A 128,707-nucleotide genomic window follows, 5' to 3' on the forward strand; every position below is an offset into this window, starting at 1 on the left:
TAAAAAAAACTACTATTAGATAATATTTAATAATTTAAAAAATATTTTTGAATATTTAATAATTAAAAGATAGGAGAGAGATAAAAGATATACGTGTGAGATTAGAAAGAAAAAATATGAAGGATTTCAAAATTCTTACCTTTTTGGAATAATTTGAAATTCTACTATTTTAAGAAATTTCACAAATCCTTGGATTTCAAATTCTTTGTAAATTCTCCATCCAAACAAAACATTTCATCCCAAGACATTTGAAATTCTTAAAAAAAAATGAATTACTCCATTTAAATTCCTCATCTAAACATACTCTTAAGGTTTAGGGTTTAAGGTTTGGGTATGCTGACCTTATATGTTTTGCCTTTATTGTAGTTGAAAAGATACAAGACTCAAAATTAAGGAATTTTAAAGAGGTTGTGGAGAGTAAGGAAAAATAGTATTGGTTATAAGCTGTAAATGAAGAAATGAAGTCATTGGATAAAAATTAGACTTGGATGTTTGTGGATCTACCCAAGAATCAAAAGGTAGTTGGATGCAAGTGGATCATCAAGAAAAAAGAGGGTATTCTAGGTGTAGAGAAGGTAAGGTATATGTCAAGGCTTGTGGCAAAAGGGTTTACCCAAGTGGAAGGGATTGATTATAATGAAATTTTTTCGCTTATGGTAAAACACTAGGATTTTGATGACAATTGTGAATCAATATGATCTAGAGTTGGAACAATTAGATGCCAAAACAACTTTTCTTCACGGGAACCTTGAGGTTATCTATATGCTACAACTAGAGGGGTTTGTAGATGATAGTCTAAGGCCTATCACTTTAGAAAATCACTTTATGACTTGAAACAAAGTTTGCATATGTGATATAAAAAGTTTGATGAATTTTTTTGTTAAGCTTAGGTTTCATGAGGAAGAACTATGACAATTGTGTATACATGTTAAAAAGAAGAGAAAAATGTGTTCTTTTCTTGTTGCTACATATGGATGATATTCTGGTTGTAATCTCTAGTAATTAAGGATGAGATTAATATGCTTAAAGGGAATTAAAATTCAACTTCGAGATGAAAGATCTCAGTGCTGCTAATAAGATACTTGGAATGGATATTATGAGAAATAAGTTAGAGAGAGAATTGTTCTTATCTCAACATGGGTACATACAAAAGGTGGTGGAGAGGTTTAGGATGCATTAATCTAAACTTGTTAGCACTCTTTTAGGTTATCACACAAAACTCTCTATCGCCAAGCTCCCAACACTAAAGAGGAAGGGAGGGAGATATGTTCTACTCCATATGCAAGTGGACTTTGTAGCAAACCTGATTTGGCTTCTACTATTAACATTGTTAGTCGATTTATGACAAATCCAGGTCAAGCTCACTAGGAGGCTTTAAAGTGGATACTAAGGTATTTGAACAGTTCTAAAAAATCTGGTTTGAGATATAAGAAGACAGTTCAACATGGAGAAGCTATTATGGGGTATACTGATGCATACTATGTAAGAAATGTGGATACCAAGAAATCCTTATTTGGTGTGTGTTCACTTTGTTTGGAACTGCTGTTAGTTGGAAAACAAATTTACAACCTATGGTAGCTTTGTATAAAACACAAGTAGAATACATTATTGTTGCTAAAGGAGTGAAGGAAGCTTTATGGTTAAAAAGGATAATTGATGAATTAGGTATATCACAAAATTGTGTGATAGTTCATTGTGATTGATGAAGTGTTTACACCTTATGATTCATCAAGTTTATCATGAGAGAACAAAGCACATTGATATAAGACTTTACTTTATTAGAGATGTGGTTGAATATAGAGAAAATTAGATTGAGAAAATTACATCTGAAGCCAATCCTACTGATATGTTTATGAAATCTCTTTTAACATCCAAGTTCAAGCATTGCTTGGACTTGATTAACTTTGTCTTGTGTTCATTTTGAAGTGGGAAAACAATACTGTTATGAAAGGGTTCATTTCTGTAGATTTAGAGTCAAGGTGGAGAATTATTGATTATAACTCAAAATCTAATGTATCATTTGTATGCTCTATAAAGTCTTTCGTTTGTATAATCTTATAGGTTCAGTCTATTTCCATTCATTTGATGGGTTTAGACTATCCATATAGTCTGTCATCATTCATCTAATGGCTTCAGTCTGTCTTCATTAGTCAGATGGGTTCAATTTGTCTTCATTAGTTTAATGAGTTTATTTTGTCTTCATTAGTTTTATGGGTTTAGTTTGTCTTCATTATGTGTTCAGTTTGTCCTATTTTATAAGACTTAGTCTTAGTGTCTTGAATCCCTAAATATATTTGTTATGGGAATCCTTTCTAAGTGCGCGATACAGAGAGAGAAAGTGTGAAAGTAAAGTCCTAAGTGTGAGCATGAGGAGCTTGAAGAAAACGCATAGAGAGGAACAAATAACAGTTAGAGAGATTAAGGGGTTTTTGAGAAAAGAAAGGTTATATTCTATTGTAAAGACTTGATCTTGTTTTTAGATAGTGTAATCGGCTCTTTCTTGTAGATGTAGACCAAATTGACTATACCACATAAATTTATTGTGTTCTCTTCTCTCAATTTTTTTTTGTTTCTATATTTTTGGCTTGTTCTTACTTAGGCCTATTCTATTTGTTTTCTTTCTTATTTTAGAACCAACATATGATGTTGGACTTAAAACACTAAAACTTCATTTCTTTTTCAAATTTTGCTTCTTTTCCTTTTCCATTTGATGTAGACTCTTGTATATTCACACTTGTTCCAACTCCAGCACATCATGTACATGTTACAAGGTACATGATAATCATTATAAACAATGGATTAATAAATCACGTGCTTGTATATATTTTTTAATAAATTAATCATTTATATGTATTAAAATAGTTGTAACAAAAAAAATTAATATTTGAAAATAGGTAACCATATAGATTTGTGAGTGAGTGATTTTTTTATGAGTAATTTTAAAAATCTCTTATTCAAGAGTAAAATTATTCGATCAAAAGTAAAAATTAAAAAAAAATAGTTATTGAAATATATTATTTTTTATAATAGATATAGATAATTTTTTAGAGTTGAGTTTGATTCTTAAATTAAAAATAAAAATTGACCTAATTTTTTACACATTTATGCTCCGCCACCCTACATCAAAATGTAGACAATAACTTAAGTTGTAAAGATTAGATTCTTCTTCTTTAAAATTAAATTTAGGAATACATCTTTAACTTTTACCGATGCAAACCATTTACAGTTCCGACGATTAAGCTACATATCTAAGGTTTGGTCAAATGTGTGATTGTAAATATCAAGATCTACCTCCACTTCAATTGTCACATTCTGGTCCTTTTCATTTGATTTTAGGCATTTGAGCACTCCATAGAAAAAAAGTTGTTTTTTATGCCCTCACTTAGGTCTATGGCATAGAAGTGTTTTATATGTAATGATTGTTATAAATAAGTCACCTTGCAAGATGATTTGCAAAGCTTAATAATTTTTTAAAGTTTCACATCTTCGGATTAAGGATGTGGTCTTTCTTCAGCACACTATTTCTTTTCTTGTTTATATGTTTTAATCCTCTCTTTTAATGTTGGTCAAATATTAATGACTATAAGGGTTGAAAATCGAAAGGATTTAAAAAATATATCAGTTTAATGCCTTGATTTATTTTAGTTTTACTACTCTAATTTTCTTCAACTCTAATTTATCTTTAATGTGATACTACAATTCTGATTTATTTTCTCTAATGTAATTTTTACTTTCTTATCATTTTGAGTGACGATCGGTCGATCAATCAATCTATCTATTTACTTATATATAAAAGATGAATTACATTTTATTACATTAAAATATCATTATAAAACTAATTTTACATGTTGTCATGTCAGCATATTTGTCTATATGACAAATTTTCTAAACTTCTATCTTCTATAATATTTTTCCTTCACTTTTTGTATATATCTCTCGATATTCTATTTAATCTAACTCTCATTTCTCTATTATCTAATTTTTATTTCATAATCATTGTCATCAAATTCTCTAAACTTCTATCTTTTACCATATTTCCCTCTACTTGCTAATGTAATTTTCATTTCTCTATTGTCTAATTTTTATTTTATCATCATCGTCATCAAAAAGGTACTACTATTTTTTATTTCATCATGGTACTACTTTTTTCTCTATTCTTTTTTTTGCTCCTCTATCCTTTATATTATATATTTATATTCTATCTAATCTATATTGACTAAATTTTATTTCATCATCATCATCATCATCATCATCATAAAGGTACTACTATTTTTCTATCATCCTTCTTTTTTCTCCTCTCATTTCTCTATTGTCTAATTTTTATTTCATCATGGTACTACTTTTTATACTCTACTACGTCGACATATCATTATAAAACTAATTTTACATGTTGTCATGTCAGCATATTTGCCTATGTGGCAAATTCTCTAAACTTCTATCTTCTATCATATTTTTCCTTTACTTTCTATATATTACATTTCTTTCCATTCTATTTAATCTAACTCTCATTTCTTTATTGTCTAATTTTTATTCCATCATCATCGTCATCAAATTCTCTAAACTTCTATCTTTTATCATATTTCCCTTTACTTTCTAATCTAACTCCTATTTCTTTATCGTTTAATTTTTATTTCATCATCATTGTCATCAAATTCTCCAAACTTCTATCTTTTAGCATATTTTCCCTTTACTTTCTAATTTAACTCTCATTTCTCTATTACCTAATTTTTATTTCATTAGCATCATTATCAAAAAGATACTACTGTTTTTTTATTTCATCATGGTTCTATTTTTTTCTCTCTTCCCTTTTTTTTCCTCCTCTATCCTTTATATTATATATTTATATTCTATCTAATCTATATTGTCGAAATTTTATTTCATAATCATTATTATCAAAAAGGTACTACTATTTTTCTATCTTCCTTTTTGTTTTCTTTTCTCATTTCTCTACTGTCTAATTTTTATTTTATCATTGTACTACTTTTTACACTCTATTACGTTGACACTTAATTATAAAACTAATTTTATATGTTGTCATGTCAGCATATTTGCCTATGTGGCAAATTCGCTAAATTTATATCTTTTATCATATTTTTTCTTTACTTTCTATATATTATATCTCTTCACATTCTATTTAATATAACTCTCATTTATCTATTATCTAATTTTTATTTCATCATCATCGTCATCAAATTCTCCAAACTTCTATCATTTATCATATTTTCCCTTTACTTTCTAATCTAATTCTCATTTCTCTATTATCTAAATTTTATTTCATCGTCATCAAACAAGTACTACTATTTTTTATTTCATCATGTACTACTTCTCTCTCTCTCTCTCTCACACACACACTCTTTTCTCTCTTTTATCCTTTATATTATATATTTATGTTCTATATAATCTATATTGTTTAATTTTTTATTTCATCATCATCGTCATAAAAAAGATACTGTTTTCTGTCTTCCTTTGTTTCTCTCCTCTCATTTCTCTAATGTCTAATTTTTATTTTATCATGTTACTACTTTTTTCTCTTTTTTTTTTCTCCTCTATCCGTTATATTATATATTTATGTTCTATCTAATCTATCTCTTATCCTTTTTGTTTAATTTTTATCTCACATACAATCTTTGTCAGAAATGAAATATACTACTTTTTCTTCTCTATTTTTTCTCCTCTACCTTTTATATTACATATTTACGTTTTATCTAATCTATCTTTCACCCTCTTTATTTATTTTTCATTTCATATGAAAATCTTTGTCGAAAATGAAACGTACTACTTTTTCTTCCTTTTTTTGTTCTCCTCTCATTTCTCTATTGTCTAATTTTTATTTCATCATGGTACTACTTTTTTCTTTCTCCTTTTTTTTTCTCCTTTATCCTTTATATCATATATTTATGTTCTATCTAATCTATCTCTTATCCTCTTTGTTTAATTTTCATCTCACAAGAAAATCTTTGTCAGAAATGAAATATACTACCTTTTCTTCTTTTTATATTTTTTGTCTAATCTATATGTCCCTCTCTTTGCTTATTTTTCATTTCACATGATAATCTTTGTCAAAAATGAAACATACTACTTTTTCTCCTTTTTTTTTCTCCTCTCATTTCTCTACTATCTAATTTTTATTTCATCATGGTACTACTTTTTTCTCCCATTTTTTCTCCTCTGTCCTTTATATTATATATTTATGTTATATCTAATCTATCTCTTCTTTGTTTAATTTTTATCTCACATGACAATCTTTGTGAGAAATGAAATGTACTACTTTTTCTTTTTTTTTTCTCCTCTACCTTTTATATTACATATTTACGTTCTATTAAATCTATATTTGTCACCATCATTGTTTATTTTTCATTTCACAAGACAATGTTTGTCAAAAATGAAACGTACTACTTTTTCTTCCTTTTTTTTCCCTCCTCAACCCTCTATATTACATATATATATTTTATCTAATTTATTTCCTACCTTTTTTTTATAACTATTCTCAATTTGTCACACATTTTATCTATAATATTATTTTATTGTTCTTCTATATAGCTTCAAATTGTATTTAATTAATAAATTAGTAATTGTATAAATAATCATATTAATTAATAATTAAGATATTAAATTTAATTAAATTGTTCGTTAAATTTAATTAAATTGTTCCTTAAAACATTTTTTTCCTTAACTATAATGTGTGATAATTTAAAATTACGTTTAATATGTAACTATATATAAATTAATGATTTTATTAATTAAGAAATTAAATTTTGTTATACTTTATTACGTTGGCACATTATTATAAAACTAATTTTACATGTTGTCACGTCAACATATTTGTCTATGTGGCAAACTCTTTAAACTTCTGAGTTCTGACTTCTATCATATTTTTTCTTTACTTTCTATATATTATATCTCTTTGCATTCTATTTAATCTAACTCGCATTTTTCTATTGTCTAGTTTTTATTTCATCATCATCGTCATCAAATTCCCTAAACTTCTATCTTTTATCATATTTTTCCTTTACTTTCTAATTTGACTTTCATTTCTCTATTGTCTAATTTTTATTTCATTGTCATCAATAAGATACTACTTGTAACAGCCCAATTTTCACTGGGCCAAGAGCCTAATTAAGGTGGTTTAGTAGCCCAGAACGGGCTGTTTCAAAATTGGAACGGGCCGTTCCAAATTACTATATAGACCTACGTTTGGTAGCCCAGAACGGGCCATTCCAGATTTGGAATGGGCCGTTCCCAACTGGAACGGGCCGTTCTAAATTTCAGAAATGGCCTTTAAACCTTATTGAGAACGGTCGTTCTGGTTTCAGAACGGACCGTTCTAAATTATGACCGTTGAGAGTTTTTAATGCAAACCCAGAATGGGCCGTTTTGCTTTGAGAACGGGTCGTTCTAGATGTGAATTTTACTCATGATTTAAGGGTCCAGAACAGGCTGTTCCGGAGACACCTGATGCCTATATATAGAGCATTCTGACACTCGCAAAAGGCACACTTTTCACTTTTCTCTTCTTTTCTTCTTTGTTCTCTTCTTCTCCTTCTACACTCTCTGAAGACCGAGGGACACTCAGAGGAGGAGACCAAGGAGATCTCTATTTTAGTTTCAACTACTGTTTATCCAGGTACGGGAGAAAAGGAGATTATTTATATGTAGAGTTACATGAGGGAATTGGGTAGAGGAAGAGCCCTTAGGATTATGAGTAATTTTATAATTACTTCTGTTTGGAGAATTATTGGTCTTATGTGATTCTGTATGTATTTAGGACTATGAATATATATTTAATTTGTAAGAATGATGATTTAGGACAGAGAACGAAATTGTAGAAAAGTACTTGTGAGCTAGGTTTGAAATAATTGGGAGTTTTACCGTTTATGTTAAAATTATATTAAATTGATAATTCTATTGATTACTTTATTAATTTATGAATGTTATTCTTATATTAATTGATAAGAATTGATGATCTAGATGTGAATTGCTTGAGGGGTGTGTAAACCCTTATTTTGTTGGACTTATCTGTTGTGTATGTGATATGGAATTGTGTAGGTAATATGGAATTGAGCTATGAGATGAGATGTTGTATGAATATGATTATGATTGTGATTGTGGTTCCTCATACTAATGACCAGGGATGAGACGAACCTTGAGTAGTGATGCTTCAAGGACGAGCGTGCCCTTGGCATGGTGTGGGATGAGTTAGGCAATTAGCACGCATCACTTATGTCAAATATGACAGCCCTTAATGACCAGAGATGAGACGAACCTTGAGTAAGTGATGCTACAAGGACGAGCGTGCCCTTGGCATTGTGTGGGATGAGTGAGGCAATTAACCCGTATCACTTGTGTCAGATATGGCGTGGCCTTGACATAGTGTTAATTGTAAGATTTGTGTAGATTGTGATGGATTGGTGTAATTGTGAATTGAGATGTAAAGATAAATGATTGATAGAATGATGATATATCTATAGAAATGTTTGTAAATAACATTCTAAGTTATGATGAGATGATGTAACACCCCAGCAACCCGCATTGCTGGGGTGTTACAGATGATGTTGTGGATTTCCTTGTGTGCTTTATATATAAATGTTTTCTTTTCTCATCGTACAATTTGTGGATGTTTTAGGTGAGGAAGATCCAGCTTTGAGTGGCATCTAGAATGTCAACCGTTGAGTTGTGGGTGTGCTATGATATTGTGACATCGGGGCATAAAATTCTAGGATAAATTTTTATATGTATTTAGAGTTATAACTTCTCTTTTGAGAGCAATTTGTAAATTCTCAAGTTTTACTTTCTAAATTTCATTTTTAATTATTTTGGTTATTTATGAAGGTTTTATGTGAACCCTTTTACCAACGTTGAATATTTTATTCTCTAGTTTATTTACAAGATTTATTTATATATGTGTTGGGGGTAGTAAGGGTGTCACACTACTATTTTTTATTTCATCATGATACTACTTTTTTTTTTCTCTCTCTCTCTCTTTTCTCTTTTATCCTTTATATTATATATTTATGTTATATCTAATCTATATTGTCCAATTTTTATTTCATCATCATCATCAAAAAGGTACTATACTATTTTCTGTCTTCCTTTTTTTTCTCCTCTCATTTCTCTACTATCTAATTTTTATTTCATCATGGTACTATTTTTTACTCTCTTCCTTTTTTTCTCCTCTATCTTTTATATTATATATTTATGTTCTATCTAATTTATCTCTTATCCTCTTTGTTTAATTTTCATCTCACATGACAATCTTTGTTAGAAATGAAATATACTGGTGTTTCTTCTTTTTTTTTCTCCTCTACCTTTTATTTAAATATTTACGTTCTGACTAATCTATCTGTCACCCTCTTTGTTTATTTTCATTTCACATGACAATCTTTGTCAAAAATGAAACATACTATTTTTTCTTCCTTTTTTTTTCTCCTCTTATTTCTCTACTATCTAATTTTTATTTCATCATGGTACTACTTTTTTCTTTCTTCCTTTTTTTCTCCTCTATCCTATATATTATACATTTATGTTTTGTCTAATCAATCTCTTCTTTGTTTAATTTTTATTTCACATGACAATCTTTGTCAGAAATGAAATGTACTACCTTTTCTTCTCTCTTTTTTTCTCCTCTACCTTTTATATTAATATTTATGCTCTATCTAATTTATCTGCCATCATCTTTGTTTATTTTTCATTTTAGAAAACAATCTTTGTCAAAAATAAAACGTGCCACTTTTTCTTCCTTTTTTTGTCCTCAACTCTCTATATTACATATTTACATTTTATCTAATTTATTTCTTATCCTCTTTTTTTTTCTCACTATTCTCAATTTATTAGACATTTTATCTATAATATTATTTTTATTATCCTTCTATATATCTTCAAATTGTATTTAATTAATAAATTAATAATTATATAAATAATCATATTAATTAATAATTATGAGATTAAATTTAATAAAATTGTGTGTTATAAAAAATCAAAACATTTTTTTCGTCAAAACTATAATGTGTGATAATTTAAAACTACGGTTAATATGTAATTATATATGAATTAATAATTTTATTCATTAAGAGATTAAATTTTGTTAAATTTTCTGTTACAAAAAAATTAATTTTAATTATAAATAAAAATGAAGCAATATTAATTTATACTAACGTTATATGAAAATATTTAAATTGTTCATTATAAAAGAATAAAACACAAAAAATAAAATAGTTTTTCGTCAAAATTACAATAATTTAAAATTTCGTTTAATATGTAATTATATATGAATTAATGAATTTATTAATTAAGAAATTAATTTTTTTTAAATTTTCAGTTACAAATAAATTAATTTTAATTATTAATAAAAATGAAGTAATATTAATTGATATTAATTGTATATTAAAATATTTTATCATTAATTTACTATTTAAGAAATTTAATTGATTAAATTTTCTGTTTGAAAAAAAATAATTAATATTATAATAATTAATATTGATATTAATATTAATTATAATTTATTATTAAAAAATTTCTATTTCCAAAATCTAATAATTATTATTAATTGACATTTATGCTCATTAATAAGAAAAATAATAAACTTTTATTAATATTAATGTTAAACAACTATAATTTTTTTTTTTTTGACAAACCTCTCGACAATTAGATTGTATAAGAGTTACGTATTTGAAAATAATAAATATATGTATATTATTTATTATCAATTTATTAATTTGATAAAATATTGAAATAGGCTATTTTATAATTTAGTTATAAAAGAATATTTATCTGGATATATTACCTTTAGTTATTGAACCTTTTAAAAGATTATTTACTTGAATCTTATATAAAAAAAAATAAAGGATGAAATATTATATAAATATAAATATAAAAAGTATTTATAATAATATTTTTTCTTTACAAATCCTATTACAAACAATAATAAATTTATTTGTTGTAAAAAATCAATAACAAACTTATATTACATAATTAAAAAATTATATATAAAAGTTATATATTAATTAACAAAATAATATTTTTTTAATTTAAATAATTTCTTTTTTATCCGCACATCGCATGAGTGTATGTCTAGTTATATATAATATCTTGAATTTTTTTTCTTGTCAATTACTGGTACATATATGTATGAGCACGTAACGTGCATTAATCTAGGACAATGATTTTGTAAAATAAAAATTGATGTCAATAGAAGGACACATTTAAGATTAAATTGTATACACTAACATTTTTGAACTGAAACTACACGAACATACAAGCAAATCAATGGTTAAGCATAATGTTTGTCCGTTTATACTTTATATATTTAAAGAATTATGCATAAAGCATTTTTGTTTTTCGTTATTTGGAAAGAAAATGCTTTCATAACACTGGAACACACTGAGATGTTACAATTATAAGTTTAGTCACTGGAAACAAAATAAACTGCTGTTGGAGGAAGCCATTTTCATGTTTGAGAATGTGACTGTTCCTTGGATCTTGAACACCAATTGTGACATTTTCCAAAGTGATCTCAGCACTTCATGACAGAGAGATAATATATGTCCAGGGAGGATAGCTGATCTAGACTAGTGGGGTTAATTTCATCCATTATTTGGTGAATACTTCATTATTCTCTCACCACAATCTGTGAATAATAAAGAATATTTTCTAGTAAAAAAGATTTTAAAAACATTTCTAAACTTATATCCAAACAGATTCTAAGAGAAACTTATCCCTTTCACATGGTAAAGAAGGAAACTACTTGCTTTACTTTCTTTAGCTAAATGAAGAGATTCAACTACTCATATTTGATACAACTTTCTTGCTTTTATCTGCTAGCACCATAAAAGCCTTAACAAGCTCTTCCTTAACCATGAATAGAACAGAAGCTGCAAAAACACTCTGTACTATCTTTGTGCTCATCCCCTTATAAAAGCCAGGTAATCCTTCATAGCGGATCATTTTAAGTACCGCATCAAAAGTACCTGCATTTACAGCTTTAGAAAAGGGAAAGCATACTTTGATAAAGTGGAAGACATACAACATAATTTTTTCTTGCTTGTTTTGATTTTTCAAGATAGTAAGTGAAATATGCAGATTATGAACAAAAGTATTAATTTATAACCATAGTCCTAATGACATCAATATCGTGTTAACAATCATGTCATCAATCATTGATTCAATAAGAATGCTAACAACCCATTAGAGTTGGTCTAGTGGTGGAGGGTTAGAATAACATGCACAAAATTTTAGATTCGAATCTTGGTGTCATCATTAGAATTTTGATAAATTAAAATAAGAGAAATTCTATGGTACCCATCTTATTTGAGAGGGTACTGGTACAGTTTTTAATATTTTATATTTTTAATAATTTATTTAAATAATATTTATAATATTTTTACTTTCAATTTTTAAATTATTTAGTTATTTTATTTTTTATTTTATATATTCTAATTTATTTGCAATAATATTATTATATATTTAAATAATTTAATTTTAATAATTTTTTAAGTATATTTTTATTTTTTCACTTAAATTTTTTGAATTTCTATATTTTAATTTTAATAATTTTTTAAGTATTTTTTTGTCTTTTTGTCATAAATTTTTGAATTTCTATATTGTAATTTTAATAATTTTTTATTTTTACTATTTATTAATTTTTCTTTTTTTTAATATTTTATAATATTATTGAAATCTTATAATTTTAATTTTTATAATTTTATCTTACTTTTTATTTTATAAGTATAATTTAGATTATTCATTTTATAATTAAATTAATTTTTTTAAAATCTTTTATGAGTTTACATAGAAAAATGTATTGGAACCTCTCGATCTTTGAGGGTACCGTAGCAACTCCCTTAAAATAAATAATAAGAATGCTAATCCAACCATAATTTTTCAAAGTACACGTACATCAAAAGAAGTGGAGGAAGTCAACTCTAAGTTGAATAAAAGCTTTCAAAGAAAGCTGATTCATACAGAATGTAGAGAATGATCCAGAGTTTCTGAAGGCATTGCCAATGATTTTTACGATGCAGTTATATTGTGTAATCAAGGAAGTTTTACAGCTGAAAAGAAAATTGTAGGAAGCACATATTATAAAATGCAAAACAAATAGCACAGTTTTTCTCCCCTTTTATTCCTCTCTGATGTACCTAGAATTATAGGCTACTTACAAAAGCAACTAACGAAGTTTAAGTTGCAATGTTTAGTGATTCCATAGCTTTAATGTACAACAACAGAAACTTAATGACAATTGACCACTTCAACCAAATATTGATAAAAATTCGGATAAAACAAGAAAAATATGTTCAAAATGTCCAAAGGCAAATTATGTTATACTACATTTATCTAAAACTAAAAGCAAACCTGAGTATCTTAATGAGCTACTTCCACCAATCTCCTGTTTTGCTTGAAGCCTTGACTGTGTGCAAAGAAACATGAAGTAGTAACTAGTGAGAGTCATCGAGCATATACAAGCGTGTTATGATGCATCTATGTTTAAGACTTGAGACCGTACAGAAAACTGCAAGAGATCGAACTCTATTCTGTTGTCAGACCATTTGCTTGCTGAACAGTAGTTACATACAGATTTCAAGCAAGACTTCAAGAGAGAAAACTATGATAGCATTGCATGGAATGAATGTAAAGCAATCATTCGGGACCAGGATAGTTGAAAATTGAGCATTTTACTTTGAAAAATCATTTAAATACAAAAGTGGACTAATGCTTGATTATTGATGAGATAACGACTTTGAAGTGGTTGAGAAGTATGCCCTATACTAATATGATCACTTGATAAGGTTGTATCTTCTCAATAACTAATAATAAGCGAGGAGAAAATGAAGAAATTATTGGTGAATTTACCTTGACAACTAGTAATGGATATGTTGAGACAGTGGCTCCAAGTTTTGCTATTGCTCCCACCAAAAAGACCTTTTTGAAGGACAGGAGGATGCTTAGTTACTGATATGCACAGCAAGGGACGATATACAAACAAGTGATATGAAACAAATTAAAATGTTCTAACATGCTTTCCACTTAGTTCATATTAAAATGTTCTAAGGACCTATTTGGACAAACTTCTCTTTAAACTGGAAAGCAAAATAAGAAATGAAATAAATTTTTCCATGTGTTAAAACTAACTTATGCATAAGCTATTTTGTAGAAGCTCTTTCCTATTAGCTTCCCTAAATCTTATATTTAGCTCATGTATAAGTAGTTTTAGCTTATGGAGAAGCTTATTTGAATTTTCCTTCCTATTTTTTTCTCCTAGAAGTGTTTTTAGAGAAGATTATCCAAATAGGTTTGACATGCTTTCCTCTTATTTCATATAAAAGTAGTCTATACCTCCAAAGCAGATATACTTGTATCCCCTTGCTTCTTAGCAGCGCGTTTTGCCCTTAGATGCTTTAATGAGCTCTCATAAATCATAAACTGAATTGACGGATTGCATACCTGTAATGAAAATTCCCAGATATATGGAGATTATATAAATATTTACACAGGAACTGAACACATCAAATAAAACAAAAAATGAGTCTGACCATAATAAGGGCAGGGATGACACCCTTCCAAAATCCAACTATACCCGCTTCATTGTATACTTCGTTAGCCTGTAACCCAACCAAAATTTATATTAGCATAAACAAAATTGAAAGTGCTTCTGTAACAGGAAGTATGACAATCTTAGGTATAGTATTATATAAATTTCCGGGACAAGCCTATGAATAAATAATCTACGCTTTTTTTTAAACAATATAACAAATTTAAAATTCAACATGAGATCACGAATGTAATTGAGGGAGGTAACTCGGTCATTTTCTGTTTCTGCCATGAATAATGGATCAAGAAGAATGTGAAACGATAAATCATTTTCCAAAAAGAGGTGGAAATTTCTGGGGAAAATAAACTCAACAGAAGTTCTTCTAGTTTAAATTTGTTGTTTCAACTGTAAATCTAGCGACTAAGAGAAGGGAAAAGAACAAGAAGAAAATCCACACTCAATCTCTGATCAATGTATAGAACGAGCAATAACCGTAGAAGGAAAGTGAAATATAAAGACTGAAGAGACTAACTGCATGTATAGTTCCATATGGACGAGGTTTTATGGAATTCAGTTCAGCCAAATTGTCTTGTAATGTTGAGCCTGCTATGGTGCTTTCAGAAGCTGCCCTCCTTAAATCTTCTTTCTTTTCCTCCATGATTTTCTTTTCTGCTTGAGTATGAGTCTAGAACCAAAATATTAAATGTCACACATAATTGATGTTGTACACAAAACAAGGATACATAGTTTGAGAGTAGTAATAGAGCAATGACCATTGGCTAGTTTTAAGTATTCAAAGTCTATGGATTGTTCCACCTACAAACTCTAAAACTTCAAATAAATAGTCCAATTTAGGAAATATCTGAAAGCACCTGCATCCGAGTAACCAAAACCCATATTGGGTTTGTCAGCAATACATTCAAGGACCTGCAGAATAATATAACTGCAATAAGAATATGAATCAAATAATAGAAGCAGGGTTCACTATCACAAACACAACATAGACAAGAGTAGTATGAAATGAAACATTCAAACAAAAGTGGCATGATGGAGTGTTCACCCAGCAATTGCAGCCACAACAAGCCAACCAAACATCCCAACAGTACCATCTCCATGCCCTTTCACTTTCCGCGCAGCTGCAATGGCCACAGCCTTGTTCTTGAAAACTTGATAGAAATAATAGTAAATGCCCTGATAACATTTAAAATAAGCATTTAGATAACAACCCCACAGAAAAGCACATCACCTATCACATTTTAGGCATGTTTTGATAAACTTTTCATACACTTATATACCAGAAGAAAATAAAAAGAAATGAATAAAAATTTTCTCGTTAAGTTATAATACAACTTATACATAAACTAATTTATAGAAATTCTCTCATTTAGCTTATACAAAAGTTGATTTTAACTAGTGGATAAATTAATTTTAACTTGTAAGATAAACTTAATCCATTTTAACTTGTATTTATTAAAAAAATTATTCAAATAGGGCCTTAAGCCTTGAACTTTGCATCTTTATGACTGGTGAATACTGAATAATGGGCAAAGGCTATTATGGGGTATGGTTAAAAACTGAAACTTGATAACCTGAGAAGCAGCAGTTCCAAGAAGAGAAGGCTTGAGGCCACTATAGAGTCCACCCCAACCCTCACTTCCAATGACCTGACAAAGGGTCACAAATTCAATCAAGACACCATCTAAACAGAACCAACCAAAAGAGAAAAAATTGAGCAAAGTTAGAACCTGAAAGATCTGAAGAAGAGTGCCAGGAGCTTTGGTCGAGTTGGAGGACTGTGGAAGCAAACTTTGCTTGTTCCTTTTGAGTGTTCTCTCAGTTTGCTGGCGCGTGTTTACCTGAAATTGCAATGGAATTGGTTACACGGCCAAAGGAAGAATAAAAGAGATAAAGAGAGTACCGTTTGAAGAGGATAAGTTATGATTTGAGCAATAATTCCACCACCTGCACCAGCCAAACCATTTGCAATTGCGTTTGATTCTGACATGGTTGTTGTTACTCTTCTTCCTTGTTTCTGTGTCTTGAATCTTAACTCATTTGAGCTTCACTTCACACACTTCTTCCAAAGAGAAGATATAAAGAATAGGTAGAAAATGGCAAGACTTTGACTTCACATGGTAAAAGGAAAACTGTTTTTATTGGTAGTTAGTTATATATGGTTATTATTTGTGTTGTTAACAATAACTAGATATATCGTGCCTTGCACGAGAATTAGTGTTTTTATTATTATTATTATTATTATTATTATTATTATTATTATTACTATTAGGTTAAAATTCTTATTTGGTCTCTTATAATATTTTTTTGTTTCAATTTAGTCCTACTTTAATTTTTTGTTTCAATTTAGTCCTACTTTAATTTTTTGTTTCAATTTGGTCCCCAATAATTTAAATTATTGCAATTTGGTACTTCCGTCTAAATGATTTAAACGGAGTTAACTGTTGGCCACGTGGATGCCAGGTGGATGTCACATAGATACCACGTAGATGGATGCCAAATTTCTCGAATACACCTGGAACCAGAACGACCCGTTCTGGTTACACTATTGGTATGTAAATTTGGCATATGGAACGGGTCGTTCTGAATTCAGAACGGCCCGTTCTAACACCAGAACGGGCCTTTCTAGTTTCAGAACGGCCCGTTCCAATTGCAAAATTAACACATAACATGTGCATGAAGAACGGGCCGTTCTGGTTTCAGAACGGACCGTTCTGGTTCCAGGTGTATTCATGAAATTTGGCGTCCACCTATGCATCTACGTGGCATCCACCTAGCATCCACGTGGCTAACAGTTAACTCCGTTTAAATCATATCATTTAGACAGAAGTCTCAAATTGCAATAATTTAAATTATTGGGGACCAAATTGAAACAAAAAATTAAAGTGAGACTAAATTGAAACAAAAAAGTATTATAAGGGACCAAATAAGGGTTTTAACCTTTTTCTTCTTCTTCTTCTTATTATTATTATTATAATATTAATAATAATAATAATAATAAAATACATTTTTAATCCTTGTAATTTCGGTTATTTGATCTTTTCATTTTCATATTTTAAAATAGATTATTTTAGTTTTTATATATTTTTTTAATCATTTTTAGTCATTATGTTAAATAAACCTTTTTAATTCCTATAATTACTTTTGTAAACATTATTTGGTCAATTTTGTTAATTTCTTTATAACATTAATTTTTTTAATATTAGCTAATAGATGTTTTCAATTTTTTGTTTTTGATATTAAATCTATTTATAATATAAAAAATAAGTTTTGTATTATTATGTTGACATATCGTTATAAAACTAATCTCACATGATTTACATTAGTGTCTTTGTTTATATATCAATTCTTCCTCATCTCTTTATATTTCTCATGTAATTGTGAGTTGTTATGATCATAATTAATATAATATTTGGTGGTTACAACATCAACCAATGAAGAATTTTATACTTTATTATATTTTTTCCTTCTAAAAGTTTTAAACAATTCATCTTCATTCATTGTCAATGTGTATAAGGAATTTCTACGTTCTATTATATCTCTGTTATACTAAAAGTTCTACATAATTTATCTTCTCTCATTGTTAATTTAAACTTAAAATGAATTCTCCTTTTTCTTAACTATTCAAAATTTTAATCCCCATTTATTGACATACAATTTTCATTATAGAAATCTAAGGTGATATTCACAATTCTTTCTCTTATTTTGTTTTTTTTTTGTATTTTTTTTCCTTTTCTCATGATAATTTTTTTTTCTAATTTAAATGTTCTAAATTTTAATATTAATTTTATATTGTAATTTTCAGTAGAATTTGCAGGTGATATTCACAATTTGAGGTATAACAAGTGACCTAAGAGTATTATTTCACTAATTATAAGATTTTGTTTCTTACCCATATTTTGGAGACCTTTTGTGAAATTTTATTTTCTTCAAAGATTATTGAAGAATGAATGGTGATGAATTGGCGATGCAATTTTGATCAAAAATAGAAGATGAAATTCACAATTCTTTATCTTATTTTATTTATTATAAGTTTATTTTTATCTGTTTGATATTTTAAAAAACTTTTTGTTGTTCTCTCTATCACAAATGTTCTGAATTTTGATTTTTTTTTCTTATGTTCAAATTCTCACTAGAAATTGAAGTTAATATTTACAATTTTCTCTTATTTTTCCTTATTTCACTTTGTTGAAGCTTTCTTAGATCCATGATTTGGAGACCTTTTTAGTAAAGAAATAATATACTTTTATGTTACATTTTTTTGTTTTCCACATTTTTTCTAAAGTTTTGTGAAACTATATTTCTCACTTTATATGATTTTAAATTGTTCAAGGACTATTGGAAAATGATGTTCATTCAAGAAAATTAGTTTTGCGTGTTAATTAAGGAGAACGAAAAACTAGAACAAGATGTATGAAATTTGGGATACATTGAAACAACATATTCATTTTTATTCTTCCATGATGGTTAGTTTTGCTATATTAATGTTAAACTATATGAGTGATATGATGCATCCTTGTTATAATATATTGTTTAAAACCATATAATTGTGTCAAAAATAAAATAATATACAATCAAAATATCTCCAAATCCACCTTCAAATTGAGCCTCAAATTTGTCATATTATTTCTTTTTAATTTACATATGATAATTAACTAGTGGATTTTATTTATATCAAAATAAATATTAAATTATTTAGTAAATCAATATTCAACCATGTAATTAAAAAAAAATTGAATTAAATTTTATTTGACAAATTAAGCACCGTATTTAATAATTTTTATTGAGTTAATTTTGTAATAAATGACATATTAATCAAATTAAATATCTTAATTACAAAGTAATTATTAATATATCACACCCAATCACTTGCAATTGAAAATGAATTGTTAATAGTAAATAATTAAAACAATATTAAACAAATTTTCATATAATTTTTACGTTTCATTATATCATAATTGTCTCAATTAATTGTTGTTAATTAAATATTTATTATAAACTTTAATTTCAAAATAATTATTAAATTTTAAAGTAATAGTTACTTAATACAAATTTTAATATAATTCTTATTTCAATGCATATTTTATAATTATTTAATTTTTTTCTATCTGTACTGCGAAACCGAGCTTCGAGCTCGGCATCACAGCGCAAGATGACCTCGGGCACGCGCTACGCGACGTCAGCTCGACATTTAAGTAGATCATAACTGATCTCAGGGAATCTCGCTCCAGACGAGACCCATTATCTAATTTTATCACATCTCATATCAGGCCTAGAGCCCAAAGCAACCCTAATTCACACCAAGGTACGTGCATTACTTATACGAGACTCATACTCATACAAACCCTAACTTTAGCATCAGAGTCTCTTTTGCAGGTACTACCCCCATCTTGGAGCATCAAGCGTACCAGCGAAGGAGGCTCACCAATCTTACTCGGAGGATCATCTCTACAGCAGATTTCCGGTAAGAACATTTGGCGCCCACCGTGGGGCCGATCAAGACAGCTCTTATCGACCACGCTTATGGTATTCACCAGAAGCCATAGTAGACGCGCAACAGACGACGCAAATCACTCAACTACCATGGATAGCGAAGCAGCATTAAGGAGACTAATCGACCAGGTCGAACAGATGCGGCAACAACACGTCGCCGACCTACAAAGCATGCGTGCCAAACACGACACTGACCTAGCGGCAATGCGTACCGCTAATGAAGCTGACCTGGCGACGCTACGCGCCGAGAACGAGCGAATCCGCGCTCAACTCCCTCGGCACCACTCCGATCATCCTCCTCATACGAGCAACCACAATGAGGAGGAGGAGCACTCAGTCTCTCAACCCCGAACCACGACTAGGGCACCGACTCAACGACCTGCCACGCATCGGTCCCATGCACCACACACAAGTCGGCCCATGAAGTCAGCAAGGCCCCTACTCATATCCCAGGGGATCAGGCAACTTTCCGCCGCCACCCTTTTGTGGATGGCATCATGGAGACACCACTCCCTCATGGGTGGAAGCCTCTCCACCTCGATCGCTATGATGGCACGACGGACCCAGATGAGCACATTGACCTGTATACGACGCAGGTAAACCTCTACACTAACAGTGACGCTATCTTGTGTAGGGTTTTTCCAACCTCGCTCAAGGGAGCCGTGCTCAACTGGTATACCCAGCTGCCCGCCGAGTCCATTGATAGTTTCGGCACCCTAGTCAGAAGGTTCACAGTGCAGTATGCGACGAGCCGACCTCACCATGTCACTTCAGCCGCCCTGGCCAGTCTCAGGCAAAATGACGAGGAACCACTCCGGGCGTTCATGGAGCGATTTGTCGCCACCTCGGTTAAGATCAGAAATCTGAACCCCGAGGTCGCCCTGCATGCCATGCTTATGGCACTCAAGCCCGGACCATTCGTCGATAGCCTATGCGACATGGACGAGCTTCGCGCTCGCGCGGCGGGCTACATCCAGATGGAGGAACACTCTGCTTTCCGTGACCAGGTTCGCGAAAAAGGACCAGCGAAGCTGGAATAGGGACACAAGGATAAAATCAGAGTCAATAACGACAGCCAGTTCAAGAAGTCGACTAGGGCAAACAGAGGGGGGATATATGACTTTTACACTCCCCTAAACGCACCCAGAGTCCACATCCTGGAGGAAGCCAGCAACAACAACCTACTCACCCTTCCACCACCAGGTCACACTCCCAACAGTGCTGACAAGTCCAAACACTGTCGGTACCACAGGAACCACGGTCACACCACAGAGGAGTACCGCACACTCCGGGACCGTATCGAAGAGCTCATCCAGGCAGGTCACCTCGGCCAGTACGTCCAGCGACAGCAGGGTCACCGAGGGGGCTATGGTGGACGAGGACGGGGCAGAGGTCGTGGTTCGGGAGCTCGCACGGACCAACCCTCGGGTAGGGATGGCAACGGGGCGGGGCGGGTACGGGTTTCATGATACCCGTCCCCTTCCCCGCAACTCAAACCCATACCCGTCCCCGTCCCCATACCCGTCGGGTATGTAAATTTTGTCCCATCCCCGTCCCTGTCGGGTATCGGGTATACCCGTACCCGTAAAAAAATAATTTTTTTTAAAAAAAAATATTTTTAAAAATATTTTTAACTTATCTTTATGTCATATTACAATGATAATTGGGTTGTTTGTCTATCTCATATTTTAATCAAGAGACTTGTTAATAATTAAACAACTACAAATATTTCACATCATAATAAATAACCACACATAATTAAAATCTTACAAATTAAACAACCACAAATGTTGAGTAATGTCACAAATAACAACCACAATGTTGAGTTGAAATAACAAAATAAACTGAAATCTCTCAAATAAAAATTGAAATTCATCTTGCAAGTGAAAAATGTTGAGTAATGTCATTAAGCTTCAGTCCACCTATCATAAGACAATTTATAAAAAATTAGAATCGAGTTATGAATGAAAATTTTAAAAATTAGAATTGAAAAATTAGATTGGAATAATAAAATTAAAATTCACTTACAACATCTATTAATTTTGCACATGTTCAGTAATTCCACTTGCATGCAATCCACCTGCATACAAAAAAAATAAACTTTAGATGTGATAAATGAAACTGAAAATTTGTAATATTAAAATATAATATACCTTCATCATTAGATTCACTTTCACTGATTAAAGTAATTTTTTCTTTAGTGGCTTTAGCACCTACAAACATCAAATATAGAATATTAATTAGAATTGATACAAAATTACTAATTGACCATTAATGCTAATTTATTTTTTATTAATTTACCTAGATAGTCTGAGTTCCAAAGCCAACTTTTAGTACACATCAAAGCTTCTACGGTAGTATGATTAAGTCGACTACGATTAGGACTTAATATTTGACCGCCGGCACTAAAAGCAGATTCAGAAGCTACAGTAGTGATTGGAATGGCTAAAACATCCCTTGCAATTGCTTGAAGTATTGGATACTTTAACCCATTTATTTTCCACCATGATAAGATATCAAAATCCGATGTAATAGGTAAATTATCTTCCTCCAAGTAATAATCCAACTCTGTTTTCATAGATGAAGTTCTAGCTTTTTTCTTTTTTGCCATGAACTTTACAAAATCACTCATGCCACTATCACCAACATTTCCCTCCTCAAATGATGAAAACCCAGAAGAAGACCCATCATTCTTCTTTGCTCGATATTCAGAAACCAAATCATAACACAATTGACGAATTCTACTAATTTCCAAATCACAATCAATGTCATACAATTTATCAAAATAATATTCAAGCAAATCCATTTTGTACCTTGGATCTAAAACAGAAGCTACTCCCATGATATCATGAATGGCACTCCAATAACTTTCAAATTTCTTTAACATTTGTTCTGCCATATTGTGAATGATTTGATTAGGAGACTTTACCCATTCATTTATTGCAAGTTTGATCTCACAAATCTTTGGGAAAAAAATGTTGGCAGTTGGATATTTGGATCCAGAAATTATTTCTGTAATATCATTAAACATTCTCAATCTCCCACAAACATCTTTTGCAAACTCCCATTGTGATTCAGTTGGCAAACAAGTGTATTGAGATTCACGCTACTTTAATCGAAAAAATACATCCTTATAACACAAAGCAATATCAAGCATCTTAAAAGTGGAATTCCATCTTGTTGGACAATCTAAAGTTAATTTTTTGTTGAAAGGAATTCGCAACTGTTTAGCTGTTTCTTCAAATTTTTCTACCCTCTTAGGTGTTGCTGTCCAATATGCTACACTTTCCCGAATTTTTTCCACGCCTTCTTTAACAACTCCCAACCTTTCTTTCACAATCAAATTGAGGATATGTGCAGAGCAACGCATATGAAGCAAAGATCCATTGTGAATTAGTCTATCTAACTGCAACTTATCCTTAATTTTCTCAACCATGCTATCATTTGTGCTACAATTATCCAAAGTAATAGTGGATAATTTTGTATCAATATTCCAATCCAACAAACAATCAATCAATACATTGCAAAGTCTATCAGCTGTGTGAGGTGCAGGAACATAAATGAACCTATATATATAATCATATTGTCATATAAAAAGATTAAAAAAAAATGCAAAACCAATTAGTAAAAAAAGCTATAAATTAAAGAAACTTTGTACCTCAAAATGATACTCTGTAAGGTCCAATTGCCATCAATATAGTGAGTTGTGATAGCCATATACCCTTTTTTTTGGTTGCTTGCAGTCCACATATCTGATGTAATTGCCACTCTTCCTTCATTTGTATCTATCAGCTTCATGACAACTTGTTTTTCATCTGCATAGATATCGAGTATCTCTTTCTTCATTGTATTTCTTGAAGGAAGTTGAAATAATGGTTGAATTGCTGCTACAAATCGTATAAACCCAATATGGTCCACTATTGAAAGTGGATATTCGTGCAATATAATCATCAATGCAAGCTCCCTCCTTGCATTTTCTTCATTATAACTACCACATGCCAATTCCTTTTTCCCACGTCCTAAAACCTTAGAAAAAAGCATTGTTTGGCCCCCCTTCCCACTTGTAGAAGCCTTCTTTAAAACACATATATCTAAATGGTGGTGCAAGTGCTTTGTTCCATTCCTCGCTTCTCCTCCAAGAAATTTGTTACAATAGTTACATTTAGCTTTATCCTTTCCATCAATTCTAATCTTTTCAAAGTGTTGCCACACAACACTTTTTAGCCTCCTATTCTCTGTTTGTGTTGTCGACTCTACTTGATCAGATGCTTCTGAAGGTGCTTGTAGTAGTTCATTCATCAATGCTTGACCAGTACCAGTAGAACCTTGACATGGAATTGGTTGTTGTAAAGATTGTGGGGTTGGTTCTTGTGAAGGTTGATCTTCATTGTTCATTTTCTCTACAAGCATGCAAGTTCACACAAAAAATGGTTAAAATACCAAAAGCAAATATAAAATACTAAAAGGCCCATTTAGTCCGTGATAATATTACATATACAATTTAGTCAGTGATAATATTACAATATACAATGAGATAAATGATTCAGACAAGATAAGAGGATGTGTGAAACTTGGTAATTCATTCAATTAGTCTCCACTCCAGTAACATAGCATTTGCATTTAACTAAACCCCATTTTAAACTTGGTTGAATTGAATTACATTCATATAATCATTCATCTGTCAAAGATAAACTATAAAATTTAAAAACCAACTATAAAATGGAATTACATTCATATAATCTACTGATCTGTTGGTGCACCGTAGCTTATTAGTTATTGGCTTATTCCCCGTAGGATAATTTTCTCATACACCATAGGAATATTTTAAAAATAAATATATGTATTCCATGAGCGTGTGAGCATATCAATAATTTTCTCATACACCGTAGGAATATTTTTAAATTAAAAAATTAAAGGAACGTAAATTATATTTTATTAAATTTTCATAAATTAGAGTGAACGTAATAAGTAAAATTTCTGATTCCAAGTAGGTATCAGCAAGTCAAAAGTCCATTGGCATCTCATATCCATGTATGACTAATGATGGTATATATTTTATTAAATTGAGTGTTGTGTTTCATTAATTTATAATTCAATATTTAAGTAGTGATATGTACAAAAAGGTACACCGGAACAGAGTTTTCTTTCCTTTGTTTTACTTCTGAATCGCATTATATTTATTAGGCATAAAGTGGATAGATAACCCTTTGCACATGAATGGCCAAGTGATGTTATTTTTGAACCTGTTGTTTTCACTTGGAAAAACCAGTTTTTGCAGGTTATAAACTGATTTTGATTGGGTTATATTCATATTAAAAACCAGTTTTAAATTCAAAACCGGTTCTGAACTGGTTTACTTCCAACCTAAATCAGTTTAAAGCTTGATCTGAACTGGTTCACCAAAAAGCAAACCTCTTCGGCAAAAGTAAAACTGGTTTGGTTTCAAACTGAACTATTTTACCAGCTTATTTTGGTTTGCTTTTCTATGCTAGTCCATGCCTGCCCTGGTAGAGTTATTAACAGCTATCAGGAAATGTTGTTAACATCTATTGTGTTTACCTTTTAGCATCTTATGATGGCTGGTTTATTTGATGCTATGCTATTTTTTATCACATGTTTTGAATAGAAACTAGATCATAGAAATGAGAGAGCAAGTGAGACAAAGAGGGGGCCTCTGAACTTAGAGAGGGAGAATGAGGGGAATCTGATTTGAGAATGCAAGCGAGGATGGTGAAATCAATTTTGATGAACAAATCAGTAGTCCATCACATGTTTAGCAATCTGAGAACTTTTCCTTGAGACAAAGGAAACAGAACTCTCCTAACTATGAAGCTAAATCTGATACAAGACATTGAGAACCATTGCTTAACAAGAACAAACTTGAGCACACACACAAGTGATGCCAACTACCAGAAAACAGAGTTAATAAAGGATCAAGAGGCAAAGAAAAAGAAAAACGAGTTAATTTTACAAATCATATTGAATTTAAGAACAGACAACATTATGTACGTAATTTATGACAACAACATAGAAATCTCATTGTGGCACCTCAGTTGTGGTTCCCAGATCAGCCAGGTAATGGTATAAAACGCGGGGAAAAATACAAGAGGGAAGCATTGGGATTGATCAAGTAAAATATCCACTTGTAAGCTTTAATTTCAAATTTCCAATCAACATGATTACTAGAGTGTTGAGATTTATGCAAATGTAGAAAAGGAATTAAACGATCCAAAAGTGAATTAAATAAGATAAGCAAATATAGTAGTCTAAAGTCTAACCCTGGAATGAAGTTGCAGATGGAAGGTGATGTTGATAAACAGGACGCAGTTGGGGAATGAGTTGAGCACGTGTTGTAGTGAGTGTCAGGGGTCGGAATGTGACTCAGATCGTCGGATAATGCGCCCAGGTGGTCGCAGGAAGTTCTAGCAGCCACCCATCCCGATTCAGACCCATCTTCTTCACTTAAACCTAAACCTTCCTAATCCATAAACATTTATTCAGTCATATAATCAAACAAACATTTATTGAACCATATAACCAAACTTTTAAAGGTTTCTTCAAAAGTAGCACTACGAGCTTTTCTCCACATGTTCCCAATTTGATGCAAAGCCGTCAGAGGAGTAAGTAGAAAGCTCACAAGAAGGCTGAATTTCTTGATTTTCCGCTGCGAGGGAAGGAAGAAAGAAGATTGAGTGACAGAGAGACGTACCAGTCGCTCGGAAGGAGAAAGTAGAGACTAGAGTGGCTGGTGCGGTGGCTCCTTAGCTGATGCGGTGGCTCGAAAGGAGAAAGAAGAGTGCTTGGTTAGAGGCTGAATGAGATTTGAAATTGAAACCCTAAGTTTTTGCTTGCTCTTGCTCAGCGTGGCCTAGAAGCTAGAACTGAAATGTTATTTTTTTTTAAAATAATTATACGGGGACAGGTATTTAATCGGGGACGGGGACGGGGCGGGTAAGTATATACCCGTCCCCGTACCCGTACCCGATTTCTTTTATCGGGTTTTACCCGTACCCGTACCCGTACCCGGTCAAAGCGGGTATTCCTTGTCAAAGTCGGGACGGGTTCGGGTATTACCCACGGGTACGGGTTTATTTGCCATCCCTACCCTCGGGGTCCCAACAAAATGCCGGTGGCGCAGTACAAGCCGAGATAAGCTAGGAAACAGGGTCAGCTCCCTTACGGGGAGTAATCAATACAATTACAGGTGGTTTCGCTGGGGGAGGCGCCAGCAGCTCAGCCCAGAAGAGATACCTGCGGAACATCAATTGCGTCCACTCTACCACCTCGGCTTCGCACCAGAGCTCACCGCCGATCTCTTTCTCTGACGAGGACTACGCAAGCGTCAGCCCTAACCAAGATGATTCCATGGTCATCGTCGTAGAAATAGCCAACTAGGAGGTGTAGAAGACACTCATTGACCAAGGGAGTTCGGCCGACGTCTTGTACTGGCCGACGTTCCTCAGGTTAGACGTCCCCCATTCTCTCATCCAACCTCACACAGAGCCCCTAGTCGGTTTCGCAGGGGAGCGAGTGCACACTCGAGGATACGTGGACCTACTGACCACCTTCGAAAGTTCCCCAGATACAAGGAGAATCATGGTTCGATACCTCCTTGTGGAGGCTAACACCTCCTATAACATCATCATTGGGAGGTCGACATTCAACTAGCTTGGGGCAATGGTGTCCACTCCGCACCTCACCATGAAGTTCCCAGGAAGCGACGGTAAAATCATCTCTGTCAAAGCAAATCAGAAGACGGCTCGACAGTGCTACGCCGAGAGTCTGAAGATCTCCTCGTCCAGCAAGCAAAGCAAGGGAGATCCCCCCACCGCAGCTCACATCACCCGCAGGGAGGCCACTGACCTTGGCCCGAGGACCGATCCCTGTAGTGAAAAATTGAGCCCCGCTAGCAAGCCCGGAGACAAAGCTCAAGAAATCGGAGCCCCCCGACTACAGGAACACGACGAAGAGCCAATGCCGCGAACTCGGAACGCTACGCACCTTAAGTTCCATTTCAACTAATTTTGTATGAACGAGTTGTGCATTCTTTTCCCACCTCAGTCTTTGTTTTGACTAAGAGGGTTTTTAACGAGGCACACGGACATAATCAATAAAATGACTCATTCTGTTCAATCCATATTCTTATTCAATACGCTTATCCGAGGTCGAGCCCGAACCTCGTCAAAGTTTGAGGTCGAATACGAACCTCAATACTCTTATCCAAGGTCGAGTTCGGACCTTAATAAAATCATTTTACTCCAATTTAAGGTCGAGTACGAACCTTAAGCACGCTTATCCGAGGTCGAGCCCGAACCTCGTCAAAGTTTGAGGTCGAATACGAACCTCAATACTCTTATCCAAGGTCGAGTTCGAACCTTAATAAAATCATTTTGCTCCAATTTAAGGTCGAGTACGAACCTTAAGCACGCTTATCCGAGGTCGAGCCCGAACCTCGTCAAAGTTTGAGGTCGAATACGAACCTCAATACTCTTATCCAAGGTCGAGTTCGAACCTTAATAAAATCATTTTGCTCTAATTTAAGGTCGAGTACGAACCTTAAGCACGCTTATCCGAGGTCGAGCCCGAACCTCGTCAAAGTTTGAGGTCGAATACGAACCTCAATACTCTTATCCAAGGTCGAGTTCGAACCTTAATAAAATCATTTTGCTCCAATTTAAGGTCAAGTACGAACCTTAAGCACGCTTATCCGAGGTCGAGCCCGAACCTCGTTAAAGTTTGAGGTCGAATACGAACCTCAATACTCTTATCCAAGGTCGAGTTCGAACCTTAATAAAATCATTTTACTCCAATTTTCGAGGACCTCGGCATGATCGACTTAAGGTCAAATTTGAACCCTCAGAAGAATTAGTTAACAAAAAACTGGAGGGCGAGTTCGAACCTTCACAAAAGATACAATAGACACCGGGCATATCTCTCAAAACGCGCAAAAAAGAAAAATCAGGCTTAAACGCAAAAGCGAAAGAAAACGCAACAACAAGACAAAAATACACATATACAAGTAATATTCCCAGAGTTCTACACTCGAATTCGAAACAGAAAGATAAAGAAGAAAAAAAATTTCAGCTAAGCCATTACAAAATTAGCCTACGCAGAGGCATTCTCGCTGGAGCTGTCCTCGACATCATCCTCCCTTACCAGCTTCCCAAAGCGAACGACCTTCTCCACATGCATAGCGGAGAAGTCAAATCCCGGCGCAAGGAGCCTGGCCTGGCGAGCGGCCTTGAGGAAACCCCTCTTATGCTCTACCACAACAGAGCGCTCGGTCTCCTCGAGTTTCCTCTCCAGCCCTGCTTTGGCCTCCTCCAGCTTCGCGAGGTCCACCCTCAAAGCGGCATTCTCCTCCACTGGGCCGCTAAGAACCACCTCATCGTAGAGACGTTTCTCAGCCGCCGCCACCAGCTTGGCCTTTTGCGCAGTGACCTCATCCTCTAAGGCACGCATACGAGCTCGGGAGGAACTGGAGAGCTCCTGCAAGTCGCGAACCTGAGTAGCATAGGTCTCGTTCGACTGCAGGGAAATCTCCAGAGACTTCCGAAGCCTCTCCACCTCCATCCGAGTAGCTTGAAGCTCGGCTTCGTTACGCAGCTTAGCCTCCCCGAGAGCACCTGCCAAGGCCCGGTTCTCGTCCTTCAAAGCTTTGCTCCCCTCCCTTAGGGCCTTGGCTTCTTCCTTCAAGGGCTTAACTCGACCCTTCAGCCTGGCCAGGTCCTCCTGCTGCTGGGACCACTTGTGCTTCCAGTGATCCACAATAGCCATAGTTCTCTAAAGGAAGACTTGAGCAGCGTCAAAGCCTTCCACAGGCCCGGCCTCCTCGATCATCCCCTGATCCTCCGAGCTCAGCGTGCCCTCGGGGAAGAATATTTCGGCAGTCACCCCAGCGCTCCACAGCGAGTTCATGTCGGCCGAGGCGCTCACATGGTCCAAGCGCACATCAGAGCGACCCTTCTTGAACCGGTGAGCAATATATCGGCTCCGGGAAGCCCCTTGTGACGGCCCTGACGATGGTGCAGAGGCCACAGGCGTAGTCGGACGGACCTCAGAACTTGGCCCCTTGCCGCGAGCCGTAACAGAAGCAGAAGCCGGCGTCCCCCGCTCGGTAACAGGGGGGTCCACGTCTGGCACCTCCGACCTCGGAGGCACCGGGGTCTCGACAGCGCCCCCTTCCTGCAAAAACTGACCTCATGTCAAGAAACAAGAATCTAACATACAGGATAGAGGGAAAAGCGAAAAGTGAGGTACTCACCTTGGCAGCCTGGGCGACCTGCTCAGTAACCAGGACCTCCACCTCGGTAGCTACCCCAACGAGACAGCACCTCAACAAACCAAGCCAAATCAACATAGAAAATAAATTAATGCACAAAACACCTACCTCGGCAGGGGGAACAACTTGCTCAAAAGTCCCTGCAACAGCCACTTGGGGGACCTCCCCAGGCGGAGGGCTCCCAGTGAGATCGACTGCATCGGCATATGCAGCCTTGGAGGTCACCTCCTCCATTCCGCGAGGGGCAGAGGTTTCCCCGACCTCTTTATCGCCCCTCTTTCTTTTTTTGTTGACCTTCAGGAGGGAAACCTCCTCCTCTGGAGGCTCAGGGACCTCAAGCTCGGTCACGTTGTAGCGGTGCTTCAGCTCGCGCCACTTATTCCTGCCCATTATGCCTACAAACACAGCATACCAAAGCACATCAGAAAAAGGATTTTCACAAACCCTAATAATCTAAAAAGAGGACGAAATACTCACTCTCCAGGCCCCTCTCCCTGTATCCTGAGTTCACAAGCGACAAAACGAGCTTGCAATCCAGCGGACGAGGAAGCGCTGTGAGATCCTTAACGGCGGCCACCTCCGAAGATGTTAGTTTCAATTGGCCAACCCCATGAAACCTGGACGGTTCGGAGCACCAATAGAAAGGGAACTTCGGCAGCCCGCCGAAGTAAAATGCCCCATCCTCCAATGGGTCGACACCCACAAGAGCAACTCGGAAAAACTCTTGCTTGAAATTCTTATATGAGTGGGCGTAGAGGGTAAACAAACCCCCATCCCTACTCCCGCTCATGGATAGTATGCCATAAGGCGGAACGCCTATCTTCAACTGATAAAAATGAAGAAAAACGGGAAGAGACACCTCTATCCCTAACACTGAACAGATGACTTGAAAAGCCCTCATAAAACCCCAACTATTGGGGTGCAACTGGCAGGGGGCCGAGTTGACAAAATTCAAAAAATCACACTCAAATTGGGTGAAGGGAAGGCAGACACTTAAATCCCTAAAAAAACAATGGTACATATAGAAATAGGAAGATTCAGTGGACTTCCCCATATACACGCCCTCTCCGGCCTGACACGGTTCAAGACGGATCACTCGGGACACAGAAGGGTCACAGATTCTGAGCGATCTCAAAACCTCATTGACTTCACGAAAGGATCAGAAAACGCTTTGGGGCTCCGCCATCTCGCGCCGAACCCAGTCGTACCCAGGAATGCCTGGAGCGAGGTTCGATGGCAGAGCCACCTCCTTCTTTTTCGCGAGCGACCGCCGCCGCCTTACCCCGTGCCTTGCCCTTGGCAGGCGCGGAGGAACCAGCACCACTCCCTCCAGCCATAAAGACGACAAGAAAGACCCAAAGAAGAGTGGGGAAGAAAGAAAAAGAAAACTGCAGAAAGAAAGTACCTGGTACTCTTCCTCAGAAAATAACCCTAACAATGACTGGGTTACCGAAAACGACGACGAGGTTCGCGAAAATGGAGACGGAGAACGAACGGAAGCGAAGGTGCAGGAAGCAGCTTGCGCAAGAAACTAAAGGAGAAAGAGAATGAAAAGAGTAAAGTGGAAGAGGAAGGGGCGCGAGTAAGAGAAAAAGGGGTTTTCCAAAATTCAAACGGCCACAACACGTGTCAGCCAGGGGACACACCTGATCACGCACTAAATGAGGCCATCATTACATAACCGTCGCGCCCATTAACGCGCTAGCCTTGGTTATCGAAATGAGAAGCGACAGTTACGACACATGGCACCTTGACAGGCCAACGTACGCGAAAGGTCACTTCCCTCCGGCGAGCTCGGTCTTAACTCCTCGACCTACGGTCTTCGGAGCTCAGGGGGCTAGTGTACTATCCGTACTACGAAACCGAGCTCCGAGCTCGGCATCACAGTGCAAGATGACCTCGGGCACGCGCTACGCGACGTTAGCTCGGCATTTAAGTAGATCATAACTAATCTCAGGGAATCTCGCTCCAGACGAGACCCATTATCTAATCTTATCACATCTCATCTCAGGCCCAGGGCCCAAAACAACCCTAATTCACACCAAGGTACGTGCATTACTTATACAAGATTCATACTCATACAAACCCTAACTTTAGCATCGAAGTCTCTTTTGCAGGTACCACCCCCATCTTGGAGCATCAAGCGTACCAGCGAAGGAGGCTCACCAATCTTACTCGGAGGATCATCTCTACAGCAGATTTCCGGTAAGAACAAATTTTATAATTTTATGTAATAATTTTTCAACTTTTTTGGTTTTGCATCTAGTAGATTAATATGATTAGGTTAGAGATAAGTAAAGTTTATCCAAGGAGACATTATTTAAACAATTCAACCTTGGGTTCAACACATTAATTACTTGTGTTCAACTCCTTAAATAAAACACTTTTAATATTTTAAAATTATATCTTATACATTTGTATGTGAATCTACACATTGTGTGAGTCAATATCTAGTTATATTTATTGGAGTTATTTTAAGATAGGTCATTTGATGCTTAATTTTAATTTTTTATCCTCATTGAGACCTTTATTGATGAGACACCTATTGTCCAATTTTTTTACCAGCAACATTGTCATATTTGAATGACTCATACTTTGTTAATTAATTTTGAGAATGTTGCTCATGAAAAAATTAAACAATAAGTGTCTCAACGTACAATTAATGGACATTGTATCTAAAGATAAAAAGATACACGAAACATTGAAAGATCAAATTTAGAATAATTTCAACAAAAAAAAAAATCAACATAAAAAACACAAAATTGAAGACATATGCTACGTGAACACAAACAAAGATGACATTGCAAAGAATTTAAAAGTAAAGAATAAAAAAAATTTAAAATTCAATTTTTTTTTAAAAGATAAATATAGAATCTAAAATGCAAAGGACTAAAAGAATTAAAAAAAATAAAATAGAGACTAAAAAAGTCTATTTTACATTATAAAAATTAAAAGATAAATTAAATAAAATTATGAGAATTAATATATTTTAACCTTATAATATCATATTCATTCTTTTCTTGCTTTAAATTTCACAAGATTTATTTACTCTTTTTTAAATCTCAAAAATACCTTAGTGTATTTAATTACAGAAATCAATTGTTATAACATATATAATTTGATAATCATTATAATTTATTATTATATGTTTAATATATTTTTTCTTATGAAATAAATAAATTTTAATTTTGATTCATATAAAAAAATTATTTTTGATTCTTCTAAAATTTGAAAATATTATTTCTAATCCCTATCATTATGTTATTATTATTAATTATTTATATTTATCTTAAGTGACTATCTAAGTGATACCCATAACTATATATGTAATATCATATTAAAAAAAATATAACATCTCTCACACACACATATATTCTTATAATAAATGTCATTTTTTTCCTTAAAATAAATGTTAAACAAAAAATAATCTTACAGTTAGATGAAAATATTGGTTAAATTTAAGCCTTATTTTATATTGGCATTATAATATTGGTATTGATAAAAAAAAAAAAAAAAACCCATTTCAATTCGGAAAATAATAAAAATAAATCAATAAATAAATAAATAAAAACGAGTAAAGGTAGAGCTTTGACAAGTTTGAGATTTATCAAATTGTGAAGAAAAATATTGTACCATAGTTTAATTTAATTTAATCGAATGCATTTCTTATATATATTTATATCATATACAGTAAACTTTAAAGGTAGAAGAAAAAAAGTGTAGGAACTAAGGACGGGACCAATAATATATATATATATATATATATATATATATATATATATATATATTAATTATATAATTAATGTCAATTTGAAGTATTCATATTCAAAAACAGTAACAAATCCGTAGAAAAAATAAAAATAAATATATGTTTGCCTTGGAGTATACAGATTTGTTAAAAATCTTGATGATATAAATTCCTTCCAATCAATGAAGTTTGCTTCTGCTGGTTATATGCACTGCTTGGTGACAATCTGAAATGAAGTTACTGGTTGAAGAAGAATTCCTAATCATTAATATTGTAATTATTTGTAAATCCACTCGTTTGAACGAGCACCGGACTCGTCTATGTCTATAAAAATGCTTACTGCCTGCACCAAAAGTTTATGCAACTCAGCATAAAAAATAAAAATCTCACTTCCAATGCCCACAAATTCTCTTTTATATATCTCAAATTCATCAAAAATCAAAAACCCAACTATACTTGATCTCCATTAACATTTAACAAGTTCCTTTTTTCTTCTTAAATTTCCTCCAAAATTAGAATGAATTTGTTAATAAGAGTACATTTGATAAATCCACTTCTATAGGAATTTCTAATAAAAACATTTTACGAATTGATTCCTACGTTTGGTAGAAGTAATATTTTAATATTCATACAAATGTAGCATAGGAATTTCTCATATTAATAGAAGAGAATACATATATATTTTTCAAAAAAGAAATAAATTCTTTGGAATTCTAATTTATTATAGGCGATAATATAACTTTTTGAACATCCCGTGACCATGAGGTAGAAAAGTTTTTCCATCGTAATTTGAGTGTGAAGTTACTAAACATTTTCTTGATAAATCAGTATTAAATATATTTATTTTTATATATTAAACACTAATAACTATTTGTGAAAGCATCTTTAATAGGTGACCCAACACTACATTTTTATAATTGTTTACTCAGCTCTTATGGGTCAACCCTCACCACAAGCATTATGATTTAAGGGGTTCATTCATGGTCTAAAGGTTCTCATATTGATTGGTTAAGGTAGCTCTCATAACATTGTTTAACCTAGAATTGTCCAACATTTGAATCTCCCACTCACTTCAACTAAGCTTTTTCAAGTGATAGTAGGAGATGGTACTTATATTACTTGTAATGATCATTGCTCTGATGTTCCTCTCTCATTCCAGGAACATACTTTTACAGTGCCTTTATATTTGTTACCTATTGAGGGTATATACGTTCTTTAATAGGGATTGTTTGGTTGCGCACTTTGGGAACTGTACAAGATGACTTTGTTGTGACCTCTTTTACTTTCACTCACTAAGGCTCTTCTGTTACAATTACTAGTGGTCCTCTCCTTATCCTTGTTGCTTTCCACCAAATCTGTTATTATATACACCAAGATTCTATTGCCTCTTACCATTTACACCCACCCAAGACAACATCCACACTCCACTTACCTTAGACCCAACCCTTAACCAATTACTTTTTGATTTTGATGTTATATTCTTACAAACCACAAGGCTTTCCACCCTCACGATCCCCATATACCTCTTTACCTTAACAAATCCTCAATTAATGTCAAACTTTATCGTTATCCCTATACCCAAAAAACAACCTTGACTTCCATGATAGTAGATATGCTAAAAGAGGGTATCATTTAGCTTAACACAAGTCTGTTTTCCTCCCTGATCATACTTGTTAAAAAAAGGAAGAATTGTGGTGCTTTTGTGTTAATTACAGCGCACTTAAATGTGGTGACAGTACAAGATAGATTTCTTATTCCTACAATAGACGAATTATTTGATGAGTTTGGGGATACTCGAGTATTTTCTAAGATTAGTTTATACTCAAGTTACCATCAAATTTGTGTTGTATCTTTAAATACTCATAAAATTGCTTTCAAGACATTTGATGGCCATTATGAGTTTTTGGTCATGTTATTTGGCCAATCAAATACCTCGCCCATTTTCCAATTGGCAATAAATAATTTACTATGATTGTCTTTGCGAAAATTTGTGTTGGTGTGTTTGGATGACATCTTGGTCGATAACCAAACATTCATTCCTCACTTGGATCATTTACATTTAATTTTACAATTACTCTTATCTAACCATTTTATGTTAAGTGTTCAAAGTATGTGTTTGGTGTTGCTTTGATGGCATATTTGGGCCACATTATCACAAGTCAAGATGTTACTCTTGGCCTATAGAAGCTTTAGGTCATTTTGGAATGACCCATTTTGCACTCACTCACAACCTTACTAGGGTTCTTGGCCTCACAAGTTTTTACAAGCATTTGTGTTGAGCTTGGAGGAGCTTGAAGCTTAAAGGAGTTTTGATGATCACAAAATGTGTGTCAAGGGCAACAACAAACAACAACAACTTAAAAGCACAAAAACAAAGTCAAAGAAAATGCTATGTAATAGGGATTAGTATATAAATTGTTTTGGATGAGTTTATATGTTGTGTGTGCTTTGTGCATAAGCAAAATCTTTATCTAAACTAAGTAGAAAATGTATGATGATGAGTTAAGAAGATTAGAAAGTTATTTTGAGACTTAAAACGAAGTTTTGAGAACTAACTCAAAATAATCGATTATCGTTAAATATAATCGATTATTCCAGCAATAGGCAAAATGGGATGCCTTGCTGCAATAATCGATTATTTGCCAAATAATCGATTATCCCAGAAATAACTCTCTGGAATAATCGATTATCCAGCAAAATAATCGATTATATTGTTCTTGGTTGGTTTCCAGAAAACCTGAAGAACAAAATAATCGATTATTCTTTAAAATAATCGATTATCTGGGTCTGAAACTTTTATAAATAGTTTAAACTTTTAGAAACTTAAGACAAGAGTTAGAACTGATATTCAAAATTAGAAAAGCGTTTTTGTGGAGTCTTTGTGACAATCTTGGAGAGTTTTCTTTATGAATCCAAGAAGAAAAACGTTTGTGAAAAATTTGAAAGAGGATCATCATCATCATCACATTCTTGAAAGGGGAAGATTAAGATTTGCTTCTGAATTCCAGGTGAATTCGTTCCTTTGTTCTGTGTGAATATTTGTAAAATCTTGAGAAGGGTTTCTCAAGTGGTAAGGTTTCTTGTAGTGGGTTTCTACAAGGGGTGCTTTCTTGGGGTCAAGAAAGTGGTTATCTTTAGTGTTGAAGTATATGCATGTGTGGTGTGCTTGTAAACCTTCTTCATTGAGATAGTGGAACAAATCTTGATCAGGTGCTGATTAAGGACTGGATGTAGGTCACATGTGGAGTGGCTGAACCAGTATAAAAGACTTGTGCAATCTTCCTCTACCTTTATCTTTTACTTTGAGTAATATCTTGGTTGAACATTAAAGAAGATAATTCTTGATTAACATGTGTGTGTGAATATTGATGGTTTAATCTGAATTAAAGCATTACATTTGAACCTCATTATTTTGTAATCAAGAAAGCATATAGCATTCATACTTCTATAAACAAGCCTTTGAAGAAACTTCATTGAAAATTCAGTCTTAGAAAAGTTTAAATGAAATAAAGATCCTAAATACTCTGAAATTTTTTAAAGGGTTATAGAATCCAATTCACCCCCCCTCTTGGATTGTGCCATTCTTTTCTAACAATTGGTATCTAGAGCAAGGTTCTTGAGAGTTATTCAAGATTTCAAAAATGACCAACAACAACCTACCCTATGGTGAGGGTGTGTCTATTCATAGACCTCATGTTTTCAATGGTGAAAATTATGTCTACTGGAAAATTAGGATGAGAATTTTCATTGAAGCTATTGATATTTCTGTATGGGATGTAATAGAAAATGGACCCTATATACCTATGAAAAAAGATGGTGATGAGCTTAAAGAAAAACATTGGAGTGAGTGGAGTGATGAGGAAAAGAAAAGAGCCCAACATGACAAGAGAGCCAAAAACATCATAACATCTGCATTGTCAATTGATGAGTTTTTTAGAATTTCACAATGCATATCTGCTAAAGAAATGTGGGATACTTTGCAAGTCACTCATGAAGGAACAAGTGATGTAAAGAGATCAAGGAAGCATACTCTCATTAGAGAATATGAGCTGTTTAGAATGCAAAATGGTGAATCTATTTCTAATTTTCAAAAGAGATTTACACACTTGATAAATCACCTTGTTGACCTTGGCAGGAAATTTGAGAAAGAAGAGCTGAATTTGAAAGTGCTGCAATGCTTGGACAGATCATGGCAAGCAAAGGTGACAACCATTGAAGAATCAAAGGATTTGACCTCCTTAACACTTGCTACTCTCTTTGGGAAGCTAAGAGAGCATGAGCAAAATCTGCACATATTTGAAGAAAATGAGCAGCAGGACAAGAAGGGGAAAGGAGTGTCATTGAAAGCCTTGAAATCTGCCAAAGGAAAAGAGGTATGTCAAGAATCAAGCTCCGATGATTCCGAAACTGAGAACTTCAATCTGTTGGTAAAGAAGTTCATAAAATTCATAAGGAGAAAGAAAAATTCCCCCTACAAATTCAACAGAAAAATAAACAAGAAAGAGGAAGCAAGTACATCCCCCTTCAATTGCTTTGAATGTGGAAAATCGGGACACATGAAACCTGAGTGTACAAACCTCTTGAAGAAGCAACAAGAGGAGAAGAAAAGCAAGAGAAATGGAAAAGGGAAGAGAGCCTACATTGCTTGGGAAGATAATGACTCAAGCACAACAAGTGATGAATCTGAATGTGAGAAGAACAACTTGTGTTTGATGGCTGGAGCTGACCAAGACACAATCGTAAGTGATTCTGACCTTGAATCTAATCCGGACTATGATCAACTCCAAGAAGCTTTTATACAAATTCATGAAGAGGCTGTGAAATTAGATGCCTTGAATTCAAAGCTGAAAAACAAGCTGAAATGGTATGAAAATGCTCTAATTAAAGTTGAACAAGAGCTTGAGGATTTGAAACATGAGCATGAAAATCTTCAAACTATGTTTAACTTTAGTGAAGCTCATTGTGAAAACTCCACATCCTCAAAAGATGTTTGTGAAAATTGCAAGACTTTTGAAAAAGAAAATGCTGATTTAAAATCTACTCTTGCAAAGTTCACTAATGGAAATGCAAATTTAAATATTCTTTTGGGAAAACAAAAAAACACTTTTGATAGGAGTGGACTTGGTTTTAATCAAAGCATGAGCATGCCATTTAAGTCAAAGAAAGAAGATTTTAAGAAAAACCAAAATTTTAGAAAATTTAAAAGCAATTTCTCTAGACAAACAACTTGTTTTTATTGCTGTAAAGGAGGTCATACAATAAGGAACTGCTATTATAGGAAATATGGAGTTCCAAATGGAGAGATGGTTTGGGTTGAGAAGAGCCAAAGGCTGAGAACTAACCTACAAGGACCCTTCACATGGGTACCTAAATTTTTTCTCTGAATCTTTGTTGTAGGAATGCTTGAGGGCCAAGAATTTACTTTGGTATCTTGATAGTAGCTGCTCAAGGCATATGACTGGGGATCCTTCAAAATTCTCAAGTTTGAAATTGAAGAATGAAGGGTATGTTACCTATGGTGACAACAACAAAGGGAGAATACTTGGTCATGGCAATGTTGGTAATTCCTCCTCTCAAACATTGATTGAAAATGTCTTGCTTGTTGATGGATTAAAACACAATTTGCTGAGTATATGTCAACTAAGTGACAAAGGCTTTAAAATTGAATTTGATAATACATGTTGCTTGATATGTGATAAAAAGACTAAAGAAATCATATTCATAGGAAAAAGGATTGAAAATATATACATGCTTGACTTAGAACACTCAATAGCAATTTCAAATACTAAGTGCTTAATAACTCAAGAAGAAAACATATGGCTTTGGCATAGGAGAGTTGCACATATTCATATGGATCATTTGAATAAATTGAGTAGGAAAGAATTAGTGGTTGGTTTACCTAAACTCAAGTTTAGTAAGGACAAACTATGTGATGCTTGTCAAAAGGGCAAGCAAGTGAATGCTAGCTTTAAAAGAAAAAATCAAATTTCCACAACTAGACCTTTACAATTAATTCACATGGATTTGTTTGTTCCTTCAAGAACCATGAGCTTAGGTGGAAACTTCTATGGTTTAGTAATTGTTGGTGACTACTCAAGATACACATGGGTTATGTTTCTTGCAAACAAAAATGATGCTTTTAATGCCTTTAGAAAATTTACCAAGCTTGTTCAAAATGAGAAGTGTTCAAACATTACCTCTATAAGAAGTAACCATGGAGGTGAGTTTCAAAACTTAATGTTTCAAAAATTATGTGAGGAACATGGTATAAACCATAATTTCTCAGCACCTAGGACACCTCAACAAAATAGGGTTGTTGAGAGGGAAAATAGGTCCTTAGAAGAACATGCTAGGACAATGTTGAATGAAACAAAATTGCCAAAATATTTTTTGGCTGATGCTATTAACACAGCTTGCATGTGTTAAACAAAGTTCTGATCCAGCCTATATTAAAGAAAACACCCTATGAAATTTACAATGGAAGGAAGCCTAATATTTCATATTTTAGAGTATTTGGGTGTAAGTGCTATGTGCTGAACACACTAGTACATAATACACATTTTACGTCGGTTAGTTTAGGGGTTTTTACGTCAGAAAAATGTCCGACGTAGAAGCGGGAGACGTAAATTTACGTCGGGGCGCGAAAACCGACGCAAATTTACGTCGGACATGCGAAGGTCCGACGTAAAAAGTCATAAAAAATTTAAAAAAAAAAAAGAAAAAAAGTGCAGCAGAACGGCCCGTTCTGCTTGGAGAACGGCCCGTTCTGCTTGAAGAACGGCCCGTTCTCCATGGAGTACGGGCTGTTTTGCTTGAGAGACCCAGGAGCGCGTTCTCAGGTAGACTTGGTCACTTCCTTCTCCTTCTCCAGCTTTAAAAACTCGAAACAAACAGATGAAAAAAACATCATTTACGTCATAGAACCTCATAGAAAAGCCCAGAAACAGAAAAACACAAACTTGAAGATGGTACCTCATAGAAGAAGTAGGAGGCGCGGGAGAAGGAAGAAAAAAAGAAGAAGAAGGAGGAAGCGTGGGAGAAGGAAAACTAGAAGAAGGAGGCGCGAGATGAAATTTTGAAATTTAGCTAATGGGGATTTTGAAACTTACGTTGAGCGCGGGCACCATTAAACAGCTTATTTACGTCGGACCCAATTAAGACCGACGTAAATAATCTACTAAAATTACGGTGCATGCCACCGCGTTTTTATAACGTCGGTGGTGCCATTTTCCGACGTCATTTAGGTGACGTAAAAGCCTCTATTTGCACTAGTGACAATGAGAAAGAGCAACTTGGAAAATTTGATGCAAAGGCTGATGAAGCAATCTTTCTAGGATACTCAACAAATAGCAAAGCTTATAGAATTTATAATAAGAGAACTCTAGTTGTTGAAGAATCTGTCCATGTGGTATTTGATGAGACCAATAAACTAGAGACAAGGCAAACTGAAATTGAAGATTTAACTGAGTTTCTTGATCAACCTCTACTGGAGAATGAACAAAATGAAGAGCCTAAGGAGAGTGAATCACATGAGAAAACAAAGGAAACAAGTGAACAATTGCCCAAGGAATGGAAAACTTCTAAAGACTTATAAATGGATAACATAATTGGAAATATTGGTAAGGGAGTTTCAACTAGGAGTGCCATTAAAAATATTTGCAACACTATGGCATTTGTGTCACAAGTTGAACCTAAGAGCATTGATGAAGCACTAAAAGATGAACATTGGTTAATGGCCATGCAAGAGGAATTAAATCAGTTTGAAAGAAATGAAGTATGGGATTTAGTGCCATTACCAAAAGATTACCCAATTATAGGAACCAAGTGAGTTTTTAGAAATAAGCTTGATGAATCTGGGATAATTTTAAGAAATAAGGCAAGACTAGTGGCTAAGGGGTATAATCAAGAAGAGGGAATTGACTATGATGAGACTTTCGCCCCTGTAGCAAGGATAGAGGCCATTAGATTACTTCTTGCTTATTCCTCTATAATGAACTTCAAACTTTATCAAATGGATGTGAAAAGTGCTTTCCTTAATGGGTTGATACAAGAGGAAGTGTATGTTGAACAACCACCAGGCTTTGTGGATTTTAAGAATCCTAATCATGTGTACAAGCTCAAAAAGGCACTCTATGGCTTGAAGCAACCTCCAAGATCATGGTATGACAGGTTGAGCAAATTTTTGATTGAGAATGACTATGAAAGAGGGAAGGTGGATAATACATTGTTTGTCAAGAAGTTTAAAAATGATACAATGTATGTACAAATCTATGTGGATGATATTGTATTTGGATCTACAAATACCTCTCTATGTAAAGAATTTGCTAAAACCATGCAAGGAGAATTTGAAATGTCAATGACGGGAGAGCTTACATTCTTTTTGGGGTTGCAAGTCAAACAAATGAATGATGGAATATTCATAAGTCAAAGCAAGTATTGCAATGAACTTATGAAAAAGTTTGGTATGGAAGGGTGTAAGGAGGCTGCCACACCAATATCAAACAATTACAATCTTGACTTAGATGAGAAAGGAATAGTTGTTGATAGTTCAAAGTATAGAGGTATCATTGGATCGCTCTTGTACTTGACAGCTAATAGGCCTGATATAATGTTTGTTGTGTGCCTTTGTGCAAGGTTTCAGGCTAATCCTAAAGAATCTCACATGAAGAGTGTAAAGAGAATTCTCAAATACTTGAAAGGTACAACCAATGTAGGTTTGTGGTATCCAAAGGGAGTCTCACTAAGTCTGATAGGCTACTCAGATTCAGACTATGCTAGGTGTAGACTAGATAGAAAGAGCACAAGTGGTACTTGTCACCTACTAGGTAGTGCACTTGTCTCATGGCATAGTAAAAAGCAAGCTTGTGTTTCTCTAAGTACAGGTGAGGCTGAATATATAGCTGCTGGAAGTTGTTGTGCTCAAATTCTTTGGATGAAACAACAATCAAGAGATTATGGAGTTGAGCTAAATAAAATACCTTTGAGGTGTGACAACACAAGTGCAATAAATTTGACCAAAAATCCAATTTTGCACTCTAGGAAAAAACATATTGAGATAAGACACCACTTTTTGAGAGATCATGTTCAAAGGAATGATTGTGTTGTAGAGTTTGTAGAGACTAGCAAACAATTAGCTGATATTTTTACAAAACCTCTACCAAGGGAAAGATTCAACCAATTGAGAATTGAATTAGGAATAATCAATGAATCATGTTTGAATTGATTATGCTTTGAGAGTGACAAGTTAGTGGTGTAAAGAAGAGAGTATTCAAGTGGCAAATTAGACTTGGTGGAATATGAAAAGCTAAAATTTCTGAGAAGCAAAACTTCACTGGAATAATCGATTATCTTAAAATATAATCGATTATTTTAAGTAAACCCATGATAATAATCGATTATTTGGGTAATAATCGATTATCTGGGAGATGAAGAATTCAAAGAGCCACTGGAATAATCGATTATTTGGGGAATAATCGATTATCTGGTAAGAAGAGTCTAAAGAGTCACTGTTATAATCGATTATCTAGGAAAATAATCGATTATCTGAGAAGAGGAATCTGAAAGGCCACTGGAATAATCGATTATCTTGGGAAATAATCGATTATTTGGGCGAAGTTAGGAGAAACTACTCTCTGTAATAATCGATTATCTTGAAAATAATCGATTATCCATATCAGATTATGTTTTCAAAGGGATTTTGCTGATGCAAATAATCGATTATTTGCATAAATAATCGATTATCTGGGCGACGTTTAAGATTTCTGAAGCATTTGAACGGTTAAATACGCGCCAAACCCTTAAAACCTCTTATAACTCTCCCACTCAGAAGTTGTTAGGGCAAAACTTCTTAAAACCTCTTTTTCTCTCATTTTCTCTCATTTTCTCACAAACCCACAAACCCTAACTCTCTCAACTCTCTCATTCTCTTCTTCTTCTTCAATACCCACTCATGGCATCTTCATCAAAGAGACCTAAAAAGCTTGAAGTGAGGGGGAGCAAACGCCCTCTACCCTCTAGGCAACGGATTTCAAAGTGGTTTCCGGATGAGAAGACTCAAGAATACTACTTTGAGTGGTACGCTGGGCGGAGAATCATTCCTCCGAAGACTCTTAAGATTGAATGGTTTAAGAATGAGGGTTTCAGTTTTCCAACCCTTCTAGAGCACCAAGAACTGGGAAAGTTTTTGGAAATGGAGGGTCCTTATTATCCTGAGTTGATCAAGTTATTTCTCTATTTTGCCACAAGCAATGAGGGCATCATGCAATCGGTGGTGAAAGGAAAGATGATCAAGTTGGATGGGCCAACATTGAAGGCTGTTGCGGGGCTGAGTGGTTCTGGACGAGAGAAACCCCAACCCTTCAATTTTGGGGATTTTGAAGAATTGACTACCTTCCGGGACTGCCAAAGGAACCCGGTAAATACTAACTATGAAAAGTTTCTGGCGGGAGGTATGAAAAAGAATTCTCGCTTAATTTCTTTTATCATTGCTTGGATGTTGAAACCTCGTTTACATAATCATGCCCAAATGTCAAGAGATGACATTTTGCTTATGCATGTGATTAAAAAGAAAATTAAGATTGATTGGGTATCAGTCGTTAATGATTGTATGTGGAAGGCAAGGCGGAAGGAAGATGGACCAATTCCATATGCTTTGTTATTGTCAAAGATTTTTGAAAATGCAGGTGTGGACTTGATAGGGGAAAGAAAAATTGTTTTACATGCTTCGAACAAGATAGAAAAATCTTCCTTGCATCATATGGGGATGCTTAAACAGGAAGATAAATGGGTGTTTAAAGGAGATGTACCCCCAACTCCTGAACCGACAACCGATGAGGACGGTGTTCCGTCACATGATGAGGATCAACCACCACAAGTGGAGGCTGAACCTGGCAGAGAGCCAGAAGCGTAGTTTAATTAGGTTTTTACAATTCTGTTTTTGGATTTTAAGTTCAATGTGGTTGTAATAGTTTAATTCTGGAACAATTTACTTGCTTTAAATTGTTGAACATTTAATTTCTGGTGAATTTGAAGTTTATTTTGATATGATGGTTTGATTGTGATTTCAAATTGTGATTTGGATGGTTGGTGCATTGATGCTCTGTTTTTGAGCATATTTTGTTGCTGTTCTGTTTTAAAAAAAAATTATATATCTTGTGTGCAAATTGAGTCATGGTTGATTGTTGAACATAATACTCTGTTTTGGGTTGAAGCATTATGAGTCGTTATTTGTATCTTGGTTGATTAAATAATTCTGGCTGAGATGGTGTTGTTCACTGAGATTGAACATAATGCCTATGTTATACTTGGTTTGGTATGATTCTAAGACATATGGCTTATATTGTAAAACATAGCTTGGTTTGTTTTTGATAATGCCAAAGGGGGAGAAAGGTTGTTGTGTGTATTGTATGGTTGTTGTTTTTTCAGGTATTGTGCTTGTGTGTGTATGTTTTTGCAGGTTTGGTATGTTGAAATTAGAAGCAAAAATGGTTGGAGCCTAGATTGGTTGTCATCATCAAAAAGGGGGAGATTGTTGAGCTTGGAGGAGCTTGAAGCTTAAAGGAGTTTTGATGATCACAAAATGTGTGTCAAGGGCAACAACAAACAACAACAACTTAGAAGCACAAAAACAAAGTCAAAGAAAATGCTATGTAATAGGGATTAGTATATAAATTGTTTTGGATGAGTTTATATGTTGTGTGTGCTTTGTGCATAAGCAAAATCTTTATCTAAACTAAGTAGAGAGTGTATGATGATGAGTTAAGAAGATTAGAAAGTTATTTTGAGACTTAAAATGAAGTTTTGAGAACTAACTCAAAATAATCAATTATCGTTAAATATAATCGATTATTCCAGCAATAGGCAAAATGGGATGCCATGCTGCAATAATCGATTATTTGCCAAATAATCGATTATCCTAGAAATAACTCCCTGGAATAATCGATTATCCAGCAAAATAATCGATTATATTGTTCTTGGTTGGTTTCCAGAAAACCTGAAGAACAAAATAATCGATTATTCTTTAAAATAATCGATTATCTGGGTCTAAAACTTTTATAAATAGTTTAAACTTTTAGAAACTTAAGACAAGAGTTAGAACTAATATTCAAAATTAGAAAAGCGTTTTTGTGGAGTCTTTGTGACAATCTTGGAGAGTTTTCTTTGTGAATCCAAGAAGAAAAACGTTTGTGAAAAACTTTGAAAGAAGATCATCATCATCATCACATTCTTGAAAGGGGAAGATTAAGATTTTCTTCTGAATTCCAGGTGAATTCGTTCCTTTGTTCTGTGTGAATATTTTTAAAATCTTGAGAAGGGTTTCTCAAGTGGTAAGGTTTCTTGTAGTGGGTTTCTACAAGGGGTGCTTTCTTGGGGTCAAGAAAGTGGTTATCTTTAGTGTTGAAGTATATGCATGTGTGGTGTGCTTGTAAACCTTCTTCATTGAGATAGTGGAACAAATCTTGATCAGGTGCTGATTAAGGACTGGATGTAGGTCACATGTGGAGTGGCTGAACCAGTATAAAAGACTTGTGCAATCTTCTTCTACCTTTATCTTTTACTTTGAGTAATATCTTGGTTGAACATTAAAGAAGATATATAATTCTTGATTAACATGTGTGTGTGAATATTGACGGTTTAATCTGAATTAAAGCATTACATTTGAACCTCATTATTTTGTAATCAAGAAAGCATATAGCATTCATACTTCTATAAACAAGTCTTTGAAGAAACTTCATTGAAAATTCAGTCTTAGAAAAGTTTAAGTGAAATAAAGATCCTAAATACTCTAAAAAAATTTAAAGGGTCATAAAATCCAATTCACCCCCCCCCCCCCTCTCTTGGATTGTGCCATTCTTTTCTAACAGTTTGTACATCATTATGTTACCATTGTCACTCCCCTCACTAATCTTCTTAAGGCTACCAAATTTAAATGGAATTATAAGGCATAATTGGGCTTTGCAACATTAATAGAAAGAATCACTTCCACCCGTATTCTTGGCTTACCGAATTTTAAAATCCCATTCGTGTTGGAAAGTGACACATTTGTCATGGCTGTCGATGTACTTCTTCTCAGAATGGCCACCCACTAGCTTTCTTTAGTAAGAAGCTCCTAAACTAAATGAAATATCAATTAGTTTATGTTAAGAAGATGTTTGCATTAACAAAGGTGGTAAAAAAAGATGGAGACAATACTTGGTGGGGCAGAAATTTCAAATTATAATAGATCATAAGAGTTTGCAATATTTACTTTCCTAGGCCATCCACACTCCTAAATATAAAAATGCGTTACGAAGCTTTCAATCTTCAACTTTTTGATATCATGTATCGTCCCAAATGCCACAATGTCGCAGTTAGTGCCCCCTATCACAACTTGATGATTCTTCTTTACTTTTTTTTTCTTTTCCATTTCTTCCCAAGTACCACCATTTCTGCAATGGAAGTTGCTTTACACTTTGGACCCACAAGGAAAAACATTGAAGGATCACTTGCTTACAGAGAGTGATGCCAAGTATTACTTTACCTTTCACAATAACTTGGTCTACTTTTAAGAGCGCTTGTTCATGATTGACATTGAGGATTCTCACAATCAGCCCTTATTGGAATTCCATTCAACTCCTCTTACAGGGCATTTAAGATTCAAACCAATTTTTTATCAACTTGATGCCTTGTACTATTGGCCCTCCATGGTAGTTGATTTGAAGTTGTTCATCTACTAGTCTTCTATATGTCAACAAACGAAGTACCTCATAAAAAAAGAAATTAATGTTATTAGAACCACCACAAAATCCCAAACAAAAAATGTGGGAAGATATTATGATGGACTTCATTACTCATCACTTGCCTAGTTCCTTCGGCCATATGACTGTTTGGGTCATGTGTGACTGTCTTAGCAAGTATATATTTCTTGGCCTTACCTTCAAAGCTCTTGGCCTCCCAATTAGTGCATCAATTCACATGGAAGAAATGACGTTCCAAGATTCATCATATTTGACAAAGACGTCGTGTTCTTAAACACCTTTTGGAACGAGGTGTTTTAGGTTAGGCACTACTTTTTGTTACAATTCCACTTACCATCCACAAATGGACGATTATACAGATATGTTGAACATGTACCTAGAGGTATACTATTGCTATTTCGTTTGTGACAACCCAAACTCTTGGTTTTGATACTTACGCTTAGCTAAATACTGGTATAACACTAGTTTTCATTCAAGCTTAAGGACCATACCATTTTGGGTTTTGTATGACAACCACCCTCCATCTATTTTGTATTTTATTTTTGACTCTTCTATAATTCAGCCAATCAAATATATCCCAAAGCAACATAGGGACATTTTTTTAGTGGCTAAACATATACTCGTCAGTACTAGACAAAGGATGACAAATTATGTAGAGAAACATTGTCAAGATTGTACCTTTATTGTTGGTGATTAGATCTTGTTGAAGCTTTAACCTTATTGTCTTGTTTCTTTACACCCCACTACCCCCAAAAGTTTTCTCACCATTATTATGGGCCTTTGCAGGTGTGTTGTAACATCAAAACTAGGTATGGCAAAGTGGGCTGTGGCTCGCGGGTCGGCCCGTTGGCCCGCCAAAAATTGGCGAGCCAGGCCCATTATTTCAACCCGCCAAGCCGCCAAGCTCGCCCCACCAAGCTCGCCAACTCGCCGGGCCAAATAGCGGGGCAGCCCGCCACAACCCGCCGGCCCGCATATATATTTTTTAAATTTAATTATTTTTATGTTTATTTTATTTTGATGTAGAAGATGAGAATGAAAATGATCAAGAAAAAAAATAGAGACATCTTCTTCTAAGAGAGCTTCTAATATTCTTAAAATAAAAATTTAAAGTTAATTAATTGTATTTAAACTTGTTTTGTGAACTATCAAAAAATTTAGTTGTGTAAGTTTATAATTTGGTTTTGATTTTGGTGTAAATGGACTAATTTCTATTTGATTTTGTTCTAAGTTTGTAATATTTTTTTATTGAACATATATTATGTACAATATGTATGCATTTTTAATTTCATATGGTTATATTTATTTATTTGTAAAAAAAAATTTATTTGAACATAAAATATATATATTTTTTCCATTTTTTTTATTTTTATTTTTGTATGCGGGTTGGCCCGCCAACCCGCCAGCCCGTCCTTAGGCGGGGCGGGCCAGCATCTCTAGCCCGTTTTACATTGGCGAGCCGGCCCGTTTTTGGCGGGGCGAGCCAAAACGGGGCGGGCTGGCCCGTTTTGCCATCCCTAATCAAAACTATTACATATGAGCTTTCTCTTTTGACCACCACCCTCCTCCACCTTGTTTCCCATGTTTCCAAACTTAATCCTTATCATGGTACTGAACCCAGTTGTCACTATCACCCTCTTCCTCTTGAACCACTCCCATTAACTAAAACACCCCAAACCCTAAATGAGAACTATTCTTCTCCTGTAAGTCTCTTGCCTTACCATTTCCCTCTCAACTTCCAACTGACCCTTTGGAGACTCTTGATTGTCACTTAACCTTTACATTAGAGTCTCTCTCACATTGACACATTATTCCACTCCTATCTCAATTGTTCATTTCAAATTCAAAGGGTTTGAATGCACTTAACTCTTCATTGTTTTCTCACACACTTTCCTCGAAATTGCAAGTCCTTCTATCAACAATTATTAATGTTGTTTAACGTATGTGCTCCATGTTGGCACCCTTGGATTCCTTCCAAGAAACACAACACTCTTTTCACAGTTAGATGTGTCCCTGATCCGCATGTCTGATGTGTCCATCAATCTCTACAAGTCGCTTCATGACCTTGAGGACAAGGTGCTTGCTAATTTGGAGGCCTTTATTTGTGAGCATGCCAGAACATAAGATAATCCATCCCAATTGGTTCTATAATTTGATAGTGGGTTAATGAGTTGTTGGACTATGGACATATTTTGTATTTTCCATAATACTTGGCCCATAATGTTTGGCCGGTTAACTATCATATATACTCTTGTATCACCTTGTGTGGAGGTACGATGATGGTAATTCAATAATAGTTTTAAAATCTGGCTAAGATTGGCCGGTCGAACTGGTCTGACCAAGACTTGGGCAAGCACACCAATTCGAGTTGATGTTTTGATTGGTTTTACATCTGACTCAGAGGTGATGTCATTAAACTGGTTAAAACCATATGGCACATCTTGTAGGGGTGTGAGCGAGTTGGGTTGGGTCGGGTTTGAATGAACCTGTTACTCGACCCAATCAAAATTTAACGAGTTGGGTTGGCGGGTTTGTGCAATTTTTTTTTTAATCCAGTCCAACCTAACTCAATCATGGATTGATTGAGTTGGGTTTAGTTAATCGGGTCAATATAATTAAATTTATTTATTTTTGTATAATTTAAATATTTCTAAATAGATGTAAATCATTCGATACATTATTGTAGATATAATGTTATCAACCTATAAAGAAAATAATGATACAAATTAAATTCTAAAATAAAATTAATTTGTTACATTATTATCAACTAAAAAAACTAACATTTATCAATACAAAATAAAATTTAAAATAAATATATTATATTATTACAATGCTACCAACCTAAAATACAAAACTCATTACTAAGTATGAGTGATAGTGAGTATTATTCTGAACAAATGATCATTTAAATATTATTATTATAATATATGATCGAGTTGGGTTGGGTAAAGTTGAAAACACAAAACTCGTTATTAATTCGACTTGTACAGTAACAAATTATGGTCAGATTGAATTGAATTTGATTTGAACATTAAAAAATTTAATTCAAATTTATTAAATTAATTTGGATCAATTTAGATTGATGGATTAGTTGTGATTTAATGTGATTTACATATTACAGCCTAGCATCTTGTTATTGTTGCCTTCAGATGCGTCTTGTTGATGGGTCCCATGCTGCTGTTGGCGTCTCGTGATTTTTGATGCCACTAGCATCTCATGATTTGTGATTAAAAGCCAAATATTGCAAAAATACCACATCAAAATTGTAACGAATGAGTCAAACTCTAATCGTGGTGCTTTTGGGTTGCACCAGTGTCCACTACACCATTTCACACAAGTTTAATTGATGAATATATATATATATATATATATATATAATTTTTTTTTTGTCAAGTGTAGTGCTTTTGATTAATTTTTTTATAACAAAATACTTTTTCATAAAAAAATAAAAACATAATTTTAGATAAAACTTAACACCTTAATAATCATTAATTATATCGACTTAAATAATTTATATAATATATTTTTAATTTAAAGTTATATATTTAATTATATTAATTTATGTAGTTTAATCTATATTAATTATAATTTTTTTGGAATTTTTTAAAATATAGAATAGATATTATTAAAATTTATAAGTATGAAATATATATATATATATATATATATATATATATATATATATATATGATATAAATTTTTTTGAAAAATTATTAAAGAGTAAATCATATGATTTAACTAATAACCATAGATTCAACCTTTCACTTAATAGTGTGATCAGTTTTGATGATTGATTGGAATTTTAAAATAATGAATTGAAGTGTTATCTTTCTTAGCATTTTCTTAATGTAGTGTTTGTCTATCACCTTCAAACCGGAATTCACCTGAATTCATCCAAATATCATCTTTTCTATTCAGTTTTATCGTGTTCGAGTTCAGGTTATAGGTCTTTGCCAACCCTACCTTTGACACGTAGAGCATTTTTGGCATTAAGCAGCCTTTATTTTGGTGTGTTTCAAGTTTATGTCTTCTGTCTTGTCTGACAATTTATTATCTTCCTTTTTTTTAGATTATTTGTTTACTTTTTAGTATATAGATTGGCCTGACACCCAGAAAACAGAAAATAAACTAATCAGAGGATACACTACAGTGTTTTTTTGTGATAATATTATCCAGAAAAAGAAAATAATAAATTTAGTTTTGAAAATTATATCCTAATTCAAATTGAAGTGTAGAAGAGCATGATATTACCTTTCCTATACGAGGTCGTTCTTTAGACTTTGCTAAGCTATTCCGAATATGTGAGACAGCTCCCCAACATTTTAATGTGTCTGCCACATTGTCAAGCCTCAAAATGTACTCTTCTTCAGTCAATGGAAAGGATCTCTAAAACCAAAAATAATCAATTGACACACTAGTTTTACATGAATAATTTCTACCTGTGCAAACAATTCCATAACCGGTTCTAATATCATTGAATAACCAATTTACTTGTAACCAATTTAATAACCAGAGGTTTAACTTACTTTTGGTTGAGTAGTGTGTAAGAGTTATTGTACAGTAACTTCTTGCTATTCTTATGAATAAAAAAGAAAACACTGTAGGCCTTTAAAACTACCTTATAGTGATGTTGTACGTTGAGGGAACCACTCAGTTATTTGAACTATCATAATAGGCAGCGTTTTCAATTATAACAGAGGAAGATCAGAGTTATTTATTTTAGTTGTTATTTGTAAATGATTAAATTTTTGGGAATAATTGCGTTTTTTCAAAATGATCTCTTGATAAGCTGTTAAAGATAAGCAATTATTTCCTCAAAGTAAACCAAATATGCACTTAATCATCCAATCCATGAATTAAGGTCATGATTAAGGTTAAATACAAGAAAACCACATATAGAATGAATTCTCTGAAAACTATTCAATTTGGATGAGCCTACCAATATAATCTACCTATGACAGCAAAACAACCTTTAACAGAACCTCTGAGCAGGTTTCCCTGTTGAATAATCTTCTTTCTGATAATTATCTCATCATGTTGCATATTTCATCACAAAAATAAAAAATATACTTTAATATTGTATCCCTAAACAAATTAACCAGAGTGTAGCACACAATTGTAATACCTGTTCCATGTACTTCCACATGACATTCAGAGCAAAGAGATTTTTCCCCATGAATTCCTAGTCAATATGAAACAACAAAACGAGGAAATTAAACCAACCTATTAAAATAAATAGGAGAGAGAAACATCTGGGTCTGAAATGTGTTAATCAATTAACAATAAATCCAATTACAAAGAATCAAGCACATTGGAAGGAGCTGATGTAGAGCTCCAAATGTTGAAGAAAAGAAGAAACTACCATCATATATTAATATCAAATTTCAATTCTTAGTCAAGAATTGAATAATACAGAAACAATCTAGAACATGGATACTAAAAAATGTTGGGCCAATGATATTAGCAATGTATTAACAATGTAATAAAATATGGTCATTATATTTAATTTATGAGACAGAGTTTCATAATTCACGAGACATCCTTAAATATTGTTTTCTTTCTGTTCCCACAGAAACGATATTGTGCCAGTGAATAATTTCAATATCATTATAGTAGGCATACACATGTTTATTGGACAGTACAAAAACTTTTTGTTAAACTAAATGTAGGGTAATAAACACTCCTATCTGTTTATTATCAATTACTTCTTAACTTTAATCATATTAGTTACAAGTATAAATGCACAAAGGTGGAGAAAATGATAATATGTACTGTTAACTTGATCAACTTTTGCAAAGTATGAAATAGAGCACAAGTTTCAGTATTTTAATGCATATGCCTAATAAACAAGTGCAATCTGGAGGAAAGAGGTGATAATATAACATTGCTCAGCTGTCAGCATATGAATGATTAACCGCATACACAAACCACTGTCAATAACAATTCTGTCTCAGAAGAAACAGCAATGCACAATATCCAACAAAGTGCTGAACAGTGAACAATTCCCCTCATTTCCTCAGCGTTAGTTTGAGAGAACATTGCTTGGGATTATAGGTCAAGTTTGTTATATGCAAAAACTAAGGAACTTTATCTTGCATGTAATCTCACTAGTTAAAAAACATACCTTCTTTACCAACTGAACATCATAAGACCTCCCATATTTGTTCCTAATGAGAGTAGCAAGTTCAAACCCAGTAAATGTGGAATCATCCTTACCAACTATTTTATCAAGATTCTCTCTAAGCAGCTCACTATTTATCTGAACCATATTTCAGAAAAGAGTAGATTCAGAGTTGTATCAACAGTATTGGAAGAGTAACAAACTTCTTTACTATTTTTAGTTAGACAGACACCAAGTATATAATCTAATTGGAAAAGAAGCTTCAACCATTATTTAAGTTATTAATGTAAAGAAATAAATACGTGGTAAAATATTTTTCACTGATAAATTACAGAGAAGGAAATTAAGAAGTTAACATACTCCTCCACTTTCAGCATTATGAGATTTGTTCTTATCAATGTCATCTGGGTCACTGGGATTCATACTGTCATTCACTGAACTGCAAAAGATTGGTCTACATTTCCTGGCACTTTGGTGACATCTATGAGATTTGTATCCAACATCATTGAAACCTAATACTCTTGAGGGAGAATAATGGCCATAACATCCTAAAGAAGGAACCATATTAGTACTACAGTGGTGGGAGGTTATAGTGTTCATTGTATCCTGCACTCTGTCATTAAAAATGCCAGAAAACATTGTTATTAGCATATACTTGAAAGACACAGAAACTTCTTCACAACCCAAGACAAGCAAGCATTCCATTACAGAAATAGAAGTTAATGAGAAATATTTTGAGGCTATTATTACTTTAAGTCATAAAATTACAAGTCGATAAATAAATATTAAAAAAATATATATATCAATTAGAGAACAAAGCTAACCAATAATCATCCTGCTTCAAGCTACATGTCTAAATCTTATTATATTTTTCCCTTTATTATACTAAAATACAAGATAACTCCGAACAAGTTCCAATGCGTTAAAGTTGGCTTCCTTAAACATGGAGTTAAACTTCATAGCTGTGTATAAAAGAAACTTTGTTGAAGAAACAAAATTATTTTAGGTATTATCATAGTTTCAAAAGAATTTCATAAAATATAGATTGTGTCTAATTCAATTCTACACAATTAACTTGTAAAATAAAAATCATTTCTTATTTATATACACTATCATAGTTTTATCTCTGACGGATGTAAAACCTCTAACATATTTTTTGTTTATAAAAAATTGGATATCTCAAACATAAAATTACAATAATAAATGTTCACAATTAATCATATATTATATGAAGATTATTTTGTACTTATAAACACTACTATTGTTTTATCTATAGTCCATTAGTATATGAGATAAAAAAAAAAAAAAAATACAAGAACAATTCAGAGAATTTATGGTTGCAATTGTAAGTTTGTGGGTCTTTGATATCATTGCAAGAAATTGTCGGTTAATACGGACACTGATAGCCATAATTGCAGCTAATTCCAAAAAATCTTAAAGTACGTTCGGTGGAAATCGCAGCCTAGGACGGTTTTATTTAATGTAAAAAATTGTACTTTTCTTGTGGAGGATAAAATATCGTACTAATTTGTGTTTTTTTCCACCTACCGCAATCTTATTTAAAAAATTTCCGTTGAACAGAACAAGTTTACTAACGCTCATTCAGAACCCCAAAGCAAAATTATCAAATAAAAAAGGTGACACAGAAAACGGTTAGCACACTAAGTAGTTTAACAACAAACCTGCTGGTTGGCAAATTGACAAATTCTGTAAAAGCAGAGAGAGGAAAGACACAAAGGTTGTGTGATACGGAACAAGTAAACAGTACATAGATATTTATACGGGTGAAGTGAAAGTGAAATCATATTTTGGCAGTTATTAATGTGAATATGCGAGGAATCAATTGGAAACACGTTTGTGCCTTAAGACAATGGATACAATAGAAGAAGTGTACACGAACAGTTAACGGGCACGCATTGTAGCTTGTACGAGTTTTCTTAAAACCATGGTCATCAATTGGTCATACCCTGTAGATTAGGAGAAAGTATTTGTATTTTATATGATCGTGAAATTAAAAAGAAGAAAGAAAAATGTAGAATAAAATGAGTGATGCAATGAAAAAGAGAGAAAAAAAAAAAGATCTTATAAAAATATTGTACAAATATGTTATTCAAGTAAGATAAATCATGGGCAAATCACGTCCAAGCAAAAGAACAAAATAGCTTGTACGCTACTGTTCCGTTTATTACAGGAGTTGTTCCAAGCAAATTACGTCTTATTTTTCTATTTTGTTTTTAGACTTAAATATCTTTGTTCATGTAATATATTTGTTTCGGTTCCTAATTGGACACTGTTTTTAACTTTTAAGTGAATTTAACTCTCATTATATGCATGACACATCCTGACAAAACAGTAAAAAATTAACGGTGGGAAATTTTTTTTACAAAACCACAAGTTAAACAAAAACATTTTAAAGAAAATAAAAAATATTATAAACCTTAAAATATATATAATATTGTCAATTAATATAAAAAAAAAAAAAATAGTGTATATATCAGCGATATAAATTAATTTTATATTATCATTTAATTATAATTTGTCATGCATGATAAATTACTAAATTAGTTTATTTTTGTGATAACTATCTTGAAAGTTTCGTCAATCAAAATTTATCTATTATATTATATGAAGATTTTGTCACGTAGAAAAATGTAACGTGTCATCACCACATTCATTGTTTTTTCGTTTAAATGTCACAATTTTTTTTAATTTTTAATTCATAATAATATATAAATATATAGTAACTAAGGTTTTTAAAACGAGTATATATTTTGATTAAAAATCAACCTATTAAACATAATATAATATTTATATCTATCTATTAAACTTATGCTTTTACCATTGTTATATTGAACAATCATAATGGTGTATTTCTTTCTCTTTCTATTTTATACTTAGTAATTCTCAACATATTAGCAAACTTTGATAGCAATTTAACTGTGTCGTTCATATTATATTAAATGACAAATTGACTAAAATTGCTTGACAAAGATAGTAAGATCAAAGCATTTGACAATTTAAGGCTAATGGAAAAATCTAGCCTTTTTAGACGCTTAATTTTCCAAATCATCTGGATTACATGAAGTTCTACTAATTCTCTTTTTGCCATCTTGCATTGCTTGCTTCTGAAAGAGAATCTTAAAATGTTTGATCATATCAAACATGTTCTCATGCTGCTTTTACAGTTCCTATATCATGGCAACATTATGATATTGTTCGTGTGTTTTTGATAAGCATATTTATCAACCTAGAAAGATTAATTAGCCACGAGTGCTTTAGGACTTGACTCGTTGAATAGAAATAACTTTTTTCTTACTTACGGACAATTTTTAAATTTGTTTGTCAATCAAGAAAGCTATCATGATTGTCTCTCTCGAGAACTTATTGTAGTGATAGTTTGTTGGTGTTCGTAGACATGATAATCTAAAACAATAAACATACAAAAAAGAAAAAAAAAACAAAAAATACAATTTAAACATTTTTATAAAGACTTTTTCTCACTATTTTAATTAAAAAAAATAAACATAAAAGAATTTAATTATCTAATTTTAAACATTTTTAATAAAGACTTTTCCCCACTATTTTACTCAAATCAATGACTCATTTATTACAGATAAAAGGCAAGGAATACTTTGGGGGAATTTATTACTTATAATAATTTAACTGAACACAAGCCACATGCTTACATTTCCCCCCATACATTACATACCGACATAACCGTAACATTATTTAGCCATCACAAACAAGCAGTAATTTAAAAGACGTTACAAGGGACACATAAGTCAATTAAATGAAAGTTGAAGATCAGTGAATGGTTCCATCAAGTGCATCTTTCAGTAACTTTGACCTTCAAGCCATGTTTCATGCTAAGCACAACAGAAAGCCTTGGGGTTACACGATGACCATGAACCACCTGCACGTGAAACCTCCTTAGTATGGCAACTGCAACCATCTTCATTTCAGAAAAAGTAATGTCTTTCCCCACACAACTTCTAGGCCCTGCATTGAAAGATATGAACTTGTAAGATGGAACTTGTATGGTGCTTCCTCTCTCTGAAATCCACCTCTCAGGCTTAAACTCCAAGCAGTCATCACCCCATATTTGCTCCATCCTTCCCATTGAGTACAAAGAGTACAATATCATGGTATTTGGTCTAACATGTTCTCCACTAGGGAGTATATCAGGTTTTATTGGACACTTGTGATCAAAGGGAATAGAAGGATAAAGCCTCAAGGCTTCACATATAGCTCCATGCAGGTAAACTAGCTTACCAAGCTCTTCCACACTTGGGTATATTAGGGTACAGTTATCTTTGATCTCTTGAACAAGTTTAGCTTCCACCTTTGGATGAGTTGAAACAAGCCAAAACAACCAACTGAGAGCTGCACTCACTGTGCCACTTCCCCCAGCAACAAGGGTAAATGCAGTGTCTCTAAGATACTTGTCGTCTATTGGTTGACCCTTTTCAGCTGCTTCCTCAATCAGCACTCTTATTAGGTCAGAATGAGTACTAGTGTCATTGTCATCCACTTTTCTGGTGCTAATTTTCTCTTCACGTTTAGATGCAATGTTTTCTTGCAAGAATTTCTCAAAACTGTCTTTGGCCTCCTTGAACTTCTTCTCTAGACCAACTTGGAGCCGTTGCTGCAACTTCCACAAAAATCTTGGTATGATGTGCCTGCGGAATGCTACATCCTCCATCACAAGCAAAGCTTTCTCATAAGCAAAGTGTGAGAGGTTAGTAAACTTATCTGGAAGGCAATTAGGATCATGTCCAAAAGCGATGGAGCATACAGTGTCAAAGGTGAACCTCTGAAAGGCATCTTGCAAGTCCACCTCAGCTCCAGCTTTGGATGCATGGTCAAGAAATGGCACTAGGCAATTCTCCACCTTCTTCTGAACGGTTTGCTGAAGGAAGATCTTGAAGCTTTCCCTTTGAAACAGTGAAAGAAGTAGTGTCCTCTCTTGTTTCCACGCTTGGAAATCAGAGTTGAAAATCCCACCTCCTAATACGTCAAAAATCTCATTGAAATGAGGCCCTTTACCATAGTTGCTGAAATTCTTGCTTGTGATGTGGTTCACGTTCACGTGATCACTAGTGATGATAAAGCTGGAGTTTGTGAACCAGGGTCCTTCAAACATTAGTGTGCCTCCATGATTTTTCAAGAGTTGGGTTGTGAAATCGTGGATATTGGACATGTTTTGGAGAATCGCAGGTAGCATACCAACGATTGGCCAATTTGTAATGGGTACATCTCTATAATGTCTCCGCCTGATCTGGAAGAATACGACGGAGAGAATGAATGCAAATACTCCAATAAACATAACCATGTCCATTTTTTACTCAAGTTAAGGAAAATATGTCTCAAATCTTGTTTTCTGGTGGTGACATTTATACATGCAATATATCCAATATGCATTCAACATTTTGGAAGACAAGTTTGGTAAGGAACATAAAGAGCTTCAGAAATTCATTAATGTGCAGGGCCTTCTAAAACATTAATTATAGAGGCACTATATCATTAGAGGGAAAAGTTTGGTAATAGTCATAAAGATTGATTTACATTACGCGAAATAACTCTAAAAGTGACATCATTGGAGGGAAAGTTTCGTCATGATCATAAAGAGGCTCACAAATTCAGTAACCATCCTCGCAATGATTATGATTTTTGTTTTCTATTTAACGGAAAAATATACTACCTTTTTAATATTTTTATACACAAACGAATAAACACATACAATAATTTAAAATTTTCTTATTATATCTTTTAAATTTTTACTTCATATTAATATATATTAATTTATATATAAAAAACATAAATGACAATCGAAGGAATATCTTTTTAAAAGATTTAATAATAGAGTTTTTAGATATTTTTTAACTTTATATATAATTTAATTTTTATTTATTATAATTATTTATAAATTAAATTTTAATATTTTTAAAATAAATTATCAATAGATAAAAATAATATTGTGTCACAATATAAATTATGTATTATAAATCTAAAATATAATTTATATATTTAAAAATATATATTTATACAATTTTTTTAATATAATTTATATATTCAAACATAATATTTATTTATATACATAATTTATTTTAAATTTTAGTTCTATATAATAAACATTTAACCTAATATATTACTTAATTGTAAATTTGTAAATTAATTAAAATTGAAATAAAAACAAGAGTATAGTCGATAAAAAAATAATATTATTTAAATTTTTAAAATGATAACTAAATAAAAATAAAATTCTTCTAAAAAAAATTAAAAAGAAATAAAGGAGTGTAATAAATGTTTGACGCAACTATCAGTATTACCATACATTTATATGCTAAGCGATCGAAGATTATTTCATTTTTGTAATTGTAGTTAGATTTTTATCTAATGGAGAAAATTTAAAAATTATAAGAACCAAATTTGTGAGGACTAAAATGAAAATAAATAAAATTTAAGAGGATTAAAATAAAAATAGTTAAATTTTGGGAGAATAAAATAAAAAATAGCTAAAATTTTATAAGTTAACACTATAAAAAAATTTATTATCACCAATAATTATTTAACAATAATAAATTAATTACCTCTATTTTATTATCTAATAAAATATTAATGACTAATATATAATGACTACTAAAAATGTATTTACATCACACTAAAATTTATGATTAATTAACGACAATTATTTATTAAAAAAAATTTAAGTCACATTGACTAGAAATAAAATAATTAAAAAGTATATGAGTGGATGATAACTCTCACCTTACAAGTTTATTTTGTAGGGTTAGGTTGGACCTATAACTTACCATTCTAAGTTGATATTAGATTACTCACCATTATCAAACTCAATAATACTAAACTTGAGGGGGTGTATTAGGAAAAACTCAAATTTTACATTGACTATAGATAAAAATAATTAATTAAGAGATAAGACAATTAAAAAAATAAGAAAATTAAAAAATATAAGTAGAGGACAATCCTCATCTTATAAGTCTCACATTGACTAAAGATAAGGTAATTAAAGAGTATTTGTAGTCATCTTACAAGTATTACATCGACAGTAATTAAAGAGTGTTATGAATTATTTATTAAACTTTTAGTAGCAATAACAAAGAAATATTAAATACCAGTTAAAAATGTCACAAAAATCACTGCATACAATGGTTAATGTAGAAATGCTAATAAAAGATTTTACAATAATTTTTATTACCACTAAAAATCATATTAAATGTCACTAAAAAATCATTTTATTGTAATGTAAATTTATAAAGTTTAAACCTTAATTTTTTACTTACCAATTAAAAAATTAAATCTTAAACAAAATTTCATAAAAGTCATGTACTAATGTAATTATCTTATTTGTTGGGAGGGAAATATAACAAATGAAAAAAAAATACAAAACAAACAAAGATAAATTTGAATAATTGTATCATTGTATGACTTTTAAGGTGTGCCTTTAATTGGTATTATATTTTTACTAGTAACAAAGACATTATTTATTTATTTATTTATTTATTTATTTATTTATTATTCTTTAATAGTGAATTTATTGTATTTAAAAGTTTAAATTTTATAATTTTTGCTTCAATAAATCTTATAAAATAATATTATATTTTTTCTTATCCTCTTAACTTTAGTTACTTTCATTTTGATTTCTTCAAATTTTAATTATTTTTATTTTAATCCTTCTAAATTTTGACTTTTTTTTTCTTTCAAACATTAGTCCTATAATTCTATGACTTTTCTATTTTGGACGTTATAATTTTTTTTTATAACTTTTCTCTGTTAAAATTAAAGGGTCAACATGAAGAAATTAAAGGTCAATCTAACACAAATGATGAAAACGAAACAAAAAAAGTTACAATAATAAAATTGAAAAAAAAAATAAAAACAAAATCCCTCAATTTTACATGAAAACAATATATTTAAGTCAAAATAAATATATAGGTAAAATTTCATATATTATTTTATGCAACAATAAAATTTTCTTATTACATCTTTTTAATTTTTACTTCATAAATATATATATATATAACATAAATGACAATCGAATGAATATCTTTTTAAAAATATTTAATAATAGAGATTTTAAATGTTTTTAACTTTATATCTAATTTAATTTTTATTTATTATAATTATTTATAAATTAAATTTTAATATTTTTAAAATAAATTATTAATAGATAAAAATAATATTGTGTTACACAATTTGTTGAAAAATTAAATCAAATTCAACCATATACACTCTGAAGAAGAATTAAAAGCAGTGACATGCATGGATACCTAATGGGGACACAAAATTTAAAACAATAGAAAGGACAACAAAAAAGACAATAAGATGCAACGATCAATGTGGAGCACATACATGAAATAATAGAGAAATATTGTCCATATTGTTGTATCATTCGCATGTCATTGTAAATATTACTATATTTTACCGACATTGAAACTTTCTCACACTTAATTAATTGGGAATATCTATATTGTTTTAGTTGAATTAACAATTGTTACAAAATTGCGACTTCTAATCTAACTGCATGTGATCATTTTTAAGAAGTCCTTCCTTTTTGTCCTTTATAAGCTGTGTCCTGTCCACTTTTTTCCAAACAAAAAATAAATGGAAATTTCTGTGATTATTAGCAACTCCTTCATTTTGACATTTAAAAGTTGTCTCAACCCTTTTTATAAAAATAAAATAAAATATATAAGATATTGATGGCTTATCTTGTATTATTAATTATTAATTTTCCTTCTCCGAAGCGGGATTGAATATTTTTTAATAAGAAATTATGGTTTTTTAATTTTATTTATAAGAGTAAAGTGATACTTAAAGTATTTATACAGTAAAAGTTATAATTATTAATTTTTCAATTTATAATACATTATTACTATTATTATAGTCTAGAGGGTATCTAGGTTTTGTTTTAGGCGATCAATCAAAACCAAAACTTAAGAGTATAATTTGTCTTTTTTTATTAAGGTTAGGATTTTTATATTTAACTACTATGAGTTTATGCATGTTGAGAATCTCAGGATTTGATAGGAGATTATTAATTATCATGATCTTTGACTAATAAGATTTTATCTCGAATATGGATTTTAAATTGGATTTATTCTGATATCTCTGGACTGAGATATGTATGGGTTGATAAATTGCAACATTTTAGATACATCCCTCTCAACTCAATATTTGGGGTACTCGGCCCAACTTCACGATAAACCCATCTTCGAATATATTCGAGATGGTACAATTATAATTATTAGTGTGTACAATATGTGAGACCCCCCTTTTCTTTTCTTTCTTTTTCTCTCCCCGACACTCTCCTCTCACTCACTCTCATTCCCACTCTTTCATTCCTTTTTGCCCCCCCTCATTGATTTCTCCTTGTTGTCTCAAGGTGCTGATTCTTGAAGGTTTGGGTTGCTGTGGCTGTGGACATTCTTCCCTTCTCTTCCCCGCTCAAGCTCATTTCATCTTCTTCTCGTTTCTCCTTTTCCGGAAGCTAGGATTTCTTGATTTGAGGTAAGGGAAGCTAGTTGTTTTCAGGTTGATTGGCTGAAATGGGGCTCAAGGAGCTCATTGTTGTTTGTTCATTTGTTGATCTTGGCTGAAATGGAAGTAAACTTGACTATGGGGTTTTGGGGTTTTGGGTGGAATTTGGTTTTTTTGATTAAAATGGTTGCATGTGTGAAAATATAGTATTTTTGAGATGTTTGATGAAAATGTGAGCTTTTGGTGATGTTGCATGTGGATTTTCTAGCTGTTTTTGCAGGATTTGGTTAAGTTTTTCGAAGATGGAGTGTTGCTGCCGAGCCTCGCGCTGAGCGCGGTTCTTCGCGCCGGGCGCGAGACCACCTGGGGGCTCCTTTTTGACAAGCCTGTCGGGCGCAAGGATGTGTGCGCCGGGCGAGCTTGAGAAGGTGAGCCTCTGGTTGGCCCACGCCAGGCGGGTCAAGGATCGCGCCGAGCGCGTAGGCAGTGTGTGACTTGTTTTTGGGTGGTGGTTCTGCGCTGAGCGCGACCCTAGTCGCGCTAGGCGCGAGACTCCTTGGGAGTCTCTGCCAGGATGGCGCTGGGCGCAATTCAAATTGCGCTGGGTGCGAGACCAAGGGAAGGTCTCTGCCTTCCCCGTGCTGGGCGCGACCATGGGTGCGCCGGGCGCGTATTAGGATGTTGACTTAATGTGTTATTAGCTGTTAAACTCTGCTAAAATTGTTGAGAGAGGTTGTTTTATGCTGAACTAAGCTAAAAATTGATGAATATGCTGAGCTGTTTAAATAAAAATGCTGATATAAGATGTTAAGCTGTAATAGATGTAATGTTGTGCTGAGCTGGGCTGCTATTGATGATTTGAATTGATGAATTATATTATCGCTATCCTCTAGAAGGATGAACTCAGTTGTGAATAGTAAGATGTGATGAATACTTTTTAGCCATACTGTATGCTGATTTGATGTGCTGTGTTGTGAGCTGTTTGGCTGTGTAGTGTTAGCTGAGTTGTCTGCTGTGTATGGCCACTATTGTAGTGTTGTTATAGTCGCTAAGTCGGTGTTGTTATTGCCTCTTTGCGGTGCTGTTATAGACACTTGAGTGGTGCTGTTATTGCTGCTACGCAGTACTGATAATGCCGCTTCGCGGTGCTGATATTGTTGAAAGTTGTGTTATAATATAAGTTGTAGCTGCTTATTATTACCCTGTTATTTGTATGTTGATTTCTTTTCACTAGCTTACCCTTTTGTTGTCTCCATGATGTTTGGGCTGCGATGATCATACTATGTATGGGAGCAGAGCAGGGATAGGTTGGTGGCTAGTGGTGAGTCTTCAGCGGACCGGCAGAGCTGATCTCTTTTGTGATTGTTTTGTGGTTGAGCTACTTGGGGTAGTAGCAATTGATTGTATTTTTGTACACTTTAACTCTATCCATATTGGATCATGTATATGTATATATTCTAGACCCTATATGTATACACTTGTTCTTTTCTGTGTGGGGTTTCTAGTGTGTTGTGCCGTGTGTAGTGACCAGCCGGGTCGTTACACTTTAGTGATATCAGAGCAGTTTGAGTCTAGTGGACACTCTTTGGGGGTGGTTCCTTTTAGGCTTTTGTTGTGTTGAGCTCTGTGTAGCGCTATTTTGCTATGTTGTTTGCTGTGCTGATTGCCGTGATGATTTGTTGTGCTGATTGATTGTTGTTTGGTTTAGTTATTGTGTACTGAAGATGCTGTTACTTTTGTAGACAATGACTAGAACCAACGAGCAGATAGCCCGTGCCATAGAGATGATGGTTATGGCTATGCAATAGCAAAATGCCTATTTTTCTAGGGCGGAGGCTGAGAGAGCTGCAGCTGGTGCAGCAAGGCCCACGGGGTCACAAGAGATCCGGGATCTTGCTGAATTCTGGAAATGCCATCCTCCACAGTTCACGGGGGATGCAGATCCAGAGGCAGTTGACCGATGGATATGTGAGTTGGAGAAGATCTTTGCTGTTCTGGGATGTTCTCCGGAGAAGAGGCTGACATATGCTGTGTATATGCTTGTGGGAGAGGCTGAACATTGGTGGAGGGGCACTTATCAGATGCTTGCTGCTAGAGGAGTTACAGTTGATTGGGAGTGCTTCAGGACAGTGTTCATGGAGAAGTACTTTCCTGAGAGTGTGAGGCACGCCAAGGAGGCTGAGTTTATGCGACTGCATCAGGGAGGGATGACAATTTCGGAGTATGCGATGAGATTCGAGCACCTAGCTCATTTTTATTCGCAAGGTATAGCTGAGGCCTGGAAATGCAGGAAGTTTGTTGATGGACTGAGATATGAGCTGAAGAGGGTGGTGGTGCCTCTGGCCATCACCGAGTTTCCGGCCTTAGTGGAGAAGGCGAAGGTTGTTGAGCGGTTGGAAGGAGGTAACCATGCTGTGAAGACTGTTGAGGGGCCATCTGGGTCCAAGAGAGGTGGGAATCAGAGGAAGCCATATGATAGGCCCCAACCACAGCAAGGGGGTTCTGTCATTAGGCAACCTTCTGGTGCTGCTGGTGGAGGTAGACAGGGTGGAGGTGCCACTCTGAGATGTTACAGGTGTGTTGGGCCCCATTTTGTCAGGGTTTGTCCGCACATAGAGAGCCGTTGTTTCAGATGTCATCAGATGGGTCACGAGTCGGCCAACTGTCCTGCTAGGAACAGACTAGAAAGGAGTACTCAGAGGAGTGATGTGTAGAGGGCTGATACTCAGAGGAGTAGTGTGCAGAGAGCTGATACTCAGAAGGGTGACAGACCCACTACCGCTGGTAGGGTATTTGCTTTGACGGGTGCTGAGGCTTCGACTTCTTCTGACCTTGTGAAGAGGAAGGGCAAAGCTGCTGGTAAGGATGTGATGATTCTTTTTTATTCTGGTGTTTCACATTCCTTTATATCTTATGCATGTTCTGCTATGTTGGGTGTGCCTGTGTGCGATTTGGGGTTGAGACTTCTAGTGTCGACGCCCGCTTCTGCTTCGGTAGTTGCTTCTGAGTTGTGTGCTGGTTGTCCGATTGTGGTGAATGAGAAGAAGTATAAGGTGAACTTGATTTGTTTACCTTTAGTGGATATTGACATAATCTTAGGGATGGATTGGTTGTCTGCAAATCGCATTCTTATAGATTGTGCCAATAGGAGGTTAAGTTTTCCTCAGGTGGAGGATGAGCTGTTGATCTCAGCTAGCCAAGCTGAGTCATTGCTGAGAGATGGAGCAGAATGTTGTCTTCTACTTGCTGCTATGAGTGTGGAGACCGAGAGGGTCTTAGCGGATATTGGTGTAGTAAGGGATTTTGCTGAGGTGTTCCCGGATGAGGTGTCTGGGTTGCCTCCTATTAGGGAGATGGAGTTTGGCATTGACTTGGTTCCAGGTGCGGGACCAGGGTCGGTGGCTCCCTATAGGATGGCTCCTGCTGAGCTGGTTGAGCTGAAGGGTCAGTTGGAGGACCTGTTGGAAAAGCAGCTGGTGCGGCTGAGTGTTTCGCCGTGGGGTGCTCCGGTGTTATTGGTAAGGAAGAAAGATGGAGGTAGTCGACTGTGTGTTGATTACCGGCAGCTAAACAAGTTGACCATTAAGAACAAATATCCACTTCCCCGGATAGATGACTTAATGGATCAATTGAGGGGAGCATCGGTGTTTTCTAAGATTGACTTGAGGTCAGGCTATCACCAGATTAGGGTGAAGGAGGGTGACATACCGAAGACTGCTTTCAGGACTAGGTATGGTCACTATGAATATGTTGTGATGCCGTTCGGTGTGACCAACGCCCCCGCAGTGTTCATGGACTACATGAACAGGATCTTCCGGCCGTTCTTGGATAAGTTTGTTGTGGTGTTCATTGATGACATCTTGATTTATTCAAGGACCCGGGAAGAGCACGGTGAGCACTTGAGGACAGTGCTGGAGATTTTGAAGGCAAAGCAGCTGTATGCTAAGCTTTCAAAATGCGAGTTCTGGTTGGATGAGGTGAAGTTCTTGGGACATGTGATCTCAGCTGAGGGGATTGTTGTTGATCCGGCTAAGGTGGAGTCGGTGTTACAGTGGGAGCGTCCAAGGACTGTCACGGATATTAGGAGTTTTGTGGGTTTGGTGGGTTACTGTAGGAGGTTCATTGAAGGATTCTCTAAGATAGTAGCGCCTCTAACCTAGCTGACACGGAAGGAGCAGTCGTTCATCTGGACAGATGCTTGTGAGCGGAGCTTTGATGAGCTGAAGCGGAGATTGACTACTTCTCTTGTGTTGGTATTGCCAGATTTTGGTGAGCCTTTTGATGTGTACTGTGATGCTTCTCACCAGGGTCTGGGGTGTGTGTTGATGCAAAACAGGAGAGTGGTGGTGTATGCTTCAAGGCAACTGAAGAATCATGAAAGGATTTATCCTACTCATGACCTGGAATTAGCAACTGTGGTGTTTGCCTTGAAGATATGGAGGCATTACTTGTATGGTGCTCGGTTCAGTGTCTTCAGTGATCACAAGAGTCTGAAGTACTTGTTTGATCAGAAGGAGTTGAACATGAGGCAAAGGCGGTGGATGGAGTTTCTGAAGGATTATGACTTTCAGTTGATGTATCATCCGGGCAAGGCCAATGTGGTGGCAGATGCGCTGAGTAGGAAATCCATCCACATGTCGAGTATGATGATGAAGGAGCTGGAGCTGGTTGAGGAGTTCAGAGATTTGAATCTCTGTGTGGAGTTAGCTCAGGATCACATTAGTTGTGGGATGATTACCATAACTAATGAGTTCTTGAGGCAGGTTGGACTCAAGCAGTTGCAAGACGTTGAGCCGACGAAGCTTCTTGGTTTGTTGGGTACCGAGAAGGCTATTGGTTTTGAGCTGGGAGAAGATGGAATCTTGAGGTTTAAGGGCAGAATTTGCCTACCTCAGGATGCCGAGCTGAAGAGAGCTGTGTTGGAGGAAGGCCACAAGAGCAGGCTTAGCATACATCCGGGTATGACTAAGATGTACCAAGACCTTAAGAAGACTTTCTGGTGGTCTGGTATGAAGAGGGAAATAGCTGAGTATGTGGCGGCCTGTCTGACTTGTCAGAAGGTGAAGGTTGAGCATTAGAAGCTGAGTGGGTTGATGTAGTAGATTGAGATTCCCGAGTGGAAATGGGATAGCATTACTATGGATTTTATTGTGGGGTTGCCTAGGTCAGCTAGGAATAGTGATGTTATCTGGGTGATTGTTGACCGGTTGACCAAGTGTGCGCATTTCTTGCCTGTCAACATCAAGTGGTCCTTGGAGAAGCTGACACAGTTGTATGTGAAGGAGATAGTACGGTTGCATGGGGTGCCTTCTAGTATTATTTCTGACCAAGATCCGAGGTTCACTTCTAGATTTTGGAAAAGTCTACATCAAGCCCTAGGCACGAAGCTGAAGTTGAGTTCTGCTTATCATCTACAGACGGATGGTCAGTCAGAGAGGACAATCCAGTCCTTGGAGGATCTGCTGAGGGCTTGTGTGTTAGAACACTTGGGTAGCTGGGAGGAGGTCCTACCGCTGGTGGAGTTTACTTATAACAACAGTTTTTATACTAGCATTGGGATGGCGCCATATGAAGCCTTGTATGGCAAGAGATGTAGGACTCCTCTGTGCTGGTATCAGGATGGTGAGACAGTGGTTGTGGGACCGGAGCTGATCTTACAGACTATTGAGAAAGTGAAGATGATTCAGGAGAGGATGAAGACTGCTCAGAGTAGGCAGAAATCATATGCTGATAAAAGGCGTAAGCCTTTGGAGTTTGCCGAAGGGGAGCATGTGTTTCTAAAGGTGACTCCGACTTCCGGTGTGGGTAGAGTGCTGAAGGCAAGGAAGTTGACACCGAGGTTTGTGGGTCCCCATCAGATCATACAGCATGTAGGTCTAGTTGCTTACCGGTTGGCCTTGCCACCGTCCCTTTCAAACCTACACGATGTATTTCATGTGTCTCAACTGAGGAAGTATATATTCATGATCCTAGTCATGTGGTGGAGCTGGACGATGTACAAGTGAAGGAGAACCTGACAAATGAGAAGTTGCTAGTAGCTGTAGTGGATCATAAGCTGAAGGAGCTGAGGGGCAAGTCCATTGCTCTGGTGAAGGTACTATGGGATGCAGCTACCGGTGAGGCTACTTGGGAAGTGAAGCAGCAGTGCAGGGAGCGGTACCCATTTCTTTTCCCAAGTAAGTCTGTTTTCAGGGACGAAAACTCTTGTTGTTGGGGAGGTTGTGAGACACCCCTTTTCTTTTCTTTCTTTTTCTCTCCCCGACACTCTCCTCTCACTCACTCTCATTCCCACTCTTTCATTCCTTTCCCCCCCCCCCCTCATTGATTTCTCCTTGCTGTCTCAAGGTGCTGATTCTTGAAGGTTTGGGTTGCTGTGGCTGTGGACATTCTTCCCTTCTCTTCCCCGCTCAAGCTCATTTCATCTTCTACTCGTTTCTCCTTTTTCGGAAGCTAGGATTTCTTGATTTGAGGTAAGGGAAGCTAGTTGTCTTCAAGTTGATTGGCTGAAATGGGGCTCAAGGAGCTCATTGTTGGGGTTCATTTGTTGATCTTGGCTGAAATGGAAGTAAACTTGACTATGGGGTTTTGGGTGGAATTTGGTTTTTTTGATTTTAATGGTCGCATGTGTGAAAAGATAGTATTTTTGAGATGTTTGATGAAAATGTGAGCTTTTGGTGGTGTTGCATGTGGATTTTCTAGCTGTTTTTGCAGGATTTGGTTAAGTTTTTCGAAGATAGAGTGTTGTTGCCGAGCCTCGCACTGAGCGCGGTTCTTCGCGCCGGGCGCGAGACCACCTGGGGGCTCCTTTTTGACATGCCCGTCGGGCGCAAGGATGTGTGCACCGGGCGAGCTTGAGAAGGTGAGCCTCTGGTTAGCCCACGCCGGGCGGGTCAAGGATAGCGCCGAGCGCGCAGGCATTATGTGACTTGTTTTTGGGTGGTGGTTCTGCGCTGAGCGCGACCCTAGTCGCGCTAGGCGCGAGACTCCTTGGGAGTCTCTGCCAGGATGGCGCTGGGCGCAATTCAAATTGCGCTGGGCGCGATACCAAGGGGAGGTCTCTGCCTTCCCCGCGCTGGGCGCAGGCCTAGGCACGCTGGGCGCGTGAGACTCCATGGGGTCTCTGCCTGGCAAGCGTTGGGCGCAATTCTAAATTGCGCCAGGCGCGTGAGGGGGTCACGCTGGGCGCGAGCAGTCCTGCGTTGGGCGCAATGGCCCCTGATGCTCTCTGGGTGAGCTGCACTGGGCGCGACCATGGGTGCGCCAGGCGCGTATTAGGATGTTGACTTAATGTGTTATTAGCTATTAAACTCTGCTGAAATTGCTGAGAGAGGTTGTTTTATGCTGAACTAAGCTGAAAATTGATGAATATGCTGAGCTGTTTAAATAAAAATGCTGATATAAGATGTTAAGCTGTAATAGATGTAATGTTGTGCTGAGCTGGGCTGCTATTGATGATTTGAATTGATGAATTATGTTATCTCTATGCTCTAGAAGGATGAGTTGAGTTGTGAATAGTAAGATGTTGTGAATACTTTTTAGCCATACTGTACGCTAATTTGATGTGTTGTGCTGTGAGCTGTTTGGCTGTGTAGTGTTAGCTGAGCTGTATGCTGTGTATGGCCAATATTGTGGTGTTGTTATAGCCGCTAAGTCGGTGCTGTTATAGCCACTTGAGTGGTGCTGTTATTGCTGCTACGCAGTGCTGATAATGCTGCTTCGCGGTGCTGATATTGTTGAAAGCTGTGTTATAGTATAAGTTGTAGCTTCTTGTTATTACCCTGTTATTTGTATGTTGATTTCTTTTCACTAGCTTACCCGTTTGTTGTCTCCATGATGTTTGGGCTGCGATGATCATACTATGTGTGGGAGCAGAGCAGGGATAGGTTTGTGGCTAGTGGTGAGTCTTCAGCGGACCGACGGAGCTGATCTCTTTTGTGATTGTTTTGTTGTTGAGCTACTTGGGGTAGTAGCACTTGATTGTATTTTTGTACACTTTAACTCTATCCAGATTGGATCATGTATATGTATATATTCTAGACCCTATATGTATACACTTGTTCTTTTCTGTGTGGGGTTTCTAGTGTGCTGTGCCGCGTGTAGTGACCAGCCGGGTCGTTACACAATACCAATAATCAACTTAGAATTTTTATATGTAACACCTTATAATGTATTTTTCTTTTTAGATATTTATAAAATTAAATTCAATCATTTTATTATTATTATTATTTTTTGGATTAGATATGTTGTTAGCTTTAATTTTTTTAAAATTTAATTTTTAGTCTTTAAACAAAAAATTGATTGATCTTTAATCCTTAACTTTTTATTCATTAATATTTTTGTTTTCATTGTCAATACTACTATTAACTATGTGAAAATCATGTTGGCAGCCACATTAACTATCATATCATCGATTAATCTAACTAATTACGTGACAATTGATGGAGCCTTGGATGATGGAAACTCCATGGATTCTTCTCACAAGCTCTTTCTTGTATTCCTTGAGGATCATTCAAGGACTTGAACCAAATAAAAGAAGGAGTAGTGTTGATCCAAATGAGAACCAAGTTCCTCGGTAGAAGGAGCCTAAGCCTAAAGCTACAAAAAGGATAGCTCAAGGCAATTTAGAGAATAACTCTCACAAGGGACTTTTGACTAGGGAGAGAATTGCTAAAGAATGCTCTCATATATTGCTCAAAAGTATGAAATTACACACCTAACTGGATATATATAGGCAGAATGAAGTGTGTGGAGGAAGCCAGCTTAACCTAAGGTTACTCTAAACCATGGTATGGTTTAGATTAATCTTAGGTGCCAAATTTAAATTCAAAAACTTAAATTTGGACCGACCAAACCCTCATTCATGTGCTACCATGTGCATGCTTCATTTAAATATGATTTAAAATGCATTTGGGTTGCATTTGAAGCATGCAATGTGCACCAATCCACATGGTCGGTCACATGGTCCCAAATGCAACTCAATGTAATCTAAATTACATGGTAATGAAGTTGCACATGCACATGTTCAATTCTAAACCTAGAATGGCCGAAATACATGGCCTAAACTAAACCTACCCTACTTGGCCACAATACAAAGCCCATAACCAAAATTACAAGTCCAGATGGGTTAGACCTAATCTACATGGGCTTTAGTCATAACCCAACTAAAGAGCACCATGGATTTTTCCTTTGTGTTAGCCCACTCCTCCTCCAACCTTTGGACCATAGACCTAGTAACTTGGCCCACGGGCCTCCATTAACAACCATGTGTATTTTTTTAAAAATTATATTTTTAGTCTCTAATCTTTTTATGAAATTCATTTTTAGTCTCTCATCATTTTGACTAGATTTATTCCCTTATTTTTCATGAAATTCATTTTTAAACCATAAATAATTTTGTTGACTAGTCTTAAACTTTCAACTATTGTTTGTCATTATGATAATCTTTCAACTTAATCTTTTAACAATTGTCATTGTTAAACAATGATGCGATAACTATGTGACTTACCATGTGGTAGAGTTGTCAAAGTGAGTTAACCTGATTCACCTTATTCACATAGGCTGGCTCACCACAATTTAGCAAAAAAAACTTAAGTCAACTTAACCTAACTCACATTTTGACAAGCCACAAAGTAGTTAATTTGGCTTAGCATATCATGAGTTGGTGGGTTAAACGAATTAGTTTGCCAAAAATAAAAAATAGAATTTAAACATTATTTCAACTTTTATTTGCGACAAAATATTATAACAATTAAGCATTTATATATAAAAATTTAATTTGTATTTGAGGCTTAAAGGCCATAAGAGATGTAGTAAGAAAATAAACAATTCATAATACATTGAAAAACGTTGTTGTCACCTCGCTCTCTTATGACACCCTCTACTTCACATACTCATACTCTTAAATACTAACAAAACAAAAAGAACCTTATCTAATTAAAATTCGATTTGAAATAAATAAATAGTTCGTAAAATGTCTCCAAGGATAAAGGATTCACATTTGGTTCAAAATAGAACAAGTTCAAAATATAAATGTCTCCAAAATAATGACTAGACCATAATGGTTGTTCAAAAAAATGATACAAAATCCAATGACAAACGTTGTTCTTAAACAAGGTGAAATAAACCAAGTAAATAGAATAACAAAACTTAAAGCTATGAACCTTGATGTCGCATCCTATCAAAGTTTTACCTATAAACATGCTAATTAAGACCTAAGCCTCAACATTAGCACCATTGTCTGTCATCCATATGACCTTTTGCAAAACATACATAAAAACAAGTAGACAAGGGAAGTAAGATACGTCTCACTCTATCAATGTGAGATAAGGTCGAGTAGTCATACACATAACATAGCATACAACATGTACAACTAAATTGAGAATGTAAATAATATATCAAAGTTACTAGTAATAACAAAGGTGCATCAATGTAAATAATCATGAGCAATTATAGTTTACACACTCAATACAATTGGACATAAACTTGTCCAAATCTTCATTATCAAATTTCTTGCAAAGATTTATCAAGTGATTTATAAGGCATGTAAAACATTTTTGAAATCACATATATTTCACCTTGTTTTATATGCAACAATTGATATTCTCTAACTAGTGGGTACTTCTTAGATCTCTTAACATCACTAGCTATCTCATGTGTCAATTGAAAAAGTTCTCATATTTTCTTAGAAGAACTACATTGTGACACTCTAAAGATTTCATTAACTAATAATGCAGATGTGATAATATTCTTTTTCTAAAGTCATATTGTGCTATTTTCTTTTCATTATCACTCCACTCACTCCAATGTTTTTCTTTTTTCTCACATTTTTTTTCACTTATAGGTAAATGGGGTTCATTTTCAACAACATCCCAAATGGCTATATCAATTGTTTCAAAATGAAAATTTTTATTCTAATTTTTCAATACACATAATTTTCACCATTGAAAACAAGAGGTCTATGTATTAAATTACCTTCACCATAAGGTAAAGTTTTTTCAACCATTTTTCACAAACTTGATTCATTTTCAAGAACAAGCTCTAAATACTAATTGTTAGAAAAGATGGTTGATCCAAGAGGGGGAAGGTGAATTGGATTTTAATAATTCTTCTTAACTTCCTTGGATGAAAACTTTTCTAAAGACCTTCCATTTGAACTAATTGATTTTTAACCAAAGTGAAATGGACAGTTGACAACACTTATTAATGCAAGTCAAATTTTTAATTACCCTACATGCAATAGTCAAGATATAAGAAATATATTAACAAGCATGTAATCAGATTAACAAGAAAGAAATTTCAAGTTAAAGGGTAAGAGAAACTTGCACAACAATCTATACTGGTTTAACCACTTTCACTAGTAACCTACATCCATTCCCCAATCAACTTGATTGAGTATTTCCACTATTTTTTAATTTTTAAAAATTTACAATTATACAACCACGTGCAAAACATTTTAGCAAATTAAAGAAACTACTTCTTGAACCCCAAAAAGCAAACTTGTAGCACCCCACTACAAGATACCCACCTTTCTTGAGAACCTATTCAAGAATTCATCTACCTTGAGATACCTACCCAAGTAAAAAAAAAAAGATTAAGGAAATATATCACCTGAAGTACAAAATAAAATAAATAGGTGTATCAAGACTAAACAACTTAGCCACCATCCTTCAAGTAGACGATGATGACAATTCATTCTCTTGATTCATGCTAGGGTTTCCACAAAGGGTTTCAAACCTCTCTTTAAGAGCTCACTCAATTATCAATTTTGAAAAGTTTTTTTTTTCTTCTTCAAATTCTGAGAATTAAAAACATTATATAAAATTTTCTCACTAAAATAATTGATTATTGTTATGAATAATCAATTATTTCTTAATATAATCAATTATTCTAGAAGTTCATTTATGAAATAATCAATTATTTATATAAATAATTAATTATTATAAATGTTTTTCAAGTCACCGAAAATAGAACAAATAATTAATTATTACTAGAGATAATCAATTATTTTGAGTAAAATTTTTCCTACAATTTCATTCCATAATTAGTTGAAATTAACTTATAAATAAAATCTTATTATTAATGTTATTATAATCCTTTTATTGATTAAAAGTTAGTCAACTAATTTGTCTCCTAATTTGGCCTAACTTTTTTTTTTGGAGGAAAAGTTGTTTCAACCATAGTATTAAAAATCGGACCGTTCATCAAACTGGTTAGGATACTAGATCAGTAGGTCAAAGGTTGAATCGATGGATTACTAATTGAATTGTATGATCCAGTTTTTATTAATTTAAAAAAAATATTCATGTTAAATATATTTTATACTTATAAATTTTAATAAATTCATATCCTATGTAAATTTTTAATTTCCATCTTATTTAAAATTATCTTTATTTTTATTTTATATATATAAAGAAATACATAAAAAATTACATGTTAAACCGTATATTAATACAAATTAAAAATATAAATAATATGTACATACATAATATACTTGCAATTGATATACAAAATAATATATGTAATATCTACATAGATATTATATTATTAAATATATAATATAAAATTAATAATATACTATGAAAGTTATTTAAGTTACATATATTACAAACAAATACATTAGAACAAGTAGTCATTGTTATGTTTAATAAGACTCTTTGTTCTTTTATTAATACTACAATAAATGTTACATATAGTGACATACAAAAAGTGTCACTATAAGTATAATATATGTAGGTATATATCTATTTGGCATATAGCTACACACAATTTTAGTGTTGACTTTGAATGAGATTTAACAACATATTTTATGTGTCACTATAGCTTATACCCACACTTTTTAACAATATATCAACATATATTATATTTATTGTGTAGGTAAAAGTAGTTTTTAGTGACACATATTGTGTCACTATAGGATGTGTGTCACTACATGACAATTTTCTTGTAGTAGGATTCAATTAATTCTCATTGTTATTTTTGTGGTCCCTTAAAAAATAAAAAAATTTGTGATTGAACCGGTTTGACCCACCGGTTCTCTAGTCAAACCGAAAAATTGACCAGTTCACTCTGATTTGAAACGGGTCAAATGCATAACCAATACAACTCAAGACTCAAAATGATCCAATCCAATCCAGTTTTTAAAACATTAGTTTCAACATTAGCTACTTTATATAATAAGATAATATATATATATATATATATATATATATATATATATATGATTGAAATTTTTTTTATCAACAAAACTATTAAATAATATTTTTTAAAATTTTGTGCGAAAAAAATGATTATATTTTCAATTTCTTTATCAATAAAACTATGAAGACAATGTTAATTGAGATTATTAATACTCTAAAATCTGTTGCAATAACTTGATCAATAAAAATTTATTTAAAATTAAATAAGTGTAGTGAATATTTGACCAGATTTTTATAATTATTTTTGTCTATAATTTTATTCCATAATTAATTGTAATTAATTTATAAATAATATCTTATTGTTATTGTATTTATAATTATTTAATTGAGTAAAAATTCACTTAATTGTTTTCCAAATTGGATGAACTTTTTAGGAGAGAGAATTTGTTCAAACTTTGACGACTGTATATGATAAGATTTATGATTGATTGATTTATAAATAAAATCTTATTGATAATGTATTTACCATCCGTTTATTAGAGTAAAAAATAGTTGACCAAATTTGGGCGAACTTTTTTTAGGGAGAAAAGTTGTTCCAATGTTAACAACTTTATATAATATGATAAGAGAAATTTTTTTTAATAATTTCATTGCAGAACTAATTTTAATTAATTTATAAATAAAATCTTATTATTAATGTAATCATAATTTTTTTATTAATTAAAAAATAGTCAACTGATTTTGCTCCTAATTTAACTTGACTTTTAGGGGGAAATTTTATTTAAATATTAATAATTTTATATAACAAGAAAAGATTTATAATTTTGATATCAAATTTCATATTTTGTAAATTTTGCCTATAATTAATTTTATTTCATAATTAATTATAATTATTTTATAAATAAAATATTATTAATAATTGACTGAATTATCTTTTAATTTGGACAAACTATATTGAGGAAAAAAATGTTTTAGCATTAACAATTATTTATAATAAAATTTCATTTTAACGGTCTTTCATTCTGTGGGACTAATGTATTAATTAGTGGATATAAAAATTAACAATGCTAATATTATCTTTGGAAAAAAATTTCAGCCACCTAACAGCTTATTTATATATAATTCAAAAGTATATAACTATATAAATTATTCCATTGTAACAGTCTTTTATTCAAGAGGACTATTGAATGTATTAATTAACGGATATAAATATTTATAATACTAAATTAATTAGCTAGCCTGGGAATTTATTTTTCTTAGTCACCTAATTAACAACTTTTATATAATATATATATAATAATTCAAAAGCATATAACTAAATTAGTCCACGTGTAAAAAAAAAACAAAATTATTCTGTTGTAACATTCTTTCATTAAGTGGACTTGAATGCAATAATTAATAAATTATAAATATTATATAACACTAAAATTAGCCTGGGAATTTATTTTCAGTGACCTAACAACTTTTATTGTTATGTTATTACTAGTGAACCAGCCAGCATCTTCCAAGCTGTCCCTAGCTACTTTCTTTCTTGACCTACGACTTCCGTGTCCTTGTTAATGAACTTCTCACCTGCTTAAGACTAATACCAATCAGTGTTCATCTGAAAACAACAACCACTTCTCCATGTTGTTCCGAAAGCCATCACCAACTCCCCCACTACACTCTCTACCCTCCACAACAAGCTTCTCAAAAACCAAAGACCCCCACAACAACAACAACAAATTAAGGTACACCCTCTTCTCATGCCTCATCCTTGCTTCATGGATCCTCTTTCTTCATCACCACACTCGGATCCCACCTTCCACTGACACATGCCACGGATCAGGACCCTTGTTCTACATCCACACACTTCCCTCGCGCTTCAACCTAGGGCTCCTCCAACGTTGCCACAAGCTAAACGTGTACACCAACATGTGCCCCCATGTCGCTAACAACGGCCTAGGCCAACCCCTTTCCACCCCTTCGTGGTACGCCACGCACCAATTCATAGCGGAAATGATCGTCCACGCACGCCTCCAGAATCACCCGTGTCGCACGTGGGACCCCCACGCCGCGCTTTTGTTCTACGTCCCCTTCTACGGCGGCCTCCACGCTTCCACCATGTTCCGCGAACCCAACCACACGCTTCGCGATTCCTTGGCCGTTGATTTGGTTCACTTTCTACAAAGTCAACCCTCGTGGAAGAGGAACAATGGTAAGAGAAAACTTGTTATCAATTAATAATATTAATATATAGGTCTTATTTCAGCGACTGTCTTACTTTAGTAAATACATGGTTTTAAATTACGGTTGTAGTCGCAATTGTGATCGTGGTAAACGCAGCTGGTGATGTGAAATTATTATATATTTGTATAAATATTTAGATTTTTTTTATTTATTTAAAATCTCTTTTTATTTTTTAAAAAATATATCATACACATTCTAATGTGGGAAACATGCTTTTCAGTACATTGCAACAGAAATTTGTATTACTCATGATAAGAACATATAATTTTAGAGTAGTATAAAACTATTTGTAACTTCTTTCTTATTTCTCAACATTCTTGTATTTGGGTTTGGCACCCCTAGTGCCTCCTTAATACATTTCTTTTAGCTGATAAAAAAAAAATATTCTAATGGACCATCATTAATTATTTTTTTTCTTTCATTAATATTTATGTGACTAAACTTATTAAAATAGAAGATTAAGACTTGAATCTATGTATCCACCACTATTTTCTCATAGATGTTTTGATATTATTTTTTTTTCAATTTTTATTGTTATTTTTTTAAAATTAATAACTTATTAATTTTTTTTATTTTTATCTTTAATAATTAATATATTTTTATTGAATAATATATTTATTCATTTTTAATATAATTATTTATTATTCTTCAATCACTTAAAAGATATAATAGAAAAATAAATAATAAATACTTTTAAAAATTGAAATATTAATTATTTTTTTAATTATTGTGTATAAATCTTAAATGTAAATATATATATATATATATATATATATATATATATATATTGACAAAAAACATAATGTTATAAATCTATTGTAATTATATTACAGAATTTTAACTGTAATAGTAATGTTTTAATGTCTTTTGAGTATGTGTAACGTAGGTAAGGACCATTTCGTTGCCCTGGGGAGAACCGCATGGGATTTCATGCGAGCCGAAGATGGAGCAGACTTCGGAGCGAACATCTTCCTGAAGCTGCCACCTGTCCGAAACATGTCGGTGCTAACAGTGGAGCGACAACCTTGGAAAGGCGCGAACCAATTCGGCATCCCCTACCCCTCCTACTTCCACCCCAAAACCCTAGCGGAGATGCTGACGTGGCAGAACAGCATGCGGCAGCGCGCGCGGCCCCACCTCTTCTCCTTCGTGGGCGGAACGCGGAAGGGCCTGGAGAAGGCCAAGGTCCGCGACGACATCGTGAGGCAGTGCGGCGACTCCAAACGCTGCGTTTTGGTGCGGTGCGCGAGCGGCGGCGACAGCAGGTGCCACGACCCGATGAAGGTTTTGGAGGTGATGAGTTCATCCAAGTTCTGCCTTCAGGCGGCGGGGGACTCGTTCACGCGGAGGTCATCGTTTGACTCGGTGGTGGCGGGGTGCGTGCCGGTGTTCTTCTCGGAGCACACGGCGTACACGCAGTACGCGTGGTATCTTCCGGCGGAGAGGGGTTCGTATTCGGTGTTGATCGAGGAGAGAGAGGTGGTGGAGGGGAAGAGGAGCATCGAGGAGATTCTGATGAGTGTTTCGGAGGAAGAGGTTGAGAGGATGCGCGAGGTCGTCATTGGGTTGATCCCCACCCTCACCTACGCCCACCCCAACGCCACTAACCTTGGCTTTCCGGACGTTGTAGATGTTGCGCTGCAACAACTCTCGCGCCGAGTCAAAGAGGAACAACTCATATCAATATCATAGTTTAAATAATTGGACCCCGATTAAATCGATTAGAATATTATATTAGTAGTTAAATATTGAATTGGTAGGTTATTAATTCAACTGCATGATTTAATTTTTATAAAAAAAGATATTCATGTTTAATTTTTATACTTATAAATTTTAATAAATTTATATTTCATTTTAAATTTCAACTTTTAACTTTTTTAAAATTATTTTTATTTTTATTTTATATAAAGAAATACATTAAAAAATTACATGCTAAATAATATATTAATATAAATTAAAAATATAACTAATATGTATATATATATATATAATATTTGTCATTGATATTAGAAAATAATATATATAATATCTAAATAAATATTATATTATTAAATATATAATTTAAAACTAATAATATATTATAAAAATTATTTAAATTATATATATTACAAATAAATAAGTAGTCATTATTATGTTTAATAAGATTCTTCGCTCTTTCATTAACAGAGTTTAATTCTCATTGTTATTTTTATAGTTTATGATCTCTTAAAAAAATTTAAAAAAATTGTGGTTGAATTAGTGGGTCGACTAGACTATCAGTTCCCAATTCAACCGGTCTAATCAGAATTTTAAAACACTAACCCAAATTTTAATTCAATACATTCAACTCACAAGTTTTTTTTAGGTTCAGTTTGTCCTGGACGTTTTTTCTTAATACAAGTATTTTAAAATTTTGTCATAGAAATTAATTTGGTTTGATTAGAAGTTAAATAAAATATGATGAATGATTATTTGTTAAATTTGAACACTTTTTAAACAATTCAACTTTAAATTTACCACATTAACTATCTGTGCTCGACATCTGGATGAAAATTTAAGGACAGTAAGTTGATGAGTAACAAGATGACTCTACAAAACTAACAATATGTAATATCAAGCATGTGGTTTAGCAATAGGGGTTAATCCGCGTTTAAGCAAGGTCTGAATCCTACCGCGTTAAATCTTGGGGTCAGCTATCCTACATTTTGAGGTGCCTCCAACGTAGCTCCAGGGATGAAAAAAAAAAAAAAACTAACAATGTGCATTTTCTAAGAATTAATGTGTATGTAAAAAAAATATAAAAAAGTAAAAATGTTGAAAGATGTCATGTTCATGCATTAGATGAAATTCAAGTAAGAAAGTTTCACATCAAATAAAATTTTAGTATGAGTATGTTATATGTTGGATAATATATAATTAAATAAAAAAATAGTAATTTAATATTTTAAAATGGGATGTGGAATTTGTTTGAATGGTTTAATTTGTTTGTGTGATTTAATTTGTTTATCTATTAATAGAGTTATCTTTTATATTTAACTCCCCTCAAGTGTAACCAACGCGTCATTTTTTTTTATAATCTAATTTTAATTTTGACTTTTGGGTGTTAATACTTAATATGCTACCACTGGTTAGTATTAACTCACGCTATTTCAAATTGAACTGAGTCTTTTAAATTTTTATACACATCTAGATTAAATTATTTTTATTTATTACTCCTTCACTAAAATGTAACATTAATATTTTACGTACTTGAATTAGTCTCTTTTATTTAACAATAAAATATCTTAATAAGTTAGTTTTAAAATAATGATTTATTTCATAAATACAAATTAATCATTAATTATTAACATTAAGACACTGTATGAATTATATTTATGTAAAAAAAAAAAAAAAAAAAACTAGAAGCTCAAAGTTCTGAAGAGGGATAATACTTCAGAGAAGAAACTTTTAAGCATTATTGATGTAAACAAAGAATTACTTAATTAAAATTTTTGCTAGTATACATTTTTTAAGTAAGAGTTATATAAGGCAATAAATTTATCATACAGAATAATTTGTAAATAATAATAATAGTAATATATTTTTTACATTGTTGCGTGGATTGAATTCTAAATAAGTCTAAACATTGAATTCAATATATATACTATATAGTTCATGGAATTCCACTTAGCAAGTTAAGTTTTTTTTTTTTTTTTTTTGAAAAATATTATGTTGACTTCGTGAAGTTTTTTTTATTTTAAAATGTTTACATTTCTGGTGAATGTGTCAATTTAAATTTTAATTTGATCTTTATGAATTTGTACTCAGCTTAGCTATGCGCTATTAGCGCAAGTAAATGCGCTTTCAAGTTTCAAGCTTGAACGTTTCACCAAAGAAGACCAACACCATGTGGTCCATATGATCTACGTCTTTTTCTTTGCTCTTTTATTAGTTTTTACAAGTGGTACGTACGTACTCATGCACGACTCGTGCTAAAGTAACGTGTAGCAAGAAGGAGGGTTTGATAATTAATCGAAGTGTACGATTTTCAATAACATCAAAATTCAAGTTTTGGTTGCAAAGTCAAGATCTTAGCTGTAAGAGCCCGATTTTCACGGATTGTTTGAGGATCCAAAGGCTCAATAGGGGTGATTTAATAGCCCAGAACGGACCGTTCCCAAATTAAAACGGGTTTGTCGCAACCAAGATCGCGACGGGACGGCGAAAAATAAATTTAAAATAGGGAGTTGCCACCAATGTTATTTTTTATGGAAAAATATTGGAAAAACCATAAAGTAGAAAATAGTCTACGAAAACCAGATTTTTTAGTTCGGGAGTCGATTACGTGTGAGGAAGGTATTAGCACCTCACAACGTTCGTCCTAAAACGATTACCTTTAATTAATTAAACTAAATATTTATAATTTATAAAATATTTATCTCACTAAAATGATCAAATATATTTTATTTAACTAAATTATTATTGCATTAAAAAAGGTTAAAATTATTATTATTATATAAAAAGAAAAATAATAATTTTTATTTTTTTGGTTCGACAAGATTTATTTCTTGCTCATACGTATCATCATGTGTAATGAAGAATCAGAGTGACGTAGTTCTTTGTAAAAAAATTTGTATATATATTTTTAAATTAAATTTTATTTTTGTTAAATATAGGATTCATGAACTGTCTCAGCTCATTCACCCTAAAAATACCCTAAAAATATAAAATAGACTAAGGTGTACACCAAAGTCAATTCAATAAAATTTTAATTATAATTATTACTAGAGATGTTATGATCTTAAAAAGTTTCTTGGTTGGACATTTTTGTTTTTGGAGAAAAAATTTAAAGATAAGTTGTCATAACTTGTACTTTAAATTCAAAGGTTAAAAAGATGTCACATCTAATTAACCATTCTTCCAAAAAAAAAATTTAATCATTCCTCCAATAAAATTTTTGATACAATAATTTCATATATTTATATTAAATATTGTAACTCTATATTTGATATTTAATCATATTTTGAATTTAAATATAAGACTTTAAGATGACAAATAATCTTTTTTAAAATGACAGATATTTACTAATAAAAAAAATAAAAAATAAAAATAAATAAAATAAATAAAAAAGAAAGTGAGTTTAATATACTCACTATTCTTCGCTCAAGAAGTGATAACTTGCTGGTCTCTTCCTCTAGGTACCCCTAGTCCAAAGTGGAGATGTGTGTGTGTGGGAAGGCCAAGGGCCGCTATTTATAGACTTTCAGGAGTGACCGGAACGGCCCGTTCTGAATTCAGAACGACCGTTCTGGGGTTGCATCTTTACTCACAACGACCATTTTTGAAACGGTCCGTTCTAGTTTGGGAACGGCCCGTTCTGAGCTAGAATTTATAGGTATTTTGATAGTTTGGGAATGGTCCGTTCTGGGCTAGAATTTATAGGTCTTTTCAATAGCTTGGAACAGCCCGTTTCAGTTTGGGAACGGATCGTTCCAGTTTGGGAACGGACCGTTCTGGGCTAGAATTTATAGGTCTTTTTGGAAGGTTGGAACGGCCCGTTCCGGGCTAGAAATTTTAGGTCTTTTTGGAAGGTTGAAACGGTCCGTTCCAATTTGGGAACGGCCCGTTCTGGACTACTAAAATCATATGAAAATTATTAAGTTACCCTCCACAAAAGTATTAAAATTGAGGTGTTACATTTGGCTTCTATATTTTTATCTTTTTTATTCTTTCTTGTATATACCTTTTTCGCTATTTTTTAAGAACAAAATTAATATTTTCCGGTCGAAATTAAGTTATTACATGGTCGTTCCAAACTACTAAAACGAGAGTAATTTTGTAGCTCATAACGGGTCATTTCCAAACTAGAACGGACCGTTCCAAAATATAAAAATTATCTACAAATTTTAAGTATAAGTATGTTATATGTTGGATAATATATAATTAAATAAAAAAAATAGTAATTTAATATTTTAAAATGGGATGTGGAATTTGTTTGAATGGTTTAATTTGTTTGTGTGATTTAATTTGTTTATCTATTAATAGAGTTATCTTTTATATTTAACTCCCCTCAAGTGTAACCAACACGTCATTTTTTTTTATAATGTAATTTTAATTTTGACTTTTGGGTGTTAATACTTAATATGCTACCACTGGTTAGTATTAACTCACGCTATTTCAAATTGAATTGAGTCTTTTAAATTTTTATACACATCTAGATTAAATTATTTTTATTTATTACTCCTTCACTAAAATGTAACATTAATATTTTACGTACTTGAATTAGTCTCTTTTATTTAACAATAAAATATCTTAATAAGTTAGTTTTAAAATAATGATTAATTTCATAAATACAAATTAATCATTAATTATTAACTTTAAGACACTGTATGAATTATATTTATGTAAAAAAAAAAAAACTAGAAGCTCAAAGTTTTGAAAAGGGATAATACATCAGAGTAGAAACTTTTAAGCATTATTGATGTAAACAAAGAAATATTACTTAATTAAAATTTTTGCTAGTATACATTTTTTAAGTAATTTTTATATAAGGCAATAAATTTATCATACAGAATAATTTGTAAATAATAATAATAGTAATATCTTTTTTACATTGTTGCGTGGATTGAATTCTATATAAGTCTAAACATTGAATTCAATATATATACTATATAGTTCATGGAATTCCACTTAGCAAGTTAAGTTTTTTTTTTTTTTTTGAAAAATATTATGCTGACTTCGTGAAGTTTTTTTATTTTAAAATGTTTACATTTCTGGTGAATGTGTCAATTTAAATTTTAATTTGATCTTTATGAATTTGTACTGGGCGTAGCTATGCGCTATTAGCGAGCGCAAGTAAATGCGCTTTCAAGTTTCAAGCTTGAACGTTTCACCAAAGAAGACCAACACCATGTGGTCCATATGATCTACGTCTTTTTCTTTGCTCTTTTATTAGTTTTTACAAGTGGTACGTACGTACTCATGCACGACTCGTGCTAAAGTAACGTGTAGCAAGAAGGAGGGTTTGATAATTAATTGAAATGTACGATTTTCAATAACATCAAAATTCAAGTTTAGGTTGCCAAGTCAAGATCTTAACTGTAACAGCACGATTTTTACAGATTATTTGAGGGTCCAAAGGCCTAATAGAGGTGATTTAGTAGTTCAGAACAGGCCGTTCCCAAATTGGAACGGACCGTTCCAAACTACTAAAATGAGAGTGATTTTGTAGCCCAGAACGGGTCATTTCCAAACTAGAACGGACCGTTCCAAAATAAAAAAATTGTCTACAAATTTTAGATGGGAACGGGGCGTTCCCAAATTGAAACGGGACGTTCCAAATCACCAAAAATGCCTATAACCCTATTTGAGAACGGGCCGTTCCAGATATAGTCGTTATGGGTTAAATGTAACCCCAGAACGGGCCGTTATGGGTGTGAATTTTACACATGCCGTCAGAGTCCAGAACGACCCGTTCTAAATTTGAAACGGGCCGTTCTGGTGACGCCTGATGCCTATAAATAGAGAGCTCTGGCACTCCCAGAAAGCACACCTTTCAGTTCTGACTTCTTTCTTCTACATTCTCTTCTTTTCCTTCTACACTCTCTGAAGATCGAGGGGCACTCAGATGAGGAGACCAAGGAGATCTCTATTTTAGTTTCAGCTACTGTTTATCCAGGTACATGGGAAAAGGGGATTATTTGTATGCAGAGTTACATGAGAGAATTGGGTAGAGGAAGAGTCCCTCAAGATTATGAGTAATTTTATAATTATTTCTATTTGAGGAATTGTTGATCCCATTAGATTTTACATGTATTGAGGATTAGAAATATATATTTAATTTGTAAGAATGATGATTTGGGAGAGAGAAAGAAATTATAGAAAAGTGCTTGTAAGCTAGGTTTTGAAAAAAATTGGATTATTTTTGTTTGAGGAATTGATGAACCCATTAGATTCTGTATGTGTTGAGGATTAGAAATATATATTTAATTTGTAAGAATGATGATCTGGGAAAGAGAACGAAATTGTAGAAAAGTTCCTGTGAGTTACGTTTTGGAATAATTGGGGGTTTTATCGTTTATGTTAAGATTATATTAAATTGGTAATTTCATTGATTATTATATTAATTTATGAATGTTATTGTTATATTACTTGTTAAGAATTGATGATCTAGATGTGAATTGTTTGAGGGGTGTGTAAACCCTTATTTTGTTGGACTTATCTGTTGTGTATATGGAATTGAGCTATGAGATGAGATGTTGTATGAATGTGATTATAATTGTGATTGTGGTTCCTCAGTTCAATGACCAGGGATGGCACGACCCCTGGGTAAGTGATGCTACAAGGAGGGCGTGACCCTGACATGGTGTGGGATGAGTAAGATAATTATCACGTATCACTTATGTCAAATATGGCAGCCTTAACATAGGGTTAATTGCAAGATTTGTGTGGATTATGATGTGATTGTAGTTCCTCACATCAATGACCAGGGATGGCACAACCCCTGGGTAAGTGATGCTACAGGGAGGGCGTGACCCTGACATGGTGTGGGATGAGTGAGGCAATTAACCCATATCACTTATGTCAGTTGTGGCGTGACCTTGACATAGTGTTAATTGTAAGATTTGTGTGGATTGTGATGGATTGATGTAATTGTGAATTGAGATGTGAAGATGATGAATGATTGAAAAATTATGTTATATATAAATGCTTGTAAATAATTCATTATGTAATGAGTTATGATGAGATTATATTGTGATGTGTTTGTATGTGCTTTACATATAGATCTTTTCTTTTCTCACCGTATAAATTGTGGATGTTTTAGGTGAGGAAGATCCGGCTATGAGTGACATCTAGAATGCCAACGGTTGAATTGTGGGTATGCTCTGATATTGTGACATCGGGGCAAAGGATTTCTAGGACATGAATTTTTATATAGATTTGGAGTTGTATTTATTATTTTGTAAACTCTTATGTTTCATTTTCTAATTTATTTATTTTCAATTATCTTGGATATTGAAGAATATTTATGAAGGTTTTTTTTTATGTGAACCCTTTTACCTATGTTAAAAATTTTATTTCCTTAGTCTATTTACATTATTACAATATATGTGTTGAATAGTAAGTGTGTCACATTTAGTGGTATCAGAGTTTAGGGTATGAGTGACATCTAGAATGCTAACGGTTGAATTGTGAGTATGCTCTAATATTGTGACATCGGGGCAGAGGATTTCTAGGACTTGGATTTTTATATAGATTTGGAGTTGTATTTATTATTTTATAAACTCTTATGTTTCATTTTCTAATTTATTTATTTTCAATTATCTTGGATATTGAAGAATATTTATGAAGGTTTTTTTTATGGTAACCCTTTTACCTATGTTGAAAATTTTATTTCCTTAGTCTATTTACATTATTACAATATATGTATTGGGGTAGTAAAGGTGTCACATTAGCCATTCTAACTCATGGGATTTTGAGCCACTGTTGATTCTCAAAAAAAGAGTTCGGTTAACATTTTGATATAATATTTTAAGAGTTAATCACCTATACATTGTCAGTTTAAAATTTTTTTACACTGCCAATTAATTATATCTTTTAATAGTGTCATGTCAGTTGCTTATTTAATGAAATAAAAATAAAATAAAATAATTTAAAACATTTGATTGGTTGTCGGTAAAACTTTACACTGACAATGTATGGATGATTAACTCATATTTTAACATCATGATATTTTTTTCAAGATGTAGTAATATTTATTTTTTTCTTTCAAAAATATTCGTACAACATCATTCATAAAGCAATTACATTATTAATTAATTAATAACTAATTGAATAAGGAGAAATATTAATTTAATATAAAATTTATAATATATGTATTTAAAAAAGCAATTACATCATTCATAAAAACTACATTATAATAATTGTATTAATTTTATTACACGAATTGACAAGCACAATTAGCAAGTGAATGCCAGCTCTAGTTTCAACCTTCGATGATGTTGCACTCATGCACGACTTATATAATTAGAAGAGAAATTCTATCATGACAAATATGATTTATTAAAAAAATTGTTAATTATAAATTATTAAGCATTGTTACATTAAAAAACTACATCTTGACAAATTTTTAAGGGACTTGCACATGGTAGAGAGACCTAGAGACAAGAAGTAAGGTGTGTGAAATCTCATCAGAACGTGACTCCATGGTGTTTATAAGTCATTACAAATTGAAAGAGCATTTTTTTCCCGTTGATTAGGTATTCTCGTGCAAATAACTATATAATTAGATAACGGGGATTAGATACAATCCTTTATCATGGTACTAAAAAAATTACAATCCTTTAAAAAAATTAATAATAATAAAGCAAGATTTTAATTCCATACATTGTGGATAAAATATTGCTATAAAGTCATTAACTATTCATTATCATAAATATTTTAGCCAATATTTCTTTTTTACAAGATAAATTACATTTTTCATCTCTCTATAATATTTTCTGAAATTTTAGTCCTTTTGTTTTTAGATCTACAATGTAAGTCTCTTAATTTTATAAAACTTATAATTTTAGTCTTTTGTTAAATATTTTTTTATTGATCATTTAAATTACAACGTTAATTATGATTTGACATTAAATAGATGATAAAATATTTAATATTCAATAATATTTAAGTTAATTTATTTTTAATTCTCATTTCTATCTCGTAAATATGATAAAATGCTATGAAAATAAAAACTAAAAATACAATTTAGTTTATATATTAATTATATTGTTATTTATATAATGTTAGGTCACAATGAACACATTATAAGTTAGTGACCAATCGATGAACATTTAACAAGGGAATCTAAATTGAGAATTTGATAAAATTGAAGAACTAAAACTGTAAATTTAAAAATTGAGAGATCAAAATTATGAATTTAATATTATAAAGAGACCAAAAATGAAATTTACTATATTTGTTTAATGCTTATAACAATAGTTAATACTTTTATGAATGGTATCAATAGCTATAAAATGAGAATACTTACATTAGGGTCATCATTTTGTACCCTAATATTGTTTGATGAAGGCATAATGCATAAATGTACCCATTTATGACTTGATTTACATATGTTGGTGTGGTGCTTACTTTTAGCATGTATGTTACAAAATCCTATCTCTGGTTTGAAAGGAAGCTTTAGATTTCTACCCTTTAAAACCAAAACCACATTTTTTTTATGGTAATCTTTTATATTTAAAAACATGTTTATTTTAGAAGATCCATCCATAAACTTAGCAAGGTCAATTATGAGTTTTCATCTTGTAATGTTGTAATCTCATATAGTTCATTACTTGTGATTTTGCTTTTGAGATCCTGAATCCTTTTGACTGCTTTTAATAGATCATTCTTGAGATTCTCATTTAAATTCATCACAAGTTTTTATTTTTCTTTAAACCTTTTTGTACTCAAGAGTGATCACATGAGAATTTGTCAAAAGAGTTTCATAGAACATCTTTTACTTATCAAAACATTGGTTTGACTCACCAAACAAGCTAGAAGTAGAGTTAAGATTAAACTTTACGTCTATTCTTATTTTGTTTGTATTTTCCATGAGACAAATGTTGACTTTCTTGTTTGAACAACTGTTGTTGTTTAAAACCTCTCAAGTGGTCATCAAGCTTGTCGCAATTGAAATTGTAATGGATGACAAAAGTTAAAATAAAATAAAGTCTCCACCAATATATATTTTTAGGAAAATGTTGGAAATAAAAAACCTCTTGAAGGAAAGGAAGCCTTTAGAACCAAATTTTGAATTTAGAAGTCATTTACATGTTGGAAATGTATTCGTATCCTACAATGTCTATTAAAAATAGTTACCTTTATTAAATGTACAAAATTGACATTACTTTAAAATTATTGAACAAATTTTATTATTTTTAGAAAAAGAAGAATCATTATTTTTTTTATCTTTTAAGTCAAAAAACGAGGACCCTTACTCCTATGTATTATCAAGTTTAATGAAGAAATTAAACTTGCATAACTCTTTAGAGTAGAAAAATGTTAATGAGTTAATATATTAATGTTAGTCAAATAGCCTCGTATAACTTAAGAGGAGGAGGGTGAATTAAGTTTTCCAAATTTTCCTCTTATAAAACTTTTCTGAATTACTTTCTTACAAATTCAATTCCTTAAATAAATTTATATGTAAAGAATGAATGATAATGCAAACTACTCAATCACAATTAATAACAAGTAATTAAAAAGTGTAGGGAAAGAAGAATTGCAAACTCAATTTATATTGGTTCGGCAAATCCTGCCTACATTTAGTCCTCAAGTCTCCAACTTGAAATTTTCACTATTATTATAAATCTTACAAGACTTTAATCCTCCAACACCTCGGAACTCCCTTTCCTTGTGTTGAGATTCAAAAACCAACAAGGAGAAAAACTCTTTCTCCTTCACAGATCCAATGATCAATTTGGAATTATAGAATAACTCTCTTTTAAGAGTAGATATACACTTTTATGATCTTAATAAACTCTTTTAGAATAATGCAAATGAATTTGGCCAAGATGTTTTTGTATATGACTTTTTCATAATAGAGTTCGTAATCTTCTTCTGAAAAATTATAAGTATTTATAGATAATTATTTCTTAGGTTGTGTCTTTTCATGAATAGTTGTAACTCTTTATAACTTTTCAGAAAAGATGCTCTGGTAATCGATTATAAGACTTGGTAATCGATTACAACGATTTTAAGTTCAAAAAATTTGAAACGTTGTATCTTTTAAATTCAATTTTTTTGAAGTTTTTTCTTCTGGTAATCGATTACAAGGTCTGGTAATCGATTACTAGAACACATTTTGTATTCAGAATTTGAACTTTGAAATTTTCTTGTTCTGGTAATAGATTACAAGGTCTGGTAATAGATTACCATAACATATTTTTGCATTATTTCAAAAACTTTTATGTAGAAAACTTCATATCAATAATTTCTTTCACAAATCTCTTTTAAGAAATGATTTGAACTATTCTTTAAAGCTTTTGTTAAGTCTTTCAAAAACATTTTTACTTACTTTCAAAAGATTTAAAACTTGCTTAAATTTAAAGAGATTAATTTGAGATTTTTTTAAAACTTATTCTTAAGGCCAAACATACTTGCAATTCTAAAAGATTCTTTTACATTCTTAGCTAAGTTGACAAGACTTATCTATGTAACACTTGAGATCTTGTTCTTGCATCAACTTGCATTAGCTTGACTTTTTATTTTCTTCAATACTTTGGCATCATCAAAACTTTATGCATACTTTCTTCCACATTTAATGTTAGTTATTTTTATTATAAAAATTATTCAACAATCCAATAAGAATGAGATCTAAAATGATTATCATGACCAACTTTAAGTTATCATAATTAATAATCAAATAAGAAAGAGGTACAAAATGATTATCACACTTATACTATTTTAGAAGATTATTTAATATTTGACGAGATTAATTTTCGTAATAATCAAATAAGGAGATCCAAAATAATTATTACTAATATCTTTTATTAGTATTTACTTTAAAAGTTATTTGAGATTTTGACAAAATCATTCACAATAACTAAAGATAATCAAATAGGAAGGAGATCCAAATTCATTATCGAACTCAAAATTATCATTTAGAAAATTATCTAATATCTTTTATTAATACTTATTTTAGAAGTCATATAATATTTTTGATAGAATTAATAACAATAATAAAAAAAAGAAAGAAATTCAAAATAATTATCATACTAAATTTTATCATTTAAAAAATTATTTAATATTTGGTATGATTTTTGTAATAGCTAAATAAAAAATAAATTTAAAATAATTATTACTAGTTAAAAAACTTATTATTATTATTATTATTATTATTATTATTATAATTTTAATATTATAATCATGTGATTGTTACAATCCATACCTCCTATGTGAAATATAAGATATAATAAAAATAAAAGGAGATTAATTACTAAGCCCATATGCATGACAAAAAATGTTGCAAACCCACATATGCCAAAAATTAAAATTAAAATAAAAATAAAGCTCATGATATGTATAATTTAATAAGTACACTTTCTTTCTTCTTTATTTTTAATATAAATTCTTGAAAACATTCTCCATTTTTTATATTTTATTTTTTAATTTTACATCTTCAACATTTAATTTAACATTTTCTCTTTTTCCACGCACCTCTTTCTCTCATCTTTTCATTTTTTACATACATTCTCTTACGTTCCTCTACTCTTCGCTTATTTTAGTAAGTATTTTTAATTCTTAGTTTTTACATTACCCTCTTCTCTTTCCTCTTTCATTTTTCACATTATTACACTACAAGAAAAATGACTTATGCCTACACACAAAAATGTCACTAAAAATCTAAATTCCATAGGTAAAGGTATCATGGACTTTGACCTACGGACATTGAAGTTGTCAACTTTGAGAGGGCATATAGGGACAACTAATAGCCTATCACTATAAGTTTTACCTACAGACATAATTTTACCAACAATTACATTTGACTGTCACTATAGGAGATACCTACAATTTGCAATATGCGTGGGTAAAAGTCATTGACTTATATTTCACCCCCTACTATAGGTAAACACCATTAAGTTGTACTTACATGTTATGACCGTAGGTAAAAGTCATTAACTTATTCTTACATGCTCTGACTATAGGTAAAAGTATTATTATTATTATTATTATTGTACCTATATATATATATATACATACATACATACATACATATATGTATATATCTCTTATAGAGAATATGTGTACTCTATACGAAGTATAGTTCAAATTTCATTAATTGATATATTGATATATCTAATTTAATATTTTGTTCTTGCTAAATTTCATTAAATAATAAAACTATATATACAAAATATATTATAATATTATTTTATATTATCTTAAAATATAACAGACATATTTAATATCAAATTAAATTTAGATAAATAAACTAAACTAATGGTATTTTCTATCATCTATTAGCGATGAATTGTTATCGTTTAATTAATGATGTTGAATTCGGATTCTAAATATTTAGTTACGTTGAATATTTGAAAGAGGAGAAATTTCTTTTTCTTTTGTCTTCAATACTGTTTTCCTTACGTCTATTATACTAGTCTTAATTACATGACATGAAGAGAGAAAATTATGATCTGGAAAAAAAAAAAGAGTACTTTTTAACGCACGAATCAGTGAGTATTCTTCTGCTGTTTCTACCATGGTTCCTTCCTATCATATTTCCTTTTTTCTAGTTTTTGTCTTGGCCTGGTGGTTGTCTCTTTGGTAATTCTCATGGAATCATGCAAATGCGTTGCCTTGTGAATTGTCTTGGCTCGTATAGGATTCTATATGCATTTCGTCAAGACAATTTTGACTATATATAAGCCCTGCCTCATCATCACTCACATGCTTGATGATTTTCACTGATAGAATCATTTGAAACATTTATAGGTACCTAAATGAGAAAAAAAAAGATTTTTTAATTTATAAATAATTATATCATTTGAGTTATTAAATAAATTGCATTATAAAAATTCATACCTCTTCAGCTACAGCTTGTAAAACTTGATTAATCTGTGGATCATCTACAAACCGTGATTGAAGGACAGCAACAAGATTTCCAAGCAAACTCTCTAATTTTTGAATCCTATTGTCTATGGTAGAGCTTTGGTATGAACTTGCATGTCGTGGAAGCTTTCCAAGACAACGCACTCGTCCTCTTTTTTCAGGTCCTTTAACTTTTGAGTATATATCCTAGAACCTATGACTTGGTGCATGCAGCTCTTATCCAACTCTAATGTACTTCTCTTTATTTAGAGAGTTGTCATGTATCCAACTCTTATCCATTTGATATAATAAACTGTAAATTTTTTTTGAGTGAAATGGCCTCAATAAACTAGTGATAGAATGACATAAAAAAACTCATATATACTATTTTCTTTTGAATTTTTAACAAGCTAAAAAACAATAATAGAATAAAAGTGATAGATTCGTATATACCTGGTGATCAAGCTGCAATGTAGATTAAGTTGAAAAACTCATATATACCTGGTGATCAAGTTGCAATGTAGATTAATCTTTAAAAGTGAGTCCGGAAGATCTTATTGGCAGAAATAACAAATGTACATTTACATAGAAAAAATGATAGAGTTAGAGCTAAAGCAAGAGTGCAATGGTTAATATCAAAAAGTACTATATTATGATTCTTATTAGTCACCATCACCCATAGGCTAAAATTGAAAATACAAATTGACAAAAATTTATACTATTTGTTCAAGAAAAGTATAGCTAAAAAGTTCAAAAGAGATTTGGGCAGGGCACGCTAGCTATGTGAAAATCTGAAGCACGCTTTTTCTAACCCTGCCACGATTTTCCCAACTTTTTATGAAAATCTTAAGCATGTTTTTATCACAGCAATTGAAAGAAAGGAGAAAAAATTAATGCAATAACATCATAAAATAATTATAGAAAAATTACTTTCATTTCCTAGTTGCTTCTTATGTCTATATAGTATAGAACGAAGTTTATAAATATAAACTGCACAATCTTAATTCACCTTTACTTTTCCCCTTCTGAACTAAATTGGATTTACCCTTGGACCACTTATTCTGGTGCTCTCCCCTATGACAGTAACTCATCACTAAATTGGATTTAAAGGCATCTATTATCTTTAATATTGTGGCAGTGAATTTCTTCACAACTACAATGCACTTGAATAGGATTTTTCTGTGTGTGGATGATAATGTTCCATATCGTGCTTAATGTATGGCATGTTCATTTCACTTGAGTTTTTTTGGGTTGTTGAGGGTCCAAAATTTTGTTCTTGACAGCCTTTATAATCTGGTCTATATTGATGTAAATCTCAATAGTTATTTATTCTAATTCAGTCTTGTACTTGTGAAACATATTCTGTTTAAATATTCTTGTTTGTATAGCTTGACTTCTGATGCTGTAAACTCAATGTATTTGACATGTTTCCATTGATAGCTAATGCATGTTAAAGTTTTCAAGTGTCCTACTATTGTTACTATTCTTTTTTCTAGATATCAGGTCACTCTCATTTGGAAATTGGTATGAATTATGATGATTGTTATTATATATATTCCTAGTCAATGATATCTACGACCTTCCTGTCCCAATGTCAATGACAGACAATGAATCCCTGCTCCAAAAAGGCTTCAAAAATGATGAGAAAGATTATATACAACATTTCATTATTATCGCTATCTGGTATCAACTCCATATTTAACTTGCCTTTATTATACTTTGACTAGTATCCTTTACTCTACACTTGACAGGAAAACATTAGTTGATGTCCTCTTTGGGGTAAATGTATATTGATCACAATATATCTATTTAATTTAAATAAATTAAAATTATAGTTAATGGGAAGTGATTTAAGTTTATAAATATATTGATACATAAACCACCAACTCATGTCGTCTGTCACAACTTTATTTTGCGCTAACCATAGTACATATACTTCCTATTTGAACTTCAATTTTATTGCCATTAACTATTATTTGATATTTCAATAGTTGGCATTCTCATATCATATTACCAGAACCATTTCACTACTACATATACAAGAAGAAACCTTGTAAGTTCCAGAAATTACAAAATTATGCAATTTCTGTTGAAATTATAAACCATAACAACATTATGTCATTCCTTTTTCTTTTCCTTTCCAAGCAACCGTTCCAAGGAGGCAATTACCGAAGCTAACCAAATTAATTTTTTTAAAACTGTTTTAAAATAGTTACTTAGAAGGAATGTATAACAAAATTTTCCGGATTATAATAAGGAATAATGTTTTAAACTGTTCTTTTTCAGTAATCCAACCTATTGTGTGGTATTTAAAATGATAAAAATTCAGTCAGTCTTCATTTAAATTTATCATGTTCCAGTTACACATTAAATTGTTAAAAATTAAATATAAAAATATAGAAGTGCTTCACAGGTTATTTTATTAACCACGGTGCTTTGGATTTAGCTATTTCTAGAGTACTAGATTTTAAAAACCTGCAGTAATATTGATACTGAAAAATAGAGAAAACAAAAATCAACCCCACAGGTCAGCCACATGGACCAAGCACAAACTGATAGAGGCAACCAATGCTATGAATAACTATAAAAATTAATCAGATTATCCATTTCTAAAGTTAGAATTCCTCTACAATCAACAACTCAACATCCAGAAATACAAAAAAGTTATTCATTTTAATTTTTTGGTAAATGAGATAAAAACAAAAAAAGATAGAAATACAAAAGGTTATTTAACATAAACAGAGAATCCAATTTCATGTGCATAAACAATGCAATCTGTAATTACTAATTAGGAAGCTTAAAATAAAGCAGAGATAAAACACAGATTAACAAAATATTATTAGTATTAAGATCCAGACAAATATATTAAACAAAATACAATTAAGATTCAGTTTTCAGGACATGGACAAAATTGAAAATCTATAAAAGAAGAATCTAAGAGTATAAATATGATCCTTAAAATGTAATTTACAAAGGAAGAATCCAAGAGTGAGAAGATATAAAATACCTATTGACAAACGGATGAACGTTCAAACACGGGATCTGTGAGTGCATTTTCGCCATCTGTGAGCAAAATCAGTACCAATAAATAAATTCTACATTAGACTCAAGAAGAAAAAAAGTACGAGATAAAATCCAAAAGTAAAGCGCAACGAAGTAGAGGACTTGGGATTATATGAACCAAAACCTAGATTAGAAGAAACAAAAGCAAGATAAACCTGTGAATAAACAATATTGAAGAAGTATTTGAAGGTTGTGCGTCAAACTAAGACTCATAACGGAGAAACGAAATTGAGCGAGGAAAGCGTGCTACTATGACATTTTCCCAACGAAACTGAGCGAGGAATGCGTGCTACTATGACATTTTCCCTTCTATGGAATGGGTACTCAGAGAAAGAATGGTGTAAAGTGAATAAGTCATTTTATTCACTTCTATGACATGGCACAAGGATAACTATTATTCGTACACAATTTTTTCTAAAATCATTTTATATTTATAATTATTTTTAAATCACACTTCTATTCTATCATTATTTTCTCTTCCTTTTTATACATTTTATTCTAAAATCATTTTCCCTTCTATTGATTATTTAATTCATATTTTAATTATATAGTTTGTATTGATATTGATTTTCTATGAAATTAATTAGTCTTATATATAATTATTTATTTGTTTTAAATAGACTTTTATCTATATTAAACAACTGTAGGTATAAATCTTGTAAACTTTTTACCTACATGAAGTAGTAGTAGGCATAAGTCTTTAAAGGCTTTTACCTACATTGACAATTTGTTGGTAGAAGAATTTTGAGTTGTATTGGGTTTTGCCTGCACCAAACAAAAGTAGGTATAAATTTTTGAGTTATACCTACATTAAACATTGGTAGGTAAATTTTTTTTCTTAGTTTTACCTACACTAATTCAGGTCTATAAGTAAAAGTGTCTGTAGGCATAGGTTATTTTTTTTGTAGTGTTACCCTATCGTTTTCCTCTTTTAGTTTTCATACATACCTGAGACGTAGAACTAGTGTTCAACAACATTATAAGCATGAGTGACTTCTTCGATAGTGTTGAAGGTGTCGAACAAAATATGCATTTTTCTTTGAGCAATTCTCCCTATTTACACATCTAGAAATTAAATTTAATGTTTCAAATAATTTGTGTTTCAAAAAATACTTTCCAAAATAGTAAAATTATTATTCGAAAAGTTTTTGAAATTGTATTTTTTTACATACTTTTGAAAACTATCTTCCGAAATACTAAATTTACTGTTTAAAAAAAACTTTTCAGAATTATATAAACAACACACTTTCAGAAAAAGTACTTTCTAGAACATTAATTTTACTATTTTGAAAGTACTCTTTTGGAAGTGTGTTATTTTGCATAATTTTGGAAAGTTTTTTTAAGAACAGTAAATTTAGTATTTTAAAAAATAGTTTTCAGATGTAAAAAATACAATTATGAAAAATACTTTATGAAACACAAATTTCACTATTTTGGAAAGTACTTTCCAAAATATTAAAATTAATGTTCAAAAAAGTATTTCTGGAACACTAAACTTAATGTTAATGAATGACATTGGGTGTAAATGATTCAAAGACTTTGTTTCATTTTCACTAAGTGTGAGATGAGTGACGCTGAGTGTGAAAACTCTACATACTCCATCTCATTTTTGTCAGACGTGAGTACTTAAGTGATTGCTTGTCTTATTTGATGCTGAGTGCTAGCTAGATCACATTGGGTGTGAGTATGCTAAATGAACATGTGAAGTATGTCGTCGTGTGATGTGTTGTCCGATGTGTTGTGATATGCATGAGGTATGTTGTGTGGAATTATGTTGATAAGATGCAAGATGTATGACGTTGAACTGTGTTGTGAACTTAAGACTAAAGTATATGTGTTATTTTAAAAGTTGAACTATCTTTCTTGGAATATCCTTCTTAAGTATTGTTGTTTCTTGAAGTGGAGGGTTGAGTCTCTTTTAAATCCTTAGTTGATACTGCATAGGGGCTAGGTCTAACCATATTTGTTTAGAAGCTACCAATGAGTAAGGTATGAAGTCAATGAGTAAAATTCTTAACGGGAAAAATGCACAATATATGGAGGGTAATCGAATGGTTAATTCCAAATAGGCTTAGTAGATGCATACTAGTGTCATGGTAGGTTCATACCCAAGTTGTTTTATTCTTGACAAAGATACTAGACTTTCCTAGTTTAAGTGGTGAAATTCAAAAAATCATGTTGTGTAGATGATTGATATCCAAATTTATTGTTGATTTGGTAAGCCAAAAAATTGTGTTGGTAAGGTTGTTTGGTAGGGTCAAACTACTTAGACTGTTCACTTATGTTGTAAGAAATCTCTTAATTAAAATATGTGATGACATATTTTGTTACTATGTTGTCATGTTGCAGTGTTGTTTAAATTGTAGTCTTGTTAAGTTGTTATGTTGTTCACAAGTTGTGTTGAAAAGTTGTATTATCAATTCATATGTTGAGTTAACCTGTTGAAAAAAATGCCAAGTGGTATACTAGTAAGTTGTATAGATGTGTTGTCAGCTGGAATATTGACATGTTGTTAGGCTGTTATGATTGATGTTGATATGTTGACCTGTATTGTTGATTTGGAATTTGGTTGTTACTATGCTATGTTGCTAAAGTTGTATATACATATATACATACATAGTTAGCTTATTTGCTTCTATATTATGTTGTTTTCTTACTTATAGTAAATGATTGTGTGTTTGTGTGTATAGGATTGAGATGTAGTCCCACGGAGAAAAACTTTATGTTTTTAGTTGTTTATTCCTCCCCCTACACACACACTCTCTTTCTTTTACAATAATATATACTTTATTTGCTAATGTTTATGTGATTTATTTTCTAATAATGTTAGTGTGATATATCTTCTTCCTTTTCTCTCTCCAATTCTTGGGTCTAAAAGCTAAGGGAAGTTGGACCAATCCTTGTTGAAATTGTATTGTCTCAGTTGATTTTCTACTGAATGGTTTTGAATCACATGTATTGATGGGTTTGATTTCATTGATGGGGAATGAGGGTTGTTTTGTTTCATGGAGTATGAGATGGGTCTATGATTTGATCTAATTGTTGTTGCATGTTGTTTTTATGGTTGAAAATGTGACACCCTCTACCCCAACATACATATACAGTAATTATAAAAAAAATAAAATTTTTCATTATTAAAAATCAAATTTCCAACCACGTAAGGGTAAATAGCTCACATTCCTAAAATTAATCCAAATAAAATGTCAGTAAAATTACAAAGAAATAAAACTGAGTTTTCCAAAATAATTTAATAAAAACATCTTAAACTAATCCTATCTATGTCTTGTGTCACATGTCCTATCAGAGCAAAACCCAACATAGAAGCCTAAGCTTCATCACCAACATCCTCAGCCTCACGTTGATGATCACCTGTATAACAGTCAAAGAAAAACAACACGAGAAAAGGGAGTGAGAAACATCTCACTCTGGCTCACATTGTAGAAATATATGCCGGATAGCCAAACACAAACAAAACAGGTACAACATAGATATATTAACAACGATATTACATCTCACTCATCCAAGACATAAAAATATCAATTTATCATATAACATAAAAATGCACATGTATAGACACAAACTACATATTATCATGCATGTGGCGCCAGTAAAACATCACATGGCATATTGTCACTAGCAATACACGAAGAGTAGTCTAGGAGTACATGCCGGGTTACACTCTCTGTGCACTCTTACTAGAAGGACATACTACTAGGGTCTCGTTAGGATAGCTAAGCCGCGCAAGATACATCCCATGCACACAATGGGCGAGACTAGGACTTACAAATTGAGCTATCCCCAAGGACTAATCCCCAAGCTTTTACACAAGGGAGCCTTCCCTAGCGGTGTATTCCATATCGTACCCTTAAAAACCTTTATGCAAATGATGCATGTCAATCAAGACTCTATGCATTCTCATATCACATTATCATGTCTCATCATCATATCACATCATTATATCACATCATTATATCACATCATCATATCACATCATCATATTACATCATCATATCTCATTATCACATATCTTCATATCTCATGTCTCAATCACATTTCACATTATCTCATCATATTCACATAGTCTCTACAGAGCACTTTAATTTATATCAAACAAGGAATATAACAGAGCAATCAAAAATCAAAATAGAAAATATTCATATTTTGCTTGTTTCTCATAGGGTTTCCCACAGGAAACCATAGAACACTCTAAATCATATCAAAACATATTTATTCTTAGAATTAATCACATATTTACACATTACATTCAACAAGGAATACAATAGAGCAATTAGAAAGCAAAATAGAAAATATTTATATTTTTCCTATTTCTCATAGAGTTCTCTCAAGAATCCACAAAGATCTCAAATCATACGATTATTTACATATACGAAGAACAATAGAAGAAACATATATAATTAAGAAAAACCCCACATACATGAGCATACAACAAACATAGGATTGAGAGTCAATCCCACTACCCAACATATATTCCCACACCCAAAACGAGGTTTCTCACTCCCCCTTACCTGGATAAGCAGGAGCTGAAATTAAAGCTAGATCTTGCTAGTCCCTTCCTCTGGGTTCTCCCTTGGTCTTCAAAGAGTGTAGAAGAAAAAAGAGATCATAAGTGAAAAATGTGTTTTTGGGAGCGCCGGAGGTTCTATTTATAAGCATCAGGGAGTGGCCAGAACGACCCGTTTTGAATCCGGAACGGCCCGTTCTAGACTCACTCGTCATGCTTAAATTTCACATTCAGAACGACCTGTTCCAAAACTAGAACGACCTGTTCTAAAATTACATTTTACCCACAACAGCCATGTCTAGAACGGCCTGTTCCCAAATCGAAACGACCCGTTCTGGTTTCGCATTTTTCTCATAAAATCCTGGGTTGGAATGACCCGTTCCAATATAGTCTTTATAGGTCATTTTAGTAGTTTGGAACAGCCCGTTCCAGTTTGAGAACGACCCGTTCTAGGCTACTAAAAATCAAAATGTTATTCAAAAATAATTTTCATAAATATTTATTATTAAAATACTAATAATTATTAAAAACCTTTAAAACATCCTATAAAACCTATTAAAATAACTATAAGAAAGTAATCTTCATAAATATAAAAATAAATAATAATCACCCATTATACTAGTAGAAAATTCAGGATGTTATAAAAAAGGCTAGTTTTGAGTAGGAATGAAATATTGCCTTGCATGTTGGAATTTCCTAGATTTCAAGTGTATATGAGGCAAATTTGTGATCTACATAAGTGGGTGAGGCAGAGAGTCCCCTATCTCATTATTGTCGGGCACTAGCTATTTGATAAAAACTTGTTTAACTTCAAAAATAGTGAACATAAGTACATTAGATTAATCTATTGAATGTTATAAGTTGATAAATGTTTATTCTACATACATTGATCTAGGATAATGTTTATAGATGATTAATAGTTAAAAGTTTAGTTGAGTTGTATGTTGTATGGTTGAGTAAATGTGACGAATCTGCTTTATGCATGATATTGTTGAGTTGTTGTGAATGTTGAGGTTGAGAATGCTTAAGGCATGGTGTTGCAAGATTGTGTTGATCAACATAGGACTATAGGGGATATTGTTTTAAATTTGAATATTCCATTTTGAGGATATTGTGTTGTGGTACTTCGAGATTCGAGTTTATTAAAAACCTTTCTTGGAAAGTTGACCCTCAAAAAAGATAGTTGACTCTCCTCTAGGACCTTAGTATTGATGTAGTATGTGGGTCAAATTGAGGAATATCGACTACAAGCAACCACAATATAGAGGTTAGGTTGAACTACATTGATTACAAGTGACCAATTTGAGTAAAGTACTAAGTTAGAGAGTTAGTCCCTAACTAAATATCAGAGAGGTGTAATATTTGGAGGATAGTCTATGGACTAATCCCTTAGAAGGCTTAGTTAAGTTAACTAATGTCGTGGTAGACTCATACCTAAATTGTTCTATCCTGATTGGAATATTAGACTTTCTAGTTTAAGTGACGATATCTAAGAAACTATGTTGTAAGGATTGATATCCCATTTGGTTGTTGATCTAACCAGTGTGGAAAGCTCGGGTTGTTATTAGTTCATTATGATCAATCCACTTAGACTGCTCACCCTATTGTAAGAGATCTTCGTAGTTGGAATGCTTGACGATGTATGTAGTTGATTGTTGTACATATGTGGTTGAGTTGTGTTGTTGTTTTGTGACTTAAGGTGTTGATGTTGTGTAGTTCAAGTTGATAATATGTTGTACTATGTTGAGAAGCTGTGAGTTAATGGTATAGTTATTTTACTTCTATATTGTTCGAATTGATTCCTTAAACTCTAGCTTACCCTTCCATATTTCTATGTGATTGGACTGCGATAATCATATTTGGTATGAGAATAGCGCAAGGACATGTATGAGAAAGTGCACAGTGGAAGGCATTTGGCAGATGATGGCGTTGATGTCATTTTTGTTGCTAATTATGTGTAGCTTTTGTATAAATGTTGCTTGATTGACAACCTAGGTTGTATACTTAACATTTGTTGGATTATTGTACTTATACAATTTATACTTGTACAATTGTGTTACATTTGCATACATGGTATATACTACATATTTGAGTATTTATAGATAAATAATCATAAGTAATTAGTTATTTTCTGCTGCTAATTGATAAGTTGTTAAGTGTAATATGGATCGTTACATTTTCATGTTTTTTTTGTTATTTCTTTTTGTGAACATAATTTCTGCAATATCTCAAACTGACAACCAAAGACTAATCTACGTTCATAGGATGTGACTTTATATTTTTCTTCTTATATTTTTTGTCACTTTTATATCTTCTTTCTAAAGATTTGTATGACAATATAAAGAAAAATAAATTATGATTGTTCAATTAATTTAACGAAATAATCACATTTTCCCCAAAATTATAGAAAATTTTACAGAAAGTTTGTGGGAAAAATATATAAATTTCATTAAACAAATCTACATAAAAAAATTTCAAAAATATTTTGCACGCAAGAAAAAACCATTAATTGAAATCATATTGTATAAATTTTTTAATACTATAATGAGGATATAAAACATAAAAAAGCAAGGTTTGAAAAATAAACACACAAAAAAAAGTTGTTCTATGATATGAAAATAAATTTAGTTAATGGAATGTGTAAAAGTGTTCATCAAATTCAAATCAATGACAATTGTTGATGTTGTCCATAAAAAATAAAATAAAAAAACCTTAAAAGGGAAATACATTAATATAAATTGTCTATAAAAATATGAATACTAAAAAAATGACTAATTAACGATTATTTTCTTTATACTCTTTTAAAAATTTTCAATACTCTTTCAAATAATGACATAAAATGATTAATATTTTTTAGGAATAAATAACTTTATTTGTATAAAAAAATTCCTTTTCAGTGACTTAAAATTATTAATAACAGAGAAATAAACTTTACAAAAATGTCTGAAAATCTTACATAACTTTAGCATTAACTAAAATATAAATAAAACTTTTAATATTTCTATAATATTCTAAAAAAATTTGTGGAGTTGATGGCCTCCCTAAGCTCTGCCTCTGAGGGGTCACTACAAAAAAAATGTGTGATTTGTGGCGGTTATTTTTGTAGTTTCTGGCGGTTAAAAACCGCCACAAAATGCATTTTTGTTTGACTTGTTTTGTCATTTTCTGGCGGTTTACAACCGCCACAAAATTCATCTAAATATTTCTTGATATAACATTTCTGTGGCAGTTTTAAACCGCCACAAAATTTCTCTCTGTTTTTTTTCTTAATTTTCTCACATTTTCCATCAAACCACATAACATAATTTTTTTATTTACTTATAGTTAAATATTATTTTTTAAAAATAAAAAACATTTTTTAAAACAACTTTTTCCTGTCATAATCATTGAGAAAGAAAAAAAAAATTTGTTACAAGTTTTACACAGTTCCTCTGTATTTCAAGTAATTAAAAAAAATATTATTTCTTTAGTAGCAGGCTGGGAGCAATTTGAAATGTCTATACTGATCACACAAGATTGGAAGCAAGCCAAGTGAATAAGCATGTATTTATACAAACAACTTGTAACATCTTCCCAGAAAATTATGCACAAGCACGAAACATTCAGATTACATAAAGACTTACCAGTCTGGTAGCAGCAATTGTGGTGCGTTGCCTTTTCTTTTTCTTGCGATTGCACTCGCCACACCAGCCGAAAAAATCTTTTTGGTACCGTTTCATCTCTCTAAAGACAGAAATACAATGACATAATACAAACACTTAATTTACTGGGGGAAAAAATTAACAGATAATAGTGACATGGGTGTGATTTCTGAAACTAGCGAGTATCCTAGAGCAATTTAGTATGAAGCAAACGCACAAAATCATTAGACAAACTGAAGTGGCAATGAAAGAAAGCAACAAATGAAATCACCTTCTGCACCACAGAAGCAGGTTGACCCGATGACTAGATGTTGTAGCTCTAGCACCATGGTGATGGCGGCCCCGATGAAGCACAGCTCGTCCAGGGACATGACAATAATCAAAGATCTTATGCTTTCAAAAAATGGACTCCATCAAAAAAGTGTACAACCACCTATGCGAAATGGCAAGAACCAATGGTCCATAAATTTGGAACCGAATCCAAACCCATAATAAACAATCATTTGGATTTGCTTTCACTATTAGAAACAAATACATAATCTAAAGCTGCACTGAAAAATAGAAATATATACAGATACACCAATTCTGAGTCTTACTTGTATAACACGCATGACGAGCATTACTAATAATTTGCAAGTTATTGTTGTAAGGGATCAAATTGTTAAGTAAACCAAGCCCACACTTCATCAGGATCAATATATAATCTCCCATAAAATTTTAAATGAAATTATTTTTTCTCATGCACATATATATATATAGGCCAATAAACTTATTAGTATTTAGCATACATATTTTAGAATAGACATGTAGCCAGTATAGTAAAAAGTGCCAAAAGCTAAAACCTAAAGCACTGTGGTGAGGGAACCCTTTTAATTGAGGCACAGAGGTGTCAATGCTTCTTGTAGATTGAAGCATTACCACTTTAGAGAAAGATCAACTAACATGACTGAGGTCTATCAAAATCCAAAACTTCAACAAACATATTTACATTAAAATATTTTTTTATGGTTTCCCTTAAAGTTTTCTTTGGCCTTACTCTGCCCTTTTTTAGTTTTAATAGCATCAATAAGTTATATAATCCACCATAACATAATATTACTAAGTTCTATAATCCTAAAACCTAAACAATCTATGTTAGTAACACACTAAAGCAAGAATTTAGCAGAATTCAATTCTCTGCAAACCGCTTTTGCTCGTACTTTTTAGCCAAGCGAAAAACCCTTCGATCTCTGTCGAAGGTGGCGTCTTCACTTTCCGACGTCCGCTCTCCGCTGCCGAAAACATCGTCGATTCTTCCAAGTCTCCAAAAAACTCATTCAACAAACTGAAGCAATAAAATTAATTAAAAACATATCTGGCCTTCATTTTCAGTGGATCGTTTCTTTCGAAATTTGATCGTGTATACATGGAATAAGAATCTGGAATAAAAACTTGAATGATTTGAGATTGCCGTTGGTTGAATGACTCAAGTCTAACGTTTCCAAACCCTTGGTCTGCATTAATTTGGCGAATATCAATCAATAAATAGATTCAAAGAAATTAAATAGGTTAATTAAAGAGAGTAATTGAAAAGCGTTTGGAATCCAAGAATGTAAAGAATTCAGAATTTGGAGGAGCGAACCTATAGATCTAACGGCGCGAAGAGAAAGATAGGGAGGGTTACCGATTGAGATTGATGTAATTCTGGCGCGGAGGTGGATGCGTGTGACGCTTTGTTCTTCCTACCTAGGAGGAGTTTGCGGAAATGAGGGTTTTGCAAAAATCGAAAGCAAGAAGTTGAAATTGAAACGTACTAGGCTTGTGAGAAGTTGGCGTGTTCTTCACTCTCGTCATGGGATCCAGTGGAAGAAGAAAACTAAACGAATTCACTTTTCCGAATTGGTTTTCTTCAGTTTCGCCTTCAAAAGCGATGCAGTTTGCCTCCATTTTCATTTTTTCCCCAAAATACCCTGCGTACTTCGTTTTAAAAATGTTTTTCATTTTAGTTTCATTTTAGAAAAATTATTGAACGTTCTGGCGGTTTAAAACCGCCAGAAAGTGTCAACACGTGTAACTATTACCATTCCTGCGGTTTAAAACCGCCAGAAAATGTCCATGATTTGTAGCACTTGCCATCCTTACCACAAATGTAACATTTTTTGGCGGTTTACGAAAACCGCAAAAACAAAACCGCCAGTAATTACCTATTTTTTTGTAGTGGGTGATTATAATCGTTCTTTTTAAATATCTTAATTAATTTTTTTTTATTTTATTTATTCTTTTAATAATGATGTATTCAAAACTTAATTTTCATCAGGTGTTCATATCTATGAAGAGTGAAATTAACAGTAGTTGACGATTTTCAAAAATATAAATATTAAAACAAACGATATTGTACGATACTTAAATTAAAGCATAGCAATAGCAAGTGATTTTAATCACTTGAAAAGTTATGCTATATTCTAAGGGTGTCAAGGTAAGACTTTCCATCAAGTTTACGAGCAAATAGATTCGCCAAAAACTCCTTCATTTCAATACTTTTGAACCGTGCTGGCGTTTTCTCAGTGATCAAGCTTGCTGCAGGAACTAACACACCATCATGTTTTGACGTGTAGAATGTTGCAATTGAAATTCTTTCTTTATTAGAGTTCACTATTGCACGATGCTCAACACTTCGGTATATTCCGTTGCTAATAATATGACATGTAAAACATGCAAACAAAACCAAAATTAACCACGGATACTCGTGAGTTAACTTTGATCAAGTGTAATTAGTCTATTGATTTTGGTCTGTGATCATAGTTTAATTCATGACACCAGAAGTCAGAATCAATCTGTATTACATACTCAAGAACCGCAATCGTGCCATGGAGAAAGAAGAAGCAAAAAGAAACCAAGAAAGGAGAAAGGCACCAGAAGCAATCTCAAGTTTATGTGAATTCTGTTATTGACTACAGGGAAAAGAAGCTTTATATACTTGTACATGGAAAGGACAAATTAACCCCTAAAGAACTAACTAACAGAAAAAATAACCAACGTAACAAACAAGGCTAAGATCCCCCCTCAAACTGAGAATGAATATTATACATTCCCAGCTTGCATTGGAGGAAATTGAAAGCACCAGGAAGAAGGGCTTTAGTGTAGATGTCAACAAGCTTATTAGCATAAGTTATAGGCAACAGATTGAGGAGACCAGAATGCAGCTTTTCACGAACAAGGTGGCAGTCCATTTCAATATGCTTGGTGCATTCATGAAACATGGGGTTGGCAACAATGTGGAGAGCATATTGATTGTCACAATAGAGCAAAGCAGGATGAAGGAAAGAGACTCCAAAGTCTTTGAGCAGATAAGTTAACCATTGGAGTTCATAGGTGGCACTAGCAAGAGCTCGATATTCAATCTCAGAAGAGCTACGAGAAACAGTGGCTTGCTTTTTGGATTTCCATGAAATTAAAGAGGATATTCAAGATATAGAAAAACCAGTAATGGAACGACGAGTATCAAGACAGCCAACCCAATCTGAATCACTAAAACCTTGTAACTAAATAACACTCTTAGCAGAAAAAAAAATTCCAGAACTAGGAGGAGCTTTAACATACCGTAAAATGCGAGTAGTGGCTTGTTGATGAGCATATCTAGGCTTGGATATAAACTAAGGTTTTGTATAGCAAAGGTGATATCAGGACGAGTATTAGTAAGATAAATCAGCCTCCCAATGAGTCTTCTATACATAGAGGCCTCTGAATCACAGAGAGGAACATCAGACTATTGGTGGAGATGAGTGCCATAGTCAATGGGTGTTGAAGTAGGTTTGGAATCCAACATACCAATGTCATGGAGGATATCAAGAGCATACTTCCTCTGGCAAAGATTGATAACAAGATTGTTGCGAGCCACTTCAAACCCAAGAAAAAACTTTAGATCACCAAGGTCTTTAATTTTGAAAGCATTATCTAGCAATGAAGTAATAGAAGTGATTTCAGCAAGATCGTTTCCCGATAGGACAATGTCATCAACATACACCAATAGTGCAGTAAAAGAATCCTTATTGCACTTTAGAAATAAGGAATAGTATGAAATAGATTGTCTGTAGCCATGGGAAATAAGGAAGAAGGACAATTTACATACCACTATCTACTAGCTTGTTTAAGACCATATATTGACCTTTGTAACTTACACACCTGACCAGGTTTTGAAGAAGTCATTCCAGAAGGCAAACACATATAAACTTCTTCATGAAGGTCACCATGAAGGAAGGCGTTATTGACATCTAGTTGCTTTAAATGCCAATTATGAACAGTAGTTAAGGCTAAGAGAAGGCAAACAGTTGTAGTCTTAGCAACCGGAGAAAAAATGTCAAGATAATCCTAACCTTCAATTTGAGTGTACCTCTTGGCAACTAAGCATGCCTTATACCTTTCAACAGAACCATCTGCTTGATATTTGACTTGTAAACTCGTCGACATCCAATAACACTCTTATTGGAAGGAAGGTCAGTAAGAATCTAGGTATGGTTGGAGGTCAAAGCTTGAATTTCATCATTAATAGCCTGTGAGAATGCTGAGAGGCTTCTACATAAGATGTTGGTTCATCTTGGGAGGAAACAACCAGCACAAATCTATGATAAGAGGATGAAAATCTGTGATATGATAGCACTGAAGATAAAGGATAATGACTACATGGAGAATGAGTGGTGACAGTTGATGAAAAATTAGTGTGAAAGTCTTTGTATTTTTCAGGTCTACGTTTCTACTTGTCAAAATGCCGAGGGACAAAATGGATAGGTGGTGAAGAGAGAACAGAGGTGAATATATTCAATGTGTTGATTAGTGTCAGGTGCAGTCAAAGGTAACTCATCATCCTTTCCGTCATACAAAATAGGATAAGAATAAGTTTGCAGTCTGGGAGGCAAATCAAGGAGATCTGTTCTAGAATTAGTGGAGGAATATGGGAAACAATCTTCATAAAAGACAACATTCCTTGAGATAGAGACGGCTCAAGATTGGAGGTTAAAAGTGATATAGCCTTGTATGTTGCTTAAAACCAAGAAAAATGGAAGGAGTGGCTCTAGGATCAAGTTTCTTTCTATTGTTCACTAATGTACTCATGTAGCATAAACAACCAAAGACTTTAAGGAGATCAAGATTGTATGGTTTGTGGTATAATTTCTGGAAGGGTGACAAGTTGTTAAGAAAAGATGTAGGCATGCAATTTATGAGAAGAGCAACATGAGTTAATCCAAAAGACCAAAAAATGGGTGGTAAATTGGATTGAAATAGAAGGACACGGGTGACATTTAATAAGTGTTGATGCTTTCTCTCAACGACCCCATTTTGTTGGGGATTTTCCACACAAGATGTCTAATGCACAATATCGATGATTTGAAAAAATAATGTCATTATGAATTTAGCACCATTATCAAACCTTATGACACAAACCGTAGTGTCAAATTGTCTCTCAAAAAAGGAAATAAAAGATTTTAGGTGAGTTTGTGTCTCAGCTTTAGAGAGCATTGGAAAAGTCCAAACAAAATGAGTATGATCATCAACTATAGAGAGAAAGTATTTATGACCATTTAATAATGTAGTGGCACAAGGCCCCTAGATGTCAACACGTATAAGAGAGAAAGGAGAAGAAGTATATGACTCACTTTGTGGAAAAGAAAGTTTTCTTTGTTTTGCTTTATGACATGTATCGTAAATGAAATTTTTATCACTATACAAAAGTGAGGTAACATTGTTTTACTAGTTGTAATCTATCACAAGAAGGGTAACCCAAACGAAAATGCCACAAATCAATTGGCATTTTATTACAAGAAAATACAAACTTGACATTAGGAGATACATTATTGGAGTAAGTATTTGATTTGGCAACATACATCTTCAGCTTATACAGACCATCCACAATATCAATTGTACCAATCATCCTCTAGTTGGTCACATCCTGTATCAAGCAACGATCATTGGAAAAAATTAATTGGAATTTCAAAGAGGAAACCAATTTAGAAATAGATATGAGATTAAAACTGAAGCTAGACAGGTATAAAACATCCTCCAGATAGAAGTATTCAGTAAATTTCACAACTCCTGAATGTGTGGCTATGATCTATTGTCCAATAGGTAAGCTGACGACCACATGATTAATCTTTTTAAATGTGGAATAGAGATGTAGGGAGGATGTAACATGATCTGTTGCCCCAGAATCCAAAATCCAAAAATATGAGTTATTTCTATTCATGTTACATGTAAGTGAAAAAATATTACCAATTTGATTTATATGAGAGGCATTGGAACTCGTCCCTCCACTATGCTGTTGAAGTAAGGACATTAATGTTTCATATTGTTGCAGAGTAAATCTCATATCTTGATTTTGATTTTCCTGCTTAACTTTATCATTGCCCTTTTGGGGGTTGTTCTCATCTCTCACTATGTTATTAATGTATGCGTTTGATGTCTTATGCAGTCTATGTCTAGGTGGATACCCATATTTTTTGTAACACTCTTCAACTGTGTGACCATTGAAACCACAATGGGTGCAAATTTTACCACTTCATCCTGCTATCCCCCTTCTACCAGAACCTCTACCTCCTTTACCTCCTCTATTAGAAGAAAGGTTTAAGGGATAACCATTCTTCTTATAGCATGACTCCACTATATGCCCTTCTCTTCCCCAATAGCTAAAACAGTAATTAGTTCTTGATGACAGAGAGCTAGCCGCATTGATAGCATTCAGGTTTCTAATAATATTAGAATTGGTAAACTGTCTTTCTTGTTGTACAACATAGGAAAATACCTTAGCAATTGGAGGCAATGGATCCATCATCAAAATGTTTGATCTCACATTATGATACTGGTCATTCAAGTCTCTTAGAAACTACATTATTCGGTCTTGCCTTTTTCTTAGCATAACGTCCATGAGTGCATTGCATGAACACTTGACATCACAGGTGCAAAAAGGATCTGGTTTGTAACTTTCAAGTTCATCCCAGATCATTCTCAATTTTGTAAAATAATCAGTAGTATTTGCGTCTCCTTGCCTTATCGAAGCTAATTCTTTTTGCAGGTCTAAAATTCGTAACAAGTCTCCTTGTGAATATCTGGCTTTTAAATCCTTCCATATATCAACTGCATTATCCATCCATAAAACGCTTTGTCGAATTGAAATAAAGACTGAGTGTACAAGCCATGATACAACCATATTATTACACCTCTTCCAGGTTGAGAATAAAACGTGATTTGGTGCGGGCTGTGTGATAGTTCCATCAACAAACTCCACCTTGTTCTTGGCACTCAAGATAGTAAGCATTGATCGACTCCACGAGTTGTAATTCGTAGGTTCTAATAGAGGATAGACAAGCGCAGTGGCTGGATTCTCGTTAGGATGCAAATAGTAAGGACTATGAACATTTAGGGTTTGATTGGATTGTGTATTCATCATCCAAGAAAATCAATCAAACAAAAAAGATAAAAAAAGGTGAAGAGAGGGAGGCGAAACTCTAATTAACCAAAGAGGGAAAACGAGATTGAGAAGGAGACGAAATTCCAATTAACAGAAGAGGAAGAACGATTGAGTCACGTAACAGAGCTCTTCAATTGAAAAGCTCTGATACCATCAAGAACTACAATCATGCCATGGAGAAAGAAGAAGCAAAAAGAAACCAAGAAAGGAGAAAGGCACCAGAAGCTATCTCATGTATTATGTGTATTCTGTTATTGATTAAAGGGCAAAGAAGCTTTATATTTTTGTACTTGGAAAGGACAAATTAATCCCTAAAGATAACTAACAAAAAAAAATAACCATCATAACAAACAAGGCTAAGACATACAAAGATATTTTCTTTTAAGAAGTATGCTGCCACCAAACTATACTCTAGTTTAATAGTTATAACTTATTAAGTATAATCTTTTTAATTAAATAATAACAGCCGGTTATATTATACTTAATTGTTGCTTTTGTCACTTATGATTTATGATTTTGTAAATTTTATACCAAAATTTTCATGTTATATATTTTTTATTAAATTTTTAAATTTTTTTACATTTTATCACTGTGTTAATCAACAATTTAATGTCATTAGTTGATTGCTAACATAGATTGTTAATGATAATTTAACATAATGTAATATGAATGTCAATGACATCAAACAATCAATTACAAAATGAGAAAATGTTTGAAAGTTTGGTGATAAAATATATAATTTTGTTAGTTGAATTGAAAAATTGGAGAAATTGTGAAACATAAATGGTTAAATCTTCAATTGAGCCATTGTATAATTTGAATTTCAAGAATCTGAAACCATATTAGAAACCAAAGATATAGATGGAATGAGTACTTATATTACCTCGAGCATGTCCCCAATGTTTACAATGAAGGCGTTAGGAAGGGGCTTAACAGGAACCCACATGGCATCCTTCCTTACCTGAAGCCCTTCTACTTCACTGACTTGAAGCAGGATAGTGAGAGCACCTCCATCTGAATGGGGTGTCAGGCCAATAACCTTCTCAGGTTGAGGACATGGTGGGTAATAGTTCATCCTCATAGATTGTATCCCATCTTCAAATATCCCTCCTATTTCTTCAATCTTGAGAGCTTTTCCCATTTGTTCAACAACAACCATGGCTAGATTTTTAAGTTCTTGTGAGTAAAGTTCTAAAGTGTCCCTGCATAACAAAGAGTAGTCATTTATCTTTTGTATGTATATAAGTGAGAAATAATTTTTATTTTATAAATTTTTATAAAATTAAATTATACTCTAATCTATTTTCTTATCAACTAAAAAAAGAAAGGAAGAGAACCTGAAAGGAAGAGGGAGTTGTGGAAATAGGTGGGGCATCCTCAAATGTTTTGGAAGAGAGGTCATAAAGAAAAGGTCAGCCCAATCAAGTCTTTGGTCTTCACTCACAACAAATGCTTGTCCAAAACCCTCCATATGTTGGGGACTCTGCCAAAATTTTTTCTTCTCTGACATTGGAAGGTTGAAGAAATCCTGAATCTCCGACTTTACTTTCTCTAACAAGAGCCAACACCATGATTTATCAGCTACAAGATGATTAGCAACCAAATAAATTAGAGATTAATACCTTCAATCAATAGAAAAAAAAATCTTAATCATGACTTCTAAAGTAGCTAATATACTTTTGATCGAGAAACATTAAAAGAGAATATTTTATTTTTAATAATATATAAAAATAGATATAGATATAAATATAAATATATTATTTAATTATATGTTGACTCTTAAATTTAACATGTATAATGATATAATCATTTGTATAATTTTTTTTTTTTCAATTCAACTACATTTTTCAGTCCAAAATCAGACAGATCAAAAGATGTGTTTACAGTTATAAAAGAAATTGGATAGTGACCTGAAAGAATCCCCATTCTTTGCAAGCAAGGTGAAGCTTATCCAATTCTGAAGTCCCAGATTCTGTTGAAAGCAAGTTGTGCTGGTGCATGTCAATAATTGGAATCTCAAGGTCACTATTTGGTTCTTTAGAGATGATCACCATGTCTTCAAGTTGAGGCTGAATGTATCTTTGTGGAACAGTAGACAATTTCTGCTTAGCCAACTCCTGAACTGATGGTACCAAGAGTGAAGTCCCTGATAGGTTCTTCATCTCTGCCATTGCTTTAATCTGTTCTATGTTGCTCTCAAAATAACAAGTATCTCTAAGCCTTGTTCTTTTCACCACACCTACCTCACCAATCATGTGAATACTTAAAATACAGACCCAAAGATACCACAATTATGCAGGATGATAAAGTTTAATATAATAATGGTTTATGAGGACTTTTGGGCAGAGTGACTTGCAATATTTTAGCATAATTATGTAATGAAGGACATGATCTTGATTAAAAACAAGGCCTTATATTTGACACTTGTTTGCTTTTATTAAAAAAAAAATGAAACCGAATTGCATACCCATTGGTGGAGGAAAATCAAATTTGTTGCATCATATTCATATCCACGATCACTTTGCACATTTTTTTTTTGGTTTAAATTGTTAGAAATTAGTATCTATATGATAGCTTGCGGCATATGCAATAACATCATATAGTGCTATCAATTTCATTTTCCGGCCCAATTGTTTTTTTTAGGAGAGGATAGTTTGTTGAGTAAATCACTTATAGTGTAAAATTTTTTTAACTAATCATATCTTTTAATAGTATCATATTATTTATTTATTTAATTAAATAAAAATAAAATAAAATAATTTAAAAAATATGATTGATTGCTAGTATAAATCTTTTTACATTGTGTATGAATGATTAACTCTAGTTTATATATCTTTCTCAAACAAGTTAACTAAACTAGCCCTGGGGCTAATAAAGTTCTTAAAAAATATTTAACATTAATATTTGTATAATTTTTTCTGTAAAATTCATAATTTTGTTTATTATTTTTTAAAAATTAATTATTAATTTGAATTAATAAATATATCTCTTAATTGACTACAGAGTTTTGTGACTCTAATTTTCTTCCTAAACTCCTGAAAAAACAAGTAAAATGAATAGAAGCCCATGCAAGCAAGACAAATGAGATAATAAAAGGTATAACATTCAGTTATTTTTTTTTTTACTACAACAATGAAGAACAAACAAAAATACCAAAAAAATAAAATAAAATAAGAAAGCATCACACAAATTCATCTAATGTAAATCGATTCGCAACATCTCATATGACTTTTCTCTTTCTTATTTAGGGTGGTGAGTCTAGTGATCTCTCAATAAGTTTAGGTAATAAATTATTCTCACTAATTATTCTAATCATAAAAGAGAAAATAATTAAAATAAGTAAAATATTTCAATTCTAAAAAAATATCTTAAAGAAAAAAAAATAATTCTTTTATATCTAGAAACATCTTAAAAATTTAAATTTTAAATTTTAAATTATTTTTTCAACAATTCTTTGTTTAATTAAAATTTCTCAATAAATCTTTGAATGATTGTCTCCGAAAACAAAGATATTTGCACAATAAGGAAGTCTTGTCCCCACTAGCTTTTTAAAACTAATATATATATATATATATATATATATATATATATATATATATATATATTATATTATATTTCAATATTAAAATAATTAAGATAATTTCTATATTTTAGAGTTTAAAATTATAGAGATATTTAAGTTTTATTTTTTAAAAAATATTATCTTATAAAATTTATTGCGAAGATATTTTTAAACTAATAATTTTTTTAATAATATTTATTGTGACAATGATTACATTTTTCTCTCTACTTAGATAAAATATTTAAGTATTTTAGGCTGTACAAAAATAAATTTATAATAAATTATAGATATAAATAAATAAGTTTTTATATATTAAATATGAATAATTATCTTATACAAAAATATTTTTTTAACTATTTTTAGAAAATATTATTTATGAATTATTCATGAAGTTGAAAGAAAAAACACTCTTATCAAAGAAAAATCTCTCACTTCCATTTATTTTTTCTAAAAGTATTTTTAGAGAGTTTCTTGAATAAGAGAATTTATAAATTTTTTCTTAATTTCTTATCTAAATCAATTTTTATTTATTACAATTATTTATAAATTAAATATTAATATTTTAAAATAATCAACTCTGTATATTAAACACCAAAAATTTTCTCATAACCAATACCTTCTACCTCAATAGAATAATATTATTCTCTGCATTTGATGTTGCTCTTTTTATGCAACCGCAAAAGCAGACCCACAACATTTAAGTAAACCTGTATTTTGAGATATTATAACTCATCACAAGAGGAAGAAAGTGAGAAACTACTCGTAGTGAGAAAGCTTATGAAATCACATACCCCTGTAGTCGCAGAATCATTTTTCTCTAGTTTAAATTACATATATTTGGGAAGTGGCTACTGTTATATATGACAGTTACTAATTAAACTAGAATAAATAATCATAGTAATAATAATAATAAATAAATAAAAAAAGAACTACGTCGTTGACATGATAAGGAAAAAAATACAAGCAGTGTTACTAGCTTCATAAAATATAGGTTCCCATAAACAACAAAATCATGATATTAAGAAGAAAGAAAGGATGTCTCTGCCCAAGAATATAGTTTCTCCTATAAACTATAAAATAAAAAAAATTAATACATCTTTAAAATATAAGTTGTATCATAAATACATCTTCAATCATCCAAATCAATCATCCAAATGAATAGCACTTGAAGGTTATCTCCACAAAAAATAAAATATTTCATCATTTTTGAAAACTTAAAATATAAATTAAAATATATAGATTTTTAATATAACCTCTTACTTTGCTTAAATTTATCAAGCTCCTTAGGATTCTCATCAAAAAGTATAGAAAAAGGTGTTCCCTTCAACTAATCTTGTATGCAAACAAATACTTCCACTATTTTAGGTGTTAGGCAACTATAATAAGTGTTGGAGAAAAAGATATATACTAAAATAGGGAATTGAATAGTGTATATAAAAAATTCGCACTTTTTATACAATAAAAAAAATAACTTTACAGATGAAGTGTTGGATTGCAACAGACGATGGAGTACAAATCTTTTATACTGGTTCGTCTCAAACCTAGAAAATATGTCTAGTTCTCATTCAATTAGATTGAGTTCCACTATCTTTCAAAAGATACAGTATTCTTTAAATAAGTTACTTCTAACTCAAGCCTACGTAGTTTTTGACTTGCCTTTTCAAGTAACTACTCAAATATTCTTTCAACAAGTTTTTCCAGGCTCAATTACTAAGTATTCTTTTCAACCAAGCCTTTTCAAGCTCAAACACTAAGTATTCTTTCAACAAGTTTCTCTAGGCCCAAACATTAAATATTCTTTCAACAAGCCTCTTCGTGTTCAACCCTTACAAATAGATTTGAAAAGAGTTACAAGGATACCTCCATCTCTTCTAGATGTGATCCTATGAAAATTAAGCACAAATAGTCTACAAAGAACTATGTAGAAGATTTACAATGAAAAGCTTCTTTGTAGCATTTTAGTTTTATATGTTTCAGTCATGTTTCTCAACACAAACTTTTCAGTATGTGTCGACCTTTTTAATTTTAGTACTTCTCCAAAATAATTATTGTTGCATTGTTTGTAGGTTTTGTCCTTTTATAGTAGTTATAGAGAAGATGATTGTTACAACTTTGGATTGAACTTTCAATTTTCTTCACGAGTTTCTTTGTTTGTCTTCTTTGTTGATCCTAGATATTATCGTCGATGTATTTAATACAAGCAATAAATACTTTTTAGTAAAGTGTGTATCTCTTATCTGATTCTGTAGATTACTTATCATTATTTTCTTCTAAATTGAGCATGACAAAAGTAGTGTCAACATAGAGCAGTTGTACTTTTGATTTGTGTGCAACTTATTCCCTTATGTCATTTTCTTAGTTTTCAAAATTCAATTGCTTGTCTTTCTCCTAATTTTTTATTTATCTTATTGATGCAATTTCAACTAGTAGTCTTATTTGTATTTTGTTACCTATTTATTATATCCTTTAGAAGTGCTAGTTAAAATTCTATAATATTAACTTGATTATTACCTCCCTATCAATTGGACATAATCCTCAATACACATTATTAAGGTCGACCTAATAATATCGAGGAATATTAAGATTAAATACATGCACTACTAGAATTTCTCTTATTACATGTGACTTTTCCTGCAAATTTTTCATAAAAATTCGCAGGAAACGTTGTTCCTGCAAATTTTCCTGTGAAATTTTATCTGCAGGTAATATCTTCGTGGATAATATTTTTTTTTACGAATTTTAAAATTCGTAGGAAATTTTCTTGCGAAAAAAATTCGCAGGAAACTTTCCTGCAAAAAAAAATTGTAGGAAAGTTTCCTGCAAAAAAAAAATTCGCAGGAAACTTTCCTACGAATTTTTTCGCAAGAAATTTTGCAAGAATATTTTTTACGAAAAAATGAAAGAAAATATTATAAATTCTATCAATAATTTTTCAACTTTCAAATGCTCACAATGAATTCATTCGAAGCATTTGTTTCCATGCCTCCAACATGTGATACATAATCTTTTAAATTCTAAGATTGTAGATTATAAGCCCAACACTCAACCATATAAATCAACTTGTAAGGTAAGTGTTGCCCCAACTTATATACTCTTTAATTGCTTTATTTTCAATCGATGTAGGACTTGAAATTTTTTTAAAATATTAAACTTATAAATTCAAATACTTTTTTTTTATTTTTCCTGCAAATTTTAATTCGCAGGAAAAGTTAACTGCAAAATTTTTCTACCATTTAGTAAACATTACTTGCAAATTTATTTTTGCAAGAAAATCTGCAAGAAACAAAATAAAATTCTTACAATATTTTCTGCAAATTTTTACCATGGAAAAAAATTTCTACGATTACTAAAATTGTAGCAAAATTTGTAAGAAATATCTGTAAATTATTTTTCACAAATAAATTTTGAAAAAATTTCTGCGAATATTTTTTTCAGGAAAATTTGCAAGAAAATGACATTTTTCTAGTAATGATGAAGATTTAATTTAAATTCTTATTATCAATTGTTGTAATATTTTCTCTGGATAAAAATAATTTGACATGAAATGACCCACAAAAGTGTATTAAAAACTCAACCACATTGGAGTCCAATTTGCATGTGTATTGTACATATAATTCATATACCATGCATTTGATATTTTCATTATTTATTACAATGCTATATCCAGCAACTCATTTAGACCTAGAATACTTTAATCTGCACTTTAAAACACATGAATTTATTGTCATTATTTTAAAACTTCTAAGTAGGGGGTCCATGTGTTTGGGTGTCTTGGACGAGATATTGAAGAGAAATGATTGTACCTTACTGAATAAAAGAAGGATTGGAATTGCTTTAAATCTATTTATTAGAAAATAATAAAGAAATAATCTATAACTAATAATTTAAAAAGGCAAATCATCTTGACATACAAAGAATTGAATTATTTAAAAAAAAATACAAAAAAATTACATACGGACTTTTTTTGAAAATTAACTTGGAGAAAGTTACCTGCCAATTTAAAAAGTCACTAGAAAATTATTTTACGAAAATTTCTTGCAATTTTATAATTTACAAGAAATTACTTGTGAACTTACTAACAAAATTTTTTACAAGAAAATTTTCTACAGATTTATTTTGCAGGAAATTCCATAAAACGAATTTAATATTTGCTAGAGCCAATTATTCATGAAGGCATTATTGGTGAATTTTATTTTGCAGAAAAATTCATAAGAAATGTATTTTCTACAAATTTTTATGTAAAATTTATAAAAAATTCACATGTAATAAAGAAAATTCTAATAGTGATCTAACTTATCAATTCCAACTTGCATATTTTGTACATGTTGCGCCAATAAAAACGATATTCAACAAAGCTTAAATTCCTCTGAGATGCATTTTTGTAGCTTCATGAGGTGGCCAACTTGTAAAAACAATGTTATGGGTCATGAGGAACTATTCAACAACTTGGGGGTGAAGAATAACTATTGTATGCACAAAACCTAAGCATAAATACATGACAGGTCCATACTTTTGGACTAGTTGATGAAGATGAGGATTTGCTCCCAATTTGTGAAGGCTTTTCAAAATTGGTAAACCTTTCGGACCAGGTGGTAGTTTCTTTGTCTTATTCTTGCTTCTCCATAATCATGGATAAGCAAGATAGACCAAGACAATTACTATCCAAATCATCCTAACTATTGTGGAGAGTTAAAAAAAATGTATATCTTAAACAAAAATTAAAAAGATAATTATAAAACTAAAAAAAATATATTTTAAGTTATATGAATTAAAAATAAAGTGAAATTATAAAGATTAAAAATATTTTAATTTAAAAATTTTCATTTTTATATAAATTTTAATCTCATCTGCTCATTTTAACACCATATACGACCCAGAGGTTCACCAATTCGTCCACAAATGAATAGAAAGCATGCATACGGGTGCAAAAGTAATATCACATGATAAACCTATGAAGCTCGGTTTGTAAATAAAGAAAGTCTTAAGCCGACATTTAATTCTATAAAGTAACATGGCTTGAAGGTAACTGGTATGGAAGTCTAACGTTTTGTATGCTCTTAATTAAACCGATACTAATTCTTTATAGCAATATTAACTATTGGCACAACTATTTTGGAGCTTGTCTAATCTAAATCTGACTTACCTAAACTATGATGTAGTTAGTCTAGGTTTATCTAGAATGAACCTTAGATAAAGTCAAGTTAGATAAAAGCAATACACTTGACACTTAATACATTTTCACATCTATCACGCATAACAGATATAATATAACTATATTTCCCTCCAAAAGCTCTCTGTAAAAAGAGAACTCCTTCGTCAAGGAACACAATTTTTGCAAATACTTAAGAAAAGTGTGACTTAAGTATCAATCTCCCTGCAGATTTCACCACTAGAGTGATGGGAAACAGCAACACAATAATAATACAGAGCAAACTCTAATAGTTATCGCAGCGGGAATAAATTTCCTAAACTTGCAAGAATCTATGAGGAGCAACAACCAATGAACAACAATAATAAATCACCAAAAATCACACATAGAGACACCAAGATTTTTAATGTGAAAAACCCCTCAAAGTAAGGGTAAAAGCCACCAGTCGTCCAGACCAAAGAAATAGCCCCACTATGATCAACAAAGAGTACAAAAGAGTCTTAATCAACTGCATAAAATAGTGCTAACACCCAGCCAAACAACAAAACAATAAAGCTTACAAATAGAGAACAAAGAAGATGAAAAAACTCCAAATACACAGCTATAGTGCGAACTGAATATCTCCTTACTCAAACCTTGTTTCAACAATCCAACCGGTCAGAATGAAGAACCGGATGTCACGAACCTGCTGTCCAATTTTCAGTCCGATCCAACGGTGAACGAATCGGCAGTATTGATTTTACTGTCGCAGCCCTGTGTAAAAACGAGAATGACTTTCTCTCTTCCTCTCTCTCAAAGTGTTGGTGTTCTAAGTGATTTCTGACTTTCTCTCTTTCTCACTCTTATGCTTCAGACCCTCTCTCCACTTAATTAAGTGAGACATCAAGTAGACTTCTCAATTTTGGGCTTTTTCTCAATATAGGATGGGAGCTCAATACCCAACAAATCTCCCCCTCACAACTATGTGGAGATAACCGCCAAACCGGCGATCTCACAACAAACTTCAAATTTTCCTCTTAGCAATGCTTTAGTCATCATATCAGCCCCATTATTATCAGTATGAATTTTAGTCAATTCCAACAGCGTAGCATCCAAAGCATCACGTATCCAATGATACCTTACATCAATATGTTTGGACCTAGAATGAAAAGTTGGATTCTTGCCAAGATGGATAGCACTCTGACTATCAACAAATAAAGAATATTTTTCCTGCACAAAACCAAGCTCCTACAAGAATTTCTTCAACCATATCAACTCCTTGCATATTTCAGTAATGGCAATGAACTCTGCCTCTATAGTAGACAATGTTACACACCTTTGCAGCCTTGATTGCCAAGCCACAACTCCCCCCTACAAACTTAATCAAATAGCTCGAAGTGGACTTTCTGGAATCAACATCTCCAGCCATATCTGAGTCTGAGTAACCCACCAAAGCAGGCTTATCACCACTAAAACAGAGCTTCGTATCAACAGTACCATGAAGATACCTCATAATTCATTTCACAGCATTCCAATACTCACTACCTAGGTTTGACAAAAATCTACTGATTGTACCAACAGCATGTGCAATATCTGGTCTAGTACACACCATTGCATACATCAAACTACCCACTGCAGATGCATAAGGAACTCTCTCCATGTCTAATTTCTCAGCTTCATTTGAAGGAATCTGTTTAGCACTCAATTTAGCAAGAGGAGTGCTCACAGCCTTAGCATTTTTCATCTGAAATCTCAGCAACACCCTTTTAATATATTTCTCCTGTGATAGCCAAAGCTTCCCTTTCTCTCTGTCACGAATGATTCTTATACGAAGAATCTGTTTAGCAGCTCCCATGTCTTTCATGGCAAATGACTCGCCCAATTGCTTCTTTAACCTGTCAATCCTGGAAACACCTTTTCCAACAATAAGCATGTCATCAACATACAATAACAGGATAATAAAGTCATCATCAGAAAACTTTTTAACAAAGATACAATGATCAGAAATAGTCTTCTTGTAGCCTTGCTCACACATAAAAGACTCAAACTTCATATACCATTGTCTTGGAGCTTGCTTTAGACCATATAGACTTTTCCTCAGCCTACATACATAGTCTTCCTTGCCTTTAACCTGAACGTCATCAGGTTGTTTCATATAAATCTCTTCCTCCAAATCACCGTGAAGGAAAACAGTTTTCATATCCATTTGCTCTACCTCTAAATCAAGAGTAGCTGCCAAACTCAAAACTGTTCTAATGGATGACATCTTCACCACAGGTGAGAAAATCTCATTGAAATCAACACCATTTCTCTTTCTGAAGCCTTTCACCACTAATCTGGCTTTGTACCTTGGAGATGTAGAATTACTTTCTTGCTTCACCCTGAAAATCCACCTGTTTTCTAAGGCCCTCTTGCCCTTAGGCAATTTCACCAAGTCATAAGTGTGATTATCATGCAAGGATTTCATCTCATCTTGCATTGCATCCAACCACTGTTGCTTTTCTTCACTTTCCAAAGCCTCTTCAAAACATTCAGGTTCTCCACCATCAGTCAAGATCACATACTCATCAGAAGAATACCTTGTTGAAGGTTGTCTCTGTCTATTAGACCTCCTGAGTTGAACTTGATGTGGTTCAGGTGCATCATCAATATTCTCATCATGAGAAATTTCATGCTCCTCCTAGTCATCATCAATAGGAACATCTAATCCACCTCCAAGTTGTTGATCGTCAACATCATCATGTTGTTCACCAGGTTGAACACTACCATCAACATTATCCATATTGTGAATAAGTAATCGCATAGGATCAACATCAGTCAGATTCCTATCTTTCTCGGGTGTAGTCTTTTCCACCTTATCAATGTCTTCAATGGTTTGGTCTTCCATGAACTGTACATCACGGCTTCTAACAAGCTTTTTCTCAACAGGATCATAAAACCTGTAACCAAATTCATCCTCACCATAACCAATGAAGATGCACTGCCTTGTCTTCGCGTCCAACTTGGATTTTTCATCCCTTAGAATATGGACAAATGCCTTGCAACCGAAGACACGCAAATGATCATAGCTTGCATTCTTGCCAAACCAAATTTTGTCTGGCACCTCACTGTTAAGAATAATAGTAGGAGTGAGACTAATAACATGCACCGCTGTGTATAGTGCCTCACCCCAGAAATGCTTGGGTAATTTAGCATCTGAGAGCATACATCTCACCCTCTCAAGCAATGTCCTGTTCATCCTCTCTTCTAAACAATTCAACTAAGGAGTTTTAGGAGTCTTCTCATGTGCAATACCATGTTGCTTGCAATAAACATCAAAGGGTCCACAATACTCATCACCATTGTTAGTACGAATGCGTTTCAGCTTCTTCCCTGACTGTCTTTCAACCAAGGCATGAAATTTTTTGAACCTCTCCAACACCTGGTCTTTTCCCTGCAAAGCATGGACCCATAGTTTCCTGGAATAATCATCAATAAAGGTAACAAAGTAAAGTGCACCACTAAAGGATTTCACCTTCAATGGACCACAAACATCAAAATGTATCAATTGCAACAACTTTGACTTCCTTGAGGGAGGATGCTTCTTGAAGGATACTCTGGTTTGCTTGCCATCCATGCAATGAGAACATTTCTCCAATTCTGCACTCTTTAACCCTTGAAGAACATCCATTTTAGCTAAGCAATTCAATCCCTTTTCACTGATATGACTAAGCCTTTGGTGCCACAAAGATGCCTCCATATCCATGGCATTCACACTGTCTTTAGCAACCAAAGCTTTTGTCCAATACAGTTTGGAATTTTTCTCCCATCTAGCCACAACCAAGTTACCTTTGGTGAGTTTCCACTTTCCAGAACCAAAGTGGTTATCATAACCACCATCATCAAGTATCTGCATAGAGATCAAATTAAAACGGACATTAGGAGCATGTTTGACTCCTCTAAGCAACAACTGCATTCCCATGTTGGTTTGCAGGCAAACATCACCAACACCAATCACTTTAGACACACCATCATTACCCATCTTCAACACTCCAAAATCACCAGAAGTGTAAGATGTGAAGAACTCCTTCCTTGATATAACATGCAGTGTAGCACCATTATCAACAATCCACATGCTCTCATCTGATACAAGATTAACTGACTCATGGTCACTGAGAATAACAAGATCACCACAAGTAGCAGTAGCAACACGATGATCATCATCATGGTCCTTTTCTTTCTGCTTACCCTTCTTGCCTTTATTCTCCTTTTTCCATAGAAAACAATTCCTCTGTATATGTCCTGTTTTGTGACAATAATGACACTCTACATTCTTGTATCTAGACTTGGACTTACTCCTGCTCTTTTCTCTACCACCTTTCGGTTCTTCTTCTGACTTCTCTCCCTGTTTTCAGTGACAAGTACCTCAAACTGAGATGAAGAACCTTGTGCCTTCCTTCTCATCTTTTCATTAAGAGCACCACTATTTGTCGCTTGCAAAGAAACAACACCATTAGGGGCCGAGGTGGTAATATAAACCCGAAATGTCTCCCAAGACTCAGGTAAAGTATTCAGTAGTCATAGTCCCAAAACTTCATCATCAAATTTGATACCCATTCTGGATAACTGATCTAGGAGCCCTTGAAATTCATTCAAGTGATCTGAAATGGAAGAACTCTCCCTGTACCTTAAATTCATCAGACAATTCAATAAATACAATTTATCATTCCCTGATTTAGAAGCATACAAGGACTCAATCTTCTCCCATAAAGTTCTAGCATGTGTCTCATTAGCAATGTGATTATAAACATTGTCTTCTACAAATTGCCGAATAAAACCACACACTTGTTGGTGTTCAAAGTCTCAATCTTCTTCAGACATAGAATCCGGCTTCTGAGTAGTAAAGACAGGAAGATGCATTTTCTTCACAAATAGAAAGTCTTTCATCTTGCCCTTCCACAAGTGATAATTAGTGCCATTCAAAGCAATCATTTTAGTATCTGCCTCCATGATTCAAGCAAGTCAAATAGCCCCAAACCAAAGCCAACAAGAGCTCTGATACCACTCTGATGGGAAACAGCAATAATAACAACACAGAGGAAACTCAAACAGTTATCGCAGCGGAAATAAATTCGCCAAACTTGCAAGAATCTGTGAGGAGCAACAACCAATGAACAAAAATAATAAATCACCAAAAATCACACATAAAGAAACCGAGATTTTTAACGTGGAAAACCCCTCAAAGCAAGGGTAAAAACCACGAGTTGTCCAGACCAAAGAAATAGCTCTACTATGATCAACAAAGAGTACAAAAGAGTCTCAATCAACTGCACAAAATAGTGCTAACACCCAGCCAAACAACAAAGCTATAAAGCTTACGAATAGAGAACAAAGAAGATGAAAAAACTTCAAATACACAACTACAGTGCGAACTGAATACCTCCCTACTCAGACCTCGTTTCAACGATCCAACCGGTTAGAATGAAGAACTGGATGTCACGAACCTGCTATCCAATTTTCGGCCCGATCCAACGGTGAACGAATCTGCAGTACTGATTTTACTGTCGCAGCCCTGTGTAAAATCGAGAATGACTTTCTCTCTTCCTCTCTCTCAAAGTGCTGGTGCTCTAAGTGATTTCTGACTTTCTCTCTTTCTCACTCTTGTGCTTCAAACCTTCTCTCCACTTAATTAAGTGAGACATCAAGTGAGCTTCTCAATTTTAGGCCTTTTCTCCACATATGAAGGGAGCCCAATACCCAACAAATAAGTTCATAATTATTGTCATCACAAGAATCAATGCTTCATTGTCACGTTGGAGGTCATTGCTACTAAACAACCAAAGGAGTCATTAGTAGCTTACTTCTTTGCTAGGGATAATAAAATGTGTCTAAACTTTAGTTACCAAGAAAAACAAAATACTCTTAGTAGGGCTAAAACCCCACTAATAAAGTTAAGGTGGAGATTTACTAGCAAAATTCATTATAAATATGGATTCGTACAAATACAATAGTACTCACCATACCCTACACTTCCACCCCTATTTATATATAATTATTTAAATAAGATATCTTATAATATAAAATCATAACCTAAAATCCTAAATTTTATTGTTCTATTAAGTTAAATTATATTTTTTCCCTTTTTTATTTTTAAGATTAAATTTAATTATATTATTTTTAAATGGTTTAATTTAGTTATCTAATTTAAAAAAAATGTTTAATATTATTTTTTTCATCCAAATTGACGTTAACAACATTAATAAAATTGGATGGAAGAGTAGCATTAAATATTTTTTGAAATTAAATTTGATAGATGATATTTATATATACATATATATATATATATATATATATAGAGAGAGAGAGAGGGAGGCGAAGGGATCAAATTATATCAATATAACTTTTATTAACTATTACACTATCCAATAACTTTATATAAAAAGTGAAGTTAAATTAAAAGTTCCTTTTACTTAAATTATATATATATATATATATAAGTTTTTATATTAATATAAAATTATTTGATATTTCATTTATATAAATAAAAATTGATATACTGTATACTTTTCAAAATATATTAAAACATGAATAATTGAATCAGTTTCTTATTGTTTTTCAATTTTAACGAAATTTGGCATTAGTACTCAAGGTAATATAAAATTATCCCTTCACATTCTCTTTTTATATAAAGTTGTTGAAGAATATAATAAATGATAAAAGTTACACCAGTATAATATAATGATAATAATATAATAATAATAATTATTATTATTATTATTATTATTATTACAAATTAAAATGCATAAGAAATTAAAAAAAAAACTCTAAAAACTCTTCTTTTAAAGAAAAGGAAAGGAAAAGTATATGAAAATGTTATTATTAAAGAGAAATAATTGAAAACTCAAGATAACTATTTATATTTATTTTATAAATAGGTTTATTTCTTTTAAGTTTTTCCCTCATATAATTTTTTAAATGTTAAAAATGATCGTATTTATTATAAATAAAATTATATATAATTTCGTAGATGTGATTGGTATAATTTTTCAATCAAAATTAAA

At 32.7% G+C, this 128,707-nt stretch overlaps 5 protein-coding genes, 4 long non-coding RNA genes and 1 pseudogene across 13 annotated transcripts; 2 read left to right on the forward strand and 8 right to left on the reverse strand.

Annotated features, from left to right (window-relative positions):
• Nucleotides 1-11,310: 11,310 nt before the first annotated feature.
• LOC109805416 (peroxisomal nicotinamide adenine dinucleotide carrier) lies at nt 11,311-16,653 on the reverse strand. Its single transcript, XM_020367478.3, has 11 exons — nt 16,443-16,653; nt 16,270-16,380; nt 16,114-16,188; nt 15,585-15,715; nt 15,397-15,451; nt 15,057-15,209; nt 14,526-14,594; nt 14,329-14,436; nt 13,846-13,914; nt 13,348-13,402; nt 11,311-11,963 (listed from the first exon to the last, which is right to left on the reverse strand). Exons 1-11 carry the CDS (start codon nt 16,527-16,529, stop codon nt 11,773-11,775), a joined length of 1,104 nt encoding a protein of 367 aa, XP_020223067.2. The 5' UTR covers nt 16,530-16,653; the 3' UTR covers nt 11,311-11,772.
• Nucleotides 16,654-34,117: 17,464 nt separating this feature from the next.
• Nucleotides 34,118-55,678, reverse strand: LOC109800093 (uncharacterized). Its single transcript, XM_083066309.1, has 6 exons — nt 55,602-55,678; nt 54,280-54,532; nt 53,923-54,057; nt 52,924-52,980; nt 52,050-52,184; nt 34,118-34,405 (listed from the first exon to the last, which is right to left on the reverse strand). The coding sequence occupies exons 2-6, from the start codon at nt 54,517-54,519 to the stop codon at nt 34,340-34,342; spliced, it is 633 nt and encodes a 210-aa protein (XP_082922435.1). The 5' UTR covers nt 54,520-54,532; nt 55,602-55,678; the 3' UTR covers nt 34,118-34,339.
• LOC145953011 (uncharacterized) lies at nt 46,637-51,264 on the reverse strand. 2 transcript variants are annotated; one of them, XR_014430536.1, is made up of 3 exons: nt 47,582-51,264; nt 47,254-47,489; nt 46,637-47,170 (listed from the first exon to the last, which is right to left on the reverse strand). It is a non-coding gene; the product is annotated as an uncharacterized LOC145953011 (long non-coding RNA). The 2 variants fall into 2 exon arrangements; XR_014430535.1 differs by having other exon boundaries at nt 46,638-47,175.
• A 1,822-nt stretch (nt 55,679-57,500) lies between the features above and the next one.
• Nucleotides 57,501-59,322, reverse strand: LOC109800094 (alkane hydroxylase MAH1). The gene has a single exon (XM_020360786.2). The coding sequence runs from the start codon at nt 59,255-59,257 to the stop codon at nt 57,740-57,742; it is 1,518 nt and encodes a 505-aa protein (XP_020216375.1). The 5' UTR covers nt 59,258-59,322; the 3' UTR covers nt 57,501-57,739.
• A 4,215-nt stretch (nt 59,323-63,537) lies between these two features.
• LOC109800292 (uncharacterized) lies at nt 63,538-69,871 on the forward strand. The gene is made up of 9 exons (XM_083066739.1): nt 63,538-63,585; nt 63,698-63,822; nt 65,246-66,017; nt 66,132-66,470; nt 66,585-66,743; nt 66,861-66,954; nt 67,612-67,835; nt 69,227-69,511; nt 69,779-69,871. Exons 1-9 carry the CDS (start codon nt 63,538-63,540, stop codon nt 69,869-69,871), a joined length of 2,139 nt encoding a protein of 712 aa, XP_082922865.1.
• An 8,183-nt stretch (nt 69,872-78,054) lies between these two features.
• LOC109800899 (Exostosin family protein) lies at nt 78,055-80,641 on the forward strand. The gene is made up of 2 exons (XM_020361816.3): nt 78,055-78,750; nt 79,669-80,641. Exons 1-2 carry the CDS (start codon nt 78,180-78,182, stop codon nt 80,472-80,474), a joined length of 1,377 nt encoding a protein of 458 aa, XP_020217405.1. The 5' UTR covers nt 78,055-78,179; the 3' UTR covers nt 80,475-80,641.
• Nucleotides 80,642-93,814: 13,173 nt separating this feature from the next.
• On the reverse strand, nt 93,815-97,702 carry LOC145953274 (uncharacterized). Of its 3 annotated transcripts, none has more exons than XR_014430814.1 (5): nt 97,532-97,702; nt 97,321-97,376; nt 94,767-94,814; nt 94,308-94,626; nt 93,815-94,221 (listed from the first exon to the last, which is right to left on the reverse strand). It is a non-coding gene; the product is annotated as an uncharacterized LOC145953274 (long non-coding RNA). The 3 variants fall into 3 exon arrangements; XR_014430815.1 differs by having other exon boundaries at nt 97,501-97,702; XR_014430813.1 differs by lacking the exon at nt 97,532-97,702 and having other exon boundaries at nt 97,321-97,494.
• Nucleotides 97,703-100,534: 2,832 nt separating this feature from the next.
• LOC145953032 (uncharacterized) lies at nt 100,535-105,515 on the reverse strand. The gene is made up of 2 exons (XR_014430569.1): nt 101,903-105,515; nt 100,535-100,745 (listed from the first exon to the last, which is right to left on the reverse strand). It is a non-coding gene; the product is annotated as an uncharacterized LOC145953032 (long non-coding RNA).
• Nucleotides 105,516-105,984: 469 nt separating this feature from the next.
• On the reverse strand, nt 105,985-115,401 carry LOC109790879 (protein SRG1-like; annotated as a pseudogene). Its single transcript, XR_014430567.1, has 4 exons — nt 114,888-115,401; nt 114,315-114,558; nt 113,861-114,179; nt 105,985-108,216 (listed from the first exon to the last, which is right to left on the reverse strand). The product of XR_014430567.1 is annotated as a protein SRG1-like (transcript).
• LOC109801335 (uncharacterized) lies at nt 108,318-113,850 on the reverse strand. Its single transcript, XR_014430568.1, has 2 exons — nt 112,312-113,850; nt 108,318-111,462 (listed from the first exon to the last, which is right to left on the reverse strand). It is a non-coding gene; the product is annotated as an uncharacterized LOC109801335 (long non-coding RNA).
• Nucleotides 115,402-128,707: the final 13,306 nt, after the last annotated feature.

The sequence above is a fragment of the Cajanus cajan genome, chromosome 11 (assembly GCF_000230855.2).
Source record: "Cajanus cajan strain Asha chromosome 11, NIPB_CcT2T_4, whole genome shotgun sequence".
In the NCBI taxonomy this organism is placed as follows: domain Eukaryota; kingdom Viridiplantae; phylum Streptophyta; class Magnoliopsida; order Fabales; family Fabaceae; genus Cajanus; species Cajanus cajan.

Bases quoted from the DNA above. Each gene is read 5' to 3' on its own strand.
- LOC109805416 (XM_020367478.3), bottom strand. From the start codon at position 16,529: ATGTCAGAATCAAACGCAATTGCAAATGGTTTGGCTGGTGCAGGTGGT. The intron at 15,210-15,396 runs GTGCTTTCAGAT...TTTTGGTTCTAG, and splicing joins TTTTGGTTACTCGGATGCAG to ACTCATACTCAAGCAGAAAA. The intron at 14,437-14,525 runs GTCAGACTCATT...TTTTCATTACAG, and splicing joins TCATCCCTGCCCTTATTATG to GTATGCAATCCGTCAATTCA.
- LOC109800093 (XM_083066309.1), bottom strand. From the start codon at position 54,519: ATGAACACTATAACCTCCCACCACTGTAGTACTAATATGGTTCCTTCT. The intron at 52,185-52,923 runs GTATTACAATTG...TTTTGGTTTTAG, and splicing joins TGTGGAAGTACATGGAACAG to AGATCCTTTCCATTGACTGA. The intron at 34,406-52,049 runs GTAATATCATGC...CTTTTGGTGCAG, and splicing joins AACGACCTCGTATAGGAAAG to GCAGTAAGCATTTTTATAGA.
- LOC109800094 (XM_020360786.2), bottom strand. From the start codon at position 59,257: ATGGACATGGTTATGTTTATTGGAGTATTTGCATTCATTCTCTCCGTC.
- LOC109800292 (XM_083066739.1), top strand. From the start codon at position 63,538: ATGGAAGTAAACTTGACTATGGGGTTTTGGGGTTTTGGGTGGAATTTG. The intron at 63,586-63,697 runs GTTTTTTTGATT...CTGTTTTTGCAG, and splicing joins GGGGTTTTGGGTGGAATTTG to GATTTGGTTAAGTTTTTCGA. The intron at 66,018-66,131 runs GTTTGTCCGCAC...AGTGATGTGTAG, and splicing joins TTGGGCCCCATTTTGTCAGG to AGGGCTGATACTCAGAGGAG.
- LOC109800899 (XM_020361816.3), top strand. From the start codon at position 78,180: ATGTTGTTCCGAAAGCCATCACCAACTCCCCCACTACACTCTCTACCC. The intron at 78,751-79,668 runs GTAAGAGAAAAC...TGTGTAACGTAG, and splicing joins CTCGTGGAAGAGGAACAATG to GTAAGGACCATTTCGTTGCC.